Genomic DNA, 144,179 nt, shown 5'->3' with positions numbered 1-144,179 from the left:
GCGAACGAAAAGGACAATTGGGCTGTGGACTTAAATGAAACATTCTTTGTTGAGTTAAAGACTGGGACTAAGAGGAAAAAGAAACATAAGGGTTGAGTTATGATAATACTATGATGTGCAAATTCTGCTAATCTTGTTATATTTATTGACTTTGTTTAAGTACATTTTGTAATTGTACGATAATATGTCTAATTGTGAAATGAGATGGAAAATTTATTTGTATGGTATGTAATAAGCTATTATTAGAGGTTTATGTTGTTAAGTTTGTGTGAGTCAGATGTAAGGCCATTGTAAAGAAACCTTCACTGTTGTGAAGCTTTCTTTCTTTCAAAGAGAAAGTGTTAGGAAATAGATGTAGTTTAAGTAAGTTATATTTGTATTTTGTAGGTGTTAGGACGGAGTTTTAGCTTTAAAATTTAAGTTTGATTTGCACTTCTGTATCTGTGTGTTAAGAACACGTCAAATTGAATCCAGGCAAGTGGACAGTTTTCAAAAGACCATCCAAAACCTGTAAAGGAGTGGAATGATATAGTTCGTGGATTATGCAAAAGACTTGAAGGGTTGGAACAAACTAGGAAACTCCACAGGGAGAATGTAATTGACTTTTTGCAAAAAGAAGTGGAAAAAACCTGTTTGAAATGGGATCTGGAGAAATAACAATATCATAAAAAGTTGAAAGATCAGAAGACATCAAATTGAGTTTTAGTTTCACTTTTAAAAGGTGCTTGCATTTCTAATGAAGCTCTTATAACTGTTGCAACTAAGGTAAATAAACAAGGGTGGAAGAATTGGACTATTGCCTAGCACAGGTCCAGAGAGGCAGCTCCCTCCCACAGACACACACACAGAAAAGCTAGAGACAGCAGTTTGTTTCGGAAGTTTAAATCTGCTTTCTGTAGCTTTTGTCTCTTAAAACCTGAAGCTTGGAGCCTTTCTCTCTGACCCACACTCTTAACTTCACTTAACAGGACCTTTTCCAGGTTCCTGTACTTCCTTTGACTAGGAAGCCTGCTTGGGACTTTCCTCTGTTCCAGTCCCAAAGAACAAAGAACAAAGAAAAGTACAGCACAGGAACAGGCCCTTCGGCCCTCCAAGCCTGCACTGATCCTATTGCCCGTCAACTAAAATATTTTGCACTTCCGGGGTCCATATCCCTCTATTCCCATCCTATTCATGTATTTGTCAAGCTGACTCTTAAACACCGCTATCGTACCTGCTTCCACCACCTCCTCTGGCAGTGAATTCCAGACACTCACTACCCTCTGCGTAAAAAACTTGCCCCGCACATCTCCTCTTTAGTTTTCTCCTCTCACCTTAAATCTATGTCCCCTAGTAATTGACTCTTCCACCCTGGGAAAAAGCTTCTGATTATCTACTCTGTCCATGCTACTCATAATTTTGTAAACTTCTATCAAGTCGCCCCTCAATCTCTGTCGCTCTAGTGAGAACAATCCGAGTTTCTCCAACCTCTCCTCATAGCTAATAACCTCCAGACCAGGCAGCATCCTGGTAAACCTCCTCTACACCCTCTCCAACACCTCCATATCCTTCTGGTAATGTGGCGACCAGAATTGCACGCAATATTCCAAGTGTGGCCTAACCAAGGTTCTATACAGCTGCAGCATGACTTCCCAGCATTTATACTCAATACCCCTGCCAATGAAGGCAAGCATGCCATATGCCTTCCTGACTACCTTATCCACCTGCGTTGCCACTTTCAGTGATCTGTGGACCTGTACACCCAGATCCCTCTGCCCGTCGATGCACTTAAGGGTTCTGCCATTTACTGTATCATTCCTGCCTGTATTAGACCTTCCAAAATGCATTACCTCGCATTTGTCCGGATTAAACTACATCTGCCATTTCTCCGCCCAAGTCTCCAACCGATCTATATCACGTTGTATCCCTTGACAATCCTCTTCACTATCTGCAACTCCTCCAACCTTAGTGTCGTCTGCAAACTTACTAATTAGCCCAGTTACAGTTTCCTCCAAATCATTTATGCATATTACAAACAGCAAAGGTCCCAGCACTGATCCCTGCGGAACTCCACTAGTCACAGCTCTCCATTCAGAAAAGCACCCTTCCACTGCTACCCTCTGTCTTCTATGACCAAGCCAATTCTGTATCCATCTTGCCAACTCACCGCTGATCCCATGCGACTTTACCTTCTGTACCAGTCTGCCATGAGGGACCTTGTCAAAGGCCTTACTGAAATCCATGTATATAACATCCACTGCCCTTCCATCGTTGATCATCTTTGTCACTTCTTTGAAAAACTCGATCAAGTTAGTGGGACATGAGCTCCCCTTCACAAAACCATGCTGCTGGTTTTTCTTTGGCTTGGGACTGGCTTGTTGGAGTTCAGCTGGTTTTGAAGATAGCTGCCAGGGAAGCAACCTTGAAGTGGCAGATAGCCAGATCCAAAGTAGCTGCCAAAGGGAGATTGGAGCAAAGGGGACAAATAGCCAGTCCCAAGCTAAAGAAAAACCAAGGGACTGGAACAGAGGAAAGTTCCAAGCAGACTTCCTAGTCAAAGGAAGGACAGGAACCTAGAAAAGGTCCTGTTAAGTGAAATTAAGAGTGTGGGTCAGAGAGAAAGGCTCCAAGCTTCAGATTTAAAGAGACAAAAGCTACAGAAAGCAGAGTTAAAGCGAGATCAGCTTGCAAGAGGCAAGAAGGTCCAAAGAGCTGGCTGAAGGTCTATAACCCTTTGCTAAAGGCATGTGAAGCAGTGGTGTTCTCTTGAAAACTGAGTCAGTGAGAGAGAGTGCGTGGAAGACAGCTTGAATGCATGTGATGACCCAGGGAAGAGAAACATCAGAAGGAGAGTTCTAAACCTTGGAGGTGAACCCTTGCGTAAGGCATCTGAGAGAAAGTGTCTATTTGGGAGAAGCTTCCAAAGCGAGTTCTTGGAGAGTAGAGATTGGAAGCCCTCATGTGAAAGACAGAGTTCAGTGAGACCAGTTGGCTCACGGTGTGACAAGCTGGGAGGAGTTGAGGTGAGATTCATAGCATCTGGTTGAGGTGGCATCTGTCACTTGCTTTCTGAGTGTGGTGTTTTTGACCACAGGGTGCCTATTGGTACATGGACTGTGTACTTACTGTGGACAATAGAATATAAGATAGCTTTTATAACTTGCGTTATCCTTACAAATCTGTATATATCTGTAAAGGTATAGATGTGGGTAAAGGAGTATTGTAATATAGTTCACTTTTTCTTGTAGGATAAATGTTTTATTATTTTGTTAAAAGTTTATCCTCTGACTCCTGTGACTCTGTTCAGTAGCTTCTCTCCACATATCTAAACAAACAAATAAAAGTTAGGATCTATCAAGCTGGGTTCCGCTCTGGGATCAGGCTTGTCCAGGGATAACCTCGGCTGGGATCATATTACGGGTCACTGAACTCTTCTTGGCTTTCAGGGCCATGTCTTCATTGGAGCAGTCCTGGCTGCAAGCAGTGCGAACTGTGTGCATGGCTACAGTTTAGAAATGGCACCCGGAGTGAGGAATCAGTGACGTAACAGTGTGGTGGGCGATTCAGATCTGGCCTACCAGTGATATGGTGTGCTCCCTGTGCCTGCCCAATTAATGAGGTGGGAAGCAGACACTACGGCGCAAAAATCCACCCTAGTAGCCGGCTGGAAAAACATCTTTTTCTCATGCCTGCCACCGCACTTAGTGCAATTCAGGGAAAATTCTGCCTTATATCTTTATCATCTGTGCCTCAAAATTTAAAAACTTGCTTTCTATCTCCCTTAAATCTTTTTTCTACAATTACAAGTTCAGCTTTGTGAAAATGCTTGTCATCATAATTTAGACCTCTAATCTTAAAATCATTTTGGCTATCTGCACTGGAGTATCTGCAGTGCTTCAATTCCCTTTGGAATGGAAGGTGTAAAAACTATGGGCAATATTTTCCATTCTGGAGACTAAGTGTGGTGAGGGGCGAGAAAGTCGACATGATTCCCACTGGGTGGCGGGGCATGTGAACACACGCGATCTTCTGCTTTTCAACTTATTAATTATGCATGAGTGAGGAGCCAGCCTCTTGCCCTTATAGAGGCCCAGCTGCCACTTGCTGCTCAGGCCCTTGCTCCTCATGGCCCTGTGCAAACCAGCAACAGGCCTTCCATCTCCTCATCTGGATAAGGGCCATTACCAAGGCAGAGTTGACACAGCCTACATCATCAAAGCCTCAGAGATTGTGTAAATGATTTGAAATGATAAATTTAGTGAGCATGTTCTTTACAGGTTTCCCTCCATCTCAAAGCCAACAGGCCCTTCATCAGGCCTCCATCTAGAGATGGTATCCCCACCTCACCCCTCCCAGATAAAGGACATCCTGAAGGACCAGAGATGGATGTTGTCATGACAGCGGACCATAGCCCAAACTACTTACAGATATATTGAACTTTTAAGTAAGATGTGTGTTTTTTTGAAGAAAGGACGTACAAGCAAAAGTTGGCTGAGACTGTAAAGTAACCACTTTGCTGGGAAATTCCTATGTGCGCTACACTTGACCAACTAGTCCAGACAATGGTACGTCGCATCTAAAAAGGTGTCAAGGCCTACTTCAGATGAGATTCTTCAAAAGAAAAGATGCAATGCAAAAACTGAATTGTAATCTCCTGTGGTTGCGGAGATAATGAAGGCTGATTACCATCTAAGCAGAAACCATCTCCTGTCAGTTATATCCCAGGCTGTGGGCATGATATGATTTGAAAATAAAGCAGACCTGGGAGAAAGACATGTTTGTTTTCTCTATTCCAGGAATACACAAGAAAAGGGGTTAAAAAGCCAACTGCAACCCTAGTTCTATGTGCTAGTTTTGGTGTTCCAGGCCTGGTGTGCAAGGGTGTGCTGTGAAGGTCACAGCTGAAGAACATCAACTCGGTAACCCTGCGCTTGCAGGTAAAAAGGCCCTCTCTCTCTGATTGATGGAAGTAAGTCACAAGTCAGCAAAGCCAGTCGAAAAGGAAACAGGACAACTCCTTTCAGCTAACCTGCAGAACCAAGAATCTCTAAACCCGCTGCTCAACTACCAAAATCAGCTCTACCGGAATCATCCAACTTAACGGCCACAATGTTTTGCCATCTACTTCTCACAGACAAGCCAAAGGACTGATTTGTATATATTTTTTTAACATTTATTTCTGGATTCACTTCTCATTTCTAATGTGTGTATGCGTGTTGCGTTTTTATTTTTTTTCTTGCATTTTAGTAACTAATAAACTCACTCTTTCTTTGACACAAGAAAGCCTGGTTAAATTGGCTCCTTCAAAAACATAAATACATTTGGACCAGGAAAAGCTGTCCATGAAGGAAGGGATCCTTTTTAAATTAACCTTGTTGCGACCAGCTGAAGGGGTTTAATAAAGAAGGGGTGCCAGTTCATCTCTCCTCACCTGGGAGCCTAACAATTTGGGGTATTGCTTCTGGGATCATAACAAATTGGGAGAACCTCGTCCAGGGACCGGTCATAACAATGTCCTTCCTGTTCCTATAAGAATGCGTACAGAGGCACTGCTCTTTGACCAGGGTGATTAGAGCCATGTGCAAGAAGCTTCACTCAGCCACTTTTCCACTTGCCTCCACCACCCTCGAGACTTTATAGAGAGACCATTGCCTCAGCAGCATAGAAAGGTTAACTGCATGATCCGTTGTCAGCCATGACCAATCACCTGGGAAGATGGAGATTTGGAGCCGCGAGTTGGATGCCCTTCACCAGCTGTGCCCCTGGAGGCATCCACCTCCCTCCCTCCCTTCATCCCTGCCTCTGTCTGCAACCGATGGCAAATAGCACAGAATGAACAGCAGCTCCACACCTCACTGGGACCTTAATGTTATGAGACCCATGAGTCGAGAACAAACTTGCTGCTGTGTGGGCTTCACCACAGAGAGAAGAACACAACTGAGCATGTTTGACATCCAGTTTCCTCATGATTATTAGGGTGGCCCTTTAGTCAGCCAATTGTACTGTGCTTGAACTCCACCCACCCGCAAGGACACCCCTCCCACTTTAATGTATCGCAGTTTGACCTGAAATGCATTGCATTGTTGTTACTGGGAAAATGATGCTGTTAGTTTTCAAACTCGCTCCACTACTTCTTACCCTCCCCCTGTCGCCCAACAATTTCCACTCATCACCACAGACCCACCCAATATCACCATTCCTCTCCCTTCTGTCACCCTTGAACCTCCTCCCTTTAACCTGGACCCTATAAGCATCCACCTCAACATGCCATTTCTCCCCTCAGAGCTGACACCCTTGACTGTCCCCATGCCCACCCTGACCCTGCCTCCTTCCATTATCCAAACCACCATTGTCCCCGTCTGTGACCCACTCGATGAAACCTTCACCTGCCAGACTCACACCCTAGACCTGTCACCCTACCGCATTCCACTTCCCCCTCTGACTGTGACTGTTCCCTCCTACCACCAGTACCCTGAGTTCCACCCCCAAGGCCCCACCATTGACTCCACCAACCCTGTCTTTAAGGCACTGTCCCCTTCCCCATACACCCCACCCACCTTCCCCATACACCCCATTCACCTCCCCTGTACACCCCACCCACCTTCCCCCATAGGCCTGCCTCGCCTGTCCAGCCTAGGAGCTGCCTGTGATACACACACCCGAATTGTGATCACCTTAAAAATAGGTGAAAGCAGTGTTTATGTACCTTGAAGTCATCAATGAAGTGAAGCTCGCCAGGTGCATGCCAGTAGGGGAACAGGCCATTCTAATTCTAATCCGCTGGCAGGGCACTTAATTTGGAGGGGTGGGGGAGGGGAGCGTAATTCTGGTGGGTGTGACTTTTAATGAGCATTCATGAGATGCACATGAATGCAAATATATTTCCCCACATTTGACCAGCGGGAAACCTGAGCCGCCTTTAACCTGCCATCAAAGTCGGGAGTACAAAAATTCCAAACTGATTTCCTGACAGCGAGAAACTGACTTTTCCCATCACGCCAAATTTTGTGCCCCTACCCGCCATGTTTCCCACCGCTGGCGAGAGTGGAAAATTCCACCCAGTGCTTCCACAGTGACCTATATAGGATTAGAACAGTTTGTTTTGACTTGTGGTTAAATGCCTCTTTTAACATCCGGTATAGGTTTGTGGAATTTTACATTCACTACCAAAACTAAAATAAATTATGAAAATCTCTTTCTATTTCCACCTTTGATGATGGACAACAATAAAATAGTACCTCTTCACTTTGTCCCCATGCATAGTGTTACCTGGTCCAAGATGAATGACATCACACACTTAAGAGACACCAGCGTGCAGAGCTGCTGGAAGAGAGTGAGTCAACATGACCACTAGCAAGTCACCAAAAAGGGAAATAAAAGGAATCTTTGGAAGATGATAAAGAAAGACATGATGGCAATGTCAACCATCAGTAATAGCAATTATGGACTTCATTTAAACTTTAGCAGGATCATTGCCAACATTCACTGCTTTCAGTACCCTTTCTGCATGAAGCAACGACATCACACAGTGGAAGAGAGACTGTACTGCTCATTTTAGCCAGGCTACGCAGAGGTTGAGTTGATTAACTTTGAAGTGTTGCAATCGAGTGCTGAAATTTCTGCCCTGATTGATGTTTAAGATTCAACATGAAATACGGTACAACTTGGTAGTGGAAGAAAACAGCTGCTTCTGTTTAAAACTGTGTGGTTTCTGAAATGGAAACCACATCTTTTCATGAGTAGCCATTTTATCTCCTTGATCTTCAGTGGAGTTTGCAAACTGTGTTGGCTGTACATATTTTCTGACCAGTTATTTTCAGTTTGTAGTATGCTTGTAATGAGAGGCTCCATGGCCTGATTTTTCAAGGCACAACCTGACCCTCTTTTCATTCCTAAATCTGAATGGAATCCTGGACGGGGTTCAGTAAAGCAGTTGTTAAGATGTAGAATCATGTTAAGAGAATAACAGGCCTCAAGCCATGCCAGAATAATTCTTTACAAATAAACAGGCATTCTGTAGCAAGCTCCTTGCTGCATAGAACCTGCAAGGCTTAAGTGCAGTAAAACTGTACAAATGGCTGTCTGCAAAATTCCTTGCGGCCCAGGACAGAATTCAGATGCAGAAAGCAGCAAAGGTGAACTGGTGAAGACAGTGCTTTTTCCTAAAAAGCTAAGAGGGCAAAGAAAAACTTTACAATAAGGCAGATTTAGATATGTTAACTTAGTTAATAGATTGAAGAACAGACAGATTCTTTAAAATAAGGGTTAGAACAAATGATTATAAAAAATACAGGAAATTTCAGATTTTTTTAATAGACTCTTCACATCAATCCTTGTGATCAAGTTTTAGTTCTGATAACTTTGACACTAGAGAATTATAAGTCACGAAGAGCAACAATGAACTAAATGTCTACAACACACTTGGGCCAGATATGATGCGCCAGTAAATTCTAAAGGAAATTAGAGAAGAGATAGACAAAGGCTCTCATTAATAGTTTTTAGGAGTTGCACAAGTATTGGAATTACACCTGTGAACAGGAATATAGAAAATTCATCTTGGTATTCCAAAAGGAGCATTGCATGATTCCATAGGCTACCCTAACTGAAATGGAGTAACTGCTGAGAGAATTATGCACAGTGCTATCAATTCTCATATAAGTACTGGGGCTTTTTTGAGAATGTATCCTATCCAGTAGATTGTATACGCTTTGACTTCCAGAGTAAAATGAATAGGATTCAATCTGGCAGATTTTATTGGGACAAAGTGCCCATTGTTATAGAAGAAATATACTAGAATGGTTCCATGGATGAGGGCTAGGTTACATGAACAGACTGGAGAAGCTGGGTTATTCTTCTTAGAGCAGAGGAGGCTAAGAAGTGGTTTAATAGAATAACTTAAAATCATGAAAGGTTTTGATAAATAAAGGGAAACAATTTCCAATGTGTGAACAACCAGAGGGGCAAGTTTAAGGCCACTGGAAAAGAACCTGAGATAACATGAGGAAAATTATTTTTACACAAGTGGTTAGGATTTAGAATACACTGCCTGGATACAGATTCAATGGTTGCCTTCAAAAAGGAATTGGATCAATAATTTAAGGAGGAAGAATTGCAGGCGTATGGGGAAAGAGCAGGGGAGTAGGATTAATTGGATTGCTCTTTGACAAATCTGACATAAATCTGATGGGCCGAATGATCTTCTTCAGTGCTGTACTATTCCACGATTTTGTAATTCTATGGGCAGAATATTCCCCGCATCAGGGGGGGAGTTCAGGAGTGGGCACTTGCAGGTGCGCCTCCGATCGTAGGCGGGCCAGTTAAAGCCCGCCCAGCGTGACATCCACCAGGAAGCACTATGTGCTCCCTGTGTGGGCGGGGGTGGGATTCCCTGAGCCGAGAGTGCACTCTTTCACGCATGCGCACGAAAGAGCGCACTCATTTCCCTGAGGCTAAGTGCTGCCTCAGGGAGATTGGCGCCAAATTCAAAAATGTTAAAAATAGAAAAATAAAATTTCCCTGACATGTCCCCTCGTGTGACACTGAGTTGGGACATGTCCATCACTTTTAATTAAACTTTTATTAAATTTTTAAAAACCTACATGAAACCTCATCCCGCCCATCGATGAGCTTTCATGCTTTTTCTGAATCTCCTGGCCTGCCCGCCAACCTTAAGGTTGGATGGGCAGGTCCTTTAATGAGTTCAATTACTTTTTAAATGGCCTCAATTGGCCATTGACAGGTCGGCGGGTGCACAGCTGATTCGGCTGCGCCCCCGCCGACCTGAAAATTGAAATGAGGCGGGGTGACGTCGGGAGTTCCGCCCGACATCATCCCGCGTCATTTTACATGTCAGTGAACGGGCCCTGCCCCGGCTCGCTGATCTCAATATCCTGCCCTATGATTAGAAAATGGCAGAGAAGTGAATCGCTTCATCAGGCTTTTTGAAGATCTAGGCATATTATGCAGAATTTTCACTCAGGAGGGTTTTTTTTTATTCTTTCACAGGAAATGGGCTAGGCCAAAATTTGTTTCCAATTTCTAATTGCCCTTGAGAAGATGAGCCGCCGTCTTGAACTGTTGCAGTCCATGTTGTGTAGTTATATCTACAGTGCTGTTAAGGAAGGAGTGCCAGGATTTTGACCCAGCGACTGTGAGGCGACAGTGATATATTCCCAAGTCAGGATGGTGTGCAGCATGGAGGGGAACTTGCAGGTGCTGGTGTTCCCATGTATCTGCTGCCTTTGTCCTTCCAGGTGGTAGAGGTCATGGGTTTGGAAGGAGCTGCCGAAAGAGCCTTGGTGAGTTGCTTCAGTGCATCCCGTAGATGTTTGAGTTAAATATTTGGGATACAATCCATGACAGGACAAGTCATATATGGTCTGAGGAAGCAACAGACTTGATGGATGCAATGGTATTTGGGGTTCCATGCTTGATATTTTCATAGAATTCCACCTTTCTTATGTTATCCTCACCAATTCTGAAGCTTTTTCTGATGCTGTTTCGCCCTTTTAGTCAGAATTTTGCCCTCGGATGGCGGGTGGGCCCCACCGGCTCGGCAGCGGGCGGACAGCTGGCCCCGGCCACCAAAACGGTGCCTGCCGCCATTTTGAGTGGGCAGGCCAATTAAGGCCCACCCAGCGGCCTGCCCGATGAGCGCTTCCTGTGTGGGGGGGAAGGATTCTCCATCTGTGAAAGTGCGCTCTTTCACGCATACGCACGAAAGAGGGAACTGCTCCCTGAGGCAAAGTCCTGCCTCAGGGAGATTCGTGAGAGGTAAGTAAACTCTAAAAATAGAAAAGTATTAAAATTATTAACATGTCCCCCTCATGTGACAATGTCACACGAGATGGGACATGTTAATAATAAACACTTAAAATTTATTACATTTTTAAAAAACAGACATGAAACTTCACATCCTGCCAGTGGATAAAGTTTCATGACTAATCTGGAGCCCGCTGGGGCTCCTGGCCTGCCCGCCAGCCTTAAGCTTGGATGGGCAGGTCTTTAATTATCTTAACTAGCCTGTTAATGGCCTCAATTGACCATTGACAGGTCAGCGGGCAGACAGCTGATTTCATTGTCCGCCCACCTTCCTAAAAATTTAAAGGGACCAGGATGACGTCAGGGATTCCTCCCGATGTCATCCCGCGCGTCATTTTCCCCTCGGCGAGCTGGCCCCGCCCCCAAATCACCGAGGGGAAAATCCTGGCCTTAATGTCTTGTCTAAGTGGCATTTCTTCATACGTCAGCCCAGGCTGTGTATCGTCAGACTAATCCACTATGGAGGGCATTGCATCCTCTTCTCACCCCGCATGCACACAAACACACTTTCTGTGTAGTGATCCAGACCTAACACTCTGGCAGTCTTTATTTTCCTCTCCCCAGCCCAATGAGGCCTACTGCCTATGTTCTCACCGTAGCTCTGTTTGAGATCAGCTAGCTCAGCATAAACACATGGATCAAACCTGGGACTTTGCTCTTCCATGTAGCTCAGTTTTACTTCATCGCTGAGTGGTTGGGAATGACACAGCTTTCATTATATTCTTAACATTTCCAATTGACAGCAGCAGAGTGGCAGAGTGGAATCATGTGAGGCCCATAGCCCAGAGCCCTGTGTTAGCTGTGGCGCAGTTAGTAGCATTCTCGCCACAAGGTTCTGGGTTCAAGTCTTGCTCCAGGACTTGAGTGCAAAGATCAAGGCTACTGCTCCGGTAGTAGTGAGGGGGTGCTGTCTTTCAGATGGGGTGTTAATTCAAGTCCCCAGTTACTCTCTTGGGCCGATGAAAAAGATCCTATGTCACTATTTCAAAGAAAAGCAGAGGAGTTATTACTGGGGAAGAATTTTTTGCTGATCCTGCGTGAAATCGCGCGAGATGACGTCAGGCGAGCATCCCGAAGTCATCCCATGCTCGTGCGATATTTCAGTCAGCAGGAACGCACAAAATTCGGAAGCGTGCCCACCGACAATTAAGAGGCCAATTAAGGTCATTAACGGCACAATTGTCTTTCATTTTACATTGCCCGTCCAACCTTACAGTTGGCAGATGGGCGAATTAGCCAGGCAGCCTTTACATTTTTCATGAAACCTTGTTCAAGGGCCGGATGAGGTTTCTGTGATGAAATGAAATAAAAATAAAAATTGGTGGTCAGCATTTTCATCATGTATATTTTTAGGTGCCTGATTAGGATGCTTGGACAATTTTTTTCTCCTTTGCAAACCTTTATTTTTGATTTTTCAAGTCTTGAAACTTCAGGCTTGCCTACAGGAAGCTTTCTGTCAGCGCTCACCCGCGCCCACATTGACATCAACGCCCGCCCCCACCCCAGCAGCGCTGAGCCTCTCAGTGCATGCTTCATGCTCGCTGGCCGTTAATTGGCCAGTCAGCGTGAAATGTGGTCAGAGGCTGATCATGGTCAGTGGTCCGTTCCCCAGCCAATCCTGGGCCCACCGATCGCACCCGCCTGACGAGCTAAAAATTCTACCACTGGTTTGCTGGCAATATTTAACCATCAATCAACATCACAAAAAATAGATTACTTGCTCATTATCACTATGCTGTTTGTGGGAGCTTGCTGTGTCAAATTGGCTGCTGGGAGGGGTGGGGGGGAGGTGGTGTGCACAGCCATAGCAGATCAGCTCACTGACCACGTTCCACCATCAGGGAACTTTACCGATGGCAGGATTAACTTCAACCAGGCTACCTACCACAAGGAGACGAGTAGCAAATCTGAATATTCAAATAGCTGAATGCTGAAAGCAGATGGCCTCCTAGCAACAGCCCAGAGAGGAAGTATTTCTATTCAAAGAGAAGGCCACAGGCAGGGATGGCAGCCCCCATGGCCCCAGCCTAGCGATTAGCTCAAAGGGGTTTCCCCTTTTTAAGCTTTTTAAGGCTTCTTCGGCCTGCCTGGTGTAGGCTGCAAGACCCCACCTCAGCAGTGGGTACCATCCTGGTCCTACTGCCCTACTAAGCTGCTGACCCTCTGATTGGTCTAGGGGGCAGGGCGGACATCCTGCACAGGGCTCGAACCCCAGTGGCAGCTGCTGCCCATAAAATCAATGGGGAGGTCCTGCCAGCTGATCCTGCCTGTTGCCAACACAAATTTCCAGTCACTATCGTGACTCCAATCTTTTTTGGGAAAATTCTGCCCAACATTACATCATTCCAAAAGAAATATTACTTCATTGGTTGGGCAGCACTTTGTGATGTCTGGAGGTTGTGAAAAGTGCTATACAGGTGCAAGTCTTTTTTCTTTTTACAGTATAGAATCAATTCTATGATTAATAAGTTTATGCATCTTGTACAATTTCAAAACCACAACTTTCCAATGCATACTTTGTTTCTTTTTCTCTCACTCGTAAAACCGGCATTTACTGCCCATCCCCAAATGCCCTTGAGTTGGTAGTGATGAGCCACCTTTTTGAACCGTAGCAGTCCATGTGGTGTCATGACACCACTGTGCTGTCATTAGGAAGTTCCAGGATTTTGATTCAGGAACGATGAAGGAACAATGATATATTTCCAAGTCAGGATAGTGTGTGACTTGGAGGGGAACCTGCACATGGTGGTATTCCATTCTACTAGCCATCCTTGTTCTTCTAGGTGGTAGAGGTCATGGGTTTGGAAAGTGCCGTCAAAGAAACCTTGGCAAGTTGCTGAGGTGCACAATGCCGACATGTTGCGTCAGTAATGGAGGGAGTAAATGTTTAAGGTGGTGGATGAGATGTCCTGGATGTTGTCGAGCTTCTTGAGTGTTGCTGGAGGTGCAGTCTTCCAGGCAAGTGGAGCGTATTCCATCACACTCTTGACATGTGCCTTGTAGATGGTGGAAAATGTTTAGGGAGTCTGGAGGTGAGTTGCTCACCACAGAGTTCCCAGCCTCTGACCTTCTCTTATATTAATGTGCCTGGTCCCATTAGGTTTCAATGGTGACCCTGGGTTGTTGATGGTGGAAAATTCAGTAATGAATTTTAAATTTAATCTTAAGGGACAGTGTTTAGGCTCTTTCGTGTTGGAGATGGTCATTACCTGATACTTGTGTGATGCAAATGTATTTGCACTTCTGAGTCCAAGCCTGAATTTTGTCCAGGTCTTGCTGCATATAGGCACGGACTGCTTCACTGTCTGAGGAATTGCACATGGTACTGAACACCATTCAATCAGCAGTAAACATCCCTACTTCTGACCTTATGATGAAGGGAATTAACAATAATCAAACATCTCAAGATGATTGGGCCTAGGACAGGACTCTGTGGAACTTCTGCAGCAAAGTCCTGGGACTGAGGTGATTGACCTCCAACAACCACAACCATCTTCCTTTGTGCTGGGAATGACTCCAACAAGTGGGAGAATTCCCCCCCGCCCCCGCCCCCCAATTCCCATTGACTTCAATTTTATTAGGTCTGTTTGATACCACCCTCAATCAATGCTGCCTTAATGTTAAGGGTAGTCACTCTCACTGCTTGAGTTCAGCTCTTCTGTCCATGCTTGCTCTAAGTCAGGACTGAGGGCTGGAGCTGAATGGCCCTGATGGAACCCAAACTGAGCAGTTTATTGCTGTGCAAGTGCTGCTTAAAAGCACTGTTGACACCTGCCATTGCTTTGCTGATGATTGTGGGTAGACTGATGAGTGGTAATTAGTTAGATTGGATTTGCCCATCCTTATGTGGACAGGACACAGCTGAGCAATTGTATACTTTGTCAGGTAGATGCTAACGTTGTGGCTGTACTGAAACAGCCTGGCTAAAGGTATGTCTAATTCTGGACGCAAATTTTCAGCACTGCAGCCTGGATATTTTTGGGGACGATAGCCTTTGCTGTTTCCAGTGTGCTCAGTTTCATGCTACCATGTGGAGTGAACCAAACTGGCTAAAGGCTGGCATCCAGGCGAAGTTCTGGGAGACAGTGGCTTAGTGGTAATGTCACTGGACTAGTAATCCAGAGACCCAGACTAATGCTCTGGGGTTGAAATCCCCTCACCGCAGCTGGTGCAATTTATATTTAATTAATATAATCTGGAATTAAAAGCTAGTCTCAGTAATGGTGACTATGAAACCATTGTTGGTTATTGTAAAAACCCATCTGGTTCACTAACGCCCTTTAGGAAATGAAATCTGCTGTCCTTCCCTGGTCTGGCTACATGTGATTCCAGATCCACAGGAATGTGGTTACCTCTTAACTGCCCCCTGAAATAGCAAGCCACACAGTTCAAGGGCAATATTTACTCTTGGTCACTTGGTTAATACAAAGCCAAGCAAACTTTTCCCTCAAGTTGGTTCTCTCACTACCTGACGCAGGCCCAGGCTGATCACTATGTCCTTCAGGACTTGGTCAATAGTCACTCTACCAAGTCACTTTTCATGATGGAGATTCAAGCTCCCCCACCCAGAATACATTCAATGCCCCTCAGTGCTTCTTCCAGGTGACGAGGAAGGCAATGGCAATCACCATGTTTGACCTGTTGCCAACAGTGATCATAGGGTCTGGAGTCAATGCTGAGGGCTTCCAGGGCCACTCCCTCCCGACTGTATACCACTGAGCTGCCGCCACCCCTGGTGGGTCAGTCCTGCTGGTGGAACAGGACTTACCCAAGCATAGTGATGAAGGAGTGTGGGACTTTGGCTGTGGGGTATGATTCAGTGAGTATGAATATGTCAGGCTGTTGCTTAACTAATTTATAGGATAGCTCACTCAATTTTGAAATAAGTCTGCTCATGTGATGTTAATGTGGAGGACTTTGCAGAGTTGCCTGGGCTAGGCAAGCCTTTGTCATGTTCAGTGCCTAGGTTGACGCTGGTGGTCCATCTGGTTTTATTGTTGGCATACATCTTTGTAGGGCTTTGAGTGGCTTGCTAGGGAATTTCAGTGAGGAGTTAAGAGTCAATCACATTGTTTTAGATATGGAGTCACTTGTAGACCAGACTGAGTGATGACAGCAGAATTCCTTTCATAGAGAGCATTAGAGAACCAGATGGGTTTTTACGACAATCTGGTTGTTTCATTGTCACCATTACTGATGTAACTTTTTATTCCAGATTTATTTAATTAATTGAATTTAAATTTGTCAGCGCCACAGTAGGATGTGAACGACAGGTCCCATGTCAAAAATGTGCCACCCTCGGGACTGAGACCTTGTTTCAGATTCTCGACAATAAAATGAGGTATCCTATCCTAGGCCAAATTCAATGAATAAGTGATACATGAAATAAAATATGAAAAAGAATAAATCATTATGTATACATAAAATTCAAAAAAGAATAAATAATGTTTTTTAAAATAAAGGGGTGACTCGGAGGGTGGGAACTAGACCAGCGCACCACTGTAAACAAAGCAGCCAAACCAATAACTAGTCTGGTATGCCACCATGAACCAGCACCTAGCCGAATTTTTAAAAATTCATTCATAGGTTGTGGGTGTCACTGGCTAGGCCAGCATTTATTGTGCATTCCTAATTGCCCTTGAGAAGACGGTGGTGAGCTGCCTTCTTGTACTGCTGCAGTCCATGTGGTGTAGGTACACCCACAGTGCTGTTAGGGAGTTCCAGGATTTTGACTCAGTGACAGTGAAGGAATGGCGATATACTTCTAAGTCAGGATGGTGAGTGGCTTGGAGGGGAATTTCTGGGTGATGGTGTTCCCATGTGCCTGCTGCCCTTGTCCTTCTAGATGGTAATGGTTGTGGGTTTGGAATATGCTGTCTAAGGAGCCTTGGTGAGTTCCTGCAGTGCATCTTGGAGATGGTACACACTGCTGCTACTGTGTGTCAGTGGTGGAAGGAGATGTTTGCAGATAGGATGCCAATCAAGTGGTTTGTAAGCATCCTGGACGGTGTTAAGCTTCTTGAGTGTTGTTGGAGCTGCTGGATTTGTTCCGGTTTTTGGACAATAAGCCGGAATTTTGTTTAACTGAATATCTAAACGGAATATTTTCAAAAAGTCAATTTTTTGGACAATTCCAGTTTCAGACAACCAGATTTTGGATGTCTAATCTGTACTGTTTCTGGATCATTCGTCCAGGACTCTGGATTAGTAGCTTTGTTACATTGCCAAGTGTTAGTGACTGCCAACCTTAGAAATGAGTAAACATCTGCTTTTAGGAGAATGATATAATCCAGTCATTACCGTTAATTTAATATTGGCCAGATGTAGCTAATATTGTTTGGTGTAAGTCTGTTTATAAGCTCTATCTCAGCAAGGTCTCCATGGAACTGAATGACATTTTGTTGAATGTTATTTTATGCAGCACTTTCATTAATATGAACCACAGGTAGAAGCAGCCTACAAACATTTCTCTACTAAAGTAATTTTACAAATATCACAAATATGAAAGATTGTATTCGGTATTTTGCAGGAAAAGCCTTGGAAGGGAAGACATTGCTTTAATTTCAGTTTATTAAAACTCATAAATGTCAATGTTTAACTAGCCTTGCTGCATTCTTAAAAGTTTGTGGTCAAGTATATTCTCAGCATGTGCTAATTTTAAAAGGCACAAAAAAAACTTTTAGAAAAGTAAGGCACTTACAGTAGCAACTGAAATTCTTTCTGTTAAAATGTACCATTTTTCCTAGTCTTTTGATGACAATTACCAATAATTGCACCAACATTAAACAGAAACAGCAGCACAAAAGGAAATCCACTGTCATTTCCTCAGTAAACTTTAGACACTTTCAAAAGTATGAGTTAAATTCAGGAGCTGAGGCATTCTCTTGACAGATAGTCCTTACAACAAGAAAGGTGTGTTCAGTTTAAGCTTTAAAGCAAAATGATGATGCCCTACCTGTGGAGCTAACGTTTTTAAAATATTTTTAGTTGATTAAAGATAGGTTTTGAATGGGATCTAATCTATACTGTACGACACATCTCTACACATATTGAACAAGGAAATTATTTCTGTTTGCTCGATGTTGGGACAGATTATTACTGTCCTGGACTAAGAATTGATTTGGGAACTTTCTAGTCTAAAGTGTTGACACTTTCATGGGTAAATAGAAAGATTTGAAGGCAGAATTAGCCATAGATAAAACCCCAGATAACAAAAGAGCCATTTTATCTTTAATGCACTTATGACCATGGAATCTTGTTTGTAGCATGCACAGGCTTGCTCTTAGTACAACATTTTGACCCTGCAAAAGGACTAGTTAATTCTTTTAGTCAACATGTAATTATAGTACTGTAATTCTATTCATTTTTAAAATTCATTTTTTCACGGAGTGTGGACGTTGCTGGCTCGGCCAGCATTTATTGCCCATCCCTAATTGCCCTTGAGAAGGTGGTGGTGAGCTGCTTTCTTGAACCACTGCAGTCCATGTGGTGTAGGTACACTCACAGTGCTGTTAAGAAGGGAGTTCCAGGATTTTGACCCAGCGATTATAAAGGAACAACGATATAGTTCCAAGTCAGGATGGTGTATGGCTTGGAAGGGAACTTGTAGGTAAAGGCGTTCCCTTGCATGTGCTGCCTTGTCCTTCAAGGTGATAGAGGTTGCGAGTTTGGAAGGTGCTGTCAAAGGAGCATTGGTGAGCTGCTTCAGTACATCTTGTAGATTGTACACACTGCACTGCCACTGTGTGTTGGTGGTGGAGGGAGTGAATGGGGTGCCAATCAAGCAGACTGCTTTTTCCTGGATAGTGTTAAGCATTTTGAGTGTTGTTGGAGCTGCACTCATCCAGGCAAGTGGACAGTATTCCATCACATTCCTGACTTGTGTCTTATAGATTTTGGACAGGCTTTGGGGAGTCAGGAATTGAGTTACTCACCGCGGAATTCCCAGCCTGTGTCCTGCTATTGTAGCCACAGTACTTATATGGCAAGTCCGGTTCAGTTTTTGGCCAATGATAACTATTGATAGTGGGGAATTAATTCCAATAAATGTCATGGGGAGATGGTTAGATTCTCTCTTGTTGGAGATAGTCATTGCCTGGCACTTGTGTGGCACAAATGTTACTTGCCACCTATCCACCCGAGCCTGAATGTTGTCCAGATCTTGCCACATATGGACACTGCTTCAGTATCTGAGGAGTCGCGAATGGTGCTGAACATTTTGCAATCATCAGTGAACATCCCCACTTCTGAGCTTATGATGGAGGGAAAGTCATTGATGAAGCAGCTGAAGATGTTTGCGCCTGGGACACTACCCTGAGGAACTCCTGCAGTGATGTCCCAGAACTGAGATTTTGGGCCTGAGATGATTGACCTTCAACAACTAAAACCATCTTCCTTTGTGCTAGGCATGACTCCAACCAGTGGAGAATTTCCCCCCTGATTCCCATTGACACCAGTTTTGCTGGGGTTCCTTGATGCCACACTTGGTCAAATGCTGTCTTGATACCAAAGGTAGATGACCTTACGTCACGTCTGGACTTCAGCTCTTTTGTCCATGTTTGGACCAAGGCTGTAATGATGTCAGGAGCTAAGTGGCCCTGGGGGAACTTTAACTGAGCACCAGTGAGCAGGTTATTACTGAATAAGTGACACTTGATAAAACTGACGATGACCCCTTTCATCACTTTGCTGATGATCGATGGTGGCCTGATGGAGCAGTACTGTAATTGACTGAGTTGGTTTTGTCCTGCTTTTTATGGACAGGACATATCTGGGCAATTTTGCACATTGTTAGGTAGATGCCAGTGTTGCGGCTGTACTGGAACATCTTGGCTAGGAGCACAGCTAGCTCTGGAGCACAAGTCTTCAGTAATATTGCCAGAATGTTGTCAGGGTCTGTAGCCTTTGCAGTATCACGATAAGAAATATATTGTTGTTACCTTTCTCTTGAATTAGTGAATAAAAGGACTAGACATATTACAGTTTTATATTGCAGCAGTTAATTAATTAGTTTGGAGCTATATATGAGTATATATACTGCCTTACAAATGTATGCATGCATAGCAACTTGTGTTGGTGCTTCTGTATACTGCTTATTGCACGTGTGCGTGGCAACTAGCGCTGGTACTTTCGAAATCCTGCTTTATATATGTTTAAAAAAAACTAATTTTTTGCTGACTGCCTGCTGCTCTAAACATCTCAGTGCAGCTGCATTCGTGGGTTGGTGGGTGGAATCCTGCATACGCCCATTTTCAGTTACTCCAAAAACAGGAAATGCTGGACACACCCAAAATATGAAAGACTACCCTTTATCATTAAAAATGCTAACTGCCTACTGTGTCTTTCTAACACTTTGTTTTAATTTCAGATGTCTAGTATTTGTAGACTTATTTGTTTTTCAGGTACTTGCTGTTTGACCCTTACATGCTGGATAGTCAAAGGCTACCCAACTAGAGGACAATCAATCTGTAGTTTATAGGGACATCTTGACTAAGAAGCAGTACCACAGATGAGGAAGAAGATCTCCAGGTTTCCACATCTAAAGTACTGTGAAAAACTGTGTTTTGTGGAAGCAACCACGTCTGATTGCACCTGTTACATGGGAGAACTGTCAGGCCATATCTTGGACTTCCACAAGAATTCCACCTAAAACACCCTTTTTTAAACCTAGTTACGTCTAGTATACAGCATAGAAACAAGCTATTCAGTTCAACAGCTCTTTGCTGTCATTTATGCTCCACATGAACCTCCTTCCATGCTGCCTGTAATGGTGGTGGAAACGGAGATGTTCGATGATTTCAAAAGGAAATTGGATAGGCGCTCAAGTAAATAAACTTCCAGGGCTATGGGGGATAGGATGGGGAACGGGACTGACTGGATGCACAGAGAGCCAGCATGAACTCGAAAAGTTGAATGGCCTCCTTCTGTGCTGTAAAGACTCTATGACTCTTCATCTAACCTTATCAGCTGTCCTTCTATCTGTTTCGTACTCATGTGCTTACCTAGCTTCCCTCTATATGCAACTGTGCTATACATCTCATGTATTCCTTGTGGTAGTGTGTTTCACTTCTAACCACCCTTTGAGTAAAGAAGTTTCTCCTGAATTGCCTATTGGGTTTATTACTGATCTTATATAAATAACCTCTAGTTTTGGACTAGGCCACAAGTGCAGTGGCCTAGAGCTTCCACCAGTGTGTATTGGTTTTATCAGTGTAATCTGGTTGGAATAGGCCAAATCAACCCAAAAGATTGCAGAATTTTACATGCAAGTGGCACAATGCACAAATCAATGTTTCTGTGATCTTTAATGCTGGTTTGAAAAACATTGCACTGGATGCTGAACCTATCCACAAAACTGGCCACCCACAAATCGAAATAATGAGGATGGAGAGTTTCCGATATTTGTGCCCATTTGAGGAGGTTGTCGAAATTCAGCTGGCTTATTTTTAGGTGCACAGATACAAATAGAAATATTTGGAAAGTTCTTGCACATTAAAAATATTTAATGTACTAAGAAACCAATTAGTTTACCCCCAATTAAAATTAAAAATGGCTCAGTCAATTTTCAGTCATTTTCAGTGATTTAAAATCTGATCACTCAGAGGTAAGTGGTGAACCTACTTTCAGCTATCGAAGTAAAACTGCCCTAGATTACCACGCTTAAATACATCAATAATACTTTTCATGCAGAGAAACATAAATAAACAATTATGCTGCCCATTTGATCTGTTTCATGGAGATTTGTATATTTGTGATTATGCAAACGAGTTTGAGTGGAAACGTGAACAATAACTTCACCAGAAAAATAGCGCAAGTGCCGTTTAGGCTCAAAGCAGAAATTGTATCCTATTTTCTCTCCATTAACCCTATCAAACTCATTGATTTTCTTGAAGACTTCTAGACGTCACCCTGAAGCTTTCTCTTTTGTACAGAAAAGAACCCCGGCGTGTAGTATGTCTCCTCATAAGTATATCCTCTCAATTCCAGTATCATCCTTGGGATTCTTTTATGCACCTTCTCCAGTGTCTCTACATCCTTTTTACAATAAGGCAACCAGAATTATACTAAGTACTCCAAAGAATCTAAAGCTGGGGTTCTCAACAAGTGTTTCTCCACTGAGAGGCCACAGCCCCTCAGGGGTCCATGAGAAGACTTCAGGAGTTCACCAGTTGGTTTGTCCAATCTCAGTTAATACCACTCTTGCCTCTGAGTCACAAGCTTCTTGATTCAAGTCCCATTCCAGGATTTGAGCAAAAAAAATCAAGGCTGATACTTAAGTGCAGTACTGAGGGAGTGCTGCACTGTTGGAGGTGCTGTCTATCAGAGAAATGTTAAACCAAAGCCCCCATTTGCCTGCTTGAATGGATGTAGAAGATCCTGTTGTGCCCTTTGAAGAAGAGAACTCTACCTGGTGTTCTGACCAATATTTATCCCTCAATCAACATCACAAAAAACAGGTTACCTGGCAATTGCCAGAGGGCTGATTAGAGGGCCCACCTCAGTTCTCAGGGACTTTTTCCCAGTTTTATTAAAAAAGGCCCTCACCCCTCAAACACTCTCACTCCCCCATGCACTCCCCATGCCCCTTCCTTGCTCCATGCCAGCTCCATGGCATCCATGCCAGCTCCATGCCTTTCTTTCCCCTTCCATGCCCCCATCATACCTCCAGTCCACCTTCATGCTACCATAGGCATATTCAAGTCCATTCACCCAGTATGAACTTTGCACAGAACCAATGAGGCATATAATAACAATCAATATGTCAATAAAGCAATGAACCTAGGTGGAGAATCAGATGTCTGGCCATCTCCTGATACAGTTTCCATATGACTTCATTATGAATGCTTGACTGAGCTCCACAACTCACAAATGCGTGTTACTGAAAAAAGAGTCAAGCCAAAGCTTTTTGTCTTGCACTCATCAGGATACTTCACAAGAATATCAATGTAAGGGGAAAACAGCAATTTATACTGTATAAGAAGATATATGAGAAGGTATATGCATTTCAGTGCCAGTGTGATGCTAGGTATGTATTTCATACATCCCAAAGACTGGCAAATCCTATCAAACAGCATGTCTCAGTTGCAGTTCACAACAGGCAAGGTACAGACTGTGCCCAACCAGCCCATGCTTACAAAACTCAAAACACAGTGTCCAACATTAGATGTCATTCGTGATTGGACAACATTTGCTTAATAATCCTCGGTGTGATAAAGGTTACTCTGACAACCAATTTAAGATTGTCAGTCGGGCACATAATGTGGTATATTTGCGTCTACTGGAAGCTACACATATTAATATGCTTGGCCCTGTTCTTTGCAGACAGAAAGAACATGTACACACATTGCACCTGTTTCAGCTAAACAAAGTAAGTGACAACCATTAGCTGACTCATTCCCCAGGGTAATGCCTTGACCAGTCAACGTCAAGCTGCCCGGTTTAAGTTTCAAACAATGTGTGGCAGTTAACTGTCAATCACCATCACTGGTGTGTTCTCCATGGCAAAGCCTCTACCAATCAGAGTCCACTTGCCAACCAATCAGCACTCTCTTCTCATACAATATAAGTTGTTGTTTTCTCCTTATATTGGTATTCTTGCAAAGTGTCCTGATGAGCGCAAGATGAAAAGCTTTGACATGTCTCTCTTTTCAGCAATACTCAAGCTCTGTACTACTAAATGTCTACTCACAAATGCATTAATTCAGCAGGGGCCTGTTTGGACGAGTTGAATGGATGTTTACTTTGCTTGTTTTCACACCTTTACGAGGTTATAATAAGTTATTCTTCTTTTGTCAATGTCTGTATGTTTATTTGGACAAGATTAAGAGTTGTGAAGTAGGTAAAGTTTCTATTCCTGATACTATAATTGCCCTCTCTGTTTGACACTCTTATAGGGTTGTAGGAACATTAGTTTTTTACTCAGAACAGATTTCTGAATGGGTGTTTTTTTTCCTCAGATTTTCAACAGTTGCTAATGTTATTATATGGAAATTGCCTCTGTACATAGTGCATAATAGGTGAATGAGCATGGAGGTGGCATCGGGGGATTGAAGCCATGGGGACGGCCTGGTGGGCATGGAAGGGGCTTGGGGGGCATGGGGAAGACCTTTTAAACTTATAAAAGGTTTACAACTTTCAAAAGATTCCCGAATCCAGACTATGGTTCACGACTCCTCTGAGGAGCCATGAGTCACGAGTCATGGAGAAGCTGGCCCAACTCATAAAAATTTTGGGGAGCTATGAGATACCTACCCAGCAATGGAGCCGGCAAGGTTGAGAATGCAGGGTGTAGGCTCACTAACACGTTTATCCTGCATCGGTGAAAATTACTGGTGCTGCAAATGGGGGCAGAGTCCCAGAATGAGTCCCACCACCATTTTGCCTCCAGAGTTTGCTGAACTTTGTGAAAATCTGGGCCTGTGTATCTGCAATCATCTCAGTTTCTTACTGTTGGACAATGTTTACCTGTGGTTAGACAAGGCCCTTTGAGGGCCTACACACAACATTTAGCTTAGCAAGTTTTTTTTTTGATTCAGCCCTATTCACTACCATGTTCGTAAACCACTCACCAGTTTTAACTACTAAATAAATTCGCTGGAGGTATAACTTCTCTTAAAGCCTGAGTTGGGGACGGGAAAATCTGTGAGTTAGTCTGGCATTGTGTGGACTGAGGTAGCACAAAATTTCCTTTCAACACTTTTTTTCCATTCATATAGAACTGTCCTGTTGGAAGTCACATGCACATTTGAAAAGAGAATGTTTTTTCCTGATTAAATTGGTGTTTGAGATGGGAGAGGGCACCATCAATGGAGTGAGTGCATGCACAGTGATCTTAGAGGTGGGAAAACGGGAGCAGAAAGAAAGACACTTGCCCATCTCTGGGCCTGCGGCAAGGCCGTCACCCATGTTGGAGTCTTGCATCGAGATAAGAAAAAACAGGGGCTTTGATCAATTGTAGAATCACCACTGTCGTTCACTGTAGCTCAGATCTAACTCTACATACACTGGGGTTGAACCTAGGCACCTCATTGTTCTGTTCGGTTCGGAACCACAATGGAAGGTACATCTAATAACTGAGCCATTTGTACTCAAAAGGATTTTATAGAAAAAAATTCAGCAGCTTACTAACTCCACTGTTAGCTTCAATGACATACCCATTCACTGCACAGTGTATCTGGAAGTGCTTTAAAAATGTGGTGATGATATGTAAAACACCATTTATCTATAACCGTATTTCTGACATTCTCAAACCATCGTGCTGTACCCACATCATACCGCTTCTTAATCTAACTTGTATTTACTCAGGAGCTAAAAACTATATGATTCCTTAATTCTTTTAATCTTCTCTTCCCTCTACAACTGACAAGCTTATAAAACCCAAGCTTGGCATTACCTATTCATTAGAGACAGAGAGGGGTGCTGTCAATGGGGAGAGTGCATGTGCCACAAGGCCTTCAAGGAGGGGAAAGGGTTGGCGAGGTGGAAAGAAACAGACTTTCCAGTTTATGGGCCTGTGGCATGGCTGTAATAATTGGGATCCAGTGTGACTTTCTCCTTAAGTGTCTTTAGCCTGAGTTAATATAGTAGCTGAAGGCATTACCATGATTTTCCTCATAAGTCAGACTTGGAGCTTAATATGAACAGCCAGTTGATTTTCTAACAGATGAACAGGAAAATCTGAGAACTCATGTATCTTGGGATGTTGCTGGCTGCTGTGATGGCCTTTGACCCAGAAACAGTAACATGACAGTTTTTGACCCGGAAACAATAACAGTAAGTTAAATTTATAATTACTTTAAAATGTTTGGGGAATCTGTAATTGTTTTAAAAAATATTTTAAAAGGAGTTTTAAGATTTTGTATCAATTGTAAAGGGATCAATTGTGATTTTGTTGGATAATGTGAAATACTGGCCCATGTGATCTGATGACCCTTGACTTGCAAGCAAGCAAACAGGAAGGAAGTTAAAATATGGAGGCAGAGTGGTTCAATGTTGCAATAGGATACAGTTATAGGACTCCTGGTGTGTCTAGGAGCGAGTAGAGCTTTCTACACAAAGGTTATTTTTCTGTCTGGCAGTAAGAGAAGCAATGTACATGTGAGGTAAAATGGACTGAATCCTGAAGCGTGAGTGACTAAGACATGCTAAAAAGTTGAGTGTTTGTATCGGAGGTGACCAGATTGTGAACTAAGGTGTTGTTGGCTGGCCAGTTGAAAATAAATTCTGGAAAGTTATGCCATCGGGACTGTCATGACCTGAGTGAGAAAGGGTTAGTAGAATTGCACCTTGTCGGCATTAACCATATCCAGGGACCTTGGATGGAATAAGGCTGCTGGTGAAAGTGACTGGAGTGCCAAATCCATTTAGTGGGAAAAGTGAGAGATCCTATGTGCCAGAGGTCAAGTTGGAAAGCTGTGAGATTGCACATGGTACCATATAATTGTGGGGAATGATGCGAGTGCTTGTAATTTCATGAGGTATATTTTTATTGTATCGACTGTTTAAAGTGGAATTCATCTTTTCAGGTGAAATACCGTTTGTCTGCTAATTCATATTTAATTTACATTGCTTCTGATTCGCATTAAAGTAAAAGTTACAACAAGTATATTTGTGTTTGGTAAATTCTTCAAATTGGAGGTTGATTGGTAAATTTGGTTATTTTGGTTTACAGGTTCCCACAGAAATTGTATCAGCTGCCTTTATCACAAGGATTCATGACGATGAGGTTGTGTGAGTAAAGTGACTAAGTGTCCTGTTTATATTTCCATTTCTCTCATGTGCCATTCGCACCCACCATTACTGGTGTGGTTAATTTGAGTTGCTGGCTTTCGTGGCCGTTTTGGGATGTTGTTGTTGAAATAGGAGGGAATTCCTGTTCCTGCAGTGGAGGATGTGGACCCAGAACTTTAGTCCAGTCCAGACAAGAGTTCACAAAATGAGCCTGCAGTGAGCATTGTGTTTGTTAATCCTAGTTCATTTCATTTCAAGCAATGGTTGATGATGTGGAATGGACCTTAAACAGCAAGAGGCCATAGTGTAAATGTAGAACTTAATAAATTTTTCTTTACCTAAGGTGTAATAGAACCATTTCAGCAGGAGCAAGAAAAATTACAAAGAACTGGAAAAATCATTGATAACACACAATCCACATGAGGTCTGGATAATTGTTTAATGCAACCAACAGCTTCAAAACAACTAAAGCCACAGAGCGATGATACAGAACTTTCTTCATCAATTTCAGCTCTAAGGACTGATGAACATTGAGGAGGAGGAGGTGTGAGTAAAAAACTCAAAGCTGCCATTCACTTTGCAAAATTAAGGAAATATGAAGATAACTGCCTGAACTTTTGATTTTATTTGTACTGGAAGTAGAGATACAGTTCAGCTTCAGTGTGTAATTTGTGGACAAAGTACTGTCCAATGAGTTTTTTCAACCTTCCACATTACAGAGGCATTTAATTATCAAGCATGAAATATATAAGGACTGCAATGTTAAGTTTTTTGAGTGAAAAACAAAAGAACTGGTCAGTACAAAAGCAGTAATGAAGTCCATAACTACTGGTGATTAAAAGCTTTTCATCTCATCCTACATAGTGATGCAAATAATTGCTAAGGCAAAGAAACACATATACAACCACTGAGGAGATAATACCAGGTACCACTGAAATCATTAGGGAAATGTTTTGAGAGCAGAAAGCCAAGAACCCAAGGCCCAGATTTTTGCTCCTGGGTTGGGTGCGCAGAAACGGGAGAATTCCCAGTTCCCTGAATCCAACCTCTAAGAGTGGCTGCCTGAACATCTGATTTTTAGTTCAGAGAGGTGGGCTAGAATAGGAGCTGGGGCGGGTGACCCCGGGAGTAGTGAGGGGTCAGACGCAGGCCTGTCTTAGGTTAGGCACAGGTAAAATGCAGGCCTTCTAAAAAACCCATTTGAGAGGTAGGTCATAGAAACATGGAAAACAGGAGCAGGAGTAGCTCATTTGGCCCTTCGAGCCTGCTCCACCATTCAATATGATCATGGCTGATCCTCTTCTAAATGCCATACTCTCCCTCTTTCCCCATATCCCTTGACACCTTTAGTGTTTAGAAATCTTTCTATTTCCTTCTTAAATATATTCAGTCACTTGGCTTCCATAGCCTTCTGTGGTAGAGAATTCCACAAGTTCACCACCCTCTGAGTGAAGAAGTTTCTCCTTATCTCAGTCCGAATTGGCCTACCCCAAATCCTGAGGCTGTGATCCCTTGTTCTCGACACCCCACAACCAGAGGAAACATAATCCCTGCATCCGGTCTGTCCATCCCTGTCAGAATTTTATACGTTTCAATGAGATCCCCTCTCATTCTTCTAAACTCCATTTAATACAGGCCTAGTCAGCCCAATCTCTCCTCATAAAACAATCCTGCCAACCCAGGTCATCAATTGTGAAGTCCCTGTACCTCGGAGGAGACATCATTGCCTTGTCAGGTGAATGTCAAAGCTGTAAATGTTGTCCGACTATTAACTGACCCTGGAACGGATGGCCTATCATGGGCTTTCCCTATGAGAGAATTGTTATTGTGGCTGCCTATAGTGCACTATGAAAGCATGGAGTGGATTCTCAAGACACAGCCATGGAGATGGAATTGTCCTGCCACCCCTACCTGGTATGGATATTATGTAGTCATGTAGTAAGCTTCCGAGGCGCAGTGAATGAATGATGAACAGTGCCATGTTCATTGTCCCATTCACTTGCCCTCTTGCCACCCATCTATGAGGATGCACCCACACTGTTGACCCTTGACCAGTTTCCTCACATCTGCATACTGTCACAGCATAACTGTGTGACTAAGAGAGAGGAAACCAATAGGGCTGTCAGTGGTCACAGAGCACAGCATACTGCCTTAGAATCACAGCCGCAAAATACATGGCACTAAGCATTTGCGCAGAACCACTTTCTCCACCAAACCTTAACAGTAAACATTGATGATATGGTGAAAATGATTAGTGCATGTAAGCACACACAAGCGAATGAGAGCATCGTAATCTGAATGGGTCGCAACCCTTTTCACCTTACATTTTTATTCATAAACTGTCACACAGAGGAGACGCGGGGGAAGGGCTGGGTCCAACTGCCCCATGCTTTTCTGACCAGGACCTTCACAATTGGTGGAAGGGGTCCTTAAGAGAGCAGTCCTCTACCCTGCTGGCCACTGCAATGCCCCTGCAGCAACCAAGAAGGTCTGGATTCAAACTGCGGGAGTGGTGAGCGCAGCAGAAGACCATCAGCACTCATGAATTCAGTGTTGGGAAAGGTGCAATTACCAGCTGCATTCCGGCAAGGTGAGTAGCTTGGCTCATCCACACACAGCTCATGTATATATATTTTATGTGAATTGCATGGTGCCTCCTCACTTTGTATATCCTGTTCAGAACCTGTAAAGGTATAGTCAGTACCAATTAACCTCGAAGAATGTACCCTAACAGTTTGATTGCACACAGCTCATGTAACTCTTTCGAGTACATTCACAGTTCTTGACTTTTTTGTTTTCCGGGAGTGGGACATGAACCCACAACCTTCTGACTCAAAGGTGAGGGTGCTATGAACTGAGCCACAGCAATGTGATTCACTGATGAGATCATTAATTAATCAGCAGCCTGGATCAGTCCATTGAGTATGAGCGCTGACATCCATAGAATGCATGAGCAGCTGCAAACCCTTAACAGTGCGATTGCATTGTTGGCACAGCAGTTGCTGAACACTAGCAGCCAGCTCCATCAAACCCACCTGAAGGCCAACCTCATCTTCCTCCACGTCCCCAGCCTCTCTGCCAGAGCCTGTATTGCACAGGCACCAGTGACCATGGCTGCCCACGCAGAGGTGCAGAGGCCGCAGTCTGAAGGAGGTCCCCAATGGGTGCCTGCACAATGAGGCAGGCCACCACACTCCTTATTGCCATTTAGACAGAGACGTGAGCAGCCTGTCTCCACCTCCTCAGAGGCAACACGGGGGTGGGGTGCTGGGGCACTGTCCTGTCTACAGAACTAATGGGTTCACGCCAAATCTACAGGGAAATTAATATGATCCCCCACATGCACAAATAGGGCATTAGTTACAGCCTTAATGCAGTGGTGTGCTGCTGACTGGGATATTCCAGACAGGCCTCCTGATGATCCCTGGAAAGATCTTTAAGCATAGAAGTTGAGAACGATGGCTACCTTCACAGCCACTGGCAAGGATTGGTGGTCGATGCATTGTGGCTCGAGTTGCTGCTGGACAATGTGACCATCTCTGTCACCATCTCACAGCTTAACCTCAGTTGCCTTTGGCAGTGGTACTGCATCATATTGAGGTAGGATGTCCTAGGTCTGTACACCCTTCCCACAGGATAGGACCTGGTTTTCCTACCTCTCCTCTTCCTCCTTCCTGGTTGGCAGGCAGCAGCCACTTCCTCCTGACTTTCTTCCCTCCTTTTGGCCTCTGGCTGTTCACAGAGACTAGCTTCTATGGCGTCTATGTGTGAGGGTGTCATGCCCATCTTCTATGTCCCTTTGCACAAAGGGCTATGCACCCTTCTCCAGCACTAAGTTCTTCCTGGTACCAAGAGAGCTACCTCTCCAAAAGGGTCCCTTGGCTGTCCAATGGAATACGCCAAGCTCAGACCTGCTTTTATCAGGTCTACTTTGCACTCTTCAGTTTCACAACCAAAATCTGATTGGAGTGGAGGCAGCTACTGATTTAAATGGCCAGCTGCCTCCACCAAACATGCCTATGTGAAACGTGCCCCGCCCCCATTCCCACCCCGGCGAAAATGGGAACTGCCATATTTAGAGGCAGGACTTATGATTTTTGGGCAGTTCCATTATTTTCGCCATGACAGAGAGCACAATGCCAAGCTCATGTATGCAGAGTTGAGAAGACCATCTTGAGGCAGGATGCTTACCTGTACAGTTCATCTCAGAGAAGAGGTACATACTTTCTCAGCTGTTAAAATAGCTGAACTTGCCAAGGTACTGAAGGATGATGTGGAGCTGGCTAAACTCTTACTGCATAGACATATTCAGTGAAATTAATAAGTTAAATAAACCTGTGCGAGGTGGGAGAACTTTTTTTTTTTGCTCAGCATGAAAGAATTGAGGCATTCAAAGAGAAACTGGAAAGTTCTTGAGTATGGTTGGGGGGCTGTACGTATATCTTTGATTTCTTAAAAAAACTTTGACATAACCAAACCACATATGGTAATGCATTTCTGGTCTGCACAATAAATTTAGTACTTATTTTTCAGAACTCATGGTGGAACAATCTGCTACACACCTGTGGCCTACAAATCCCATTACAGAAATATTGAAGCTAAACTGCAAAGCTATTAAAAGGCTCATTGCCAATTAATCAGATAGCTCCATCAGAGGCCAAGTTCAGTGAAATGCCATTAGAGACATTTTGGTTTGAATTTTTCCATTATTCATTCATGGGATGTGGGCTTCACTGGCTAGGCCAGCATTTATTGCCCATCCCTAATTGCCCTTGTTCAGAGGGCGTTTAAGAATCTGTGGGTCTGGGGTCACATGTAGGCCAGACCGGGTAAGGACGGCAGATTTCCTTCCCTTAAGATGGATTTTTACGACAATGGTTTTGTGGTCATCCTTTGATTCCAGGTTTTTATTGAATTCAAATTCAATGTTTGAAACATAAACAGAAAATGCCGGAAGTACTCAGCATCTGTGGAGAGAGAAACAAATGGCCTGTAACTTCCGGAGTTGAGTTGGATTGAGTCGGATTGCCACTCCACTCTGAGTTTCTTATGTTAAAATGAAACCATTCCTACCTCCCCTGAATGTTCTGATGAATATGGCTCTGCATCTTCTACAGTACTGAATGTTGCTCTAATTTGGTATAACCTGCTTGAGCAGAGCTGGATTTCAGCATTTACATTGATGAAGACAAAGTACTGAGTCAGGATGAACATTGGCCATTGCATGGACATGTGTGGTCAACGATACCTCCACATCTTGATAGAATTGTTGCTGAGCATCAGCTACAAGCTTCACATTCGATAAGTAAAACAACACTAATAATGAAGCAATATGTTTAATTGTGTAACTAATTTCTAGATAGAAAATGTATCTCAGTTGTGTTACCGCAGCTTCTCTGGAATTCAAAAAGCAGCTGGATGATTTCCATGCTGTGGCTAACATCACTACATACAAAGGGTAGGTGGGATATCAGGTGATGGTCACTTCAGTCTCTCCTGAAACTCATTTTCATTGTCTTCAGGGATTGGGTAGGAATTTCTAGATTTTTCTTCCTCCAGAATTAGCAGAGTGTTTTCTTGAAATATGTTTGGGGGACTTATTTTGGTCAAAGTGTTGGAACAAGCTCTAAATGAATGTAGTGCAAATAAGACGCCTCTGTTTGAAATATAAACCAGAAAATGCTGGAAGTACTCAGCAGGTCTGGCAGCATCTGTGGAGAAAGAAACAAATGGCCTGTAACTTCTGGTGGAATGGCAATTGAGTTGGATTGCCACTCCGCTCTGAGTTTCTTATGTTAAAATGAAGCCGTTCCTATCTCACCCGATCTTCCGACTCAGGCCAGGCGAGGTCACTTCAGTGCAACGGGTTCCCGTGAGGCCTACAGTTGAGGGCAGCTCAGTCAAAGGTAAGTAAGCCATGCCCCTTTTTTTACAGCACTAGCTGCCATAAGCCAGGTAAATTTAAAGGTCCAGCCACTTTGACAAGCTAGGCAGAAGGTAAGTGTATAAGGTGAGTGGATAGGATTTTGGGAGGGGGTCGGGTCAAGTCTGCCAGGGGTCTGAATGAGTCAGGGCTGGCGGAGTGGGGTAGGTTTGGGTGGAGGGGGGAGGGTTGTCGGGTGGGGGGTTGCTGGTAGGGTGAGGGTGTGAGGGGAGTGCTGTGGGGTGGGGGGGGGGGGGGGGAGTGGGAGGAGTCCCATAGGGGGTAGGAGATGGTAGTCAGGTGTGGGAGTGTCCCGTGGAGGGTCAGGGGATTGGAGGAGTACTGTGGGGGATGGTCAGAGCATGGTAGTGGATGATGGAGAGTGGGGGGAGTCCCATGAGGTGTCGGAGCCCTGTGGGGGTCAGGAGTTAGCCAGGGTGTTGGGAGGAGACCTGTGGGGGAGCCCTGCGGGGTGTTTGGGGGTAGTCCCCTGGGGGTTTCAGGGGAAATTATGGGGATAGTGGGGGTTGGGAGAGTTCCATGGGGGTGTCAGATGTGGTAGTGGGGGTGGAGGACGGAGTCCCATGGGAGTGGGTTTGGGGTGGGTCAGTACAATAGTTGCCCTGAAACTAAAAGTGGTTTTAATTCTTTTAACTAATCTAATTTTTCTTGGTAACTATTGCTGTAAAACAGTCAGAACCATCCAAAGTTTGCAATTTAAATCGCTTTATCAGCTGGTTTCCAGTGCAGGGCAATTGCCCATGGGAAGTTTGCACTTCCCAGGCAATTGCCATGCAATTCTTACCTGGGAACTTCTGGTGGGTGGCGGGGTGGATTCCCCAGCACACCTTTGGGGTACCTCTCAGATACACTGCCTTGGAGCTTTGAAGTTATGGGCCAAAGCTAACTTTTCAGATCCGTGACCTTTCATCAGAGCTGCAGTTGATGCCTGATTGAATGTCGGGATTTAGCACACAATATTGGTCTTAATTGCTGATTACCACAATTTGAACTTGCCTGGAGATACTAAACCAGAAACCCCCTGATTTAGCAGTTAAGCAGTGATTCAAGCAGTATATGTCGACTCCTTGCAACAAGTTCCACTGAAGATGTGGAGTGCTCTGGCTGGCACACTGCGGAACATTGCAGGATGGTTCAGGGACTGAGAGGGAAGATGCACAGGTTCTCAGATGGAGGGCCTGGTGAAGGCAGAGATGCAGAGGAGAAGGGGGGTGAAAGACGCCACCTCACTCCCTCACCTCCTCAACCTTCTGTTCCTTTCTTCTGCAAAGGTTGGTACTGCTCTTCCTGCTCCTTTTCCTTCTCCCACTCCTCATCTGGACCCGGGGGCCCCAAGCAAGGTGCCCATGACCAAGCACTCCTTTCTCTTGGTGACGTCCTGTATGGTGTCCAATAAGATGATGTAGTGCAGCACTTACTCTTTTCAGGTGAAGTCATGAGAGAAAGTCCCTCAGAAAGTCTCCCAATGTCAGAAGCCCTCTTCCCAGCTCATGCAGCAATGAACATGAAATGGTAAGTTTTTAAAAATTATTTTTTGCGGGATGTGAGTGTCACTGGCAAGGCCAGCATTTGTTGCTCACCCCTAGTTGCCTTTGAGAAGCTGGTGTTTCTTTCAGTAGAGTTTGAAATCAACGTCAATGCACCATGTTTACTCCCAGACAGCTAGCTGTCCTATTAATGAGGTATTATATTAACAGGCATTTTAAGTGGCAATCAACTGTATAACATGCTTCTGGGTGACCATTCCTATTGCTGGCTTCAAATCCTTTAACATGGTGGAGTCTTTGCCGAACACGCACTAAACCAGCATTGCAACATTGTAAGATTGCATCGTGGCCACCTTCATGCCTAATGTATTTGGCAAAAATCATTACCACCCCCCCTGCCCTCTCCACCCATCCTCCCTCCCCGCTCCCACCACCACCTTTCCTGGCAGGTTACATGATTGCTGGTTCTAAAGGAACACCAAACATAGTGGTGTCATGATCATTTGGGACAGGCTCGATGGTCCCCTCGCTAACAGTCAGTTCTGAATAAAAGGTTAATTCATGGAGGTTTTCATAGGTCCAGACAAGATGGGTGGAGGGAACACCCAGCCAATCCCATCCTAAACAGATAGAACATTATGCTAGACTTCATTTTAATGCATTATACTGAAACAGACCTATGGTTCACTATGTGACCCAATCACTTTAGACTAGTTAAAAGATCTACTGGAATATTTTGTTCAGCACCAAAATATTGCAGATCTAAATATTGTGCCACTGGTCTGAGCAGCTCTCAACTATATCAGATTATCTGCAAAACTATTAGGCTAGCAAGTCATCTCCTGTCCTTTTTTTAATATTGCTATAATTTTCTCCCCTTCGGAAGGCACTTGAGCTTGCTGGGACACAGTTCCACAGGCATTGTCACCCTTTGGTACCTTTCACAAATAACCATTTTCACTTCTGTGCCAGCTGGCATAAATCAGCAGATTAACAACCATGGATATCATCCAGCTGTACCCAACCCTTTCCACAGCTGGAGGCCCATAATGATATGTCTGTTCGCCAGGGAATCAGGTACAGATAACTGCACCATGCTGATGCCATCGGTGTCCCTCAGTGTGGCCAAGCATGGCCAAAGACGCCTATAAGCCAGTGTGTCAGTTATGCACCAGATTCATTATAAACCTGGAAATAATATAAATTAAGCACCAGCTGGAGAACAGCTGCATAGCAGCTGTTTGGAAGGGGTGCTCCAGGACAGGCTTCTCACCAGGTTTGAGAAAAGCCTGCCATCTCTGCCCACCCAACAACCCCTGGCACTGGTGCCTCCGAAGAGCTAGTGCCACTACATCTTGGAACTCATCCCTCCCACACTGGGGAAATGCCTGGCGCACTACAAGTGGTCAGGAGCCCTTCATCAACAGCTAGCTTCCAATCATAGGGCCCTGACTCTACTAGTGCATTTTGGGAGGTGTATCCAGTGTACAACAAATTTGATAATATTGGCAAATTCCACCTAAGTGTGCAGAGGTACATGTAGCATCTATGTGGCACCTGGGCTGTATTATAGGCTCCCTGTTTTCTGCACATGTAAGTTTTCTAGCAGTAGTTACTGGAAATTTGTGAGGAGTGTGAATCATGGCTGATTTTTCCTCTTGTCATCCAGGGGGATTTTGAATTCATGTATAGTTTCCTAACTGCTTCCCCATCTGAGATCAACTCACTCACCACAGACAACAACTTGTGTTTTTAGAGCACCTTTAACATAGTGTGATGTCCCAAGTCTTCACAGGAGCATTGTGAAACAAAACTTGACATTGAGTCATGTTGAGGAGATATTAGTCATCTTAGTCAAAGTTTGGTTTCAAGGAGCGACTTAAAGAAGAAGAAAGTGGTAGAGAGACAGAGAGGGGCAGGGAGGGAATTCCAAAGCTTAGGGCATAGCCAGCTGAAGCCATGGCCACCATTGGGTGAGACAACTGAAATGAGGCCAAAATTGGAGGAACATAGATCTCAGAGAAGGAGGTTACAGAGATAAAAAGGCCATGGAGTAACCTGGATGCTAGAATGAGAAATTGAAATTTGATGCATCCAAGAAGTTGAACCTGTTTGTCTGTATGCCTTGCCTTGCTAATACAGATCTGTTCTGCTCAGGGTCAAGCAATGGGAATTATATATTTTACATAAGTGCTAGTAGCATCGAGAAACATCAGCCATTGGAAAATGACAGACTTATCCTTGCATGCAATTTGCTCCATATCCCCTTGTACAGTTTTTGGGAGTGGGTTGGGCAGTGGGAGGTTCTAAAGGTTACCAGCAGAAGCTTAAACCAGTGATGACATCCATTTTGCTGTAAATAAAAATTCTTTGTAAGGTTGTGGTGCAGTGGATTTGTGCTCCAACAGACTGTGCCACAGAGTGACAAGAAAAGGATGTTCCTGGACACAGCTCCCACAGTGAGCCCCTGGTCTTGGAGGGAAGTACTGATGGGGAGGGGGGATGGATAGATAGATAGATGGACAAAAAGAGAGAAACCGTGTTCCATGATGCAGGAAGACATTTAGAAAGCGATGGTGTGAGAAAATACTGTAACAAAGCAAATTCAGATATGTTTAATTTTTAAACAAGTGGAGCTATTTGCAGTTGGATTTTTACTAGTTGGATTGTCAGTTATATCTAAAATATCTCCCTTGCTTTTTTCATATTTTGTTGAGTTCTGGTGAAAGCTCATTGACCTGAAACATGAACCGTTTCTCCGCAGATCCTGCCTGACCTGCTAAGTACTCCCATCATGTTCTGGTTTTCTTTCATATTTGAGTTATTGCTATTTAATGAAAGGGATTGAACATTTTTGTACTTTTAATGAATATCATACAGGCTGGAGTTTCAATCTTTTTAAAATACTCAATCTAACTCAAATACAAGAGCGACCTCGTTTACATTTGTATCAGCGGATAGCTGAATTGTAACAAAAGCAAAAATACCGCGGATGCGGGAAATCTGAAATAAAAACAGAAAATGTTGGAGATACGCCGCAGGCCTGGCAGTTTGGATGGAAGGGCATCGACTTGAAATGTTAACACGTTGATTGTGTTGGATCAATCCTTATATGGGGACAATACTGAAATTCGCTATGGGACGGATCGAAAACACGACTGGCGGTCACGATGTTGAGAGATATGACTTTGAAAATAAAAAAAAAACCAAAAGAAAAATTCTTCGCCGCAGGAAATGAAACAGAACATAAGATTAATACCGAAATAGTGAGTAATTGTGAATTCTGATTTTGCTGGATTAAAACCAGTCATAAGTGGTGTAAGATGTTACAAACTGAAAAAAGGATTTACCACACACCAAGCATTGACGATAAGGTAGTCCCCAGGACAGATTTATCAGAGATTTCTCTGTTTTAAAAATTGAAGGCTAACTTTCTGAGCTCGTTTTATGCCTTCCTAATCTGTGGAAATAGACTATTGGTTACTTTATTTCTAAATCGTTCACAATTTGTGATGCCCCAATTCATAATCACACAAAAGCAGGCATAAACTGGCATAAATCTGGAAATTTCGTCGCAAGCTGTGTGTGTCGAAATTGACTCCATTTCAGTTTATGGCTCGATTGAAATGTGTTTCACAGTGTGGGTGACTTAAATAAGTAATAATTAACGAACACCGTTCTCACCTGAAAGTAGAAGGTGCCAACTTCCTCCTGACATGAAGAGCACCAATCCCCTGTACAATCGCCACTAAAACAATCGCAGAGACATGCCTCAAAGAATCAAACGCGGAAAAGGGAAGTTTCAACCCGAAATGGTGCTGCTTTCGATTTGGTCATTCTTTGAGTCAGTACCCGTAAAATAAAGAAACGTTTGTTCAGCATTAAATAAACATCCTTTTAAAAGCGCGCCAAGGGCAGGTTTGGCCCCTCTTGCAAAACTATTCACTGCATTTATTTTAGACCAGGGGTGCATAAAATTAACAGCAGTTTGCAAATAATATTTATTAAGGGCAATGCATCATTAAGCGCGATTGAAGCAACGTTAGCGACCAGGTCAGTCAGAACTTTATCAAACGTATTAACATCGTCTGCCCTCGTCCCTTGCGAACTCGCTGACTCAATTTCTTCAACGAAGGTGGACATTTTTAAACAAACTATCGCCCCGATTTCCCTTTGCATTTTTATTTTTATGATGTTCAGATCAAACACAACCGTTGCCCCACTCTGGGACACTTCGGTAAGAAGAGATTAAATTTCCATAAATTTGCCATTCGCACTTCTTAACGACGGAGAATTAAATTGCTTTCAGCAAACGAAAATAATCGACTTATTAAAATTGCCCATTTCGTGCTGGCTGCTATCAGTATCTCCTTCACTGAGTCTAAAGAGATTTGGAAATGCGTTTGCATCCTTAATGCCAGTTTACTCTCTACAGTTATTTTTAACCTTGCTGATTCTGTGCTTTTGAAATGCAATTGTCCTTACGTTTTCAGTTTATTTAATTTTTCTATTTTCCATTTACTTTTTGACCCCTAACCAGCACAATTAAAAAAATTATTTCATGGGATGTGGGCCAGGTCAGCATTTGTTGCCCATCCCTAATTGTCCTTGAACTGAGTGGCTTGCTTGGCCATTGCAGAGAGCAGTTAAGAGTCAGCCACATTGCTGTGGGTCTGGAGTCATATGTAGGCCAGACCGGGTAAGGACGGCAGATTTAATTCACTAAAGGACATTAGTGAACCAGATGAGTTTTTACAACAACCAATGTTAAGTTCATGGTCACCATCACTGAGACCAGCTTTATATTTCAGATTTATTAACTGAATTTAAATTCCCACAGATACCCTGGTGGGATTTGAACCCATGTCTCCAGAGCATTCGCTTGCCTCTGGAGCCATTTCACAACCTCGAGTCAAAATGAACAGGCGAGACCTGATCAGGTTAGTTTGAAAGTAGGGTTTCCTCATTCGTTTCTCCATTGTTTCAATTTAGAAATACATGAATTTGTTTACATTCGTCCAAAATATTTAATGAAAATAAACTATTGGTTACTTTATTTCTAAATCTTTCACAATTTGTGATGTCCGAAATCATAATCACACAAGGCAATGAAATTGGCATAAACCTGGAAATTCCGTTACAAACTCTATGCGTCGAAGTTGACTCCATTAATGTTTGAAAATACTATTAAAAAAATACTTTTAGCTGTTCCGGAAATTTCCTAAAAAGTATTGAGATGAATCTGCCATTTGCAATGCTCCGATAAGTTTTCACTTGGCAGCCTATCCCTTTTGACTTGTGTTTTGGGAGCCTTTCCAAAAAAAAACTTAGTGTTTCCTCTAAATTAACGAGTTATTCATTACCGTATCAAAAATCTTTGAGAAGATTCCGAGACGTTGGCCGAGATTATCTGATCACAACACCGATAATAACCCATTCTTTTTAACTGATTATATCAGCGTTACAACTGAAAACCTGGGCTATCGATTGAAAGAACTTCCTCACATCTATGTCAAAGAAAATCACATTTCCCGCCAGATAAATAAAAACGTAGTTTAATCCAAATGCACTATGTTTACATTTGTTTTCCTTTACATTATGTCATAATGTCCATCGTTCCTGTTAGTGAAGAATTCAGGCAATGCATTAAAATTGAAAATATATTAAGCAGATTTAGAGAACCCACATTTACCGTGTTCCTCGTTTAACTCAATTGTAATGCTTCACAGTATTTCAAAGCCAGATACAAATACCCCAAGCAGTTTTCTCTATCGCTTTCTACAAATTCAACCCTGCAGTCTGTCAATTTCATTGGCTATAATTTGTTTTAGAAGACGATATCCATTTTAAGCTGAAAACGTTATAAAGATTCTGTTAGTACCTTCAACAGCGCTTCTGGGACACCATGTTGTACCAATAATGTACCGAGATTAACAATATTTACAATGTAGTCGGGAGACCATTGATGTTTGATAATACATCTGTGAGCGTTTCAGTTAAATAGTACAGGACATGGCAAACTTTCGTGAAAAAAAATAAATGATGAGAAACTTGCATTTTGAAGTGTAGGGTAAAAGGAGGTAATAGAAGGTGCCAAACATGGGGAGGTTTTATCTACAGAAAATTTTCGTTAAAGAAAAGTTTGATTCTGATTGTTATTAAAATAAAGGGACGCTAATTCAAAACAGGTATAACAAGGCAAAACTCATTAGTATAAAGTGTATATAAACTCTTAGTGTAAGCTAAAGTCAGAAGACATAAATAAATGAGAATATGACAGCTTAGTCACTGCCGGATTTACAGAAACCCATTCATAACTCACTCAGAATAGTGAACTTCATTAGTAATTACAGAACCCGCCTTTTCTCTAAATGTCGTAAACTATATTTTCACTTAAATGTACTTCCAGTGCTTTCTGTTTTTATTTCGATTCCAGCATTTGCAGACAGGCACTAAGATATATTAAGGGCGGAAATCGACAGTTTATAAACGATCCATGACAGGATATAAGCAGAATTGGGCACGTGTTTATAAACCAGTGGCATTTACAGAGAAAAGGTATTGCAATTGCAAAGAAATTGCACAAAAATAAATTCATAATAGTCTAAACTATATATTTTTCGTCGAAAATGCATTTCTAAAATGCAGCACCCTAATGCGTACAACAGAATTTTCTTCAAATTTTAGAAAAACAACTGCCACATTGGCAACTCTCTCTATTCTACAGCCGACAGTCATTGAGATTGGGGCTTAGATTTATGTAATTTGCACTTCATGAATCTTATTTAATGTATAGCATGTTACTGTAGGAGAAAGTGGACCCTATTATTTCCTCAGGACATGTGGCCGGATTCAGGCCGATACTCTCTACACGTTAAAAAGCGCTTTCTAAATATTAAAAAAAAAGAACACTGTACACTCCTGGAACTTGAAGCTTAAAAAGCTTCGTTACTCGTTTTCTTAAAGAAATATCAAAATAAATTAAAGTGACGGGCTTCAATGGCAGCTTCCCAGATCAATGATTAAAGCCTTCATGAAACTCATACTCGAGTGACCAAATCAAATGCAAATAATATTTAAATAAATAATATTTTCCTCATTCTGAGAGAATTCGCATTAACTCAGTCCAGAGGGCAACATACGAAACAATGTTAACAGAATCTGTAAAAATATTCACATAATTTCCAGCTAGTCTCTATACAAAATAAATAGAACTGCACATCAGTGCAAAATCAAACGTTATGAAAGGTTCTCCACGTCATAAAGCCAAAGTTTGGTCGTTTTATTGTGTGTCTTTTGCGCATCCAGCATTAGGGGCGACATATGTTCTGTTTCAAGATGAGAAGACGCATTGTAAATGCAATAGCCTGATGTTTGCTAGACGGATATATTTCCACAGTGCGCTGAATATATTTTAAAACAAGCACATGTAAAGTGTCGGAAAGCCGTGTACGGATGGGAATGGTTAGCAAGTGGGTGGAGGCGATCGAGAAACTCACAAATGATAAACCCGCAGTCCGCTGCTTGGCCCACAGTCACATTGACTGATATCCAGTTCTAACAGTTTCTGATGTAAATATACTGAAGTTAAGCCGTATTGCTGGGAGGACATCCGAAGATGGATGATACCGACCGAGCTTGGCCCTCGTGAAACAATAATATTGCGCTCTGTTTTGCTGGGCAGAATGTACATGGTTTATAGAATTTATTTGTCTAAACGCTTCCAATTCCGTTTTCAATTATCTCTAAAGATGCCATTAAGTGTGAAATAAATCAAACAACGATCTGAATTTTGACAGCTGTTTTGAGGGCAACATCAGCAGCGTTTACAGGTTACAGTAAAAAGACTGTACATAGAAATTATAAAAGCCAGTCAAAGTCTTGGGTCCAATCAGCCCTATAGACTAGTTATTGCAGCCATTAAAGACACTGGAAAACCATGTCAACCTAAATTAGGCATAAAAACACGCTTTAAAAGGAAATGGCGAGGTATTAGGAAATGGGATGGCAGAAAGAGAGGTTAGGAAAAGTGCCCGGAGTTTGGTTGAGTAATGTAGGAGATTTATTTTTAGAAATCATAAGCTACAATCATATCTGATACATCTATAAATAACAAGTCGAAAGATGTTACTGTAAATGTTTCATCTGCACCTTTATGTACTAATTCCTAAAACACCTTTGTTGTATTTACAGTATTTTTATTTGGAATCTGTACACTTATAACAATATCAAAAATGTTTTTAAAATGTCCTTGCCATCCAATGTACTTCTGAAAATCAAAACTAAACCTAAGATGGCTTCCCCCCTATAAGAATACAGCCACTCAATCGCCTTGCTTCAGATTACCTAGGTATTTCACCACTTCCCAGTGGTTATTTTGCTTTGCCAGATCGATGGGAAGACGGTTGTTTTTGTCTCGGAGATTGGTGTCAGCCATCCCGAATTCTACCAGGACTTTCAGCGTGTCCAAGAAGCCTTCCCTGGCCACATCGTGAATTAATGCTATTTGCTGATTATCCTGCCGGTTGGGGTCTGCTCCGTTTTCCAGGAGAAGCCGACAAACGTCCGGACAACCCATTTTCATCACCTGCAATGGGAGAGAAAGAGAGAGAGAAAGAAATTTGCCTAAAAAATGGTACTAAATAGTTAAGACCCAGTGTAGAGCAGCAGATGGAGCTGAATTTATCAAATCTAAATTTATATTCGTTTCCTTCCTTTCTATTTAATGTCTGTCCCAGTGTCACTTTTTAACCATTTTAGAATATTTGTCTATTGTATCAAAGGACCAGGTGGATAAATGCAGGCGTGTGTACAAATCCGTCAGCAATTGTATTATTTATTTTCATTTTATTCCCTTTCGTGCTTTAAATTTTCGAATAATTGAATTCTCGGCTCCCCATGTTTGTTATTTCTGTTTCTGGGATTTAGTGTTGTTATAAAATTATTCAATTCTTTAAAAAAAAATTAACGATACATAAAAAAACTGCAACATTCATACCAAAATCTAGCCTCAAACTAACAAATGAGCAGGTAGTGATCAGAGCAACAGCGGAGCACGACAGAGATTAAAACTTTCAATAATTCAGATAATGTCCAATCCCAGTGTAAACGTGTATAAGGCGGTGTCTGGATAGTTATGTAAAATTAAAAGGGAAGTCGCCAACAAAACATAAAGTTTCTTCAAATTAAAAAAAAAAATCAAATCATTCCGGGTAAAGCAGTTCGGAAAACACGCAAACATATTTCAAATATAAATGTTAGAAAATATAATTAGATATTAAATCTGCAAATTCCAAGGAAATACAAATACAACGAAGATATTTCAGACATTGGTATAAAAAATCAAATCAAATATTTACAATGGCATATTTAGACATTAATTTCCAGTTAAGCTGCATACGTAGGAAAATAAAATTAAAATATACAATTATAGCCTACGATTTTTTAAAAAATACAGGAAAATCTTCTACAAAACCCGACCAAACCTCTGTTATTAACCTCTCTTCCTGGCTGCACATCCAATTGTCTAATACCTCGTTATAAAGCTTTTTGGGCTAGTCTTTACTTTTAAGGCGCGTTTTTATGTTGCTTAATTTGTGTTGACATCGTTGTCCAGTTAAATTTTAAAATGTACAACCTCAACGATGAAGTAGTTCAATATCCAGACGCTACCGTTAAAACAATTTATTATGAATTATCCGACATCAGATTAAATCGATACGGACTAATATCCTTGGTCAGGACTGGAAGATTAATTTCTTCTATTTAGTCTGCATCAGGATCGGTAACTTATCTGTGGCCTACCGGGTCTTTCTGGTTTCCTTGTTTTATTTCAGAATGGCAGCATCTACAGTCCTCCTGAGTACATTTTGGATAAATATCCATTTCGTTAGTTTATATGCCGTTGGTGTTAATAAAATAAATACATAATCCATTTAAAACATTCAAACGGATGGACATTTATCGTTTCTTTGTTATGCGGGTATTAAAATGGCGCCAAAATAATATTTCTTTTGTAATAACTATGAATAATTTTCCAATTCGAATTTTCTTTTTTTTACTTTCTATCCCTCGATAAAAGTGTGGGTCTATTTAAAATACTTCCGGGATTTGAAATAGTTCGAAGCCTTAAAATTGGAACACACTGCTGTCGCAAAATTGTATTCCCTTCTCCAGAATAAACCCAAAATTTGAATCAGCAAACGGATTGAACAGGTAATAGAGATTGAGGAAAGTGCTGATGCAAATAACGCTCGTCAGAGAAATATCGGTTGACAATTGCTTAGCCATGCAAAGGTTAATAATCAAGTTGCGTAAATCACATGGACATGTCTTACTATATGAGCGAAACACGATAATAGAACATTAAATAAAAATGTGTACCTGTATAGGAGTCCTGCCAAAACTACTGATACCATTGGGGTCTGCTCCATTATTCAACAATTGTATTACATTTGCAATGTCCCCTTGAGCTGCTGCGTTTGCAAGTCTGTCGTTATTAGCCATGTTTTCTGGTTAATTTGTTTTCCTTCTGTACTGTTTAGAAAATAACAGTAATAATAATGAATTCAAGCTCGCTACTTTTTCAGCCTCCAATCTGTTATCGCACTTAGTGACAGGTCTCTCTGCAGGGAGTATTTAAATAGTTTGAGAAGGTGGAGCGATGTCAGTAAATCATCCTCTGGTCGTTGTTTTTTTGATTAGCTTGGATGAGTTGGCGAATAACTGGTCGTTGGCTCTCTCAGCGCATTGAAGTTACAGGGGGACGTTGGGCAAGGGCTGCTGCCCGACGAGGGGCGCTGCTCCTTGACTGACAAGGCGCTCGCTGCGATATGTTCAGACTTGTCTTTGCGCCTGTGCGTAATGACTGGGGTGAGGCCTGACGTCACAGAGCATAGTGCGCAGGCGCGAGCGAGGGAAGCCCTGAACGGGCAGCAACAACCGTGCGCCTGCGCGGAACGGCAGCCGCGCCTGCGCGCTTCCTCGGACGTGGAGACGGCAACTGTCGAGGATGGTTGGCGGGCTTTGGCTGGGGGGGGGGGGGGGAGGGGGGAGAGCGATGGTGGTGGCTAATGCAGCGCGTGGATGGTCGAGTTCAGCACGCGCAGGGGCTCATTCCTTCTCAGATTTAACGCGATTCACATATAGACTGGCCCTCACTGCTTCCACTCCTAACAGGTTGTCTGTCTGCACGTGAAGCTGCGGAGCGGCAGCCTGGCAGGGAGGGAGGAAGGGCTCGTGCGCGGCTCAGTGGCCCCCGGAGTTGGGGGGAGAGACAGTGGAGATCTGAGTCCCGGGTTCGAGTCCGGATCCTGCCGGGGTAATCCCTGATCCGGTTCTGCGCCCGCTGAAAGGGCATCACTGTCTCAGTTTATCGGAGCTTCCGGCCAGCGCCTTGTGCAGCACGGAGCTGGTGTTTTTTTCTCTCGAAAGAGATGTTTACTGATTTAAATTCATGCATGCCGCTTATTGAACTTGCCTTTTTGAATGCTGTTCATGTGCTGTTGTGTTTATAATTAGAGATAACGGCGAGGTCAGGCTGGGGCTGTCAGTAGCTTTTCTGTCAGTTTGGAATTAGCCCCCATAATCATTCTGGAATAGTGACCGTGCATTTATTTTAAAGTTTAGGATCCATACCTCCTAAAGAAGTACACTGTCATGTAGGTTAGAATTGCTCCGTCTGAACTGCTAACGCTAGCTTCCACTGTCAAGCCACTCTTGCCTCTATAAAGTAACGTTTCCTACAGTTCAGCAGTGACTACCCTTCATTGGCTGTGAAGCGCGTTTAGACGTCTGGAGGTCCCGAAAGGCCCTTAATAAATGCCAGAATCATACTGGGAATTTTTCAGTAATTGGAAAACATAGATCAGAAAGATAATTATAATACGAATAGATTAAATAAAGGTTTAGACCCGCCACACTAAATTCTGCCGCCGTGAAAAACATAAATCTCCACTTAAAGTGCCAAAATGGAAGGGGTCTATCAGTTGGAACACATCCAATAACTAGGAGGACGCAAAGTATTTCGTTTTAATATCAATACTGTGCAGATGTTATAAAGTCTGTATGCATTTATGAATTATAAGTGCCCCTTCGAATATTAGATAATGTAAACACCAGAGTCGTGATGCAATAATTTCAATGCATTAATGAAAACAAATACAGACATGCAATCGCTGCCGATGCAGACTTCGCAGATTTCGACAAAAAATCAATAGCCATTACTGTAAGTTTATTGAGATCGTATATTTATCAGTCTTTGTTGCTCTGTGTTATTTCAGGAAGAACATTAATTATTTTATTTTGTAAAACTCGCGATAATCGACAATCACCACGTGCAGAGTATTTTTTTATAAACACATTAATAGTCTCACTGGTTCATAAGATCCGTGCATTGATAATGAAAGTATCATTCGTATTATTGCTACACAGTAGCAAAATCGCAGTTACCTTTTCAGCTTGGTTCTCACTAGGAATTTGTTCTCCTGGTAAGGTATCCGTCCCACTGACTTGTATGTGTGGCTATTCTGCTGATTTCTTAATTCCGGTTTTCCAAACCCACCCTCTACGGGGTTTTCACTATAATTACTTTACCTGCTGTCCACGCGGCTGGTGTAAACGCCCCTGTATCCCAGCTATAGATTCGCCCCGTTAACCGTACATAAATAAAGGCGTTATTTCCTTTCAAGTATACGATCAGCACCCCCCACCAGTCTACAATCCAAACAGAAGTAAAGTCTCCTACGCCCTCAGAATAATATCAGACTTTCTATTTAATCGATGCTGTTTTATTCAATTATTTTCACCTAATATTGATTACTTAACAAACTTGACCCGAAGATGAAAACTAGATCTGCCTTTTAGCTTTCAAAGAGAACAGATATCGAAAGAGAACAAATATCCAATGTTGTGTGCAATGCTTGACAGCCACTACTAGCTTTGTCTGTTTGGTATTTTACTTGCCACTGCACGATTCCCTTTATACAATGTCTGCATTCTCCCAGCGCCCGAATGGATATTTTTCGTTTCAAAATGGCTCCCTTTTATGACTATATTTTAAGTTGTTTAATAATAAGGATGAGTACCGCTATTGTTTTATCTCAATTCTCATTGTTCCATGTGGTAATTTATTCATTGATAATTGGGCAGTGAAATCTGCTAAGTGAAATTATTTCAAGCTAAAGTTCTTAAGCAGCCATATTTATGGCAAATGTGTAGTCACTACACTTTCCCAAACAAATTAGTTTTTGTATCGCAACTTCCCTCTTTGTGATTACTTTAAGTGCATATATATGTATATTTAATTTACACTGATATGAACAAAGCGGAAACAGTTGTATGAATAAATAATAGCCATTTTTCTCTCAGCATTTGAAGTCTGTGGTCTAAGTTTTATGCTAGCTTTATTTGCCTTTTTGTGTAGTACAGACCCAAAAATCTTGACCAAAAGGCCTTCCTCGATCTCGGGCTTGTGGTAGATATGATTTTATCCTTATGCTTATATTGTTTAAATTACATTAAGATCAACAGAAGGAACTATGTATTTCTCGTCTGAGCAAGCAACCATCCCATTCCTGTAGAAGGGCCGATTAATAATTGCCAGTGGTGGCTACATCACCTCAATTTAAAAGCTAAAGGACAATGCGGACTAGTTATCAGCTATCACAGGCCAACTGCTGTGAAATAATTTGCGTCATCAGGTAGGAAATTATAGTCTTGGGGAAGACATTTTAAAAGTTGTCATTTTAGGAAATTTTAAAAAAAATCAACACTTGCCCAATGTAGTGTAATGTAGTGTAATGATGATCACGTCTCCGGGAAACGCCTTTAAACGTTTTTCTCCATTAAAGGTGTTGTATATGTGCAAGTTGTTATAGACGAGATTAACCACCATGTATGATTTGTATAATAGGATTAAGTAATGAACAGAAGTCATCTGAAAATTAAAAAGCTCTCTTAAATGAGACATTTTGGCACAACAGGAAGCTGTTTGGCCCTGTTGCCATGCACAGGATTTGAATTATTACAAGTATCCGACCTTGCACTTTAAAAAATATAACTAGTATTCAGATTTCCTTTTGTAGTTTGGATGGGTTTGCTTTATAGATTTCTACACCGCCCATTTATGCGGAGCTGGAACGAAACATATTCCTGGGGGGAAATGCAGATACACTTTATGCTTCTGGAATGGCATCATCATGTGACAGTTGAAACGACTTTTAACAACTTACACAATTGTTTGAGCCCCAAGAACATTGGAGGAGAATTAAAATCACATATGTAATATTAACGCTACTGTTATAATACAAATTTGTACAACCAGGCACACATAATTAAGTTCATTGCTTTAAAGTTAAATTCGGGACATATGCGGTGAGATTATGTGACGATGACAAAGTAGTGCCATGTTCCATGCCTGAGTGCAGCAATTCATAATGGAAAGAATGACCATTTAAACAATATGGGCGAACAATTAACGTTTTTATGGTTTATCTTCCACCTCTGACCCCCCGCCCCCCGTCTCCAAACATACGCAAATACACACACTTTTGGGGTTTCAGTATGATTTTTCCCTATCCTTTTTAAAATATTCATTAACTAGTGTGGGGATCTGCCAAAACATTACCCGCTTCTGAGCAGCGTGAAGTCAAAGAACCAAGAATCTTCAGTAGTTAATAATCTGAAGGTTTTGGCTGCTAATATTCCTACCCATTCAATGGTAAAACAATTATGATGGGACGCCTGGTGAGTGTATGTTGAGTACTTACTAATAACTAATTAATTTAGAGCTCATTCAACCCGTAGGCCCCTCCCAATTGGACACGAGTAATACAAACAAATCTAATTTTAAGTCATAAACGTAATATTTTATGGTTTTAAACTTTAATGTGTAATAATGATTGGGAAGCATGTCTGTCCACATAGTGAATAAAATGAATGTCGTCAGTCTGTGGTCGTTTCCCTCTTTGCTTCCTCAGCCTGCGACACCATCCGACTTCTACAACCAACCTACTTTGAGCGTTGTTTGTAGGTGGGCTCTTGCTTGTCTGAGACCTTGCTGTCAGTTTCTTTAACCCATAACTCGCTTAAGTAAAATATATGAACATCTGGGTGCTGCGAGCTGATTTAAGAAATAGTACAAAAGATGAGATTGTTTAAATACTGAAAAGATACATCAATAAACACATGGTGTGTAATAGACTACTGCAAGAGTTAGAAAAATCACACAGTATCGTCAGAAATATAAAATAGACAAAAAAGAAACTCAACAAGGCATGGTTTTAGCACGGAGCTACAATATCTTACATACATCAATTGAAGTCACATTTAAAATGTTTCGCCTTGGTTTCATGGATTTCCCGCCCTTAAGTATATGTTTGGAAAATATAGCGAGCACATTTACATTCCACAGTATTGCATTACGAAGCAGTTAGGTTGAATTCCTATGAGCCTTTGCAGGGTCTCCATCTGATATTTCAAAAACTCTACATACACTGCGCTATTGAATCATATATAACCCTATAAAATAAGGTAGTAAAATGTTGACTGCAAGATTTTATTGGCTAAACTTAACAAAATTGGGAAATTAAAGATTCTTTTGTCGCTATATGTGGGGGCCGTGGGAATCTTTAGTTCGACATTTATTTTAGAACTTGTTTAATACAATTCAGCTGGAAAGAACCAGGGGGAGACGAAGAGGTTTGTTTATTGCAGGAGTTGTTATGGTCTGCTATGTAGTGTCTTAGAAGGGTGGTGGAAGCAGATTCAACAGTAACTGTCAAAAGGAAATTGGAAGAATACTTTTAAAGGAAACATTTGTAGAACTAAAAGCAGGAGGATTGGGATTAATTGTATAGCTCTTTGAAAGATCTAGCGTAGGCATGATAGACCGAATGTGCTGTACGCTTCTGTGGTAAATACCAAAGGGAAAATCATTGCAAATGTATTTACTTTTCACGAAACATATACCCATCATTTTTCTCTTTCGTTCTAATTAGCACTAAAGTGCCTGCCCTATGGGTGTTGTGAAGCACTTTGGTAACGCCCGACGGCAGTTCGTATTTTAGAATTCCATAAATGACTGTTAATGAGTAGTTTGCTTTATTTGCAACCAAACGTGAAACAGGAACAGCCTGTGACACATGATCAGCAGCGTTCAATATGTTAAAACCACAGGTCAATTATGATTCAGCACAGCTTATGTTATCCTCCTGTAAAAACCGTTACGAAAATATAACGTGTATATTGATGAGGATATTATGCAATATCTAAAATTCCTTAAAACTTAATCATCCTCTAAAGACGCTTTGTAAACATTCACCTAGTTATGTAGAGAATACTAAGTGTTATAATATTGTAGTATACTTGTTACAGCTGTTTGCATAGAATGCCTTTAAACCACTGGAAGAAACATCTACTCAGATCTGCCTTTTTTGAATCAATTACGATGGGCATATGTTTAGAGGAAGAAATATTTGCTTTTACATAGTGCTTGGGAAATGACTTTTAGATGAAGCGCAGCATGAGGACTGTTGTTATGTAGACAAACACGTGAACAGATTTGAATACAGGAGGGTCCTATATACAATAAGTTAGATAATGGCCGGATAACGTGTTGATTAAAGTACAAATGTTGGTCAAGAGACAAGGGGAGCTTCTTATTCAGAAGGTGCCATGGGATCTTTTGCATCCACTAAGAAAGCAGACATGACAGGGCTTTAACATCTCACCTGAAAGACAGCATTGCTAACAATACAACACTCTCCCTACACTGCACTGAAATATCAGCCTACATTATGTATTCACATCTGTAGTGGGGTGAGAATGCATAAATCTGACTTAGAGTTAAATTGTCATTTTTGAGTATATGTTTAAAGAAACATACATTTACAGAATTAACATTACAAATCAATGACAGCTTACTTCTGCAATTTCAAATTAATTGTACCCATAGATGAAAATATTGCCCCAAATCTCAACAGACCAAGCTATTAATGCACTTTCAATTTTAGATTGAGTATGGATACTCTCAGGAATTCATACTTTGGTGCCCTGGACCTGAATTTCACCTTTTGGGTCCAAAAAAGCCATTTTGTTTCTTGCACATGTCATCAAGAAAGATGGTGAGCCCTCAGTCAGTAAACCATTGTATGTGGATTCTGATATCTTGCACAGCTCTATATTTGGCTTGGTTGGGAGTACTGGTAACTTAAACATTTGTGTTACTGCTAGAGATGTATGAAAATGATAGCATTGCAGACTGGCATTGATTGACCAGCATTGTCAGCAGATAAGATTATTAGACTTAATGAAGTACAAATCTAGCAACAACAGCATCTTATACTTATATAGCACCTTCAATATAATAAAATGTCCTAAGGCACTTCACTGCAGCATTATAAAACAAAATTTGACACCGAACCACATAAGGAGGCACTAGCCAGTTGACCAAAAGCTTGGTCAAACAGGTGGGTGTTAAGCGGTGTCTTAAGTGAGGAAAGAAAGGTAGTGAGAGCGAGATGGGGATTTTAGGGAGGGAATTCCAGGACTTTGATCCTAGTCAGCAGAAGGTCTGGTCACAAAGGTAGACCAATTAAAATCTGAATGCTCATGAGACCAGAATTAGAAGAGCGGAGTTATCATGGAGGTTATGGGGATGGAGGACATTTCCAGAGATAGGGAGGAATGAGGACATAGAAGGACTTGAAATTATGAAAATTGATAAGTTGCTCCACCAGGGGCCAATATAAGACAGCAAGCAGAGAGGTGATGGGTGAATGAGACTTGTTATGAATGGGGACATAAGCAGCATAATTTTGTATGATCTCAAGTTTATGGAGGGTAGAAAGTGCGAGGCCAGCCAGCTAAAAGAACATTTGAATAGTCAAATTAGAGGCAACAAAGACATGGAGGTAAGCTGAGGCAGGGTTGGAGTCAGACAACATTACAGAGGTGCAAATAGGAGGTCCTAGTGATGGAGCAGAAATGAGATTGGAGTTCATTTCAGGGTCAGATATGACACCAAAGTTATGAGCAATCTTATTCTGCCAGAGGCAGTTGTCAAAGAGATGGATGGAGCCAGTGGTTAGGGAACAGAGCTTGTGGTAAGGACTGAAGACAATGGCTTAAGTCTTCCCAATATTTATTTGGAGGAAATTTCTCTTCATCCAGTACTAGATATCTGACAAGCATTTTCAGAATTCAGGAACAGTGGAGAGAGGGGTGGGGTGGGGGGTGCGGTTCAAGAGAAGTGGAGGGGAAGGACAAATGGAGGTTGTCAGCATACATGTGGAAAATAGGTTGTTCTTTTGGATGAGGTCACCCTGGGGAGGCATCTAGATGAGAAATAGGAGGAGCCAAAGATAGATCCTTGGGGAATACCAGAAGTAATAATGTGGGAGCTGGAAGAGAAGCTGTTGCAGATGATTTCTATAGCTGTATTTAGATGGACAAGAATGGAACCAGATGAGTGCAGTCCCACCAGGCTGGATTACAACCACAGTATACCTACCAATTTGATGGAGAAATACAATTCACAAACAAAACTGGCTGAATAGTAATACTTACCTCTAAAGGAGGAAAATACAGTAATACTTGTACAGGCACAGAATGGCTTTCTCTAATCCATTCAGGCATCCCATTTCTAATTAAACATAATAACCCAAAGACTTAAACAAATTCCATATCTTGTTCATTTTAAGTACTGTGCTAGGAAGCCTGTGTATAAGGCCGTGAGTAAGAGCAATAGACTAACAAAATTAAATTTGATGCAGGAAAAAGATGCGTAAAAAATCTAATCAGTGAAGGTGTCAGTTCTGAGAAATGAACTGTTTTCTAATGAAATCAGCCAATCCAAGGCCATATAAAAGGAGTGGGCAGAAGAAATATTAAGCTTCCTGTGCACTGTTCATTTGCACCAATGAACTATTAGAATCCTTATGTCTGAAATATTTTATATTTAAAAGTAATTTTTCCCATCAAAAGGGTATCATAAACAGTAAGTCATGATACCCTACCATTGATAATGCTCTTTAACTAAAATGGGCTTAACCTCCAGGTTAACTACATTAGAGACCCACATTTTGTGAATCCTGTGAGCTATTGTTGGAATCTATACTTCCACAGCCTACCTTGTAAATAGCAAGGGCTAGTTACCACATCGTCTGTGCATTGTGCATGCTAAAAATAGAGCCATGATCACATGTTTACTTTGGATTTTTTTTAAGCAAAACGTTGTTTTGGAATGCAGTGCGTTAAACCATTTCTGTTTTCATGGTGCCTGCATGTAGGCCACATGCTAGTGTAGTGTTGGGTTACTATATCTTTTTCCTTCATTAGCACATGACCAATCACAAAAATTGCAAACATCCACAATACTTGGTTGTCCCTCCTGAGAAAGTTTTAAACTGGCCTACAACAGTAACCTACATTTTATATCCCACCTTTAACATTGGAAAAAAGAACATCCACAGAGGCACAAGGGAGAAAAAATGAATGCTGAGGTAAAGTAGGAGATATTCAGAGGGGAGACCAGAGGCTTGGTTAAAGAGTTCAGTCTGTAACAATGGCTGGGGAGGGTGATGGAATCAATAGCAAGGCTATAGAGTTTGTGATGATAGCTTCAGTCTTACCAATATTAAGCCGGGGAAAACTGTGGTTCATCAAGGCTGGATATTAGACCAGCAATCTGACAACATAGAGGAAGTGGAAGATTAAGAGGGCTGGTGGTGAGGTAGAATTGAGTTTCAGCAGCATATATATGGATGCTGATCCCCTGTCTGAAGGCCAAGTTGCAAATGGTAATCCCGTAAATGACCAAGTGCAGGAAAACTAGGCAAGATCTGTGGGGGATTCTGGAGGTAACCGGGTAGTGGTCAGAAAGGGAATTATTGCTATAGATACTCTGGCTATAATTGAATAGGCCCTGGTTGAACAAAGGGAGACTAGTCCTGCTGAGTTGGTTAATGGAGAAGAACCATTGGGCTGAGGATGGTTGGTCAACAATGCAGAGATCGAGGAAGATGACAAGGGATAATGCATCAAATTCATGGTCACAGAGGGTTTAATATAAATATTTGAAGTTTGGGCTGTTTCAGTGCTGTGGCAGGATAGAAACCCAATTACGAAGATCCACACAATAAGTTGCAGGAAAGTTGGACAGGGATTTGGAATGCGATACCATATGGAGAGGAAAGGGAGATTGGAGATAGGGCTGTAGTTTACAAGAACAGAAGGATCAAAGATTTTATTTGGGAGGGATCAATGATGGTGGTTTTGAAAGGGAGGGAGCAGTGTTTGAGAAGGAAACATATAAAATGTCAGCTAGCTTTGGAACAAGAAGGGAACTTGGGTGATCAGCATTCAATGTAGTAGAAGGTGGGTCTCATAAGTTGAGTGCAGCGATGACATAAGGGAGCTGAGAGAGAAAATAGAGGAGTATGGGTTCAGAGCTAGGTAAGGGTAGTTTGAAGGTGAGGATTAGCTTGGCGGTCAAGAGGAAGCAGCAGAGGCAGCTGGATCCAACTAAATATAGGCTTTCACCTTGGTGACAAAGATGATAATGAACTTCTTGCACTTGTTAGACGTAAGGGTGGAGCGGACATAGGGAAGATTTTAATGGAGATGGTAGCAGAGAAAAGAAGCTGGGGGTTATATTTGTTTTCTAGAACAATCTGCAGTAGAGGGTAATTATTGCAGAGCAGAGTGAGACCCAACTGCCCTTGATATGTTGGAGCCAATTCTGGTGATAGCTGGCTAAGTTAGCTGTTCATCAGATGCTCAGGCCTGTATTTTTTGGACTTCTTTATTTATTTATGCTTTTGTGGGATGTGGACATTTCTTGCAAGGCCAGCATTTGTTGCCCATCCCTAATTGCCCTTAAACTGAGTCATTTGCCAGGATATTTCAGAGGGCAGTTAAGAGTCAACAGTACTGTGGGTCTGGAGTCACATGTAGGCCAGACCAGATAAAGATAGCAGATTTCCTCCCCTCAAGGACATTACTGAACCAGATGGGTTTTTGCAACAATTGATGATAGTTTCAGGGTCACCATTACTGAGACAGCTTTCAATTTCAGACTTTATTAATTGAATTTAAATTCCACCAGCTGCCATGGTGGGATTTGAACCTATGACCTCAAAGCATTAACCTGGGCCTCTAGATTACTTAAGGGAATGAAGATGACAAATCTGTAGGGGAAACAATTGAGATGGGAGAGAGTAAAGAACAGTAGCAATTCAAAACGTTAATTAGATAGATGGGTACACAGAGGTGGGGACACATTTCAGCAATGCTTTTCTGGGAACCTAAATGTAGTATGAAATTGCTAAAGGCGATTAGTCTATTAGTCTCAATTTTGTTTGAGTGAAGCATTTTTTTATGCTGTGAGTTCTGCCATTTGGAATTTCTTGTCAACATACACAACCCTCTCTTATCCAAACCAATCTGTTTGTAGTGTATGAGGGGTTTTCAGAAGGCAGAGCAAGCAGAGGCAGTGAAAAAGATGGCTTCTATTGTGCTGAGCAGCTGAAGTGTTTCCAATTGTCTGCATGTAAGAACAAATGAATGATTTTACAACCCATTGTTTGCATTGACTTTCCCCAGCTTTTTGTGAAGTAAAGAAAAAATTGTGAATATTAATTATAAAACAACTGTGCATACTTCAGTGCTCAGTCTATCAATAGCCATAATTTCTGGCCATCTCTGCCTCAGGTACAGCCCAGAAATTGCATCAGAGACAGAGACTACACCAAAGTTACAGGTGTGGTTTCACCTTGGTGGAGCATGACCATCTTTGACCACATATGTACAACAATAACAACATTATATTTAACAATAGAACTTCAAAGTAATAAGTCACCCCAAGTGCTTCACAGAAGGAGAAAACAAGCAGAAGTCTGTGAAGAGCTTCAGGGAGTTGATCAAAGGTTCACTCAAACAGATTTTGAGGAGGTTTTTATTGGGGAGAGGCATGTAGAAAGGTGAGAGGAGTTCAGAAAGATTTTGTAGAAGTGAAAAAGGGTAACAATGTGAGAGGTTTAGAAGAGCATTCGATAGTATGAAGCTAAGACAGCTGAAAGTTCTGTGACTGAAGCTGGAGTGAAGACAAGGGGAGGAATTCTATGGAGCCTGCCAGGGTGGGAAATGTGCTGTGCGGGGTGACTTAATTAGGTGGGGTGTGAAATCCTGTATTTCCCGACGGTGGCTTGAGACACAGAGATAAAGTCAGCGGCGTGTGTCAGACTTCACGCCAGCTTGTGGTGGGTTCATATTTGTAATACATTTGCATTCCATGAAACTTTTTAAAATAGTGTCCCACCTTCATGATAAAGTCAACGCCGCACAAGAATCTCATGGCACCCAGTTCACATTTATTTAAAGGCGGCGTGCACCAGTTGGCTTTGTGCAGCCTTGTGTAAAGTCAGTAGTTTTCATACAAATGTACGAAAGAGGAGCAGAAGTTGGCCATTCGGCCCCTCAAGCCTGCTTGACCATTCAATAAGATTATGGCTGATCTGTTTGTGTTTTGAATTCCACATTACCAACTGCCCCTGATAACCTTTAATTTCTTTGCCTAACAAGAATCTATCAGCCTTAAAAATATTCAATGACCCCGCCTCCACTGCCTTCGGAGGCAGAGAGTTCCAAAGTTGCACAACCATCTGAGAGAAAAAGTTGCTCCTTATCTCTGTCCTGAAAGGGCAACCCCTAATTTTAAAACAGTGCCTCCTAGTTCTGGACTCACCCAGAAGAGGAAATATCCTTTCCACATCCTTGTTTAACTCTATGGCATAAGGAAGGGGAGTAGGAGAATGGCAGCTTGCATAGAGACTCGGGACCGGCAAGGGTGAGTCAGTAGTGAGTGGGGTGTGGAGTGGGGTCAGAGGCATGGAGGAGGGGAAGAGGGATCCAAGGGAGGACATAGGGTGTAGTCAGGAGCATGAGGAAGGGCTAGGCATCCTGGGTGTGGTGGGGCATGTGGTGGGGACACTCAGTCAAGGTAAGAAAATGAGGAGCCTAAAAGGCAATCTCAGTGCTGTCCAAACATTTGTCCTTCTCAGGGTGTTGGCTGGAGAGTCCTTACAGGGTTTTGAGTTCACCTACAACATTTCATTCACCCTCATTGAGAGTGATCTCAAACAATGTCCTTTACAATGCATAGAAGGGAAGGCCAGCTGAGCCTGTAAGTTCATCCATGTCCCAGAGTGGCGAGTACAAAACTGGACACTAACATGAACTTTCAATAAAAAGTGAATGCCAAAATGTAACATTGTTTCTTCCACAATAAAGGAAATGTCTCTAACTCCCCTGTAACCATCAATTCATGCCAACCATGAGGCATAGTATGTTTAGCTCTCTGACTAAGCTAGTTTCAACTAATAACTATGATGCACACATGAATAAAATGAAATCAATGTTCTGTGAAATATTTACAAGTGAAATTTAATTTTGAAAAACACCTGCCCCACCTGTGTGCTCCCAACCCTTATGTTAATTGCAATGGAGTCAGGGAGGGAAGTTCTGGCTGTGATGCAGAGCTTCCCTGTTTGACCAGGAGGCTCTTTATAGTCCAGCCATAGCTGCAGCATTGTTAGCTGATGGCAGGTTTCACCACTGAAAAGCATCCCCTGCATCAAAAGCACATGTGTCTTTCATGCACGCTGCCAGAAGTTTAAATTTTAATTGTCATCGCATGAGAAATGGGAAGTGGTGAATGCTGCTCCTGTCAGAAATGGTGTGCTATTGACAAAATTCCACCCAAGGTTACAAAGTAGGCCTGAAATGGAGGGTGCAGAGAGCATGTCTGTGTATGGCTGCAGGAAACTGCAGAGCTAAGGAGCAGGATGCCTATGAATGGACTTGCAGAGGAGGGCACCAATTTTCATTTTGATGCATTGGAGTGTGGCGAACCAATGGCTAGAGGAGGATTGAGTTTAGTGCACAATAGGACTTTTGAATAAGCTGCAGTTCATGCAGGGTGAAACTTGGTAGGATGGTGAAGTAGATTAGCATGAGGGTGGCAAAGGCATGGATAAAAATTTCAGCAGAAATCAGAGCAAGGTGATTATGGAGGCATGCAATGTTGTGGAGATGGATAATAGGTCGTCTTTGTGGTAGCTAGAATATGACTTTTTAAGGACAGCACGATTGGGCATTGTTGAGTTCAACTTGTGTGAGCAGTCAGGGAGAGGAATGGAATCAAATGTTCATTGTGGAGGTTTGATTGGAAGCTGAATGGGGTGGCTATGCGTTAACAACAGTAAATTGGAAAAAATTATGTTCATTAAGATGCCTAATGACATAGTAGTGATCATAGAGTCAAGGGCGGTGGTGGAGATATAGAACTGAGTGTCATGAGCATATGGATGAATGTTCATGCCATGCTTAATGAAATTAAAAACAAGGAACTGTTAGTGTCACCAATGATTCCACAAAACTGATTTTGAAAACTATTATGTTTTAAGTAATTATATTTTAAAATGGAATATTCCACTCAATGGAAAACTACTACCCTGCTGCATACAAAATAAAAGATTGTCAAGTGGCACTATATGGATGAGTAAGAGAAAAATGCCTGAAAAGGAATTTTGGGTCACAAATAAGTGATCATAAAGGGCAGAGAGGAAGCAACTGTAGAAAATGTACTGACTATGTTAGGACAGGTAGTTGTCAAGCTAAGCAATGGTTGTGCCACTCAGGAAATACAATGCAGATGAAGGAGTAGCAGCCCTTGTGATGTGGGTAGGGTGGAAATTAGATTGAAGGAATTACAGCAGGTTGTCCCGGGCCATGAGGAGGTTAATAATGACACATTCAAGCAAAGGGTGAGTAGACATAGGGCCACAGTTGCAGAGGATGGATGGCTGAAGGTTGGGCTTTTTGAGGTGGGAGTTATGATGGCAGTTTTGACTGCTGAAGTGCATAGCCTGAGAATAGGGAGCCATTGATGATTTCAGAAAGTAAGGAGCCAAAAAATGATAGTTTGGTGTGGATTTGGGGTAGGAGGTGAATTTGGGTGGCTGTCAGTAATTTATAAGATAAAGTTGTTAACCATATATTATAAAATATGGGTCAAGTTTCAATGATTTATAGTTGTCATCTGATTGTATTATAGTCCTCAATTTACTTAAATCTATCCGATATTAGAACTACTTGTAATATTTAGAGGATGTTTAAAAATATTTGTAACAAATTTAGTTGACAATGGAAACTTTATTTGATGTTCCCAGTTCCTTAATTAAAGCAATAACTTGTGGCCCTTTCTCATTCCAAATGTTCTTAACACAGAAGTTGGAATGTGTTACAGATACAATATCACATATGCTAGAGTGAATTGCCAAGAAATAACACATGGGCAGTTCAAATGGCTTCAAAACTTCAAAAGAGTACTTGAGTCCTGAGATACGTTGAATCCCTGAAACAGAATTACATAAAAATACAGAACAGAAACAGGCCTTATGGCCCAAACTATCCATGTCAACATTTCTGCTCCACTTGAAACTCCTCTCATCTTCCTCTCCTCTAACAGCATAACCCTCTATTCCCTTCTTCCTCATATGTTTATTTAGCTTCTCCTTAAATGCTATACTATTTGTCTCAACTATTTCCTGTGGTAGTGAATTCAACATTCCCATGAGTCCATGGGCAAAGACGTTTCTTCTGAATTCCCTATTTGATTTCTTGTATTGATGGCCTCTGGTCTTGCTCTTCCCAAGTTCGTATTTTCCAAGTAATATGTGATCTCATCAGTTTTCTTACCAAAATATAAAACCTCGCACTTACCTCGGTTTAAATTGGTTTGCCAATTATATGTCCACTCTGGAAATGTATTAATGTCTTCTGGCACATATATTTGAACCTGTATTATTTTATGTGATATATGAAAGGTAATGTATCTATATTTTCATTCCCTGCAGGTCTAACCGGTTCATAGTGGGTGCAGCATTTTTCTGAGGGGAAGCTTGCAACTGCTGGTGTGCAGTTTGACTCCTTCAAACTCCAGCAGAGAGAGAGAGAGAGAGAGACACGCTTGTTCGTGGCTTCACTAGCTTGCTGTTCCATTCGTTGCAAAAAAGATACAACTCTTTAAAAATGAGCAACATTTCTAGATTTTTATTGCAAGGAAGCTTCCATTTAATATTTACATGATTTCCCATGGAGCTTTTCAATACCATATACAGTGCAAAAGGTGGTATATAGGTTGCTACAGTCTATTTTAACATGTATGGAAATTTCCTAAAGCACCTATGAAAAATCTCATGATAAAATTGTCCACATTAACTTGTAATTTAGACCAGCAATACTATGACGTGTTATTTCCAGAACCGATCTGGAGAAATCAGTTGTTGCTCTCAAGTAGGACTTTTTTTCCCCCCTTAATTAGGGGTTTCTTCAAATTTGAAACCTCGGAATTATTTTGCTGTTTAAACATTTGTTTTGATAAACGGGCATTATGGAAAGTAATATAATTAAGACCCATGCCAGCCTTCAAAGTACAATAATTTTTTCAATGCCAGAAAAAAATGGGTCTTCATCGTCAAATGTATCACTTTTCCAATGCTCTTCCCCCTGCTGAGGTCATTTTCTTGGAGTGGAGGATTTTCCCCATTGAGTACAAAGCTCTCTCCCTCTTCGCCACTCCGACTGTACTTTATCAAATTCCCCGCTCGATTACCTCATTAACCCTGGCCCCCTCCTTGCTCTGCACTACCTACCTCACACCCTAACGTGGATTCTTTACTTCGCATCCTATCCCCTGTTGCCTCCTCTCTTTTCTCCCATCTCCTTTCCCGTACCTTCTCCTGTGCTCTTCCTCTCCCCCCTTCTCCGTGCCTTACTTCTTACCCTGCCTTGATGCAAGTATGCCCCTGCCTAACCCCGGATTACCTGCAGACACGGATTTTGATGCCCCCGGCAGCAGCACAGGAGATTGACTTCTATATAAACTATCTGTGCTGGTTATGCCAAATAACAAACATGTCAACACATAGGTTGATCTTTTGTGGTGTTTCTGTTGGGCCAACGCGCCTCTCTTCCTGCACCCGTTTCTGTGCTCCTTGCTTCTTCTCAAATGTTTTTCTGTCCCTTTGTCTCTGATTGTGTTTCACTCCTCTCTCTCCCTCTATCCATGATTCACACACTACTTTTGACGCTGTTATTGTGTTTGACTCATTTCCTCGTTAATTTGTGTTGTCCTGAAAAAGACTCTCTCAAATTTTATAGACTGATACTGCATTGAGTGAACTGGCTCAGTTGCTATCAAAAAGACCTTACAGAGTCCATTAGATTAGTGGGTGATCTGTCCTGAGCACTTTACAGACGTATGCAGAAATGCCTTGATCATGTGCTACCAGATTTAAATCTATTCTGTAGTTGCCCACATCAGATCAGCCGCTGGAATATAAATGCAGTTTAGATCTCTTCCTCCATCTTTTCTAGGTTATGTATGCCTCCTTCTTGCCCTAACACTCTTTCCTTCGGTCAAGCACTATATTCACATCTTTTATCTTTGGCCAGTTACCAGCTAGACGGTAGTGGCAGATTTATTTGACACTACACGATTGGAATACATCGAAAAAAGTCCCACTCCAGTCTCTGCCAGTTTTCCGACAGATGCATGTTAGGCTTTTGTATAAATTGATAGATTCGCTTTTCTAAAATAGGCTGGGGTTAAATTTTGAATGCAATTATATACTGTAACACAATTTCAAAAATCGTGGATCGGGGTCATTAAAATAACTTTTAATTTGTCGTTTTCAACTGATTTTGTTTGAGTTGATAGATTCCGATTCTGACCTGGGGGGAAAAAGGCTGAATTATCCTAGGTCTTCACAGGTCCTGAAATACATGTATATGGATAAATGACCTGTTTGTCAGGTAGCCATATATCAACGCCTGTGTGAAAATGTCACTAGCACACAGCGCGGGTTGCCCAAGGATAACCTGTTAAACAATACTATTCAAATTGACTTGGATTTCTAAACTGTGGTTGCAATTATGTAAATTTAAAAAAAGCGTAGAGGTGGTATGCTGCTTTATTGTGCTTGATAAAGACCACTGTGGTAATTGAACAACAAGGGACACAGCGGCTATCATGATTTATATTCTTGCCAAAAGCTGCAGGTGCATGGAGCATGTGAGCGCATTGCACAATGCACAGAAGCTGGGCTTTCAGTTTATTCAGTAAACAACCATAATCATATATACATCCTCAACTGGCTAAATCACATTCCCAACTCAGACTGGACTGGAGCTCAATGTCTCGGTGTTCTGCAATTTACTGGCAATATTATCTCCTGAAAAAAAAAATCAGTGATAAAAAATAAAGGGTTTTTTTTAATCAGAAGGTCCTTGTCAGAATAAAATGAATTTTGACTGTTTCTGGTGTGCAAACCTGTAATTCAGCATATTCTGTGATCAGTTAAATTCAGGTTGAAAAGGCCCACATCCTAATGACTGCCAAAGCAAAATACTACCGATGCTGGAAATCTTAATAAAAACAGAATACACTGGAAATACTCGGCAGGTCTGCCAGTATCTGCGGAGAGTGAAACAGAGTGAACGTTTCAGGTCGATGATCTTTCATCAGAGCTCAAGTTCTGATAATGGTCAGACCTTGACAGACCTTGAAATGTTAATTCTGTTTCTTTCTCCACAGATAATGCCAGACCTGCTGAGTTTTTCCAGTAATCTGTTTTTTTTTTAACCGACCTCCATCAATAAATTGCTGCATTTTTTTTCCTGAATCCATACACTTTATAAATAATTATGGGTTGCACTTTAGCTCAACCGAGACTTTTGAGTTGAAAGCAGAATACTGCGGACGCTGGAAATCTGAAATAAAAACAGAAAAGGCTGGAAACATTCAACAGACCATGACAGATTATGATGAAAGGTCACAGATCTGAAACCTTAACTCTGTTTCTCTTTACAGATTTTTGAGTTTTCTTGATATTCCGAAGGAAAACTAACTTTGCTGATACTCTCCAAATTTATCCTGCCTCACTCGGCTCCACTTTTTTGCTCCTGATTTTATCCTGTTTTAATGCGAAAATTGGAAAGCTCCCCAATTCGGGCTTTGGGAGCAGCAATAAAAACCGACTTTAATGATGCCGGTGCACAAATACCTTTCTCTCACATCTAACCCAACAATACAAAAAACAGGTCCCTATGAGCCACATCATTCGCAATAGACGTTCATTTCGAAAGTCTCTGCGGCTGTCCCAGCTAGCAATCGAGTTCAAGTTCAAGTTCAGTGTTTTATTCAGAACAAGCCGAAAAAAATGTCTATTTCTTTCGAGCGGCTGCCTTAACTGCGATTCTAAAAACATTTCACATTCTTTCTTGACTAGTGTTTACCGACTTTTACAAATTAATATATTATGAACCGAAACCACGTTGCTAATATTACAACAGATATGTTTCTTGAGGGGAAAAAAAAACCGATTACATTCACACCCTGAGTTCAGCGTCGCCGCTGTTCTAAAATTCCTGGCTCTCCCGGTTAAGGGGGCAACTTTCTGCTCAGGTCCACTTCACTGCTCCAATCAAACGCGGCCAACAGTCCTTTATTTTGCATTCGTTTCGCATTCAAAGTTGCAACCGACTGTCAGGTAGAAAACTATCTTTCAGAAATCCTCGTCCATTTTTATTATTCGGGGACGGAGTTTTTAAATTAAAAAAAAAATGACTGAGTTGCGCGTTTTATCAGTACAGAAAATCCATACGCTAAAAAAAAATCCCCACATTCTGGCCGCCTAAATAGAGGAACACTTACACCTCAGGCTGAGGCAATGACGGTTTAGTGTCTGCAGGAAATGGAGCCACAGTGAGCAGAGCGGCAAAGGGACGCCTGCGGTATTTTTTTTTACCTGTACCCAGTTCATTGTTGCTGTATGCTTACATTATGTGAATTTGATTCAAAGATGCAAATTGCATTTTATGCAGAGCTATTTTTCTGTTTTAATAATAATTTACCGGAACTTCGTTTCTAATTTAAAAAAAAAAGCAATTTAATTATTTGAAAGTAGGGTGTGAGAAAGTCTGAGTGATGAACCGGATTTTACAGCTGAATTTATTATACCAGCATGTATTTTGACTGTCCGTCTATAGTTTAAGAACTAAAAGGCGAAACCTATTTCTCGTCAATGTAGCTTTAATGACCTGGACAGGAGAGGATCGATAAGTCAATTCAAAGCTGATAAACACATAACATCGGGGTTACCATGCATTCTGTGTATTTTAGATGGATATCGTCAGATCATGTTGAAAGAAAATTATGGAAGATTGAAATATGACCGGATCTTCCTTTTGACCTGACACTTCCTCTTACTCCCACAAGTTCAACAAGATGGAAGACTTAAATCCCGCGTATATTTAGTTGGACTGCTGAAATTCTGACTGGATTCCCTCTGTAAACGCGAGTACAAGCTTGAAGAAAACAAAGCTCCTGACTCTGAGAACCGTGTCAACAATCACCTGTTGGGCAGTCCCGGGATTCAGTCCCGTTTACTAATAGAACGACGCGACAGGACGGTGCCTTCATTTAAAAAAAAAATGCTTACTAACACGATATTTATATATGTATAAAAATACGACGGCGAATAACGAAAGGAAGTGTCCGACGTTAGGGCTATCTTTCAGTTTGAGGCAGGCTCCAGCTGGGCCGCACGCAGCACATTGCGGTCAGTCACAATTTCAATGGCAGTTTCAGAAAGTGTTACTTTCACATCTGTAAAGGTTGCTTCGTCTCTCCCCCATTCCTGGGTAAGTGATTGTGTGAACGTCTCAGTAAGGCACGGCTGTTAAAGACGTGACTCTATGAGTGTTTTCATGATAACATGAGTGGCTCTCCATCTTTTCTGCCTCAAAGACTAAACAGCACATTCTCTTGGTAATAGGAACATCGAAACAGGAACGGGACATTCAGTGAGATCATGGCTGATTTGCAATTTAGCTCCACATACCCGCCTTTTATCCCATTTGCCTTTGATAACATCAGCCGACAAAAAACTATCAATAAACAGATAAAAGCAAAGAACTGCGGATGCTGGAAATCCAAAACAAAAACAAAAACAGAAATACTTGGAAAAACTCAGCAGGTCTGGCAGCATCGGCGGAGAAGAGCACAGTTGACGTTTCGAGTCCTCATGACCCTTCAACAGAACTAAGTAAAAATAGGAAAGGGGTGAAATATAAGCTGGTTTAAGGTGGGGGGGGGGGGCTCTACCCTTTACCCTCTACGTCGCAGAGGCTGAGCGTCAACTCGCAGACACTTCCTCCAACCTTTCCCTGGACCATGACCCCACCACTGAACATCAAGCCATTGTTTCCAGGACAGTCACTGACCTCATCTCCTCTGGAAATCTTCCTCCCACAGCTTCCAACCTGATAGTCGCCCAACCTCGGACGGCCCGCTTCTACCTGCTACCCAAAATCCACAAACAGGACTGTCCCGGCAGACCGATCGTGTCAGCCTGTTCCTGCCCCATGGAACTCATTTCTCGCTATGTTGACTCCCTTCTCTCTCCCCTTGTCCAGTCCCTTCCCACCTACATCCGTGATTCCTCTGACACCTTACGTCACATCAACAATTTCCAGTTCCCTGGCCCCAACCGCTTCCTCTTCACCATGGATGTCCAATCCCTCTACACCTCCATCCCCCACGGGGATGGTCTGGTGGCTCTCCGCTTCTTCCTCGAACAGAGGCCCGAACAATCCCCATCCACCACTGCTCTCCTCCGTCTGGCTGAACTTGTTCTCATACTGAACAATTTCTCCTTTAACTCCTCTCACTTCCTCCAAATAAAAGGTGTGGCTATGGGTACCCGCATGGGCCCCAGCTATGCCTGTCTCTTTATGGGGTATGTGGAACATTCCTTGTTCCAGTCCTACTCCGGCCCCCTCCCACAACTCTTTCTCTGGTACATCGATGATTACTTTGGTGCTGCTTCTTGCTCTCGTCGGGACCTGGAAAAATTTTATTAATTTTGCTTCCAATTTCCACCCCTCCATCATTTTCACATGGTCCATCTCTGACACTTCCCTTCCCTTCCTTGACCTCTCTGTCTCAATTTCTGGTTATAGACTATCCACCAATATCCATTACAAGCCTACCGACTCCCACAGCTACCTCGACTACAGCTCCTCACACCCCGCTTCCTGTAAGGACTCCATCCCATTCTCCCAGTTCCTTCGCCTCCGTTGCATCTGTTTTGATGATGCCACTTTCAAAAACAGTTCCTCTGACATGTCCTCCTTCTTCCTTAACCGAGGTTTTCCACCCACGGTGGCTGACAGGGCCCTCAACCGTGTCTGGCCCATATCCCGCGCATCCGCCCTCACGCCTTCTCCTCCCTCCCAGAAACATGATAGGGTCCCCCCTGTCCTCACTAATCACCCCACCAGCCTCCGCATTCAAAGGATCATCCTCCACCATTTCCGCCAACTCCAGCATGATGCCACCACCAAACATATCTTCCCTTCATCCCCCCCCATGGCAGTCTGTAGGGATCGTTCCCTCCGTGACACCCTGGTCCACTCCTCCATCACCCCCTACTCCTCAACCCCCTCCCACGGCACCCTTCCATGCAACCGCAGAAGTAGCAACACCTGCCCCTTCACTTCCTCTCTCCTCACCGTCCAAGGGCCCAAACACTCCTTTCAAGTGAAGCAGCATTTCACTTGCACTTCCCTCAACTTAGTCTACTGCATTCGTTGCTCCCAATGCGGTTTCCTCTACATTGGAGAGACCAAACGCAGACTGGGTGACCGCTTTGCAGAACACCTTCAGTCTGTCCGCAAGCATTACCCAGACCTCCCTGTCTCTTGCCATTTCAACACTCCACCCTGCTCTCATGCCCACATGTCTGTCCTTGGCTTGCTGCATTGTTCCAGTGAAGCTCAACGCAAACTGGAGGAACAGCACCTCATCTTCTGACTAGGCACTTTACAGCCTTCTGGACTGAATATTGAGTTCAACAATTTTAGATCTTGAACTCCCTCCTCCACCCCCACCCCCTTTCCGTTTCTTTCCCCTCCTTTTTGGTTTTTTCCAATAATTTATATAGATTTTTCTTTTCCCACCTATTTCCATTATTTTAAAATGTATTTCCACCCATTGTTTTATCTCTACCTTTTAACCTTTTTAGTATTCGTTCATCCCACCCCACCCCCACTAGAGCCATCTGTACCTTGTTTGTCCTGCTTTCTACTCTTAATTAGCACATTCCTTTAGATAATATCACCACCTTCAACACCTCTTTGATCCTTTTGTCTGTGACATCTTTTGGTTATCTCCACCTATCACTGGCTTCTCGTCCCAACAACGCCCCCCCCACCACCCTTAAAACAGTTTATAAACCCCTTTCCTATTTTTACTTGGTTCTGTTGAAGGGTCATGAGGACTCGAAACGTCAACTGTGCTCTTCTCTGCCGATGCTGCCAGACCTGCTGAGTTTTTCCAGGTATTTCTTTTTCTGTTTTTGTTTTGAAAAACCTATCAATCTCAGTTTTAAAAACAACAATTGGTCGAGCATCAATTGTCCTTTATGGAAGAGAGTTCCAACCTCCTCCAATCCTTTTCCTGAAGAAGTGTTTCCTCATTTCACCCTTCAAAGGCCTGTCTGGTTCTAATTTTTTGATTTTGCTCACTAATCCGGGACTTTCCAGCTAGCAGAAACAGTTTCTCTCAATCCACCCTTAATATCTTGAAACCTTTTATCCAAATCACCCCTGAACCATCTAAAACTGCAGGGGGCTAAAATCCTAGTTTGCGTAGTCTCTCCTGGTAATTTAACCCTTGCAAACCAAAAAGAATTCTGGCAAATCTACTGTAAAATGCTTCATAATTATAATCTAAATAATCTCTTTCCAACAGGGGTTGAAGCTGTTTCAGGAAATAGACTTTCCGCTTTGTAAAGTATATTGTTGCTATGTAAATTTCTCATTCGAGCGAAATGCACAGCAGAATTTAAACCCTTTTCAAGATGATACATAAAGAATTCCGATGAGCTAATTTCAGTATCAGATCTAATCTATGCAGCCACCTTCTGCGTAATACAATATTAATTATAGTAATCCTCGATAACATAACAAATTACCTATAAAGAGATTGATGTTTTCAAATTCTCTCACAGAAATTGTTATACAGTATATTCCGATTACCTTTTTCGCGGGAACTACATTTAATGACTTAAGTTCACCAACAATGTTGCATTTTACAGGTTTACCGAGATTACCGTATTTTAAGATACATTCTGATCACAGAATTTCACTTGGGACGAAGAAACGTTTTGAATGCCACGATTATGGAGAGGTATAATCTTCTCAATTTAAACTCTTTAGAGGCGACCTAATTTCATTTGTTTTACCCGGCATCTCTCCCCAGCCGCTGGCCTCCAGATAGTGATTCATAACATATAATAATGTAAAATGATTCATAAGGTCGTTTATTTCTCACGATCTTTGAGTAAAGTTGTTTCATTCTTCCTCACACATGGCCTGAATTCATGTTTTGAGCGGGGCAGGTTTAAACATTTTTTGTGAAATTAGCCTTTCAGGCGCACGGCATTCACGTCCTTGTGTTTGAAATAGCGGCAGTGAAGCAGTTAGGTCAATGAGTGCTGGCTGTCGGTGACATCTAGTATCAAAGAGCCGGCAAAGGCCCGATGGGCCGGATGGTCTCTAGTGCTGCATGACCATGACTTTATGTCAGTCAGTTTTTGACTAAAGCTTACAGGTTGACAACGTTGCAGTATCTCAGAGTAATCAAAACTAGCATTTTATTTACGAGCCATTGTTCCCTGTATTATTAATTCACGCCTTGATTGCAGGAGAAAATATTTTATATCTGGATTTCCCTTTATTTGTTTGATGGATTTTTTTTTTCAATCGATTTCAGTCAACAGTATAAGGGAGAGTCAAATAGCCAAGCCTTACAGGTATCACAAACAGACAGAATGGGGCAACTCTTCCGTACTCATTCCAGTTTCTCGTGGAAAAATAGCGAGATTAAAACTCGCTCCGCTCTGGACTTGGCGGCCTCCACCATATCTCTCCCATAAAGCACTTTAAGAGGATTTGGCCTTCTCTAAATCGTCTTGCCATCTTTCGTACTGACCCAACTCTTCTCAGCACTGACTGCAAAGGTCAATCTTGTACATTTGTGAAACTATTTGGAGGCATGAAACAGAATGCTGTAATCTTGATTGTCACCGTTTTGTAAGCCAGTCAAAGGCCTAATGTCTAAGATAAAAACATGTCTAAATGAAATGGTGAATGTCGGCCTCTGGAAAGGTGCTTATATTCACAGCTCCCAGTTCTAGTCTTTTACACCAATTAAAATTAACAGAAAGCATAAACCTCTGTGTATCGCATTCATAGTCTCAGCCATTTGCCGTGCTGCTAGGCTAACCATATTCCCCTGTTCGGAACACGGGGCACCTGGTAAAATTATTCACATTCGACCGAGTTCAACAGCAATCAATCAGGACTTCGCTATACAAATGTTTAAATTAAGATCAAGTGATAGGAGTTGTTTGAAGCTCCTCCCCCACCAACCCCTTTGTTCCTTGATTTTCTACTATTTTTGGGATGCTTTTGTGTCTTCTACTGTGTGGACAGATACAAAATACTTGTTCAAAGTCTCTGCTATTTCCTTGTTTCCCATTATTAATTCCAAGTCTCTTCCCCTAAGGGAACAAAATTTAATTTAGCTACTCTCCCCCTTCTTTTTCATATATTTGTAATAGCTTTTACTGTCTGTTTTTATATTTCTTGCTAGTTTACACTCATATTCTAATTTTCCCTCTTTTTTTAAGTCATCCTTTGCTGGTTTCTAAAATGTTCCTAATATTCTAGCCCACTACTAACCTCCATAGCATTGTAACACCTTTTCTTTCAATTTGATTTCATCCTTAACTTGCCACTGATGGTGCATCATTTTTGTAGAGTCTTCGTGTTGGAATAATATTGCAAAATTACACAACCCCCTTGCTTACCCTCAGGTTTGTTTCTGGAACTAAAGCAATTTGGTGACATCAGGTGTTACAAAATGCAATAGACATCAGGAAGCAGAAAATATGGGACAATTTGCTACTTTTTAAGAAAAAAAGAGGGCACCTTTGATAGGGCTGAAATACGGGATCGTTCCTTTAAAAATGGGATATCTGGTCACTCTATGCACTGCTCCTATTGTGTCCTTGTATAGCCAACTCATCACAAATCTGACGATCCCTCCAAATACTGTTGGAATAACAATATGGGACCACCAAAAGTAGAGGATACTGCAGATTTTGGAGTCTTATCAGGAAAATGAACAAGACTGTTGAAAGAAAAGTCGCTGACTTACAACTCATGAGTTACAGTTTAGTTATAGGGGTGTACTGGTCCATTGGGATGCTCAGTAGAATCCTGGTCGATTTGCCAAACAAGAGAGGTTTTATTTATGCTCAAGGTTAAAGAGCCTCCTGTTGGATGATGTCCTTGGTTACTGGTGAAAACCCAATACGCAGCTAACCTTTCACAGACATGAAACAATCCCATTAATACACCAATAATATTATTAATATACTTACTAACATCTAGATCTGACTGGTGGGAAAATCTTATGACATTGCCCAACACATTACCTTTATTTTGGTAAAAACAGAACACAAAGGGAAAAGGAATATATTAACACTGTGGTTACATGACCACAAGAAATAACTACTTTAGAATAAGCACTGAGCACAAAATTGGAGTGTGATTACTATGAACTTTTATTAATCCTTAGAGACCTTTGCAGCATTCAAAAATGTACCTTGTTTCTCCCATGGCAGCTGCAAAATCCATCTATGTCCCCACTCCATCCAAACTCAGCAGCCTCCTTCAGTCTCACATTTGTCCCACCCTCGTTGGTCTTTCAGTGCAGTTTTTTTATACACTCCCCTCCTTTTGTCCAGCCCTTGGTGACAGAGCCTTCAGCTGCCTCAAAACTACTTGCCTAAAACCCCCTGTTTCTTCAAAAATCTTTTTGGCAGACCTTTTGGCCACCAGCCCTAGATTTTGTATCACAGCTCAGCAAATATCCCTTTATTTCTTTAACTTTTTTTTTTCTTCCCACCCATCCCTATGCCAAGTATGCTGGCATATTTCCACTTTGAAGCCATTATATAAATGTGGTTTCTTGCTGAAGCAAAATTACAAGCAGCAGTTTACAAGAGTGAATGTTTAAAGACAAACTGGAGGAAGATGCAGGAGTGAAGAGCACTGATTAATGTGATGCTCATGAATTAAATTAAAATTCTAACCTTATTCCAATTTTTAGTTTTGGTTCAGAAATGCTACAACATTCAAGCTTTAAAGATTACTGTCAAATAATATAATATTTCAACATTAGGTACATTATAGTGAAAACAAAAGGGAACATCGTTCCAAAGAGAATGAGAGAACTATATCCACAGCCATTAACTGGAACAGCCTGCCATCTGGTTCACCCTACAGTCATCTAACCCTTCACATCAAACACATTTACTGTAAATAACAGTCATTTACAATACTGGAATCAGTTGAGATGACTCCTTATGCTTTTTCTCTTTCTCTAACCTAACCATAGTGAATAAGTGAATTGAATTGTTGTGAGTAAATAACACATTTGAAATACTATAAAATCTTGAATATAAGATGTACCTTCATGCAAATTGTATGTCCTCCAAGTATAGGGAACTGACTTATACTTCAAGAGGCATGGTTCAAAGGTCAGGCTGTTCGCCGTGGTGTAAGAGAAAAAATAACTCTTGGCCATCTCTTTGGGGCTGGTTATAGGGCAACATCAGCAAAGCACTGGAAGATGTAGAAATAATATTCCTATTTAAGCTAGGACTTGTAACTCTGAGCAACTTAAACATTATTTTTATTCACTATAACTTACATAATGGATCAGTAACATGGACCAGTTGGTGTCGGCCATTGTGCCTAGAATGGTAAGTGCCACTGAAGAAACATAGCTACTATGGTTTACATGACCTACATTCATCCTGGACTGCTTTATTCCAGTGCTCCAATTGGAATGTAGGTTATATTTTTGTTATTGAAGTTAAGTTGCAAAACACTTCAGTTATAGGAAGTGAGAAAGGGTTCATTCACTACACTGAGGAACTATACAGGGAAGAGTAGTCCAATCTCCCAGCATCACCTAATTCATGCAGAGGAAGCAGTCAAAAACAACTTGTTCTAATAGGCTTCAGATAAGATTGAGTCACGTCACTTGAAAAAATACTGTAGCCATAATCTAATAAGAACACTTAATTTCTTCCTATATCAGCATTTACATATTCTTTTAAATTCCTCCTTGATATGATGAATTACAGAACTAAACTTAATAAGATCACCACTACTTTTATTTTAAAGGAATGCTGTGTGCCAGTCAGTCTCTTAAATAGCCTTAACACTTTAGAGGTTTAGTTCTTAGTATGGCACTAGGTTTCATCAGTACTTTTGTTTACTACAAACATTTGTTTGCAATACTAAAGCCCATTGCAAATATCCTCACACTACTTATCATTTTTTATATATTTTGGGGAAATATTGGACAATGAAAGACTTATGAATGCTGCATGAGCATTGCAACCTTGTTGGGTTAACACTTAATTTGAAATAAACTGCAATTCTAGTGCACTGATAGCAGTCTCTTTTTCCAGTCCTGTAATGGCTTTCCAACACTGCGAACACTATTGTATATTTGAGATGTATAGGAGCGTGACTTCCTTCATAAACTATTCGATTAAGTTAATTTTTTCACCAAGCATTTAGAAAATAAAATGCAGAAACACCACTTGAATTAACTTGAAAATATTAGGAAATATACATATAGATCTAAATTTCAGTTTCTAGTGTCAGCTATTGAAATCCATAGCCATTTCAACAAATTTAACTAAAGCTAAGGGAGTAAAATGAACAGCGGCATTTACAGTGAGTTCAATCTTATTCTGCTGTTACAATGTACACTGTACTCTTGTCATGATAACCCGTTGTACTGAGCCCTTTAGCAGGATTATTACCGGACAGTTCTACTAATATTGTTTTGCTTTGAGAGCTTATAAGCATGTGATCTGTACTGTCAAAAATTGAAGGAATTACAGGACTTTCAATGTATGTTTGAAATATATTGATATGCATTGATGATAAATTGTACTTTATATGGCCCAGTGATGTTACCTGACATGCTACACCATAAAAATATTTTTTTAAAACAGTCCCACAAAATCTACATTGAACTGGTTAAGTTGTGAATGATAAATAGGTCATGGTTTTAGGTTTCTCTTCAAATTCTTTATCAATAGTCTAATCATTAGAAAGGGAAGTAGACACTACCAAAATAGGCCCTATTCTTTCACTAGGAAATGGAAAAAAACTTACTTTGCAATTTGCAAATCTGTCTTTGTCAATTGTCTTTTTAAAATTTTTATTATTTAAGTACAGCTATTGGGCATAAGTGTTATTCAAGTATTAATGAATTATGATTAACCAACATCTTGGTCGCCTTTCAGGTCACAATTATCACCTAATATATTTTTCCCCTCAACAGAAAGGAGATAATGCAATGTCGATGTTCGAAATGATCTCATTCGAGGCATAGTTAAAAGTAGTGAATGGGGTTTAGGGTCGGACTATTAAATGGGGGATGTGGGTAAAGGAAGTCAGTTTCTGAGGAGATTAGCTAGATGGGCTCATTGACAATTCTGCAAAATCATCTGCATTTTGTTACATGTATGGGCAGGTGTAGGCCTGCTGAATTTTATGCAAAGTATGTTGGTATGCCAAGGATAAACACTCTGAAAGGAGAAAAAAATGACTAGATGAATTATCTTTGTGTTCCTGGGAAAATTGGATAATTGACAAAATTACTTGGGTCTGACATCTGTTGCATCCATCTGTATTCCTCTGATATGACTTATCATATGCTGATGAACGGGTGCAATTTTAAATCAAAATTTAAAATGTTATGTATGTGCTTGCTCATCTTTCTATTTTGCCATTTTTCTTTTTTCATTACTTCAACTCTAATATCATTTTTTCTTTGTATGTAACCTGATCTACTGTAAACTTTTTTAACTTAAAATTTATAATCGTAACCAATCATCTGGAGACATGAATTCAAATCCAATCATGGTAGCTGAGGGAATTTAAATTCAATTAGGTTAATAAATTTGGAATTAAAAAATGAGTATGTCTAACTGTGACTGTGTAGCGACCGGACTGTAGTGAGAAATCAACTCGTTCACTCATGCCCCTCAGGGAAGGAAATCTGCCGTTCTTACCCAGTGTGGACTAAATGTGACTCCAGACCCACAGCAATGTGGATGACTCTTAACTGCTCTTTGAAATGGCCCAGCAAGCCACTGAGTTGTATCAGTCAAATAAGAATAAAACAGGACAGACCGCCTGGCATCGACCTAGGTATCAGATAAGATATAAATACACCCTGCCCAGTTGACCCTGAGAAGTCCTCCTCAGTAACATCTGGGGACTTATGCCAAAATTGGGAGAGCTGCCCCAGCAGACTGTAGTCATACTCACAGATTTGCGCCTTACAGCCTATGCCCCAGACTCCTCTAACAGCATCCCTCGGTGTGTCCTGTCCCGCCAGCAGGACTGACCCACCGGAGGTAGTGATGCAGTGGTATACAGTTGGGAGGCAGTGGCCCTGGGAGTCCTTAACATTAACTCAGGGTCTCATGAAGTGTCATGGCCTCAGGTCATACATGGGCATGGAAATCTCCTGCTGATTACCACCTACCACCTTCCCTGATGAATCAGTGCTCCTGTACGTTGAACAGCACTTGAAAAAAGCACTGAGGGTAGCAAAGACATAAAATATGCTTTGGGTGGGGTACTTCAATGTCCACCAAGAGTGGCTCGGTCGCAGCACTACTGACTGAGCTGGCTGAGTCCTCAAGGACATATCTGCCAGCCTGGGCTTATAGGAGGCAGTAGGAGAACCAACACATGACAAAAACCTACTTGACCTTGTCTTCACCAATCTAACTGTCACAGATGCATCTGTCTACGACAGTAACGGTAGGAGTGATCACTGCACAGTCCTCATGATGATGATGTCCCATCTTCACACATGAGATATCCTCCATCTTGCTGTGTGGCACTGCCATTATGCTAAATGGGATATAGGATAGATTCAGAAAAGATCAAGCAGCTTAAAATTGGGCATCCATTAGGTGCTGTGGACTATGGCAGCAGGGGAATTGTATTCCACTGTAATCTGTAACCTCATGGCCTGGCATATCCCTCATTCTACCATTAACATCAAGCAAGGAAACCAACCCTGGTTCAATGAAAGTGTAGGAGACCATGGGCAAAATTTTCCCTCCGTCGGGGGAGGAAAGTGCGGGAGTGGGCATGGGCAGGCGCCCCTCTGATTGGCGCCCCCAATTGGGGGCGTGGCACCATTTTCCATGGGTGGACCAATTAAGGTCCATATGGAATTACTGTGTGCTCCCTGTGTTGGGCGGGGGGGATGGCAAATGCGGAAGTGAGCTCCGATCTCTCTGAGACTAAGTGCTGCCTCAGGAAGATCGGTTCCCAAAGGGAAAAAGTTTTTATTTCAAAAATTTCATTTACCATCCATGTCCTCTCATGTGACAATGTCACATGAGTTGGGACAAGGACATAACTTTAAGTAAAAGTGAATGTTAATTTTTAAATTCAGTCATGAAACCTCATCCTGCCCATGGATGAAGTTTCATGCTTTTTCAGGTGGCCGCCAGCGCTCCCAACCTGCCCGCCAACCTTAAGGTTGGACGGGCAGGTCCACTAATTGCTTTAATTGTTTTTTGAATGGCCTCAATAGGCCATTGACAGGTCGGCGGGCGCACAGCTGACTTGGCTCTGCCCCTGCCGACCTGAAAATGCAAATGACGCGGGGTCACGTCGGGAGTGCCACCCGATGTCATTGTGTCGTCGAGCGGGCCCCGCCCCCTCTCACCGACAGGAAAATTCTTGCCCATGACAAGAGCAGCATATGTAAAAATGAAGTGCCAACCTGGTGAAGCTATAACACAGGACAAGATGCATGCTAAACAGTAGAAGCAACATGCAATAGGCAGAGCTAAGCAATCGCACAAACAATGAGTCCAAGCAAAGCTCTGCAGCCCTGCCACATACAGTTGCAAATGGTAGAGGACAATTAAACAACTAATGGGAGGAGGAGGCTCCATGAATATCCCCACTTTGAATGATAGAGGAGGCCAGCATGGTAGTGAAAAAAACAAGGCTGAAGCATTCGCAACCATCTTCAGCCAGAGGTGCCATGTGGATGAACCATCTCAGCCTCTTCTGCAGGACCCCAGCATGAGAGATGCCAGTTTCAGCCAATTCAATTCACTCCACATGATATCAAGAAACAGCTGAAGGTACTGGATGTTGCAAAGGCCCTGGCAACACCCCAGCTGTAATACTGTGCTCCAGAACTAGCGGCACACCTAGCCAAGCTGTTCCAGTACAGCTACAACACTGGCATCTATCTGACAATGTAGAAAACTGCCCAGATATGTCCTGACCACAAAAAGCAGGATCAATCCAATTTAGCTAATTACAACCCATAAGTCTACCCTCAATTGTCGGCAAAATGATGGAAAGTGTCATTGACAGCGTTATGAAGTGGCACTTACAAAAATCTGCTCACTGACAGTCAGTTTAGTTCTTCCAGGACCACTCAGCTCCTGACCTCATTACAGCCTTGGTCCAAATATGGAAAAAAGAGTGGAAATCCAGAGGTGAGGTGGGAGTGACTGCCCTTGACAACAAGGCAGCATTTGATTGAGTGTGGCATCAAGGTACCTTAGCAAAACCGGAGTCAAAGGGAATCGGGGAAAACTCTCCACTGGCTGGAGTCATACCTAGCAGATGGTTGTGGTTGTTGGAGGTCAATCATTTCAGTCCTAGGACATCATTGCAGGAGTTCCTCAAGCTGATGTCCTAGGCTCAACCATCTTCAGCTGCTTCATCAATGACCTTCCCTCCACCATTAGGTCAAAAGTGGGGATGTTCGCTGATGATTGCACAATGTTCAGCACCATTCACGACTCCTCAGCTACCAAAGTAGTCTGCATCCATATGCAGCAAGACCTGGACAATATTCAGGCTCAGTCTGATAAGTGACAAGCGACATTCATCCTACACAAGTACCAGGCAATGACCATCTCCAACAAGAGAGAATCCAACCATCTCCCTTGACATTCAATGGCGTTACCATCGCTGAATCCCCCACTATCAACATTCTGGCAGTTACCATTGACCAGAAACTGAACTGGACCAGCCTCATACATATTGTGGCCACAAGAACAGGTCAGTGGCTGGGAATTTTGCAGTGAGCAACTCATCTCTTGACTCTCCAAAGCCTGTTCAAAATCTACAAGAGATAAATCAGGATGGTGACGAAATGCTCTCCAATTTCCCCTCGAAGTCACATACCATCCTGACTTGGAAATATATCATCAGCCTTGCTGAGGCAAAATTCTGAAACTCCCTCTCTAACAGAACTGTGGGTGTACCTACATCACAAGTACTGTATGGGTTCAAGGCAGCAGCTCACCACTGCTTTCTCAAGAGCAATTTGGGATGGACAATAAATGCTGGTCTTAGCAGCGATGCCCATATCCCATGAACAGATAAGACAATTTTTAAAAAATCTCCTACTTAACAGCTTTCATATCCCTTCATATCAGCTACTTGGAAACAGGAGCGACTGAAATATAAGATTTAAGTCTTATGACTGATCTGGTCACACTATAACTGTGACTAGATCAATATGTGACATGGAAAAGTGCATCAAGACAAAGATGTACTCATCAGCAGCCAGCACAGTCTGACAGTCCATGAACAAGTGAACATGTTTGCATTGCTGATAATGGAAAGAGTAAAAATGGAACTTGTTTGCAATGTTTCAATTTATTAAGAGTAACTATCAATAAAAACATATCTCACGTCTTTTCCATTTTTGTTTACAATATTTAGTTTTCCAAATTTAGACTACTTGTTTTGTAATTATTATACATATGCAGGATTTGAAAGTTGTCACTATAATCTCCAAATTATGCTTATAATTTTGAATCAGTTTTACTGAGAATTTATAGAAAACTGGAAACCAGGAACTGGTGTTTGTCAGATTGATTGTGCATTGTACAGGACCCATGTAGGATGACATTTAGAGTTTGGAGATGATTTAAAAATGTTACATTTAAGGAGTTACCTGGAGATGATTTAAAAATGTTACATTAGTGAACTTCCTGTGGTGTTGCTTTCAGTTAGTCAGACAGAATAACAAATGGGTACAGAGCAAGGCGGATAACAACAATAGGATGGACGAGAGATTCTGAAGTGATTGAGGATTGAGACAGGAGACAGCAGAAAAAGCTGACAAAACAAATGAAAAGGTTTGCAGCGCCACCTCTGGAGCAGTAGGAATAGGCGATTTGATAACAGCATCACCCATTCATTTCAATAGCAAGGCAAGAATTTTTATTTCTACATCACTTATCAGGACATCACAAAGTGCTTTACAGTTAATGAAGTAATTTTTGAAATGTAGTCAACCTGTGTACGCAAGGTCCCTCAAATAGCAATGAGATACTGACCCGATAACCTGCATTAGTAATTTTGTAGAGGGATAACAGTTTAACCATATAGCAGGAGAACTCATCTTTCAATTTTGCCATGAGATCTTTCACATCCATCACAGAGGGAAGGCCAGGCCTCAGTTAACATGTTATCCAAGAGATGGCACCTCTGACAGTGCACTACTCCCGCAATGATGCACAAGTCTCTGAAGGAGTACTTAAATATAAAATTTCCTTATGCACTGCCACTGATTAAAGTTGAACTTTGGATTCATTTTAAATTTGTTTCCGGATTTTCATGGAACTACAAGTGATCAAACCCAACCATACAAACCCATACATGCAAAGCACCTGCTCCACTACTGGGCTACATCCAATGCAACAGAAGTCTGGTAATGTCACTAGCCAAAGGGTTTAATATTGATGTTGAACTTCCTAGTGATCTACTGCAAATTATTTTCTAATAGGTTTGCAATGATTATATCATAACTGTTTATCCATTACCCATGAAATCACCCCACATCAATTACATGCTGACCTTGACAAAGGTATTAAAATAAAAAGGATCATATTAAAAAACACTCATTTTACTGTACAGATTATTATGTTAAAAAAAATCCCTCACATAGCTCAACTGTTGAATGGACTGCACAGTGTACAACTGAGTCAAAGATCTCAAGCGATTCCATGGTACGTGTGAGGTTAGTTGGTCTCTATCAGGCCAGCAGTAATGATGGTGCTATTTGCCTCAGCATCCTGGGTTAGAGAAAAAAAAATCAGGGTTTCCACTTCTGATTGCTGTTCAATTAGTTCTGCTGGAAAGTGTGACAAAGTGGGCATTGGACGGGAGCAGGATCAGGTTTGGCTGTGATGCCACTGTGGTGGAATAGTCTAACTGGGCATAGCCATTAAGAAAGGCCATGTGAATGAAGTACTGAAGAGCATCTTCTGCCTGCGGAATCACCGTCTAATATTAACCAATGGCAATGGCAGAAGAGAGGAAACATATGTATAAACAAACAGCTGCATTGGAGCGATTCCAAGACCATAATCATACAGGCTTTAGAGGTCAGATGGGGGTTACAAACTTGGTCAATATTCACAATTTAGAGTATCATCTGAGTTCTTCAATGATCTTTCTGTCTTGTAATATTGCTGAACACATTTCTATATGTAATATAAACTCAATACTGGTACCTTGCTGGTGAAAATTAAAACAATCTCATTTCACTGCAGTGCCTATCATGTGATGCTGTGTTTCTTCTGGTTATATATCACAGTGAACCTTAACACTTTTCACCTAAGCTATGCAATTGCAGTTGCATTCAATGTGCCCATCACTTGACATGTAGAAAAGTAGATTATTTTTATACCAGGTATTCCCTGGATAGTAGACACAATAACAAAGTTTAAAACAGTAATTCAATGTCAGGGTTCTGCAAATATTCATAAATCATTTCAGCTTTTTGTTTTTTTACAATTTATGATATCATCAGTCCTATGCTTGATTTGTAGCCTTGCAGCTAATTTGTTGCCCCTTGTGCCAGTGAAAGCATCAAGTCCTACAATAATCCACATATGAATGGTGTTTCTTTTAGATGGATGAAATAATCCCTGGTACAAACTGGTTAGTCTGTTCCTTGTTGATCATAGAATATTAATCATATCACTCTGTTCAATTTTTCTAAGTAAACAATTAAACGTCCCTGGAGGGCTTCCTGAACATAAATGCTTACTATAAAGGGTGAGAAAATTCTGAGACTAATTCTTCATGTGACACTCACATGTTTGTGCATGTGTTTGAACAGTAGATTATTTGTCTGGACTGTATAAAGCATCATGAAATCTTCATAAGCGAGTAAAACAGCAAAATTGCTGGAAATCTTACATTTACATTCACTGTGATAAAGTGTATCCCTCAAATCTGCAGTACAGACCTGGTACTTCAATCCTAGAACTTTGAATCAAAATTACAGTTCAACAGCATTGAATGTGTTTTACATGAAAGATCGATATTTATTTTCAAGACAATCACTTTGTCTCTTCATATCTCAGTTTAGGGCTGCATTAACATTTGGTGTGGAAGATTGCTCCTGAGCAAGGTAAGCATGGTAAGGTACTGCACTAGTAACTGATAGGTCGTGAATTCACATCTAACCGGGGCAACTTTTAAAATTAAGTTCAATGAATCTGTTAACCTGCAACAGAAAATAAGATGCACGAAACTTGCTACATTATTGTAAAATCTGGTTCACTAATGGGGTCTGTTTATCCCTTCTTGGGTTTGTCTGCTAATATCCTCTGAATTGACCTAGCAAGGCACTCAGTCTTAACCAATCTTTGAGAAGGAGAAGAACAAGATGGACCTAGTGATAATGAGCCATTACCTTTCACTAAGATAAGAGCAAAATACTGCGGATGCTGGAAATCTGAAACAAAAACAAAAATTGCTGGAAAAACTCAGCAGGTCTATGCAGGGAAAGAAGAGTTAATATTTCGAGTCTGTATGACTGAAGAAGAAGTCATACGGACTCGAAATGTTAACTCTGTTCTCCTCTCCACAGATGCTGTCAGACCTGCTGAGTTTTTCCAGCAATTTTTGTTTTTGTTTCACTTTACCTTACACCATTGTCAAAAGGCCATCATTACAAAAATTACAGTGGCTCAAGAAGAAAGCCCAGTACCACATTTTCAGGGCAACAAGGTGTGGGCTTTAAGAGCTAACTTGCTAGTGTCACCCACTTCTTATGAACAAATAAAAATCAATTTCGTTAACATTTTTTTTGAGAGAGGGTTTAACATATGGCAGCTGAGCACAGAGGGTAGCACTGCTCAAATGATTCAGAAGTCCACAGCACAGGAGACTGCCATTTTGAGGGAAAAGGTCAAAAATCTTTTAACCAAAATAATAGATAATATTTTAAAAAATTAAATCATTTACCACTAATTATTTGCACTTCTAATGCAAATAGCAAAGCTAATAATTTGTCAATGTTTTTGATGGGATTTGTTTGTAGAGTTGAGTTACTTAATGCCCCTTTTCACCAACATTACTAATGACGTATTTAAAAATTTGGAAATACAATTGATCTCTTATTCAAAATAAATGTTCAGTTGCTAAAATGTTTTAAAAAATGTATTTTAATGTATTTGCTGAAATTACTTTGCTCCCCCTGCTGAGAATGGAGTGTTCCACAGATGATGATGCAAGTTGCTTCCTGGATGACTAGTTCAATCCACTTAAATCCAGTGAAGTAGCTCAACAGAAATGTTGGAAAAAATCCCGAGTTGTCAGGATTTAAACAATGCACTGTTAGGCCAGGGCTTTACATGAACAGTAAGTTTGCATTTAATGATCTATGTTAACCATAAAAGTAAGACTTTAATGTCAGAATAGACATTAAACTCAATATAGTACCAGGTAAATTATTTTCTTTGACGCCAATCATTTTCTAAATAATGTAATTTATGGGGCATCTCTGGGCTCCAGCTTTGGAATATCTTTTATCCCATCTGGTAACTTGTGAAATGGATGATCTAGGCAGATGAAAGCTAAGAGAATTCTCCTAGAGTTCTTTAAAATTTGTTTTCGAGATTTATTTTCTCTAATTTCACACTGCTTCTCTGCCCTTTGCTTTCCCTTGACCTTGTAGCATTTGTGGTCAAAAAGTTAGGCAGGAAGCCAGCTCTTAGGCCTTCAATTCAGTTCAGTCACTGAAAGGAGGGGAAAAGAGGCTCGGGTGAACTTCTGCAGCTTACATGATCAACTCAGTAGAACTAATGGCTTCCTTCTATTATTTCTATGACTCTCTCACTCTTACTTCCTTTTTCCACTTAGTTGCCCCTATCTTAACCCACACCAAGTTCTGTTCACCCATCATCCTGGTCTCAGCTGGTCTGGCAATGCCCAATTTTAAAAATTCTCATCCTTGTTTTCAAATACTATTGTGGCTTTGCCCCACCTTATTTCTGTGACCTCCTACAATCCTTAGACCTCTCTGCGCTTCTCTATTTCTGATTGCTTTGAGCATTGCTGATTTTAATTGCTGCACATTCGTCATTCCTTCAGCTGCCTAGGCCTTAAGCTCTGGAATTCCCTCCTTAAACCTTTCCACCTGTCTCTCCTCTTTCAAGATGCTGCTTAAAACCTGCTTCCTTCCTGTTCTAATATTCCTTTAAATGGCTCAGTGTCAAATTTTATTTGATAATGTCACTGTGAAGTGCCTTGGGACATTATACTACATTAAGGTGCTATATAAATGCAAGTTGTTATGGGGAAATGCTTCAGCAACTCTGCACAGCAATGTAGCTGAAATAATGAACTCAGGAAAGTGCTGAAGCCTATGGCATTAGGCACTGGCTCATCAACAGCATTAAAGATCTTTTCTTTCTTTTTTGCCCTAACTTTTTCACATGCTGGAATACAAGTTTATCTACACCTATTTTCTAAGTGGCCATTTTTCCCAATGTGGACCTTGGTGGTGAATGTAGGCAATCTATTCAATCCTGGACACAATTCTGGCTGAGCTCAATTCAGCTCTCATCTGCAAAATTCACATGAGCACCTTTTAACTTGAATACTGATCAGGCACAGTAATCTTGAATGATTTCTACCTTCCTCTAGACTTGGAATATTGAGGCCAGTTACAATGTCTTAGGACCTTTGTTGCTTAAGTACTTATGATATTGTATACCTATGCACAAAACAAAATGGTCCATCTTTTAATAACGGTGCCCATTTGATCAGCCTGTTTATGGACTTTTGTGAAGTATTTTCTAAATGTGACAGATATCAGCGAGATACGCAAAGGAGACAAACCATATCATGGGAATATTAAGAACAGCAGGGAGACATATTTCCAATGGACCCTCTGGGTTTCATCACTCCTTGCTTAGCAAGTGAAACAAAGGAATAGAAAACTCCTTGAATTCATCCTGTAGATGAAAATATTTAAAACAATTGGTCCAACCATTCTCTGTCAGCTTCTCTGAAAAATACAAATTACCTGGAAACATTCAAGCACCAGTACAAGGGCAGAGGATGGGATAAAGCTGATTCCATGGAATCAAAATGAGGAGGCGATAGGAAAACCTGAACTCTTCATCCTCGGAATGAGGTGAAGAAAAAGTGGGAGGGGGTGGAGGGTGGGAGCTTATAGTAGTCCATAGGATAGATACTAAGTAGAATAGAAAAGATTAATCATAAACACTATTTCAAGTTAAATCATAACTGCAGGGCAAGAGGATATAGGTACAAACGGACAGAAGGTAAGTTCAGGACTGCTTGCATGAAGAAATGCTTCCTGACAACTTAATGTTTGGAACGACCTTACTGATAGGGTCAACAGAGCCAGTTGGACGCTATGATGGGCAGGCCGGCAGGCTGTGGAAGATGTCTGTGTAAGGACGGATTAGATGTGAGCACATCTTTGAGCTATTTGTGCCATCTGTGGAGTTGTTTACTATTCCTTGTATTCTAACGTGAATGTTCACTTTTAGCTCTTCTTTAATTGCAGCACGGAAATCAAAATTACATTCTGTTTTGATATTTATTCCAAGATCGAGATTACTTCAGTTGTTTATGGTTGTAGAATGTTACAAATTTGGCCTGTCATAGATGTGTTTTCCGGTTCAGTGACATTAGGTGACTCACACTACCCAATACCCATTTACACGGTTGCATAACCCATAGAATGGAACAATGCATCGCCCTTCACAAACAGGATATCTGAGCCAATTTTGAAACCTCATCTGACAGAAATGGAGTGAGAGCCTCAAAAATGGTAGGCCATGACATGATTTTTAAAAAATTTTCATTCACGGGATGTGAGCTTCGCTGGCTGGGCCAGCATTTATTGCCCATCCCTAGTTGCCCTTGAGAAGGTGGCGGTGAGGTGCCTTCTTGAACCACTGCAGTCCATATGGTGTAGCTACACCTACAGTGCTGTTAGGAAGGGAGTTCCAGGATTTTGACCCAGCAACAGTGAAGGAACAGTGATATATTTCCAAGTCAGGATGGTGAATGACTTGGAGGGGAACTTCCAGATGGTGGTGTTCCCATCTATCTGCTGCCCTTGTTCTTCTATATGGTAGTGGTTGTGGGTTTGGAAGGTGCTGTGGAAGGAGCCTTGGTGAATTCTTGCAGTGCATCTTGTAGATGGTACACACTGCTGCATCGGCGTTGGAGGGAGTGAATGTTTGTGGATGTGGTGCCAATCAAGCGGGCTGCTTTGTCCTGGACAGTGTCAAGCTTCATGAGTGTTATGGGAGCTGTACTCATCCAGGCAAGTGGGGAGTATTCCGTCACACTCCTGACTTGTGCCTTGTGGATGATGGACAGGCTTTGTGGAGTCAGGAGGTGAGTTACTCACCGCAAGATTCCTAGCCTCTGACCTGCTCTTGTAGCCACAGTATTTATTTGGCCAGTCCAGTTCAGTTTCTGGTCAATGGTAACCCCCAGGATGTTGATAGTGAGGGATTCAGTGATGGTAATGCCATTGAACATCAACGGGCGATGGTTGGATTCTCTCTTGTTGGAGATGGTCATTGCCTGGCACTTGTGTGACACGAATGTTACTTGCCAATGGTCAGTCCAAGCTTGGATATTGTCCAGGTCTTGCTGCATTTGGACATGGACTGTTTCAGTATCTGAAGAGTTGTGAATGGTGCTGAACATTGTGCAATCATCAGCGAACATCCTCACTTCTGGCCTTATGATGGAAGGAAGGTCATTGATGAAGCAGCTGAAGATGGTTGGGCCAAGGACACTACCCTGAGGAACTCCTGCAGCGATGTCCTGGAGCTGAGATGACCGACCTCCAACAGCCACAACCATCTTCCTTTGTGCTAGGTATGGCTCCAACCAGTGGAGAGTTTTCCCCCTGATTCCCATTGGCTACAGTTCTGGTAGTGCTCCTGAATGCCACACTTGGTCAAATGTGGCCTCGATGTCAAGGGCAGTCACTCTCACCTCACCTTTGTCCTTTTGATGACATCATTGTGGTCAGGGTGATGTTTTCCTGGGACTACCACTGGGCAGTCAGAGTCCAACAGCTGAGTTAGACAGTGGGTCCATTTAAAATGCTAAGCAGAGTCCGATAATGTACACAGAACGTCTACTGCCATTTTTGGACTGAACTAGGTGAAGCGAGAGCTGTGCACCATGAGATGCTCACAGCTGACAGTCCCTTCATTTTAGCGGGCCGAACGGAGCAGGAGTGTCTTTGTGTCTTTTGCACATGTCCCTTAATCATTCAGTAGGCAAATTGTCTGCACTTTAGTGAGTCAAAGCCAGAACAAAATACTCAAGGGAGCAGGTGAACAGAAGAACAGCACCTATGACGAGCCTCAGTTAATTCAATCAGTAATAACACGACTTCATGAACATTACTATTCTCCAAATCAGCGGACCGCCTTGTCTAGCTTGACAAAGCTTCTATCTACCCTTCAGCATATTTGAATCTCAGGGAAGGCCTGCAGTTAGCATCATTTTGTTTGAAAACCTGATCGGAGAAACTCATTGGCATAATGCGGCTTCCAATGCCGCGATGCAGGCTATGTGGATTCCCCGGGGGCAGACAGAGTCGCTGGCCGGATGGGGCGCTTCTTGATGCCGCTTGAACAGGCACCAGAGGAACACATTTTTCCCCCTTCTGTAGCGGTTGAATATCCCCGTGTTCACAACCAGAGGGAAAGGGCTTTGTCAGGCAGCCTCTGCCAAGTCAATGGGATCGGGGACTTTCCAACACAATGAATGCGAGTTATTTATCAATTATTGACACAGGTTAACAAATTGAGAAGCATTTTCAATTTCTGAGGCAACAACTTCAATGTCTAGTTTATTAATATTTTAACCATCGTTCAGTTACGCTTTTAATACTTGTTTTAAAACCCAGCATTTCATTATAAACGCGTTTGCAAAATACTTCGCATGAAATTAAAAATCCAGAAATATGACGCGCCTACTTCCACATCAACTGTGCGATGCAGAAATATTGTACATTTGCAGAAAGTCTTTTACACAGGCACTGTATAAGTGAAAAAGCTTTGTGCATTTTCAAAGGCGAAAATTGGTTCATGGAAAATATATTCTTGGTGCATTGAATGTTGCTACTTTCCATTCCTGTGGCGGCTTCATCAACTGGTGCAACAAAACAAAATTGCAAAGCTTTTGCCCAAAATAATCTACAGGCAGCAATCTCAATGTTTTTGTCAGCATGATACCCTGAGGTACCCCACAGCATTAGCTCTGCCAGAGTTTCTGGGATTTTACACTGGACATATGGCACAGGCCATTTAAGAGACTATCTAATTTACAGAGAGCCACTCAAGTTATGACAAACTCCTCTCCAGTACCTTACCTGCTCCCTGAAGATGGAAAAGCTGGTGCCTGCCTATCTTCTCAGGTGGAGGGGGTGGGGTTGTGGAGAGGGAACCAACCAGACCATTCCCCTCTGACCGTAGTTTCCTATATATGTTCTTTTGTAAAACAAATATGCAAATATAAACTAATTAACTAATTAGAAGCCCCTTAAAGGGGCGCTGTAATAAAGAACAAAACTTTCAAAGGAAACTTAACAAATTAATTCAAACGTTTTTTCCACAGGTGATGATGGGCTCCAGCCCCTGCAGTGCCCACTGGTCAGGGAAGGCCTCTAGTGTACAGGTGAACACTGCGTGCTCCCTCTTCAGGGACACCTGACTGCAAACGTAGCTGTGGAAGAGGGGCAGACAGTCGGGTCGAACAACCCCCTCGACCGCCCGCTGCCTGGTCCAGTTAATGGGCACCTTGGCCAGGCCCAGGAGCAGGCCAACAAGGAGGTCTTTCCCTTGCCCACCCCATTCCGCACCAACGATCAGGAGCGTGAGGCTGAAGTGCAACCAAAGCCTGAGGAGCAGCCCCCTTCAAATAATCAAAAAGGGACTGCAGCCTCGCACAACCTATGTAGGCGTGGAACACGGACTCATCAAGGCTGCAGAAAAGACAAGTGGCTAGGGAGTCTGGGAACCACCTTAGTCGGTTGGTGCACAGGACTGCTGTGCGCAACACCTGGTTCCCTGTATATGGTGGTTGGGGGATGGGGGGCGGTGGGTGTGGCGGCAATCCAATTTAAAAGCCTATAATTTATTTAACCATCCAGTGCACTTCCCAGGTCTGGGCTCCACATTGCTTTGTGTGGCCTGGTTACCCCCATCTGGAGACCAGTTCACCTCACCACTGACTTGCAGAAATAGTGTTGTGCTGGGTAAGTGGGAACTTCCAACATAGCCAATATAGAAAGTCCCCAGTCCTGGCTCTTCCTCTTTGATGTCATAGAGCTTGTAAGGGGTAGACAGAGATTCCACTTTACAAGGTCAACTGGAAAATTCTGGAATCAAGGGATCTACTGTAAACTGGTCTTCACCTTTTATTTGTATTACCACCCGAGTTAATACAGGAGCCTGGTGGACCTCCTGAGGAAATCTGGAGCCATGGTTCTCATGTATATTATAGGGCAATGCTGAGAAAGATTTACAGTTGCAGCAGTTGGGGATTTTATACAAGAAGTAGGGCTTGCTCTCCAGAGCACTATCCCAAAAAGGGGAACAGCTTAGGGTGTCAGGTGCACAGATCCATGTCCAACATCATTATCACCACTTAGGAACATAGGAACATGAGTAAGCCATTCAGCCCATCGAGCATGCTCCACCATTCAGTATTATCATGGCTGATCATCCACTTCAATGTTTTTTTCCCACACTATCCCCATATCCCTTTATCTCATTGGTATTTAGAAATCTGTCAATATCTACCTTAAACATACTCAATGGCTGAGCTTCCACTGCCCTCTGGGGTAGAGAATTCCAAAGATTCACAACCCTCTTTGTAGAACTGTTTCTCCTCATCTCGGTCCTAAGTGGCTTCCCCCTTATTTTGAAATTGTGTCCCCTGGTTCTAGACTTCTCAAAAAGGGGAAACATCTTACCTGAATCTACCCTGTCTATCCCTTTAAGTATTTTGTAGGTTTCAATGAGATCACCTCTCATTCTTTGAAACTCCAGAGAATACAGGCCCAGTTTCCCCAATCTCTCTTCATAGAACAATCCCGCCATCCCAGGAACAAGTCTGGTGAACCTTTGTTGCACTCCCTCTATGGCAATAATATCTTTCCTAAGGTAAGGGGACCAAAAATACATACAGTTATCCAGGTGCCATCTAACCAAGGTTCTGTACAATTGAAGCAAGACTTCACTACTCCTGTACTCAAATCCTCTTGTGATAAAGGCTAACATTCCATTAGCCTTCCTAAATGCTTGCTGCTTCTGCATGTTAGCCTTCAGTGATTCATTGATGAGGACACCTAGGTCCCTTTGTACATCTACACTTCCTAATCTCTTACCATTTAAGAAATGCTCTGCACATCTGTGCCCCCTACCAAATTGGATAACCTCACATTTTTCCACATTACATTCCATCTGCCTTGTTCTTGTCCACTCACTAAGTCTGCCCAAATCCTCTTGAAGCCGCTTTGCATCTTCCTCGTAGCACACATTACTGCCTAGCTTTGTGTCATCCGCGAACTTGGAAAAATTACATCTGGTCCCACATCCAAATCATTGATATATATTGTGAACATCTGGGGCCCAAGTATTGATCCTTGCGGTACCCCACTAGTCACAGCCTACCAACACGAGTATGACCTGTTTATTCCTGCTCTCTGTTTTCTGCTTGTTAGCCAATCCTTAATCCATGCCAGTATATTACCTCCTATCACATGTGCTTTAATTTTGCTGACCAACCTCCCTTGGGGCCTTTATCAAAAGCCTTCTGAAAATCCAAGTAGCGACTCCCCTTTATCAATTCTGTTAGTAATGCCCTCAAAAAAACTCCAACAGGCTTGTTGAACATGATTTCCCATTCATAAATCCATGTTGACTATGCCCAATCAGATCATTATTATTCAAATGTCCATTTATCACATCCTCTATAATAGATTCTAACATTTTCCCTACTACGGATGTAAGGCTAACAGATCTGTAGTTCCCTGTTTTCTCTCTCCTCCCTTTTTAAATAGGAGGGTGACATTTGCTACCTTCCATTCTGCAGGAACCATTCCAGAATCTATAGAATTTTGGAAGATGATCACCAATGCATCCACTATCTCTTTCAACACTCTAGGAAGTAGAATATCAGGTACTGGGGACTCATCAACCGTCAGTCCTGTTAATTTCTTCAATACAAGCTTCTTACTAATCCTAATTTCCTTTAATTCCTCATTCTCCTTAGTCCCTTGGATCTCCAATTCTGGGAGATTTCTTGATCTTCCTCAGTGAATACAGACCAAAAGTAATAATTTAGTTTCTCTGCCATTTCTTAATTCCCCATTATAAATTCTCCTGACTCTGCGTGTAATGGCCCCATATTTGTCTTAGCTATGTCCTTTTTACATACCTGTAGAAGCTTTTACAGTCTGTTTTGATGCTTTTTGCTGGTTTAAATTCATATTCTATTCTCCCTTTCTTTATCAGTTTCTTGGTCCCCTCTTTGCTGTATTCTAAAAACCTCTCAGTTGTCAGGTTTACTACTATTTCAGGCAGCTTCATAGGCCATTTCTTTTAATCTTGTACAACCCTTAACTTCCTTTGTTAGCCATGGTTGACTGACTATACTTTTTCGGTCTTTATGCCTTGAAGGAATGTATAATTGCTGTAAGCTATGTAATAATTCTTTAAAGACTATCCATTGCCTATGTACCATCATACCTTTGAATGTATTTTCCCAATCCACCCAGCCAATTTGCTCCTCATACCTTCATAATTTCTTTTGTTCAAATTTAACACCCTGGCTTCAGACTGAATTACCTCACTTTCAAACATAATGTAAAATTATATCGTATTAAGGTCACTCATCCCCAAAGGTTCTTTTACAGCAAGATGATTAATTACCCTTTCTCATTACATAATACTAGATCTAAAATAGCCTGTTCTCTAGTCAGTTCTTTAACATACTGCTCTAGAAAACCATCCCTAACACTCTCCAGAAACCTCGTCCTCCACAGTATTAGTGCTCATTAGGTTTACCCAGCCTTTCCACAGATTGAAATCACCCATGATTACTATATTAGCCATGCTACATGCTTCTCTAATTTCCCGATTAATGTCATGCCCCACACTACCACTACTGTTTGCTGGCCCCTTGCTCTTTCTTAGCTTCAACCAAACTGATTCCACTGAGATCCTCCCTTACTAATGTACTGATCCCATCCCTTATTATCAGCACACCACCTCCTTTTCCTTTTTGCCTGTCCTTCCTAAATGTCAAATATCCTTGAATATTCAGTTTCCAGTCTTGGTCGCCCTGCAGCCATGTTTTTGTACCACTTCAATCTCTGAAACTCCAGCCATTTGTTTCCTGTCACTTTCTGTCAGTTATGCGGAGTCTGCTGGATAAATGTATTTTGCCTTCCAATGGTAATTTCCATTTAAATGGATGCTGCAATTCTTTATATAGCTACAGCAACAGAGGAAATCTGACCTACAATCATGAAAACTTCCAATGAATTACTGAATGCAGTCTGCTAGGCAATGCCTTGACGTGTACTGTATCCCAGTGGGTATGGACATTGTGGAATTTCTACTCTATAATGTGTCACAACTCCAATTTGTGACATGAACTTTGAAACCTATAAACGAAGTTTTAAATTCACGATTACTCAGTGCTCAGAAATTGCTGAGCCTGCATTGACAATTGTAATTGAAGGGAGTCCTCTGTGTGAGAGACACTAAGCAAATATTCACTGATCAACAGAGAGAAAAAAAAAGTTGGTATTTTATTTGAACATCTTTTAGAGTTGTTTTATGTTGGTGCATAATAATTTAGTTGCAAATTGGGTTGCCAAGGTGAAGCACAGGACATCTTTGGAATGGCGCATTAGGCCATTGCATTGTGCACGTGTAGACAAGGTTTATCAGTGAACTGAGTGACTCAAGCAGTTAATTAAATGTTTTTTCTATCATAGCTCAGTTTTCTATTCTCACTGGTTGCAAGTTCTATCTATGTTGGCATCCTCTGAATTATTGTTAATGTTATCCTGTGGGGTTGGCTACAGAGGGGGGCTCCTCCTCTACCCTCAATCATGGTTAGGCTTCTTTAGATAAAAGACAATGGAGCATACAGCCAGCAACATAAACTCGGTGACTCTGGCATAGCTGTACTTCAAGAGACGATCTAATCTGTTCAGGTATTTGAAGTTTTGTTTCAGTAAATAATAGTTTGTTCTATCATTCGCCGGTACATCCATCAGCTTTGTTGTATCTGGATTCCGTTTCTGATCATGCGAAGGAAAGGTGTCATTAGTCAGAGCTGCAGGGTGTCTCTCATGTGAGGTTCAGAACCAGCGCTCACCCCAGAGTGGCTCAGTTGGATTTCAGTATGGCATTGGAGGTCAATATGCCCAGAAAGATGAGGGACACTTGTTTTCTGATGGGTAAAAATGGGTAAGTGGATGCCATTGGGGGGGTGGGGGTGGGGGTGGGGAGAACTGTCCAGGCCAGGATATCAGTCTGGACCTCAAAAGACTGGAGATTTGGTCCTTAGACGGGAACCATGGAGGCATTGAATAGGCTCTGGGCAACCTCATCTCCCAAAGTTGGGCAGCCGCCAGACTTTCTCGCTAAAAAGGATAGATGGGCACTGGAGTTGCGCCTGTGGTGGATCATTTTAATGACAAAAGAATCTCAAAGTTAATCTCAATCTGCGCCACACCCCCCTGCTGCCCCCCGCTCACCCACTGACACCGACCCTCCCCTGCCTTCTGGTTTTAACAGAGTCAGAAAAAGGGGCAGACAGCCAATCTACTCCCAGGAGCTACCATTTAAATATTATAATGAGGCTGCATGCCTCATATTTAACCCGTTTTCCATATTAAATCCTGACCAGCCAGATTTGACAGACCTTGGACAACCCAGCAGGTAAAGGGAGGTGAATACTGATTTGTGGTAAAAGCAAATGCCTTTACAGCATGAATGCTTTCTCCCAACCCACCAAACTTACCTTCTTCCCTGTCCCCTCTCACCATCTGAAGATCACCGATATTGGACTATCTCCTCGTACCCCCTGGGCTTGGGGATAAAATCTTCTCTTTCTCCAGGATTGTGGATCCGATTCCCCAGGATCTGACCACTCCCACCCACCTCCTTACTATCACTACCCCGACAACAGGTTCCCTACCTGCTTCTGGGGCTGTGGTCCCCTCCAGAGTGTTCCCTACCCGACAGGCAGCCAAGCCAATCAGGCAGCCAAGCAGGAAACCTGTGAGAGACAAAAGGTGTATGCTTCGGAAAGAAAACCTGACATGCTCGAAGAAAATACCTCTCCCCTGCTCATGGATCCTACCCCAATAATTATTAGAGCCACAGTGTCACGGACATTTGATGGCAACCTGCACATTAGTTTTTTGCAAACCAGCGCAAACTATTCTGGACAAGTTAAGGCACTTTGTCAGTTATCAGCAACCATTATTTCAGCTAAGGCTTCAACAAATCTCTGTACAAATGCTAGTATATCCAGATGAGTGGGAAATAACTTACTGCTGATACTCAATGTACGAAATAAAGACCAAAATGTCAATGCTCATTTCAGGCAGAATTATTCTGTGAACCACATTTGGAAATATCAGGGCTCATTTTCTAAAATGCCAACAATACCACCAGTATTTGAAGGACTGTCATGTTCATGGACAGTCAGACCAAGCAAAGTAAATGAGGCTGCTAAATTTAGTTGAACCTTTCAGAACTGTTGAAATCTAAAGATGTGAAAACGATGGCCAAAAACAGATTTCAGTGCCCAAAGATCAAAAAGGCACACTGAAGCAGCTGCCATATGAGAAAAGTCTAACTTAGCTGGTGGGCCAGATCATCAAGACCTTGAAAATTATTTTAAAGGCAAATATCTATCTCAGAGTCCCAGTTACATGATAAAATAAGTTACATTTGCTCCTTCCATATAATTTTAAAGTACATGATATCAATTTTGGCAGTTGAAAAATATTTAACTGTGCGAATTGCTTTGAGTAGTTTTGATTTGTTAATTACTATGGAATGCAAATATTATTATAGCACAGTAAATTAGCCAAAGAAAAAAGTGCGTAAATGCAGGTTAGCTGTTTAAAAGTAAGTATTTAAAAATGTACATACCAAAACTCCTTTGTACAAGATATCTATAGTTACATTTCACTTGTGTACCTAGAACTTTTCCAAAATTGTATCTGAATTCGTCTGTCTCCAATTCTAGTGCACGTATGCTCATTAGTAATAATTGCACCTAATTTTTGTTCTTAAAATTAATCGTTATCTTTTGGTTCCACTCCAAAAAATGAAGAAACCAGATGATTTTAGACAAAGCAGTGGAAAATCCTCAGCTTGTAGCCTTATCCATGCAAATAGGGGAGGAAGCCCACAGTCTGCATGATACAGCAGTCTTGCTGGATTCATCAGAGGATCTGCCTCCAGGTACCTGAAGCTTTTGGTGAATTCGGGACTGACAGCTGAGAAACATTTTGGTCATAAGAGGTAGGTGACAACCTTTGGGACTCCTCTTCCTTCCAATATTGCACAGAATCACATGAGTCTACAGCACAGAAACAGGATATTTGGTCCACCAGGTCTATGCCAGCATTTATTCGCCACATGAGCTTTCTCCCACCCCTCTTCATCTAATTCTGTCAAAATATTCTTCCATCCCAGTACCTTGCATAGGAATCTATGTACCAGCAGATGTAGCCATGAATAGAAGCTATGTGTGGGCAATATATAAGAAATTCCAGAAGCACATGAAGTCAGGTTAGGGGAATGAAAAGGAGCAGGAACAGGAGCAAGAGCTGGGGCAGGTTGCTTGCATTACATCATGCAATTGGACTAGACGTTGTTAGCTGGGCAGATGGGCTATCCACTTAATCTGCACAAGATACTGATGCCAAGTCACCAACCCTACTTCATGCTGCTTTAGGATGTAGCTATTCAGAGCTCTTTACAGGCATCTGAATGCCTTTCCAGGGGAATATGCGGCAGCATCATTTCTCCTGTGGTTACCCCAACCTGTGGAATGCCATTCGATGAATGGATCCTTAATAAAGTTCAGTAGTCAGTTTTTTTTTTTAACATCTAAAATAAAAAGAGAAACCATACTTTAGTTTTTTATTGTCTTTTTTGCGTTCTATGGTTTTGACTTTTATTGTTTTGTTTAGTTTTGCACAGAAATACAGGGGTTAGTTTTAACTTTGGGCTGTGGTGTGAAAGGGATTACAATGATTGGGCTGCCCATTCCACAACACACAAGCTGTTCCTTTTCAATAAAGTTAATGAGGAGGAAGACCATCTAGTTATATAACAGGCAATGCCAATCAATATTACCCTTTTCAAACGTTACTCAAAGTTAAATTTATTCTCAAAGTATAAGTAGCCACTGACTGAGAGACCTTTGCTTATTTTTGCACATGTATACTCAGTCACTTATTTTGCACATATATACTCAGTCACACAAAATACATTAGATTGCACTGGAGATAACCACAGTTAACTATTTATTACTTTTGTACCCAATAAGATTGTATTTACCTGCACCATTTTTCTAGTTGTGGACATAAACTGGACCAATTTTTCTTTGCTTTCAGTACCTTCTTTACTTCCTCTTAGCCTACCTTCCAAACCAAGTTTTCATGCAAGTTGGAATCTGCTTCAGCATAGTGGCTCTGGATGGAGGTCTGACTGTTTTTCGAATATTCAGTCTCATTTGTACATCTATCTGCTGTGGCCTGGACAACACTGCAGGATTGATGGGTCAATTGCTTTGTGAGGTGTGTCCTGCCTAGTGGCGATTCAAGGAGCATAACTACACCTTTCACTGAGAGTGCATTCAAAATAATGCATTATTGTAATGTGAGTAAAGTGGATGCACAGCATATATAGCAGTGTTCAACAATTATCTGTGCTGACCCATATGCATCAATATAGCGTGGTCCCTCTTTCTCACTGCAATATTTTGAATGGCAATAAAAATCCCCCTTCTTTACACTGACTTTCCGCCCACAGGATTAAATGAAGGCCCGGCCCAAGTGTAACTTAGAATTCTGGTTACAATCTCTCTAGTTGGAAGCGATGCTCCGCATAGTGGATGGGAATTTCCAGTTCCACCAGTGGCAGGCATCATGGTGGGCGGGACTGGAAAATGCAGACTGTGGCCAAAAGTCAGCTTCTTGCTGGTGTAAAAACAGATTGCAATTTTCCGCTCCCTATTTTCATGGCGGGTTGGGTTGCTCGCTGTGCCATGCCGGGAACTGTATTTGCATGCCTTTGCATCTCATGAATGCTCGTTAAAAATTCAGCTCACTGGAAACATGCTCCCACTCCAAATCAAATGGCCATGCCGGTGGCTAATTAGACTGGTGTGAATCACGACCAGATATAACTGACATGCACCTGGCGAACTGCATTTCACTCACGACTTTGAGGTTTGTCCGCACAGTGGCCGCCCACCTTTCACTGTGCTACACTCGTGGCTGCTCCAGCTCCATGCCAAGGCTGCTCAGGCAAGACCAGTGGGAAGGCAAGGGAAGGGGCTGGAAGGTACATGCTTGACTGGGGGTGGGGATGGTGGTGTGGAGGGCGAGAGGTGGGTTGCTTGGAGCCCGGGAGGAAAGGGGCAAACAGAGACACATGACTGTGGGGTGTGACTGGAGCAGAGGAGGGAAGGGGTTGGACAGAGACACATGACTAGGGGGAGGTCAAAGAGTAAGTAAGTCTAAGGTTGTCATGGGACATTGCGCACCACGTAGTCAGGGCCAGAAAGCAAAGGCTGTCCTGGGGCAGTGCGCACCATACTACAATGCTGTGCCTGGTACGTATGTCCTGGTCCCAGTCCAAGGAGGGGGAGGGCCTGCCAGCCCTATGTCAGTCGTGCAGGGAATAGTCAGTCCCTCACATATTTGGATCCAGGGGATTGGTGTACTGTGCCTCAGATGGCACAGTCACAGTCAGGGGAGGCATCTGCAGCCTGTAAGTGGGGAACTAGTAACTAAGTGGGGAGTGGCACTCAATGGTCTCATAGTGGGGGGGTCTCAGTCGGTCATTGTACATAAGGCCTCAATATGGGGAGGGGTGAGGGCGACAAGGGGCATTGGGACATCAACAGAAAATGGTTCAGCGGAAGGACAAGGATATCTGCAAGAATTACAATGGACTCCGGGGTTAAAGTGGAGGCAGGAGAGTGATGGGAGGGAGGGAAACTTGCACAAGATGCTCTTTCAGGATGTTAGGAGGGACTTGGATGGTCACGGGGGGTGGTGAAGCTGCTCTCATAGCAGAAGCGGAGCAGCACCATTTCAGCTGCCGATGGAGTGACTCAGTTGAAAAATTACCTTGGAAAATAATCGCCGGGGAGGGGGCTGCGGGCTTGTGGGAGGAGTCGATTACTGCACTTTTGGGCCAATTAAAAGGGCACCTGAATAACTTCCACTTCAGCACATGGAGAGCAAGGCCCTGCTGAGACATGTTAGGAAAAGTCAAATGCCAATTTAACTCATGGTGCGCATTCTTGCGAGAATCCATTAGGGCTGAGGCCAAATGTAGATTGGGTATGACTGACCATTTGTCCCTCTCAGGGGAATGCACAAAGGTCAGAAGGATCCAGCTGTAAAGGAGCAACGGCTAAAGTACATATGCAAAATGCTCCAAAGACCTCAACACATTGCAACCGAGAGGCTCAGGCTTTACACGCCTCAATAAATAGTCATTACCTTAGCGCAAGGCTGGGCTCTAGTCTACTCCAGAGGAGGCAGCCTGGCAGTACCCTGAATAACTGAGGCTGATTGCGCCTGGCTGTAATCACCCAGATCTAACCCCCTTTGTGAAAGCACTATCATGCCTGGGGCATAGGGAGAAGGCTGGGAGGTGGGGGGGCGGGGGGGTTGCATGGGGAGCGGTGGGTCAGCTTCTGAGATCTTTAAGTTGCAAGGGAGGACCTGGAGATGGAATGCCTGGAATGAGGGCAGCCCGAGAGCTTCACAATGACTCCCTAGCCTGGCGATGGAGGGTGATCATTGCAGGGTAAGGTGCAATCATGTCTCTGTTCAATGTTCCCACAGAGACGAAGAGGAGCGCACAATAGAGGCACTAGGCAATGCTGCCTTCTTCAAGGCTCTCTTGTAACTGAGGAGGAGAAGAAGGGCCTGTTGCCATCAGGCAGGTTGAAGGGAAGACCCTCACCCTGAGGAACATGAGCCAGTGGGGCCCCCATGAGGACCCAGAAGCTGAGAAGGGGAGACCAATTCCATGGAGGCATTTGGCGTGACCCAGGGCGTACCGAAGGTGCCTCTCATACTTGCAGATGAGTAAGAAACAGTGCCTTGGATGTCTTCACGTCGTGGTAGCTCGGATCTGCCTCATTCTTCGGGAGAATCTGACTCCGCACAGGATGGGAGGCCATCCATTGCCAGTGGCTCTAAAGTTGACTTCTGCACTAAGCATTTTTGCGAGTGGCTCATCAGGACTCCACTGGGAACCTCTACGAAATATCACAATCCTCTGCTCGTAAATGCATCCAAGTGGTCACCGATGCCCTAATTGTTAAGGCAGACAATTACTTTCAGTTCTCGCTGGATGAAGCCAGCCGGGCTGCCAGGAGTGGGATTTGCAGTGATCTCTGGCTTCCCCCAGGTGCAGAGTGCCATCAGCTGCAAACATGTGGCATTAAGAGCTCCCTGGCAGCAGCAACAATGGCTCATCAACAGAAAAGGCTTCCACTCTCTCAATATGCAGCTGATCTGTAACCGCCAGAAGCAGATTATGCAGGTCTGTGTGAGCTACCCTGGGAGCTTGCATGACTCTTACATCTTGAGTCGCTCGCAGGTGCCACAGATCTTCACGGGCCCTCAGCACATTCAGGGTTGGCTCATCAGTGACAAAGGTTACCTGCAAAAGATGTGGCTGATGATGCCCATTCGGTGGCCACAAAGTGCTTCAAAGGAGAGGTATAATGTGGCTCATTCCCTGACATACTCCTTGATTGAGCAGACCATTGGCATTCTGAAGATGCGTTTCCAATGTCTGGGCTGATCAGGTGGCACTCTCCAGTACTCTCCACAGAGGGTGTCCTGTGTCATCGTGGTTTGTTGTGCCCTACACAACCTGGTACTCCAAAGGGGGGACGAGTTGCCAGATGGAGAGATCAAGGAGCTGCAAAATCTCCTCCAATGAAGAGGATGTCAAGAGGGAAGGAGTTCAATGTGGGTGATGATGTTGAGGCCCCAGAGGAAGAGGCCATAGCACAGGTCAGAAGAGGCAGATGTGCCTGTAAGATTCTTATAGCCACAAGGTTCCAGGACGGTGAAGACGCCTATCTCATATGAGACTCTTTCACCTGTGCAGGCTCGATATGAACACCTTCTTTGTTATCCTCAGCATCTCAATGAAGGATATCAGTCTCAGAATGAGACGTCACAATCTTGCGTGATGATGACCTCATCCTTGGAAGGCTAGGCAGCCTCTGGAGCAAGTGGCCATTCTGAAATGGGATAAGAACTCCACCCGCACGCATTGTGAAGAAAATATACATAGTGCAGTCTTTTCAAGCATCTCACCAATATTTGACTGCCTATGGCCTTCAAGAAGCAGGAGCAATCACTGCAAACACCAGTGCACTCAGGCAGTATGCCTGGAGCACTGCAAAGCGCCTCAAGGAGGACAATCGTCAATCTCTTGTTCCTGCACAAATGTCTAAGGACTGATCGGAATCTGGACTGAGGCATCTCTCTACAGGCAATCGATCAAGCAAGAATAATGTTCTGGCCTCATCCTCATACTGAGTCCTCAGCATGAGATCGTTCTTTCGGATGCAGTGATCTGTTACTCTCAAATATGGATGCAAGCCTGCGAGTTGGGTCACCTCGCACAGAGAGAGCTTCAATAGGACCACCAACTGATCAGTGACCAGCACTCCTGACCCAGCCTTCATCTGGAGCTTCCCAAGTTCATGTCCAGCATTGCCTTGGCATCTGAGTGTGAGGTGGCCCAGTCAATGTCGACACTGCATTTAGGCATTACTCAGTAACTTTGTTTATAATAAAGAGCACACATCAGATGTACTGGAGCTTTGCTCTGATACCATTTGAGGCCTCCACATTTTCATTCCAGCAGTTTCAGATATACAGGAGGAAAATTGGAACATTGATGGCTCTCTCGCGATCAGATAACCATCTTAATTGCTGATTGGAGAGCTAGTTCAGGGATTATGTCAAACCACGCTAGCCAGAGCTTCAGCTCCAAAACAGCATCTTCCCATTTAATAGTCTGGCATCAGGAGCCTAGACTCACAGCTCTAATCTCGCATAGTCATGGCTGTCTAACAAACATTTCAGGAGTCATCGAGTCCTAGCTAGGTTCATTGCTTTGCATCATGCAGGTGGAGAGTGGGAATTACTATAGGGGTGATGTGCAGCTGTACACGGAATCATGACATTACGCTACGGGCTGCCATGAGCGGCTAAGGTCCCCGACTATTGTTTGAAATGTAACCAACACCCAAGCCTGATAGACATTACATGGAGGCCATTGAAAGATGCACTGAGTTAGATTGACTCCAATGTGGGTCACCATTAAGACCTATAACATCCACATAGACCAGACTTCAGTGCAGCAGCATCAGGAGAATAAACCAAACTTCAAAATCTATACTCATGAGGTCACATGATATGATCCTCTGACACATGTCTAAGATATGCATTGCCCAACCACAATGTTGATAGAGCAACAGGCTTTGCTCATGTCACTGCTGTGGACAGAAAGATGACTCACTGTATTGAGGTTGTGCACATGATGGGAGATAAGTGAGGGGGGGGGCCATCTCTTACACTTGGATGACCTCGGACCATTGCATCAGATAGAAGAGCCATTCACTAGATGAGACTTTCAGAAAAGCAAAATATATTTACAGATGTGCAAAGTATTTACAGTGAGTGAACACCCATGCCACCATTATGCACTCATTATTTCTTACTTTTTCTTACCCTGCCACTATGTTCACATGCATCCCTGACATCTGCAGCAGAGGTGGAGGCAGCCTGCTGACTGCTACACCCTGTTGTCTGTAATGATCTTGGCGTGCATTCTCTGGAGTACCTCGGCATGCTTCGGGTCTCCTGCTGTGGGGCAGGTGCACACTCCTTGGCCTGAGCTGGAGTTGTTGGGGTCACTGGGGTCACAGGCAGTGGGGATTTTGAGCGGCTGGACAGCCCAGGAGAGTACTGCGTGGATTGTCCCGAGGTGTCCAACTGACACTCCTCTTACCTGTGGGTGCCCAAGGGCCTCTCCTTAAGTCCTTGAGGACAAGGGATTCCTGGAGGGAGATCGAGGTGCCCCATCCCCCTCTTTTGCATAGCCACTGATGGATCCCGTTCATGGCTAGAGCGATGGTGTGCAAGTCCAAGTGCATATCCAGCACAAACTGCTGGACCAAGGTCTCCATGGCAGTTGCCACCCTTCCAATGGTGACCTCAATGCGCTCGCATGTCGGTACCACTACATCAGACAGAACATGGGCAGGCTCCTCCATCCTCCATTCTAATCTGCTGATGGCCTCTGACAGCCCTGCCTGCTGTACCCCTGCCTGTCTTTGGAGCTCCAACATCTTTCTGAGGGCTGATTCCAGAGCTTCGTCATCAGACTTGGATTCAGCAGGAGCCTGGCCTCCAGCGGTCCTCCGACTGTCAATGACCTTGGCTGTCACTGCCTCCACCTGCTGTGGTCCAGAATCTGTGCTGACCAGGTGGTGACCCCGAACCTGCTCTAACGAGGTGTGTGTCTCTGCGCTGGTGGAGAGTGCAGGTGAATGCTATGACGGCTCTACATTTAGTGATCCTCAGGATCCTCCACAGAGGTGGTCTGGGGGCAGAAGCTGATTGGCTGGCAGGCGGTGTGCCTCCTCCTTTTCTTGCAGGTGGCTGGAATAGAGAGAAGAGATAATTAGTGATTGGTTGGATGGTCATCTACATTAAAGAGCACTCACAGTTTCAGCAGGTGGACGAAGGCAAGTGAATGGGGCCTCACTGGCTTGTTTGGGAATGCCAATCTCGCCTTCGGCACAGGAATGGCCCCTGTCCTCACTGGCCAGCTCTGCCGCCTGCCCCTCCAAGGGGGTGAGCAGCCTGAGCACCGGCATCCCACCTCATGTCTGGGATCTCTCCCTGTTGTTGTGGGTAATCTTGTCCTACATAAAGACAGATGGACAGATTGTGAGCAGGATGAATGCCAGAGCAGATGATAAGCATGCCTCCCTGCTGTGTGTGCTGAGTGGCCTATGTAAGGGCTGAAGACACACTTTTGCAGGATGTCACAAGAGGTGAAGATGTAAAAGTGTGTGGGAGAGAAACAGTGATGATGTCCCTTGTGCCGATGGTGTGTGAGATCCCTTTGGACTATAACCCTGCAAATGCCTGGTGACTTAATGAGCGTGTGAGTTGAGAATGAGGAAAAGGTTGACTTACCCTGGCGGAGCTGATGATATCATTCATCCTTTTTCGGCACTGGATAGTGGTCTCTTCTGAGGACTGCAGGCGCTGACTGCCCTCGCGACCTCTTCCCAAGCCTTGGTGGTGCGGTTGGTGGACCTCTGGCTCTCGTCATGGTGGTAAAGGATCAACCATGCCTGGTTGAGTGTTGCCAGTCCCTTATCACTGAACTTGGGTGCACATAGTTTGTCTCCTCTGGGGGCCATTCTGGTGTTTGCCACGACATGTCCTGGGCTGCAGAGAGTGAATGTATATGCAGGTGCCATTTAAATATGGTGCTCTGCATCTGAGAGAATTGATAACCTCTCCTTAAAGACCTCCAACTTGAATGAAGGGCCTGCAATAGGCCGATTTGTATAGGCAACAGGATTAAAATCAGGTTCAATTTGGTACCCCGTGTGAGCTAGAATGACCGCAGGTGTACCATATTGGACTTTTCTGTGTTTGTTTTGCTGCTTAATAATGGGCAGTGCATCTCGCCAGTAAGGTTGACTATAGCTAGCATAATAGCCAAGTCAAATTGCATTGTCACTTCACTTTCTAGAATAGGCAACTAGATAATGATCAGGAATAAAATCCATGGCCGGGAGCGGAAAATCCTGGTCCATAGCTGAGCTTCCCCTCTCAAGCCCAGGGACACTGAGGCATCCCTACTAGTGCCTGAGAATTCAGTACAGGATCTTGCAGGTCTGCAGCGTTCAGTTTTATACCAGGCAGCTTACTGATCAATGAAGTTACTGGGTAACCCCAAAAAGTGATGTATTAATTGATCAGTATGTAACTTTCACTTCTCATTTTATTCCATAAACTATGAAGTAGTGCTGCAAACATCAGACATTATTCACAAGAAGAGAAAGAAAGGTCAACAGATATATAAAGTGCTTTACGTGCATTGAATTATTTTGAAATGCAGTGAACTATCATCCTGTAGGTAAGCACGACACTGGGTGGGCGTTAAAAGTACTGCCAGTTATTCCGCACTCTGCTGTAATTTTAATCCAGCAACCACTGTTATTGGCATGAAGCACAGCTGGGAACAGGGAACCTACACCTACCACTGTGCATGGGGCTGGCTATGTCAGCTCTGCTTTGGAACACAAATCTTTGGCATTCTTTTTTCTGCAGCAGACTCAGTGCCATTTTTTTTGGTGAATCATGCCACCAGTCCTGCCATCCAGATTTCTGTACTAAAATATATGACTGGATCCCTACCCTCAGTTTTAACTGGAGTAACAGCAACGCTACCAAAGCTATACAGTTTTCAGTGTGAGCAGTATATCAAATATTTTCTGAATTCAGTGCATATATGCAGGTGAGTTGAGCATAGATTTTTGTGTTGCCCGCACCCTGATGCTGGACAGGAGCACTGGGATCTCCTGTCCAAAGACCCTGGTGTAGGCGTCCCACCTGTTAGGGTATAATACCTGCAGGAAGACAGGAAATATAATGTTGGCCATCCAAGATTGGAGCAAAATCTCCACTGGTAGCAAGAAAATCCCAATTACATCCAAATATTCTGCACTGGACTAAAAATAAAAATAGCCACTTACCTTTCCTTTCTTTTTCTTGTCCCTGGTCCTCTTGGTAATGGTCCAGGTGCAGGATAGAGTACTGTGGCTTGTTGGATGTCTCAGCACTTCCGTGTCTTTAAGAAAAATGAGACGAGTCCAGGAATGCTCCTGCCGAATATTATTCATCTGGTATTGTTGGGCCTATGTCTTCTCCAGGCGTAGGGTCAGCTCCAATAAGCCCCGCCTCCATCCCCACACGCACACACACACACAAAAAGCCTTACAAAATCCCAGAACAATGTAAAAGGGGGAGACACCAAATAAAATGAAGCTCTGCCCCTTTTTCCTGGTCTTTGCACCTAGGAAAATGGGCGTTCCAAAGGGTAAAGTGTCAGAAAAATCTGACTACACGTGAGCACCAGCTTTATAAGACTTGTCATTAAACACTGATTTGAACATATTTACTGTCTGGGGAGAAAGTATTTCAGTATGACTGCAGAATATTGAATGCAACACCTGTAGGTAACCAAGAAAACTGGCATCCTATGGTAATCAAATATAGGTTTCTTCCACAGCAAGAGAAAGTTGATGAAGATCTATTGGGCTAAACTAGCTGTCTTCTTTGTGAAATATTGTCATGACAGCCACCACAAAGAACAGTACTACAACGAGGCCAGTGCCAAAATGCATTAAATTATATTACAAAGTCTTAAACAACAATTTTGCTGTTGTGTTTACTTAGAGAGTGTATTAGACCTACTTCGTTGTCAAAGTGCCTAGGATGACCAGAATGACTGCATGGCTTGCCAACTAGACAATTAAAAAGCAAAAAAAAAAATGGATGCAGGAAATCTGAAATAAAAACAGAAAATGCAGCTCAGGCAGCACCTGGGCAGAGAATCTCAGGTACTCTGTTTTTCTCTCTCCACAGATGCTGCCTGAGCTGCTGAGTATTCCTAGCATTTTCTGTTTTTATTTCAGATTTCCAGCATTCACGGTTTTTTGCTTTCGGACAATTGCCTGCTGGCAATCCCGCAGCATGGCCACAAGCTCTGACAGAGCTTGATCTACGCATTGTACTTTCCTGCAAATTCAATGCCAATACTTCTCTTCACACAGGTACTGCATGGGCCAACATCCTCTTTAATGTTGTTATTCATGATGGTCAAAGCTCCTGACAGATGCCAAAAGAGAGATGCCAAAACATCCTGCGAGATGTTTGCTGATTGGTTGTTTTTTTAATGCAACTGTCCGTAGCAACTGGAAGCTGTTTGAATAGTTATCTTGTACTGGCTGTTGCTAATTTTTTTTACTGTTATTAGACCTGTGGATGACTATGGTAGCCAAAGCAAATAAATGCTTCCAGATAAATTATCTTTCTCATCACTTTTTCCCTTTTGATCTTTAAGGATCTCCCACCAACACAGAACCACTGGACCTTTTCAGTATGAAGCCCACCTGGCAGCCATCTTTAATACCTCTCATCAATAACCATTTGAATTAAAATCAACTGGATGTAACTAAGATGCCTGCACTGCTTATTGTTCCTCGAGGTTGTTTGTAGCTGACATTCACAGCTCTTTAACCCAGTTGCAGCTTATTTGGATAATGTGGTCGCATATACTTAATGCAAGGATGCTTCAGGGATATTTTGGCTAGAAACCACATCGTCCTCTCTCAGAAACGTATTGAGAAAAACAAATCCTCATTTCATTACAAAAATTTGCCAGCACCATACATGATTAGACAGCACAAAATTCAGATGCTAGAAAAGGAAGCAGTTTGCCACTTTCAATATGACTTAAACTGAAATAAATGATCACAGTCATAACAGAAGAAATACTATTCAGCTGTGTACAAACATTGAAAAGATCACATTTCAAATAATATCTCTACCTTTGCATCTTGGTCATAAAACCTGAGCTTCCCTTCAAGAGAATTTTCGAAAAAAAAAAATGTTCAGTGACGGGAGGAGAGAGCTTGCACTGGGCACCAGTCAGCAGCAGTGAATCAGCAGCAGCAGCACAACCAGTGAAATGACAGTTGGAACCATGTGATCAGTTCAAATTGAAAGGAAACAAGCGTTTTTGCTGATTAATCCATTATCGCTTGCCAAGTTCAAGCAAGATGCAAACCAGTTCACATAAATATAAACCACAATTTAAAAATGACAGCAACGTTCCACAAACTGAAAACAAAATTACACGTTACCTGAACAGAATTCAAAAGCAATTGACTGGGATGCAGGGAAATACTGGACTGGATTAGAACACATTCTGTACTAAATAGTGTTCCTTTCCTTTCATCATTAATTACTTACATTAAAAAAAAACAATTCAGGGAGGAATATTTGCATGTGTGTGTGTGCGAGTATCTATTTACATGTGTTTGTGTGTGTGAGCCTGCACTGTGTTTGTGTGGGAGGTGGGTGACCTTTGTTTTCTCTCTCCATCTCCTCCTGGATTCAGAATCCAATATTAGCACACGTTGCACACAATTTTGAAACAACATATATGTGTTCAATGAACTGGGTGGCTTGGTGTGGGTCTGCATTCACACCATGGTACACAAAAAAGCCAACAAGAGGGCGGTAATGTAAGTTTGGTCTGCCAAACAGCCTGAGTCAAAGGCAGGTGATGTGGAACATGAAGCCAAAAATTTGTAATTCTGCACAGGTCACCAGATTCTTCTGATCAAACGTTCCCATTTTTCAAGCTCTGGGTATTTCAAGTTTATCGTTGAAAGTCATTCTTCCTTAGCCTTTTGGGATTATTGATGGCATATTTGCAACACAAAATAAAACAGTGACACATTTACAACATTTCACTTTATTCACAGAAATAAAGACTTGGGATGGAGTTTTTGCTTTGGGTGTAATCGGGAAATTGTGATCACAATGCAGTTAAAACTGTGCTGGTTAGGTTACAGCTCAAGTTTCCACTCAAATTAATTTGCATGATCACAAACATAAAATTTTCCACGAACCAGTGCAATCGGGCAGCGCAAAATAACATAATTATTTCTTTTTTTTCCACTGAAAAATAGTCTTTGATGTATTTAAGAATGGTTATGTGGTGCATTTTTATTAATGCAGCTGAAATTGGATTTATCATTAAAAAAGGTTGCCCAACCCCAACCTGTAGGTAACCTGATTTAAAATGTTGAAAATGACTCAAAAAAACTACACTCAACCATTTAATAGTTTCATTGGTGTGCGCTGGTCAGTTTCTCAATAAATTACATATTTTTAGAAGTAAAAACTTTAAGAAGTGCTTACCAATGCCCTCATGCCTAAGAAAATGAGTGCAATTTGTCGAGACTTCTTTTATGTGTTGAGTCTATGAGTTCACTAGTCGAGTAAACTCCAATTGCACGCCTTTACATACACTTGTTAGTTGATGCTCGCTATCAATAACGGAGAGAGACCGACATAAGAACAAATTGTGATTGTTTATCGCCACAGAAGGCAGAGCACAATCCTTGTGTGCTCCCACAACCACCTCCAGCTCTAGACTTACAGCTAACCAGTAGCCCGCGCTGTATATTGCTTGGTCAGTACTGTCACATGGTTAGTTCACTTGCATTCTCTTAAAGGTACATGGTAATCCACTTTACCACATCCCTCCCCTTTACTTAAAAAATACAGTTGACAAACTTAATAACGTGAACTATTTACAGTAATAATTATTTACAAATCAAGTCTCTCAGGAGACTTTCTCAAACGTGTTGAGTGTCACAGTTCAAAAAACCTCGGCTGGTTTTTCCAAGACCTCCTTTTCAGGGGACAGCTATCCACTGGGTTCCTCAGTGGATGATTTCACCATCTCCTGGGTGTGGTCACATTCACTCTTGTTGCCCCTCCCCTTCAAGTTGAAACAGATAAAGAGCAACAAGCACAAAGCAACACAGAGAGAAAAAAAATTGTTTTTCTTTTCAAGGATTATCAATAATTCCTTTTTTACTTCCTGAGTGTCCTTTTCTTGGTAGCACTGATCTGTATCTCGGCCTTCTCTTTAATTTCACTATTGGCTGGACTAGACTCAGGTGTGAGCTGAACGTGAGTGAGCTCAATAGTTGGGTTTTCCGACAGCTCTTCTGAGAACTCAGGGCCTTCTAGTTTTAAAACTTCACGGCTTTTACACAGCTGCTGCTTCAGCTCTTTCAACTGTTTCCTATTCTCATTCATAGTTTCCTGGAGAATCTCATATCATTGCCCCTTGTCAGCTAATTCATTCCTTAACACGGCCAGAGACAGGTTTAACTCTTCCTTTTCTTCTTCATATCTTTTCAGTGGCACAAATTGGGAGCTGATTGAATTTTGTAGCACATGAAAGTCCTTTAATGGGTTTTCCTTTTCTTTTCGAAAGATGCTGACTTCAGCTTGAAATCTGTCCCAGTGTAACACTTCTACAGGCTTCTCCCATTGGGTCTTCATGCACTCATTTTTTTCTGCAGTTATGCTTCTGTTTTCCATTTGGAAACTTAGTGGGCCCACAAGGTTTATCTATCCCAGCCAATTCCTTATGAGGACACTTGGTCCCCTGCCTGATGTTAGAAATAGGGGTAATTTTGCAGACTGTTCCTCACGCTGCACCTTGACTTGACATATCCCTTTCGATTTTATTTCTTCACCCATGTATGTTTTCAGTTTAGTTTCCAAAACTTCCAGTCTTAAAGGATGGGTTCCTTTGTTTGAGTATTTGAATGTATGTTCTCCAATGATGGACATTGACGCTCCAGTATCAACTTCCCTCTTAACGGGTTGTCCATTGACTATAATGACTTCTTGGATTGGCTCGGTTCTTTCAGATTACATAATGAATGGATGTCTGATTCTATTTCTATTTCTTCCTTATGTGACCATAGCATTGGCAGAAAAAGCATTCAACTTGTTTGAATTGTTGATCGCCCACTGATGCATTTCTCTCATTCATTTTGTGTGTTTTCACTGTAGTATTGCTGTTTTTTATTAATTTGTACATAGGGGCTGTTTCCCGCCATTCTGTGAGGCCTGATTTTTTCGCGTCTTTGGTTGTCGGTCTGTCCCACCCTACCAGATGGACGGCGCCATTTTGTGTATCTCTTATAGCTTCTGAACTTCTAACAGCGCTCTCCATGGCTGTGGCTAATTCTAATGCCTCACTGAAGCCTAGATTAGCTTCGGCTAGCAAACGCCTTTGAATAGTATCATCTCCAATCCCGCATATCAGTCTCTCAACATATCACTAATGGACATTCTGAATTTGCAATGTTCAGTTAATGTTTTTAAAATGGTAATATAGCCAGCTATTGTGTCCCCTGGAAGCCTGTTCCTTGAATTGAACTTGAAGCGCTGAATAGTAACTGAGGGCTTTGGTCTCAGGTGGTTTTGTACAATTTTTATTAACTCGTCAAAAGTCTTCGAGTTGGGGGTGGTAGGTAATATGAAGCTGCAGATCAGCCCGTTCATTTTGCTCCCGCATGTGGACAAAAGAATCTTCTTTTCCTCCCTCGTGATGTTGTTAACGGTAAAAAAAGAATGCAAGGCACTTGACGTATTGATACCAGTCATCTGAAATGAGGTCAAACTGATCGACATGCCCGAACTGCAGCATCGTGAATGACTGCAAGGGGATGGCTTCCCAGTTAATGACGAATTCAGGTGTTTTGCTTACAGTGGCTCTCCTGTCTGCCGTCGACTGATTCATGTTTTGCCTTCTGCAGTATTGCCCTCTCTTTGGGTCTCTTATAATTTTTTGTCCATAGCCATTTTTCTCGCATAAACCTCTTTAAATGTATTGCGGCTTTAAGCACAGTCACCGTTTTTTTTCAACTTCGTCTCTGCAGTTGTCAGCTTTGCTGTGCTGGGTTTCACGCGCTTTTCAGGTTTTGGTGGGATCGCCATGATCGCGATTCAGCAGGGTGTTTTTCTTTTCTCTTTTTTTAAAATTTAAAACTACGGAGGCACCTCTTCCTGCTTTGATCGCCGTCTCTTTTACACCTTAAGTACAGATTCTCTTTCTAAGGTTTTGCTCATCCATCTTGTGTATTCTCACTCAGGGTGCTATTTTTTTCCACATCATCAGTTTTATGTGTTGAGTCTATGAGTTGACTAATCGAGTAAACTCCAATTGCACGCCTTCATATACACTTGTTAGTTGACGCTGGCTATCAATAACGGAGAGAGACCGACATAAGAACAAACTGTGATTGTTAATTGCAACAGCAGCACTAAATTCCTTGCGTGCTCCCACAACCACCTCCAGCTCTAGGCTTACAGTTAACCAGTAGCCTGTGCTGTGCATTGATTGGTCAGTACTGTCACATGGTTAGTTCACTTGCATTCTCTTAAAGGTACATGGTACTCCATTTTACCACAACTTCCTAAAATGGCAGAGTCTCGCACTTTCAACATAGGGAAGTCTTATGAGTAGAACCTGAGTCTGGGCAAATTGAATCTTGGGCCAGTGTGGAAAATTGCTGAAAACAGAAATGTAAATAGTTTTGCGGATAATTCACTCACATTTAAAATGCCTAGATCTTTTGCACAGGTTCGATCAATTTTGCTCCAACTGTTCATTCAGAATTCATTTGAGCTAATTGGCACTAAACTGTCCAGTGCATTTGTGGAGGAGCAAGGATGGTTAGCATGTGAAATAAAAAATTTATACCGCTAGAGAACGGGCAGTTGTTTAGGGGTGCAGGTAAGGCACGGCATAAAGAGAACTTTACTATGCATTTAACTGTGCAACACATGATCTATCAGGGCTTCCATTAACAGCCAAACAAAAGTGCACTGCAGTTTGGAAGCACTCATCTCCGCATTGAAAGCAACAATTCTTGGATCCCTGTTTCCCACTGGATGTGTGTGCCTAATGCTGCACAATGCCAGGAAGAATGAATAAGATGTCCTCAATGCAGAGGTTAAAATCTCCAGACTTTAAGTTTTGCTGTTTTCGTGCAGTCATGATAAATACATGTATTCATGGTAAATTTCTGTCTGCACTATTTTAATATAATCATTAAAATTCTTTTGAATGATTCAGATTAAAATAGTATAGACAGGACTATAAAGGAAACAAGATAACCAATGTACTAAAAATAGTGCACAAAGGAAATTAAGGTCTCATGTGCCTTTGTAAAATTAAATAAGGTAAATCAGGAACACACAAACTGATTTATACAAATTTCTGAAACAAATGTATATTGAATCTGCAAATAGAAAATCCATTGAGCTAGCGAATTTGGACTTGAATTCATTTAATGTTGCAGTTCCTGAATTTGGCAATACAAATACTTAGAAATGTCTTTCTTTTAAAGCCTTCTGTTCTGTATTTTCAGAGCTGCTCTATGATGTCAGTTCCAGATTAGCCCCGCCTACTGCTACTGCTACTCCTATTGGCCTGCTGTTTCAGCCAATGATAATTCAGTACTGGAAAAGGTCACTTTTGCCCAGGGTATCCAGGCAGCAGCAGTTGTAGTGGTTTGAAAACAATACAGCTACATTTGAGGAGAGCATGAAGAATCATGAAAAACATTTCAGTGATGCTTCAGAGGAATGAGTATACAAGAGGGTAAAACTTAACATTATCTTCCCACCTAAAATGTTTCATATCTTGGGGGTAACTTTGACCTTGGGGGGTCGGTCGGCTGGGGTGGTCTCGATGTCTCCTTGCAGGAGCTGCCTGTCTTTTACCAGGAACTGATCAGGGTCTGGAACAAGGTTGCAATGGGAGCGAGGCCATGTTCTTTGGGAACTGGGCTGACTGATCCTTTGTCCTTTTCACCGTCAGGGCTGACGGCCTGAAGGTGCTGGAGATATGGTTCGGAGGGACCAGGGCGTCCGTTAGAAACTGGAAGGAGTGAGTGGCTATGGTGGAAAGAAAACTGGGCATGTGGGAGAGACGCTCCCTCTCCATTGCGGGTAAGAATCTGGTCATCAGGTGTGAGGCACTCTTGGTGTTGCTGTACGTGGCGCAGATCTGGCCCATTCCACACTCCTGCGCGATGGCGATCACCCGAGCCATCTTTCGCTTTATCTGGAGGTCGAAAATGGATCGTGTTCGCAGGGATGCGATATACAAGCCTCTAGATAAGGAGGGAGAAAACGTGCCCAACATCGCCCTCCAATCCTGATGGCCACCTTTGTGTGCAGCTGCATCAAGCTGTGCGTAGACCCTCGGTACGCAAACACCAAGTGTCACTATGTGCTGAGGTTCTACCTGTTCCCAGTGTTGCGAAGGATGGGTCTGGCCACACTGCCGCAGAACGCTCCAAGTAGTTGGACCGTGCCGTACCACCTGTCCCTTGTGGAAAAATTTATGCAGAGAAATACCTTTGACCACAAGTCCATCAGGCAGTGTTCGGCATGTAACATCTCAGAGGCCCTGTGGGAAAAGGAGATGGTGGATCCTGTCGGATGGTTCCCCGAGCAGACTGTCAAAGTCATTTGGCAGAATGCCTCATTGCCAGGACTTTCCAACAAGCATCAAGATGTAGCTTGGCTGGTGGTGAGAAAGGCCCTCCCCGTCAGATCCTTCTAAGCCAGGAGTCTCATCGCCTCTGCACGTTGCCCTCGAGGTGGCTGCGGTGGGGACGAGACCGTTGTTCACCTCCTTGTGGATTGTGCCTTTGCAAAGAAGGTCTGGAGAGAGATGCAATGGTTTCTGTCTCCCTTCAGCTGTTTTGTTTCTGGAGGTGTAGGTAACCCATGTGCCCCTTTAAAAATGTCAACATTCAACCTTGACAATCTGTTAGCAAGCTTCTAAAACGCTTTAATTGGCCTCAATATGGAAAAGAGCAGGATTTCTGTCTTGTCACTCCTGGCCCTAGTGAACATTGCCAGTGCCAGGAACAACACCTGTACAGACACACGGAAGTATTTTTGGAGGCCCTGTCTCCATTTCTGCCTTTGGGTGACCCAGAAAATTCAGCCCAAGGAGTCTGCCTTCCTATTTAAAGAGCCAGATATATTGGCATTCACTGTCTACACTGTTACGGGCCAAGGCCTACACAGGTTCATTTGATTGCTGCAATTGATGTTCCATGGAATTGGCTATCTATCCATGGAAAAAGACATCAACCCACTCATCCTTCAGCTGGACTCCTCAATTTCCCTGCAGTCATAGGCAGTGTTTGCAGAAAGCCTGGGCCTGTCAGTATGTCGCAGATTTTCTGTTGCCCCTCAGTGATTATCCTTTTCATTGATGGCCCCTGCAGTACAGCATCTGTGTTCAGCTGAGTAAAGCTTGAAGAGGGCTGTGCCCACTGACACAGACACTCGCACCAGTTCCTGTCACCATTGTCTGCTCTTGCTCACTTGTGAACTCTGAGTCACCAGCTGAAATCCTAAAAGTGTGAGCATTTGAGTTGATACATGGAAAGCATGAATCTTGTGGCAGTGAGCACACACAGCGAATCATCTCTTCTGAGGATTCATTGTCCAGCAGGTCCACTGACTGCTGTTGTATGTGTGAAAGCTCTGTTGGAGAGGAAAGATATGTATCTGTACTGGAGAGTTGTAACTTCCATTATTGCAACTTAGTATTATGAAGATGATCATATTTCACTCACTGCTGAAATCACATTACTGAGAGTTGTATGATATGTTGGTCGTAGCTACAAGGTGCCCATGTCCAGTGTTCAGGGATGCTAAAACACTGAGCTCTAGCATTTCCTCCACTACAGTGTGATCGGAGAAATCTGTGGAGGACCACCTCTGGTGCTCTCCCTTCTGCTTTGTGCTCTTTTCCTGCAATGAGGGAAACAACAGTCTCATGAATATCTGTAATAGGTTCATTCAGTGGATGCAATGAATTTGGTGAGGGTGACTATCAGGGAGAGGCATCAATTTGCATAAGGATGAGGGTGACAGTGGTGGACAGAGGAATGTGAGGAAGCACATAAACAGAGAAGGCTGGGTGCGCTTGCAAGGTAAATCTGTGTGAGGAGAGTTGGGATGTAGTAGACTTGACAAAGTGGAGTGAGGGGGTGGGATTGGGATGATGCAGACAGCAGAATGTGGGTGAACATGCAACTGTGCTCACCATTCTGGAACTGGTTAGTCAATTAAAGTGCTCCCTGTGCAGAAGTGTGGCACAATGTTCCTGTTGCTGACTGCCTCAGCTACCACCAGCCACATCCTCTTTGTTGCAACAGGTTTCTTCTTTCTGTATCTCTCTCCGACTCCTCACTAATCCCAGCAGTGAATTAATGGTTGCACCTTGATATAAACTGCGAACATCCTGAGTCGATTAAAGCACCCGTCCCCCACTTTGCTACAATTTTTAATGCCTCCAAATTCCATCCTTGGATTGGCCCTTTAAATATTCTAGATGAGATTGTGTGACATGGGTCCACCCTACGTCCACACCGGCACAATATTTTAATGAGGTGGCTCCTCAAACTAATCCGCTGAAGGTTCTCCTGGGGTTTCCCACCTGACATTGCACCTTCCTCCCACTCCGAGCGTGCCTTGCAGTTATCTTTTTGTCTCTTAACACATCCTGCTTGACCAGCTGAGCATTTCCAGCAGCTTCTCTTTTTATTTCAGATTTTCAACATCTTGGGTATTTTGCTTTAATTTTATCTAAGGTTTGTTCTGTACTTTGTGTACATCAAGCATGATAGATAGGGAGAAACTTACAGGTGTGTAAAACTGGTTATGCAGGGGAATCAAGACTAAGTGGGGAACGGGGGAGTGGGAGTAAAGAGGATCACAGAATCACAGTGCCGAAGAGGCCCTTCAGCCCACCGAGTCTGCACCGACACATGAGAAACACGTCGAGCTGCATCTCCATCTGCCAGCTCAGAGCTGCCCTTGTATGATAGGGTTGCAGGAGAAACCCATGCATTAATTCATATCACTAATCACCAGATCTAGGTTACATATAGTATTGGTCATGTTTTTCTAGGGGTACACTGTCTTGCAAGAAAGATTAGGTTTTCAAATGCAGTCGACATGGCAAATATATTATTATTTAATCTCACAATGACTCTAAACTAAAATAAATATACAAGCCCCTTCCTTCACATATTGTTACAGTTTGCAATGGAGCAGATTAACCTCTGCCTCTTTGTAAATATGGCAGAGTCAGGCTGTCTCCAGAAAAGCTCAGGCTTTATCTGGCTGTTCTAGATTGATCTCCCCCATTAGCTTCTAATACCATATTTGCTTGAATTTTTTTCAAATTCATAACATTATGGCTAACCACTGATTGAGTTTCCATTTCATTTGTAAATATTACAACTGAGAAAGGCTATAAAGAATCTCATTCATTTTCAAAGAAACATTCATCAGTGTTGTGTATGGTTTACTCAGAGTACTCATTATTTTCTCTGCTGTGACACTGTTTCAATCAGGTCCAACAACAATCAAAATATCTAACAAATTTAAATTATAATAAATCTAATTTACTTCCTACAGAAACAAATATTAAAGCAAGCTAGTGAACAAAAGTAGATAAAGTATAAGATTTAGGGACTCTCCAAAATTGCAATGCTTTTCATAAGAACACATGGGGTGCATTTAAAGCTCGGTGTAGCTGTTTGCATTTTCATTAACTACTGAGAAAGTTAACTTTTAACATCTAGTAATGTTGAATGCTGATCATGCCTTGTTATAGTTGCTTTAAAAAATAATCTTTCCTGCCTGTCCTATCTCTGGTAATACATGTGTATCGAACATTGCTGCTTTAACCTAAATAGCTTGAGTGTCTTTAAAATATGTTATTGAGAGATTCTGAAGTTATCGTCCAGATTTACTAACCTAAAGAAATTTCTCTGCAGCTCCCGCTTAATCATAGAGTCATAATGGCATAGAAGGAGGCCAATATGTCCATTGAGTCCATGCTGGCTCTCTGTAGAGCAATTCAGTCAGTCCCATTCCCCTGCTCTATCCCTTTAACCCTGCCAGTTTATATCCCTCGAGTGCCCATCCAATTTCCTTTTTGAAATCATTGATTGTCTCCAATTCCACAATTTTGGACAGCAAATTCCAGGACATTACTACTTGCTGTATAATAAAATTCTTCCTCACATTCCCCCCTGCATCTCATGTCCAAAACTTTAAATCTGTGTCCCCTGGTCCTTGTACTATCAGCTAATGGGAACATTTTCTTTGTCTACTTTTACTAAACCTGTTATAATCTTGTACACCTCTGTCAGATTGGGGGGAGATGGTGGTGTAGTGGTAATGTCACTAGACCTAATAATGCAGAGGCTTAGGCTAATGGTCTGGGTTCATGGGTTCAAATAGCAGCTGGTGGGATTTAAATTCAGTTAATAAATCTAGAATATAAATTAAACTTAACAACTATCATTGACTGTTTGCCCACCTGATTCATTAATGCCCCCTTTAGGGGAAGGAAATTTGCTATCCTTACCTGGTCTGGCCTACATGTGACTCCAGACCCACAGCAATGTGGCTGGCTCTTAACTTCCCTCTGAAATAGCCTAGAAAGCCAGTTTGGGGGGAATTAGGAACAGGCAACAAATGCTGGCCCACATCTCATGGAAGAATTTTTAAAAATCCCCTCAAACTCAAGGAGAACAATCCCAGTTTCTCCAACCTAATCTTGTACCTAAAATTCATCATCCCTGTAACCATTCTGGTAAATCTCCTCTGCACCCTCTTGAGAACCTAGTTAGGTGCTAAAAGGCTGCCTAATCCTCCAATATGCTGGGCAGGAAGCATATGTTCAGTGTGGGCTGGAATGAGCCAACTGCCATATCATTATAGCCAAAGGAAATTGTTGTCCAGGATCCTGCAGACCTAAAACAGGTATTGCCGTAAAGCAGCTGATGTTGGTTAAATTCAGGAAAACCAGATCTACAGGTACAGTTAAAGGTAAATGTTTAAAATATACTGACCTGAATGTGGCGCTGGGAGAAGCAGGAGTGCCCCCGACCCCATATTCAAACTATATGGGCCATTGCTGTCCACAGGTTCTTCCTTCTTCTTACTCATTGTGATCTTAATTCCAATCTGACCACCTCCCTTGATCCCTGCCACCACCACCCCTTCTATCTGGCCTCTGCCCTTCTTAATCTCCCAATGCCAGCTTCAGCCAGTTACCAACACACCCCTAGCCACTGTTGCCCTCCTGACTAGGTTTCCTGCCCTTCCTTTAGAAATTAACCCACGAGCCACCGCTGGCATATTATTGCCTAATTCCTCTTTGCTGGTGCACAACCTCAGCACACCCAAGGCACAATATCAGGTGCACATGGGGCCTCTCCATTAAGATGCAGAGATTGATCCCTGTGACCCTAGGCCACTATTTATAAGTTTTGAATCTTCTGTTTTCATCCAGATGTGCAGAATTCAATCGTTTCTGTTGGTTGTCTTGATTCTCCCTGATGTGTCCAATACATTGACCAGCCAGGCTGTGCTGTTCCTCTCGTGACCAGTAGGTGTCAACAATGGCTACAGACAAACCCTGATCACATAGAGGCCCATCTTGTCACAACTCACACGCTTGATTTTACAAACGCTCTGGGTTTCCTTGTTGCTGCATAGCCATAAAGTAGTTTAATTTGTAGCAGATAAGGGGTGCCAATTTGGTTAACATAAACCAGTGCTACAGAGGCTTTGTGCTGCTCTTCATGTGTGGGCCGCATCCGGCTACTTTCTGCATGCGTGTGGATTTCTTTGAGGATACTTAGTTGGGCCAAATGGCCTGCTTCTGTGCCATATATCTTTTGTAATAATGATGCTGCAGGTTCATCCCCTGCAAGCGCTGGAAAACTTCTACCCTGATGTCGATGCCTGGATTGTGAATTTGTTAACAATTTTGTTGTTCACTCCAGAAAAAAAAACAAGCATGAAGCTGCAATATGGGCTCTGTACTAACATTATTTAAGTTCTTTTGAGCTTTTCTGACCTTAAATTGCCTGGAAGTACAATGGAATGTTTTTGTTTCTTGTGATGAGCCCCAGGGTCTGTTGAAATTTGTTGTCACATACTTAAAGGGTAGCCAGTGGAGTAGGTGACCTGTGCACACAAAGGCTGTAACAGATTTGGGGGCAGCAGTGGCAGTGCCTCTGGGTCTGTAACACAATGGTAATGTGGATCAGACACTGCAGAGGACAAGCTCTTTAGGATCCCCTTTGCGAAGTTGGAACTGGATTCCCCCGTGTTCCTTAACTGCTGCAGGATGTTAACTGGAAGAGCTGCCAATGCACCCAGCATCTTGGTGTGCAGACTTATTTAGCGCTGTCCTGTATGTTGCCCATACCGTAGTCCTCTGCAGCAGTGCTCATCTCTCACCTCGCCCTCCAGTGAGGTGTCACACAAGCTTTCCTTTCATCCAGTGAGAGAGTTGGTGTTGTGGTGGGTAGGTGATATCACGTGAAGATGCATTCACTGAACTCGATCACCAGTTGTGAGGCCTTTACCCTTGTGCCACTGCTGCCAGGTCCCAGGGTCCAGACTCCAGGCACGGGAGATTTGGCGGCCCAGCCAAATGTCCATTGACTTTTGGCGGACTGGACGATCCTCGTAGTGGACGGTCTCAGAAAATCCCGCCCTAGGAGTTGACCTCCCTGGCTCCTGCTCTAATTCCCTTCTGAGGCTGGCTGTTCAGGGGGCCATGACACCTCTCCCCATGAACACCTGCACCATTACGGCCTCTGGCACCGCATTCATCACCCTAGAGCCCTCTGACTGCCTGTGTTCACTTTGCAATAATTTGCATTGCAGCAATATTTTTGTGCACTTCCCCTTTAAGAGGTATAGCCTGCTTTTAAGAGAGTAAAAAAGACAGAGGACACTTAAGGCAGCATACAGAGCAAAGGGGCAGCACTAAAGTTGATTAATGCCATTATCAGTCGAATGTGGCAGGTTGATGAAAATTTAGCCCTGCCCACCTTGGCTTCAACAGGCAGGGGCAGGTTGTGAATCACGACCCTCTCCCACTCTCAAAAATTAGAATTGGAAGGCAAAACTACCATAATCCATTGCAATGTTCCATTATACTGAAGATAAATTCCGTTACAGCTGTTGTTTAAGACTTGTTATGGTTTAAAATTTTAAATGTTAGCAATCTTTACTTGATTAAATGTGGCGGAGTTTGTGATTGGGTCATCGTAGACCTGCCCCAACTTTACAAGTTTGGCAGGGGACCATATTGGAAGACTGAAATTGGTTCTTGTTGGACCTGTTTTACAGGCATGAAAGAGACACAGAAAAGACCAATTTCAGGACACAACACGTAGAATTTTACAGTCCCGTCGTGGTAGGGTGGGGCTGGAAAATGAGGCGAGCCGTTCGAAAGTTCATTGGCTTCAGCAGGGCCGGAAAACCCTGTTGGCAGGAGGGGCCGTAAAATTCCGCCCAGTGTCTTGCACCCCAAGGACACCTGAAAAAGTCTATCTTGAAACCCTGGAATATGCTACTGAAGCGCCTAATGCCTGTTTATGGCCCCTTATAAAAGGAGTTGGGCTGTCCTGTGTGGAGCAGGCCTACGGATTTTCAGCTTTCGGATGTCGTCTAGCTAGCAGCCGCCACTGTAAGGGTGAGTAAAACATAAAAAAGTAGAAGCTAGGAGGAGCAAGACCAGCTGCCCTTATCAGGCTGAATCTTCAGTAACCCTTATAAATCAGGTGCCTATGATCTACATAGGAGCCCAATGCAATTTAGAGGGCCCATACTGAGCAGAGTGCATGCCTTGGGAGCTCCACTCAGTAAAACCTAGTGGTTAAGAGAAATAGGACCAAAAAAGGTAAGTCTAAGGCTATTTTTGTGAGGCGAGGAGGAGCAGGGATGTTCTCCAGGCTCCACAGGAATAACAGGGGTGCTACCACCCCAAGCTGGCCGCTTCTGCGATCAGCTCTTCCCCCGAATCTATCTTTGATACCGGATCCCAGTGGATCAGGCTTTCTGTCTCATATTAAAGAACACAGCGATGAAATAACAGTCAGCACTGTGAACACATTAGATGCATAAAATTGCATATTTCACACAAATTCTTTTTTTAGTGGTCTTATGCTGCATCATCAACAATTTCTGAGGCAGGAAGGTGGTTGAGAGACATGTTCCTAGGCCTCTGTCAATGGTACGTTCAAGATGTTATTTGAAGGTATGTGATAAGGAGCTAACAAAGCTGATTCAACTCATGTGACCCTATGGAAACATGTCCATTTGTTGCTTGCCTGTCAACATGGCTGAGATGGGGAACTCACGACAAATCCAATCTTGAATGTAAACTGTTGCACGAATGACCTGTGGTCCCAAACAGTGGTGTAACAAAGTCACACCCAACTTCATTACAATGTTTTGGGGGGAATTTACCTCCTGCTTTTTAAAATTTAAATTGTTCGTAAATTATAATTTATTTACTTAATTTCTTTGTAAATTATAATAATACGTCCTACTGTAAATTAAACTCAACCAATCTGCTAGCTGCTGAATCTTTAAAGGTAAATAATGATAAATGGGTTCCTGTAAATAGCGCTGTAAGTAAATTCTCCAGTAGAAGGACTTGTATCGCAATTATCAGCCTCCAAGCGTGGGGAAAAGAAGCAAAACCTCATAAATTGAAGTGTTCTATGCCAATGAATATAAGATACAGCAAAGGTTTTAACTCGATCTGTATTCATAGCCAAATAAGTTTTGTGAAATTCTGCACTAGTTCATGTAAATATACTACCCCTTTCTTGAGGGTAAATTAGATGCATACTCTGTATTGTTTCACTGTATTGAGTGAATGCCTGTACATAATTATATACAGCACATAGGAAAGCCCCTACATTGTGCTAAGCTGTACTTTGGTTGTTATCAGTTTCAGTGAGGGAGAATGCTTAAAGTGCAGCATTTCTATCCAAGTGTAATGCGAATTCTATCTGTTCTGGGCATGACAGAGGAGATCATGATGTAATTTATAAATGACTGGAGCTCTCTGAGGAACATAATGCATGGAGTCGGTTTAAGGATTAATTCAGATTGTGTTTTAATCTGTTCTGCTTCAAGAACACTTGGGACACGTCTGCAGTTGAGTTTGAAAATATAGGCATACATGCTATTGAAAACCATGTATTGTACTGACAAGAGCGATAAAGGGCGGAATCATCCGGTCCCATTGGCAGCGGGCATCATGGCGGGCATGAGCGGACAATATGGCTAGAAGGCCAAAAATCGGTTTCACACTGTCGTGAAACCAGTTTGCGATCATCCACTTCACCCATCAATGGCAGGCCACGTTCCCCACCGCTACATGTCAGGAACCTAATTTCAATACTTTAGCATCTCATTATAAGCCCTGCTCACTGGAATCATCCCCCCAACGTCAAATTTACTGCCCACATCGGCGTGACTTCAAAACGGTGTGCCTCACGGCTGCCTTTAAAAATGTGCGACAGGCAACCGAACTTCAAGGAGAACTCAGAGGTTAGTGAAAACAACTTTGCGCAGTGCTCATGAGCACCACCTGTACGACATCAAGGAAGAGGTGAAGCACATTCGTGGTGGGAACAGACAAGTTGCTTTTTCCCAACTGGCTGTCAGTGAGGTGCCAGGGCAAGGGCTCCAATGCGGGTCAGGCAGGGGGTAGGGGTAGGGGTGGGGTTGAAGGCAGCACAGACTGAAGAAAGAACACATGCCGGAATGGTGGGGGGCGGAGGAGGGGGCGTTGAGGGAAGTGGCCACGCACTTGGACAAGCTTGTCAGAAGTGAACATTCTTCCATAGCTTGGACCGTTCAGCAGCAGCTCCATTGCTATGTTTGGAGTCGGGCCTCTGAAGCTTTCCTGCCCACTCAAGCAATGCGAAAGCATGAATGTGCCACCAAATGCTCCGGAGCTTTTCACCCCTTGGCCGCAGACTGCAAATTAATGTGCATTTTAGGGGGCAGCAGAACAATTGGCCGACTGGGAAAGTTGTAGAATCCCCTTGTGAAAGGTGGCCATGGTGCAGCCACTGGAGGTGCTCAGAGACCCTTCCAGTATCTTTATTAAGGTTAGGACCAGTATCCATCATGGTTGAAGCTAACAATGCAGCCTTGCAGGGTTAGGAGAATACCTGTGCCTGAGCTGAAAGCACAGCATGCAGTCCAGTGGCTGAAGCTGCCGCCAATCGGTCAGGTGGAGTGGGGCGGAGGTGGGTGGAGTTTTGTACAGCAATGAAGTGCACTACACACTGGCCATCCAAGCGGTGGCCAGCACTCTCCGGCAAGCGTGGAGGGGCCTTCAGACTTAACCAAGAGAGGTTCTTAGTACACATATGCTAATCCACGCGTCTCTCTCTTTGATCCCGCAGGAGGAGAAAATCAGGATCATGGAGCCTGGTGATTTAGCGGTATGCCTCATGGTGTACAGGTGGCAGAGAAGAAGACGAAGAGAGCAGCGAAGGTGCCTGGCTCGGTAAAGGGAGGAACACCTCCCTCAAGGCGAAGGGGCGGCAGGGCCTGCTGCACACGCAGCTGAAGATCCACAGAGAGCCACCGCTCGTAGGTGCTTCACTAGATCCAGGGCCTATAGACGGTGCTTGTCATTTTTGCAGATGATTGAGAACCAGTGTTGCTGAAGACTGCATGTCTAGGGAACTGCTCAGTCACATCTGCCACCTTCCGCAGGATTTGGTGCCATGGGGACATGGAGGGCATCCACTGCCAGTGGGCGTGAAAGTGACCATCGCGCTCAATTTTTACGCCAGTGGATCCATCCAGGGTTCCACAGGTGGCCTGTGCGGGATCTCGCAAGCCTCCACACACAAGTGTACCCAGGAAGTCGCGGATGCCATCTTCACAAAGGCACAGAACCTTGTGCATTTCACCAGGGATCAGGCAAGCCAGGAAGCAAGGGCCCTGGGATTTGCACAGATCTCAGGTTTCCCACAGATGCAGGGTGCCATCAACTGCACTCACGTGGTGCTTAGATCTCCATGGCAACAAACAGTCAATTACACGAATTGCAAGGGCTTTGACGCACTGAATGTTCAGCTGATGTGTGAGCACCACAAATGCACCCTACAGATCTGCCAGTGTTGATTTCGGTGCATTAGCATGCCGGTGCTATCACCTCGAACTGAAGGCGGATGGATTCCTCCATCATTCCTTGCAATCTGAGGAGTTCACCAGACATTCCTTCCTGATGTTACCGTGAATACCTTTGCAGCTCCACCAACTCAGTGACGACCGAGTCCAGAGGCTCATTATCTGACTCGGACTTAGCAGAATCCTTGCCTCCAGCATTCCTCCGAGTTCCGGCGGCCAAAGATGTTCCTGCCTCCACCTGCTGTAGAACAGACTGTGTGGTGCGTATACCAGATTGTGATCCCGAGGCTTCTGTACATCTAGGTCCCACTGAGGTGTGTCGTTGCGCTGGTGGAGGGTGTGGGTGAGCACCATGACGGGACTTCAATGGTGCTGCCCTCAGGGTCCTCATCCGAGGTGCTCTCGGCGCTGGGGTTGGGGGTCAAGGTTGCCTGAGGGCAATGTGGCAGATATGCCTAGGAGAGAAAGTGGAGATTATTAGTGCTTGGCAGTTGAGTTACACACAGAACAGTGGACTCAAAGTAGCGTTGAAAGAGGGATCATGTAGTGCAGGATCCTCACGTGAATGTTCACCGCTGATCTCACTGTCGCCACAGGAATGGTCGACGTCCTCTCCGATGTGCGACTCCTGAACAGGGTGAGCACTCCACCCTGGGTCAGGGACCTCTCCCGGTGATTGTGCGTGACCTTGTCCTGCATAAAGACAGGTGGAGGGAGTGTGGGCAAGACGCCTGCCAGGCCAAATGAGAAGGATGCCAGGCGTGCGTGTGCTGAGTGGAGCCATGGATGGGATGAGGAGGCTATCCTCATGGGATGAAGGTGTGTGAGAGAGAGTGATTGGTGATGTCCCTTAAGCTGGCAGTGAGTGAGATGCCAGTGAATGTGTGATGAGCTTATGAGTGGTTGAGTTGAGAGTGATGAGATGGTTGACTTACCCTGGTGCCCAGCTGAGATCAATTATTCTTTTTCTACACTGGATGGCTGACCTCTTGTGTGCAGCATTGGCACTGACTAACTCTGGCACCGTCTCCCATGCCGGAGTGGTGAGCCTGATGGGCCTCCTGTGGCCAGAGCGGGATAGAGGACTTCGCAGCGGGCCTCCATGGCACCCAAAAGGCGACCTAGGGATGTGTCACTGAATCAGGGGGCTACACTCTTATTGGCTTTCAGGTCCATGTCTTCACTGGAGAGTCCTGGGCTGCAAGCATTGAGAAGTGTGCGTGCGGCTGCATTTTAAAGATGGCACTGCAGGGAGGAAGCAGTGAGGTAATGTCGTGGTGGACCAATCGGAGGCCGGCCACCAGCGATCCGGTGTGTTTCCCATGACTGCATAATTTATGATGTGGGAAGGGCGAAAACCCACCATTACAGTGCGAAAATCCACTATTGTGGTCGGCGGGTAAAACGTCTTTTCTCATGTCCACTACCGCACTTAGTGCAATTCTCGGACGATTCCGCCCGTTTTTTTTTCCAAAATGGATTTTTTGATAAGAGAAGCATAGATGCATTTAGTACAACCTGACAAAACCCTTTGTTACCAGTGCTGACCAGTAGGAAACTATTTGAAACTTTTGCGTTGAAAATTTCTTTTTGATAGGAAATTTACTTTTACTGAGCTTTTCATCGTTGCTGATGGTGCACGCTATTCTTTTATAATGCAAATTAGGTTAATTTTTGGTTTTTAGATCTTTGTGATTGGGATTGTGAAATGGAACCCATTTCCCTGTTCTCCTCCTCATCGATTTTCTCGGCGTCCTCTTCTGCTGAAGATGTTGAATTCTTGAGGGCATATGATCCCCTAGGTGCCCGGCAACCTCCAGTTCCTCACCAAGTGACTATTGTTCATCTACCACTCAGGTAGGAATACAAGTTTCTCACATTGCTTGCCTAGGGGATGTACTACCCGACCTGGCTGCATTACCCTTTGTGGAGTTGCACAACAGAGTATCTCTGAAAGTAGTCACTTCAGAGATATAAAGTACTCACCCCAATTGTAATAATATTGGTCGTAAAGTGATTAATTTAAAGTTCAGGCAATATTTTTACATTCTGTTGAAGAGACTACATATCACCACAAAGGAATAATGTCCAATCCTGATAATGCCCAGCAGATTTCACACCCAGCAACCAACTAACACCTGGCTTATGGGACATGAGGTATAATCTCCTAATATACTGGATCCCTGTTATAATGCAGTCCTTGGGGACCTCGAGATTGCACTATCATAGCTATTGCTTTTGCAATGCTCAGGCTTGATCCTGCCAATGCCGGAGTCAATATTGCATTCATATTCCTACAGTTTCCAGCCCCCGTGTTCCAAAATAGATGAATAAAGCAAGTGCTGTGTAAAATCAACAAAGCCATTAAATGGCTGCCATTAGTTATTTTCTTTTTTAAAGTGGGTAGCTGTGCTCATCGTGGTGGGAGGCTTGTGGCTGCATTTGCAGTCTGAAAGTTTTGGAGCCCAAGATGGATGCCTTTTATGCTAAGTTCCACACACTAACGGACCATGTTATATTGGGGTCCCTGTGTAGTATGCTTGCACTTAGGTTGGAATGATCAGTTCTAGGAGGGAAGAACTTGCATCCAAGTTTGTTTTAAGGGAAAATGATATAATTTTAGCTAAAATAATGCTAGGCTGTCCATGTTGCTTAAGTGATGCATAATAGGAGTTATTGGTCATAGAAACGGTAGCAGTAACAGCATTACTGTGCATAATTTAAATCAGGATATGGAGGTAGATGTCTTTGGATAAAAAACTATGGGCCTGTTTCTAATTCAGCATCTCCATTTTAAATTAGCCATTTTCTTTTCTCTTTCTGTGTTTCTTCACAGCCAGTGAAGGCAGCTTCAGTTCAACTGCACATGATAGATATTGATTGCATTGCACCAGGGCAAATGTCATTATGATTTGAGATAGAGGCAAAGCTGCAATGAAAAGCGGTCCTGGCTGTAGTCCCTTTAACTTTTTAAAGGGCCAATGAATTTCACTTTGTAGTTCAAGCAGTAGTGTTCCTACTTTTATATGGTAGGGTATGGAATTGAGTTTCATGACAGAACTTGAACACATAATTGAGACTGACACTCAAATATAATTGGAGTATTGCCAAAGTGTTAGAAGTGCTCCTTTCAAAATGGTAGTAGAATATTTTTCCACCTGTAAAATAGGTGCAAAGCATATCACATTAGCATTGGGATGGTCTGCACTCAATCTATGTAGGAGTTGGTACCTCTTTAATGTTGACCAGCATTATCTTATACTGTTAGTTATTTAATTGTTGAATCCCACAGTCGATTTGGGAAGACTGAAGCTATTGTCTTTGATTCCTGGCACAAACTGTGTTTCCTAGCTACCAACTCCATCTCTCTCCCTGGTCACTTTTCTGAGGCTGAACCGGACTATTCACAATGTTGGCATTCTATTTGACCCTGAAGTGAGCTTCCAACATCATATATGTTCCCTCACCAAGACTGTTTATTCCCACCTGCGTAACATCTGTGTTTTTCCACTTCTGGCCTCCTGAACTTCCCCAGTTTTCATCACTTCTCCTTTGGTATAGCTATGCCTTCAGATACAGGCCCTACCTTCTGGAATTCCCTCCCTTAACCTCACCAACTCTTCCTCTCCTTTAAAGCCATCCTCAAAACCTACCTCTTCTACTAAGCTATTTATCATTGGCCATATCTCTTTTGTGGCCTAGTGTCCAATTGTATTTGATAATTGCTCTAAAGGTGCTATGCATATAAATTCAAGTTGTTGTCAAGTCTAATCCTATCCTTATCTGAGATCCGAACACGTGCTCAGGCACTGAAGCCAGTTGTGTTAGGACTATACTATGCATTAAGTAATAGCTTATCAAATCCTCAGGATATCACAAAGTGCTTCATAACCAATAGACTACTTGTGAAGTGTAGTCCTTCTTCTAGAGACAAATGCGGCAGCCAATTTTCAACAGCAAATTCCCACAAACAACAACTGATCAATGGCCAGTTCACTTGTTCTTGGTGGCTTTGAATGAAGGATGAATCTTAGGTAGGATGCAAGAAAAATTCCCTGTCCTTTAAGTAGTGCAATGGAAAGTTTTACATCCGCCTGAGTCAGCTGTTTTAAAATCTTATCTGAAAGACAGTAGGGGTGATTTTGAACTGCTGACTGCCTTTATTAGAATTCTATGAGGAGGTAACAAGCAGGATAGATAAAGGGGATCCGGTAGATGTAATATATTTGGATTTCCAAAAGACATTTGGTAAGGTACCGCACATAAGGCTACTTAATAAGAGCCCCTGGTGTTGGGGGTGGTATATTAGCATGGATAGAGGATTGGCTAACTAATAGAAGACAGAGAGTTGGGATAAGGGGGGCATTTTCGGGATGGCAGCCTGTAACTAGTGGAGTGCCACAGGGGTCAGTGCTGGGGCCTCAATTATTTACAATATATATTATTGACTTAGATGAGGGAAGTGAATGTACTATGGCCACATTTGCGAATGACACAAAATAGGTGGGAAGGCAAGTGGTGAGGATGACACAAAGAGTCTACAGAGGGATATAGACAGGTTAAGTGAGTGGGCAAAAACTTGGCAGATGGGATATAATGTGGGAAAATGTGAGGTTATGCACTTTGGCAGGAAGAAAAGAGGAGCTGAATATTATTTAAATGGAGAAAGACTGAGGAGGCTGCAGCACAGAGGGATTTGGGAGTCCTTGTGTATGAATCCCAAAAAGCTAACTTACAAGTTCAACAGATAATAGAGAAGGCAAATGGAATGTTGGCCTTTATTTCAAAGGGAATGGAGTATAAAAATAGGGAAGTCTTGCTAAAACTATACAAGGCACTAATTAGACCACACCTAGAATACTTTGAACAATTTTGGTCCCCATATCTAAGGAAAGGTATACTGGCATTGAAGGCAGTCCAGAGAAGGTTCACTAGGTTGATCCCGGGTATGGAAGGATTTTCTTATGAGGAGAGGTTGAGTAGGTTGGGCCTGTACTCATTGGAGTTTAGAAGAATGAGAGGCGACCTTATTGAAACATATAAGATTCTTAGAGGGCTTGACAGGGTAGATACTGAGAGGTTGTTTCCCTTTGTGGGAGAGTGTAGGACCAGAGGGCATAATCTCAGAGTAAGGGGGCATCCATTTAAAACAGATGAGGAAGAATTTCTTCTCCCAGAGGGTAGTCAATCTGTGGAATTCTTTACCGCAGAGGGCTGTAGAGGCTGGGTCGTTATGTATACTCAAGGCTGAGATAGACGGATTTTTAATCAGTAAGGGAATCAAGGATTATGGGTAAAAGGCAAGAAAGTGGAGTTGAGGATTATCAGATCAGCCATGATCTCATTGAATGGCAGAGCAGACTCGATGGGCCGAACAGCCTACTTCTGCTCCTACGTCTTATGGTCTTATGGTTTCTTGCTTGGAAAACAGGCGGCCAACATTTTGGAATGGGCTGGTGATAAAGGGCATCTCTGCTGCCCTATGGATACCCAAGGACCACCTGATACAACTTTCAGATAGGCCTGTAAGTGGGTGAGTAGCATATCAGACTGTTTTGGTTAGGAGGCTATTTGCATTTGCAAATTAGGACTCAGATTGTAGGAAACTGAGTGCCATTTTCAGGTACAAATAGCATGTTATGTGTCTGCTTCACCATTTTTAACTAGGCAACCACTGGTAGCCACTTCAAAAAGCCTGGAAATTGGGGGAAATCTTTGAGCTCCTCCGGACCATGCCAAGATACTCTGGGCCCCGATGCTCCCTGCTCCTCCCCTTCTGATATCAGCTCTCCCTCCCTGACCTGTCTTCCTGGCCGACTTAGCATAGGAACCGGCCAATATCCTGCCTCTGACATGGGGTGAGCTGCAGGACAGTGCCTGTTTGGCGCCTGCAGCTCTCTAGCTATATTAGGATGTAGTCCAAACCAAAAATGGTTCAGGCCTCCTGCTGCCAGCTTTGAGTGGCCATTGTAGCTACTCTGATGACTCTGTGTTCATTTTGAAAATTCTCCTGACCATTCCCTATAAATTCCTCTCCAATCACACACCATTCTGACTCGGTCATATATTGCCATTCCTTTATTGTCACTGGGTGAGAGCCCTGTAATTTTGTACGTGGTACCATTGCGGGAGCTACATTTGAAAGACAACCCTGCTGGCATCTTCTTAGCATCGCTAGGGTTGTGCGATAATGTGGCTTTGGCGCCAGTACCCACATCTCAAGAACAAATAGGAAAACCAAAAGGTGCCACAGCTGAGCTGTGTCTTATCCTCATCTGCTATCCAGACCATAAATGCTGAGTTTCAGCTGAGGTTCTGGTTAGTGAACAGAGCCCTGGCCATATATCTCCTTCTGAACTCGGGCATTCTGCGATGAACTGCAGAACTTCTACTGCCAACCAGACTGAGATCAGTTAACTCAGGACTTGGCATTTTGTTGCCTTCTGTAAATCAGCTGCTCACTGCCTCCGTTAGCTGAGCTATCAGAGGGAACAGGGTGGCCTTTAACATAGCTCCCATAGTAAGGGGTCACTGCCCATATGGTGCATCTAATCTGTTTGTTCCTCAGTTGTGTGCTCATTTGGTTATTCTTGTACCAGATCTTTTGAAATGCCAATGAAAGATCTAAAAACAAATGCTTGATTGAGCAGTTAATGATCCGGTGTAACCCTTCAATAAAAATTTCATTGAGAATGACTTTATTATTGTTTTTTCTGGATTTCAATGCAGATTCGAGTCTGACAACATAAACATTTGTAGGGTGTGTAAGAGCACATTGGGAAGCAGACTCATTCCTTCATTAAAAATGATTACAGAATATGCTGCATCTACAGAAGGTGGATATCGCAGCTAATCAGCTGCTCCAAAACCTGTTCTGCAACCTTTCATATTGTGGGATGCAAAAACAAGCTTGTAATGAATGAAAAGAAACTATCATTCGCTTGGTTGGACTGAAATGTCTCTCTGTACAGAACCCATCAATGAGACTTAACCAGGCCATTAGAAATCGGAGCAAAATTAGGCTGCTCGGCCCATTGAGCCTGCTCCTCCATTCGATAAGACCATGGCTGATCTGATTGTGGCCTTAGCTCCACTTTTCTACCTGTCCCCCGTAATCCTCGACTCCCTTGTCGATCAAAAACCTGTCTAACTCAGCCTTGATTATATTCAGTGTCCCAGCCTCCACTGCTCTATGGAAGAAATTTCCAAAGACCATAGAAAATAGAAGCAGGAGTAGATCATTCAGCCCTTCGAGCTGGCTCCACCATTCAATATGATCATGGCTGATCCTCTACCTCAATGCCATACTCCCGCTCTCTCCCCATACCCCTTGACACCTTTAGAGTCTAGAAATCTATCTATTTCCTTCTTAAATATATTCAGTGACTAGGCCTCCACAGCCTTCTGTGGTAGAGGATTCCACAGAATACCACCCTCTGAGTGACGAAGTTTCTCCTCATCTCAGTCCAATTGTAATCCTTGTTCTAGACTCCCCAGCTGGAGGAAACATCACCCCTGCATCCAGTCTGTCCAGTCCTGTCAGAATTTTATATGTTTCGATGTGACCCCCTCCATTCTTCTAAACTGCAGTGAATACAGGCCTAGTTGACCCAATCTCTCCTCATACGACAATCCTATCATCCCAGGAATCAGTCTGGTGAACCTTCACTGCACTTCATCTTTGGCAAGTATATCCTTTCCTAGGTAAGGAGACCAAAACTGCACACAATACTCCAGGTGTGGTCTCACCAAGGCCCTGTACAGCTGCAGTAAGACATCCTTGTTCCTGTACTCAAGTCCTCTCACAATGAAGGCCAACATACCATTTGCCTTCTTAACTGCTTGCTGCACCTGCATGCTTGCTTTCAGTGATTGATGTGCAAGGACACCCAGGTCCCTTTGTACATCAACATTTCCCAATCTATCACCATTTAAATAATACTGTGTCATTCTGTTTTTCCTACCAAAAGTGTATAACTTCACACTTATCCACATTATACTGCATCTGCCATGTATTTGCCCACTCACTCAACTTGTCTAAGTCGCCTTGAAGCCTCTTAACATCCTCCTCACCGCTCACATTCCCGCCTAGTTTTGTGCTGTCAGCAAATTTGGAAATATTACATTTAGTTACCTCACCCAAATCATTGATACATATTGTGAATAGCTGGGACTTAAGCACTGATCCCTGCGGTACCCCACTAGTCACCGCCTGCCCTGCAGCCATGTCTCTTCAATCATATCGTAGCCGTTTACATCTATTTGTGCTGTTAATTCGTTTACCATATTGCAATTGCTCCGTGCATTCAGAGACAGTACCGTTGGTCTTGTCTTTTTAATAATTTTTACACTTTTGTTTGTCTTATGGCCCTATTTACTGTTAGCCCTTATTTCCTTTGCCTTCCACTTTTGCTTTCTACTTTTCTGTCTTTCATTCCTATCTTTGTTTCCCTCTCTTGTCTCCCCTGGCTCAGGTTCCCAACCCTGCCACTCTAGTTTAGACCCTCCCCTAGTACTAGCGAATACCCCTGCGAGGATGCAACCTGTCCAGCTTGTACAGGTCCCACCTCCCCAGAATAGATCCCAGTGCCTCAGGAATCTAAATCCCACGCCCCCCCCCACCCCTGCACCATCTCTGCAGCCATGCATTCATCTGTTCTATTCTCCTTATCCTGATCTCGCTAGCATGTGGCACTGGGAGTAATTGTGAGATTACTCCCTTTGAGGTCCTGCTTTTTAATTTATTTCCTAGCTCCCTTATATTCTGCTTTCAGGATCTCATCCCTCTTTTTACCTATGTCATTGGTACCAATATGGACCATGACCTCTGGCTGTTCACCCTCCCCCTTCAGAATGTCCTGCAGCCGCTTACTGACATCCTTGACCCTGGCACCAGGGAGGCAACATACCATCCTGGTGTCACATCTGCAGCTGCAGAAATGTCTATCTGTTGCCTTTACAATAGAATCCCCTATCACTATTGCTCTCTCACTCTGTTTTCTCCCCCATCCCCCGTGCAGCTGAGCCACTCGTGGTGCCATGGATTTGGCTCTTGCTGCATTCCTCTGAGAAACCATCCCCCCCAGCAGTATCCAAAATGGAAAATCTGTTAGAGAGGGAGATGGACCTAGGGGACTCCTGCACTACCTGTACAGTGCTTTTACTCTGTCTGGTGGACAGCCATTCCCTCCCTGCCTGTGCACTCTTTACCTGCGGTGTGACCACCTCACTGTACATTCTAGCCACGGAGATCTCATCCTTATGGATGCACCACAGTGACTCCAGCTGCAGCTCCAGCACATGGATTTCGAGTAGCTGCAGCTGGAGACACTTCCTGCACATGTGGTCATCCTGGACACTGGAAGTGCCCCTGACTTCCCACATTGCACAGGTGGAGCATTCCACTTGGCTGAGCTGCCCTGCCATGACTTACCCTTAAATTACTCCCTTTACTCTTATTTCCTCTAGTTTGGAGAATATTAAGAACAGAAGATATGCTCACCAGGTCCCATTTACTAATCCTGCCACTCTTCTTACTGAGTAAAGGTTGAAAATGTAAGGATCCCTCCTTCGCTTTTCACCGAGCTCCCTCTCACACCAGACCCCAACTTAAGCACTCTAATGCAGCCCAAAGCATCACTCCAGTGCAGACAAGGCCCCACTGCAGATAGCCTGCTTTTATGCTCTCTAAATCTAGCTTCTGAAAACCTATTTAAGCCAGTTATCTAATTAACTAGCTGCAGCTGCAAGCAGAGCCTGTAAAACCCCTGTTTTAGAGCTTGGCTAAAACTCACCTTCTCCCAGCCCAAAGAGCAACTTTTAGCTAGTTGCTAAATCAAGAAAGATTAGACTTTAGATAGAAAATAACCCTTAAATTAACCCTTAAAACTCCCTCTCTTACCAAACTCCAACTTAAGCACTCTAATGCAACCCAAAGCAGCACTCCAATCCCCTTTATCCACCTTACTCATTACATCCTCAAAGAACTCTAATAAATTTGTCGAACATGATTTCCCTTTCACAAAACCTTGTTGACTCTTCCTGATTGTATTACAATTTTCTAAATGTCCTCCTAATATCTCCTTAATAATGGACTCTAGCATTTTCCCATTGACAGATGTTAGACTAACTGGCCTATTATTTTCTGTTTTCTGTTTTCCCTCCTTTTTTGAATAGTGGTGTTACATTTGCAGTTTTCCAATTCACTGGGATCCTCCCAGAATTTAGGGAACTTTAGAAAATTACAACCAATGCATCTATTATCTTCGCAGCCAGTTCCTTGAAGACCCTAGGATGCAGGCCATCAAGTCCAGGGGCCTTGTCAGCCTTTAGTCCCATTAGTTTTCCTGGTATTTTTTCTCTAGTGATCGTGATTCTTTTAAGCTCCTCCCTCCCTTTTGCCTCTTGATTTTCTAATATTCTTGGGATGCTGTCCGTGCCTTCTACTGTGAAGACAGCTACAAAATATTTGTTCAAAGTCTCTGGCATTTCCTCATTTCCCATTATTAATACCCCAATCTCACCCTCTTAGGAACCAATACTTAGGTTAGCAACTCCCTTTTTACATACTTGTAGAAGCGTCAGCAGCAATTGTGTAATACTGATCAAGTAAACACAGAGCTGAAGGAGAAAAAGAATAGATGCTCCAAATGAGTGGTGAACCCTGTGAGAATGGATGTTCCTTTTTAATATCTTGGGGAATATCGCATTATTCTGTAACGAAGGCTGGGTGTCCGTGTGTGTGATTTAATTAAGCTGGATAGTTTGATAGGAGTCAGGTTGTCTGCGGGTTTGGAACATGAAAAATGATAGCGGTGTTAAATTTGAGGCACAAGTAAATAGGTTAGATCTAATATTTGCATTTTTAGATAAGTTGAGAGTTTGTTTGAATATCAAAGGGGAGTCAGAGGTACCAATGAAAAGGTTTGCATCTCGCAGGAGTTCCTAGGTAAACAAGTAGTGGGGATATGATATTTTATTGATCCAAAAGCAAAGACAAGATGGAAACATGAAAGAACTTATATTTGGAAGAGCTTGAGTTTCAAAGAGATTTGAGAACAATGGGATGAAGATAAAAGGGAAAAAATGGTATTTTAGAGTTACTGTGGATAGCTGTTGAAGTAGAGATGGTTGTATAGCTATTGAGCTAGAGATGGCTAGAGATAGCTGGAGCTGTTTGAGCTGTTGAGATAGCTGGAACGTTGGGCTGGGAGAGAATGCAGTTTGAATCACCTACCCAGTCAAGCCAGGGAAGTCTTGGGCTGCAGTAAGCACTTTTATTTTGAAGTGGATTTTATCGCAGAGTGGAAGAAGGTAAAGGTCATGTGGCACACCTTTATTGAAGCTTCAGTAGTTTGCCTTGTGTAATATTACTGGATTTCATATTTAAATATTTATAAGGGAGTGTTACCTGGAAGGTGTTTATTTGTGGGTTTGACCAAGTAGAGAGTTTTTGGGGAATGTTTTGTAAGACTAACCTTAATTGTGTAACTGTAATCCTGTGTGCTTAATTTTTAAAAAATTTTTGTTAATGAAATTTTTACTTTTAATTTTTAAAAATCCTACAAGTGTTACTGGACCTCTTACTGCTGAGATCAGTACGTCATCTTCTTGGTTTCAAAATACAAAAAAAAGTTGTGGTCCGTAAGCCAAGTTTCCCTCTGGGATTTGGTTTGCATAGCAATTAACACCGGCTGTGCACATAACAAACCATAGGTCTTTCTCCCCTCTCCCCATGAAATTGAATGGATTTCCTCTTCTCAGGACACTTTAAATTAAAGAGAAGAGTCAGCTACCCTTTTTTTGATCGATTAATGATTTGTTGCTTGCTTATTATATGAGGAGATGGGGCAGCTTCCCAGTTTTTTAAAGTATGTCTGTTGTAATGTTATACCAGTATTAAAGAAGGGGGATGGAATATGTCCAGGGAATTACAGATCAGTCAGTGTAATTTTGTTGGTAGAAAAGTGAATCTCTGCTAAATGAGAAATAGAAGAACACCGAAAAGCCAAGAATATAATAAGGATTAGTCTGCATGGATTTTAAAAGGGCAAAGCTTGCTTGGCCAACTTCATTGAATTCTTTGACGAGGTAACAGAGAGAGTAGGCAAGGGCAATGCAGTGGATGTAATATATCTAGATTCCCAGATGGGTTTTCAATAAGGAATCACATAATAGATTAATAAATAATTTCAGAGCATGTGGAGTCAGGGGACAAATAGCAGAATAGATAGTTAGCTGACTGCAAGAAAGAAAGAGAAGATTAAGGGTAAAAGGTGGCAGAAGGTTGGAAGCCAAGCCCAACAACAATCAGTGCTGGAACCACCATTCACAATAATATTAATGATTTAGACTTTAGAATCAAAAACACCATTTTCTAAATTTGAGGATGACACCAAATCAAATGGTTATCAAGATTGAGAAGTGCTGCAACCAGTTACGAAAAACTTGTAGAATAAGCATATAATTATCAAATTAATTTCAAAACGGGTAATTGAGAGTTATTGCATTTTGGTAAGAAAAATAATGATGCCACATATTCCTTGGAAAGTAAGAATCTAAATGGAGTAAAGGTGCAAAGAGATTTGGGAATACAAATACACAAATCATTAATAGTTGCATTGCAAGTTAATCCCCCACTATCAACATTCTGGGGTTACTGTTGACCAGAAACTGAACTGGACTAGCCATATAAATACTGTGGCTAGAAGAGCAGGTCAGAGGTTAGGAATCCTGCGGTGAGTAACTCACCTCCTGACTCCCCAAGGCCTGTCCACTATCTACAAGGCACAGATCAGGAGCGTGATGGAATATTCTCCACTTGCCTGGATGAGTGTCGATCCAACAATATTCAAGAAGTTTGACACTATCCAGGACAAAGCAGCCCACTTGATTGGCACCCCATCCACAGACATTCACTCCTTCCACCACTGACGAACAGTGGCAGCAGTGTGCATCATCCACTGCAGGAACTCACCAATGCTCTTTAGACACCTTGCACCTTGCAATCCCATGACTTAGACCATCTAGAAGGACAAGGGTAGCAGATGCAAGGGAACATCACCGCCTGGAAGTTCCCCTCTAAGCCATTCACTATCCTGACTTGGAAATGTATCACCGTTCCTTCACTGCCTCTGGGTCAAAATCTGGAGCTCTCTCCCTAACAGCACTGTGGGTGTACCTACACTAAATGGACTGCAGCAGATCAAGAAGGCAGCTCACCACCATCTGCTCAAGGGCAATTAGAGATGGGCAATAATTGCTGGCCTAGACCATAAGACATAGGAGCAGAAATTAGGCCGTTCGGCCCATCGAGTCTGCTCCACCATTCAATCATGGCTGATAAGTTTTCCAACCCCATTCTCCCGCCTTCTCCCCGTAACCTTTGATCCCCTTACCAATCATGAACCTATCTATCTCGGTCTTAAATAAACTCAATGACCTGGCCTCCACAGCCTTCTGTGGCAATGAATTCCATAGATTCACCACTCTTTGGCTAAAGAAGTTTCTCCTCATCTCTGTTCTAAAAGGTCTTCCCTTTACTCTGAGGCTGTGCCCTCGGGTCCTAGTCTCTCCTACTAATGGAAACATCTTCTCCACGTCCACTCTATCCAGGCCTTTCAGTATTCTGTAAGTTTCAATCAGATCCCCCCTCATGCTTCTAAACTCCATCGAGTATAGACCCAGAGTCCTCAAACATTCCTCATATGTTAAGCCTTTCATTCCTGGGATCGTTCTCGGGAACCTCCTCTGGACCCTCTCCAGGGCCAGCACATCCTTCCTGAGATATGGGGCCCAAAATTGCTCACAATATTCTAAATGTGGTCTGACCAAAGCCTTATAAAGCCTCAGCAGCACATCCCTGCTTTTATATTCTAGTCCTCTCGAAATAAATGCCAACATTGCATTTGCCTTCCTAACTACCGACTCAACCTGCAAGTTAACCTTAAGAGAATCCTGGACTAGGATTCTATGAAGGTTAACCTGCAAGTTAACCTTAAGAGAATCCTGGATTAGGTCTCCCAAGTCCCTTTGCACTCCAGATTTCTGAATTCTCTCCCCATTTAGAAAATAGTCTATGCCTCTATTCTTCCTACCAAAGTGCATGACCTCACACTTCCCCACATTATATTCCATCTGCCACTTCTTTGCCCATTCTCCTAACCTGTCCAAATCCTTCTGCAGCCTCCCCGCCTCCTCAATACTACCTGTCCCTCCACCTATCTTTGTATCATCTGCAAACTTAGCCAGGATGCCCTCAGTTCCTTCATCTAGATCATTAATGTATAAAGTGAAAAGTTGTGGTCCCAACACTGACCCCTGCGGAACTCCACTAGTCACCGGCCACCATCCTGAGAAGGGCCCCCTTATCCCCACTCTCTGCCTCCTGCCAGACAGCCAATCTTCTATCCATGCTAGTACCTTGCCTCTAACACCATGGGCTCTTATCATATTGAGCAGCCTCCTGTGCGACACCTTGTCAAAGGCCTTCTGGAAGTCCAAGTAGATAACGTCCATTGGCTCTCCTTTGTCTGACCTACTCGTTACCTCCTCAAAGAATTCTAACAGATTTGTCAGGCATGACCTCCCCTTAATGAAACCATGCTGACTTTGCCCTATTTTATCATGCACTTCCAAGTTTTCTGAAATCTCATCCTTAATAATGGACTCTAAAATCTTACCAACGACTGAGGTCAGGCTAATCGGCCTGTAATTTCCTGTCTTTTGCCTCACTCCCTTCTTAAACAGGGGGGTTACATTAGCGATTTTCCAGTCCTCTAGGACCCTCCCTGACTCCAGTGATTCCTGAAAGATCACCACTAACGCCTCCACTATCTTTTCAGCTATCTCCTCAGAACTCTGGGGTGTAATCCATCTGGCCCAGGTGATTTATCCACCTTCAGACCTTTCAGTTTTCCTAGCGCCTTCTCCTTGGTAATGGCCACCATACTCACCTCTGCCCCCCGACTCTCTTGAACTTTGGGGATGTTACTCATGTCTTCCACCGTGAAGACTGACGCAAAGTACCTATTCAGTTCCTCCGCCATTTCTTTGTTCCCCACTACTACTTCTCCAGCGTCATTTTCCAGTGGCCCAGTGTCCACTTTTGCCTCTCTCTTACCCTTTATATATCTAAAAAAAACTCTTGCAATCTTCTTTTATATTACTGGCTTGTTTACCCTCATATTTAATCTTCTCCCTCCTTATTTCTTTTTTAGTTGTCCTCTGTTGCTCTTTGTAGGCTTCCCCAATCCCCTGGTTTCCCACTGCTCTTCACCACATTGTATGCTTTCTCTTTAGCTTTTATGCTGTCCCTGACTTCCCTTGTCAGCCATGGTTGCCTCGTCCTCCCTTCCTTGAATGCTCACTTCCTTGAATGAATAAAAAAAAGGCCATTAAAAAAAGGCAAGCTGAATAAGAGAGTTTGTTTTGAGAGGAACAGAATTGACAAGTAGAGAAATTATGCTAAACTTGTATCAAACCTTGTATAGATCAAATCTGGAGTATAGGTTGTCATATTATAAAAACAATATAGGGGCACTAAGAGGGTGCAAAATATATTTATTTTATATATATATATAATATATATTATTATATATAACATAATATATTATATTAATATAATATATTATTATATAATATTATAATATTATATTATAATATATTAAGAGATACACTTGTGGGGAAGACCAGAAGTAAAGCCCATCAGTATGAGAAAATAACCATAAAATCAAACAAGGAATCCAGAAGAAACTTCTTTAGCAATTAAGAGAGTGGTAAGAATGTGGAATGTGCTCCTGTAGGGAGTAGTTAATGGGAATAGTTTAGATGCATTTAAGGGGAAGCTAGGTGAGTAAATGAGGGAAGAGGGAATGGAAGGTTATGCTGATAGAGTTGAGATTAGGAAGGATGGGAGGAGGCTCAGGTGGAGCATAAACGCTTGCATGGATTGGTTGGACTGAATGATCGGATATTGTGCTTTATATTCAATGTAAACTATATAATATAATAATAATATAATATTATATTATAATATATTAAGAGATACACTTGTGGGGAAGACCAGAAGTAAAGCCCATCAGTATGAGAAAATAACCATAAAATCAAACAAGGAATCCAGAAGAAACTTCTTTAGCAATTAAGAGAGTGATAAGAATGTGGAATGTGCTCCTGTAGGGAGTAGTTAATGGGAATAGTTTAGATGCATTTAAGGGGAAGCTAGGTGAGTAAATGAGGGAAGAGGGAATGGAAGGTTATGCTGATAGAGTTGAGATTAGGAAGGATGGGAGGAGGCTCAGGTGGAGCATAAATGCTTGCATGGATTGGTTGGACTGAATGATCGGATATTGTGCTTTATATTCGATGTAATTTTATGTGTCCTTGCAATGGGGTGGCACCACAGCATCATAGAAATGTTGGTACAGAAATAAGTTATTATGCTGATTATGACTAAGTGTGAGGTTTCTCACCATGGTGACCTAGCCACTGCACTGCTGTTTCCCTGTGACCTTTAGTCGTTTTTTCTTGAACTATTATCTAAAGCTTCTTAAATGTTTGTTAACTGTTTTATTTATTTCACTTTGATACCTCAGTCATGATCCCTGCAGAACTAGTAAACCCAGTAATAATTTTTATTGAAGTAAATAACTTAACTTTCCTTTGTGTCTTTGCAAACCCCAGAGATTCTTGGAGAACAGAAACTCATTGGTTCAATTCTATTAATTTTCTTCTGTCAACTGCTGTGTCATGCATTATCATTCATATGCAACTGCTTGTTTTTCCTGGTGTGTTTTGCAAAATTTAAAAAATAAAACTTTGAAAAATATTCAAAGTGCAGCTGCGGTGACTCATGAATTTTCAGTTCGTCTCAGTCTCTTTCTTATGGGAAGTTTGAACCTGGTGCGGTATGGGCTGTGCTCACATCCTATTGTGGGTAAGGTAGTGTTATGATTGGTTGAGGAGGAATGAGCTGGCTCCCCTTTTTATTCAACCCGCTTGGTTTGTCGCAACAAAGATTTGTTTAAAATTCTTTCCTCATGGATAATTTTACCCAATCCAAAGGTGTTTTTTTTTATTAAGGAGCCAATTCAACCAGGCTTTCTTGAGTCAAAGAAAGACTAAGTTCATTAGTTACTAAAAATCCCAAGGAAAAATAATAAAAGACGCGACACATACACAGATCAGAAATATGAAAGTTGAGAGTCCAAGTAAAAGTTAAAAGGAATATATGAATCAGCCCTCGGCTTGCCTGTGAGCTGTAGATAGTGGTATGTTCTGGCTGTTAGGTGATTTCGGTAGAATTCTGGAGCTGACTTTGACAGTTTCGCAGCCTGTTGGAGACACTTGTTGGCTTGATTCAGTTTTGCACTCTGCTGAAGAAGACATCCTATTACACCACTTGTTTCCAGCGAGAGACAGAGAGAGAGATCCTGCCTGCCTCTGCGGGGGTGACTTAAACTGGTGTTTCTTCTTGCTTCTGCCACTGCTGGTCTTTAGCCAGTTTTAACTAATTTTCTCCATGTATTCCTGGGAGTGGGAAATAGTTAGATCTTGCATCCATAGTCTGTTTTGCTTTTATCTCAGAGCTTTTTTAATGCATTCTAAGATATAAATCAACAGGAGATGGGTTTTGGTTGCCTGATGAGATGTGGGAAACAGTCCATTGTCTCCATAAACACAGGAGATTAAAGTCCAGCCTTTTGCATCTTCCGTACTTTTCTTTCAAGTGTCTCTGATTGAAGTGGGACTTGACACCCTGTTCAGGTGTGAAATTCCATGTTCTCAGGACATCTGTCAGGATAATCCACATCTGAATTTTCCAGAAAGTGGCCACTTTACAGTATCAGACATCAGTGTCTTTTCCTATATTTAAAAAAAAACCCAGGTCTTCCCTACAAAGTTCAATATGCCCATAGGTAGCTGGTGAAGTTGTAGTGACAGGTACCATATTGGTTACGTTGCTGGACAGGTAACCCAGAGGCTTAGTCGAATGATCTGGAAACGCAAGTTCAAATCCCACCATGGAGGCTGGGGAATTTATACTCAGACAATTAAATAGATCTGGAATAAAAAGCTAGTGTCAGTAAAGGTGACCATGAAATTACTGGATTGTTGTAAAAGCCCATGGACCACCTGGCATTGACTTAGGTACCAGACATGACAAAGGCACAGCCTGCGAAATTCTCCTCACTAACATCTGGGGACTTGTGCCAAAATTGGGAGAGCTGCCTTGCAGACAAGGCAGGTAACAGCTTAATATAGTCACATTCACACCTTACAGCCAACATCCCAAACAACTCCATTATCATCCTTGGTTATGTCCTGTTCTAGCAGCCAGAAATGCTGAATGGATGATCCATCTCGGCCTCCTCCTGAGCTCCCCATTATTACAGATGACAGTCTTCGGCCAAATCAATTCACTCCATGATACCAAGAAATGGTTGAACGCACTGGTTACAGGAAAGGCTATGGACCCCACCAATATCATGGCTGTAATGCTGAAGATGTGTGTTTCTGAACATGGCTCTAGCCAAGCTGTTTCAATACAGCTACAAGACAACAAAGTGCAAAATTACCCACCTACGTCCAGCTCACAGAAACAAGACAAATCCAATGAGGCCAACTATTCAACTGCCCCCCGCTGCACACCCCCTCCACCCCTGTGGAACACCACTCCCCTCATTAGTCAACTCAATGCTCAGTGAGGTGATGGAAGATGTTTTGGACAGTGCTATAAGCAACGCTTACTCACCATTAACCTGCTCACCAATGCTCTGTTCAGGTTATGTCAGGACAACTTGACTCCATACATTATTACAGCCTTGGCCCAAAGAGCTGAATTTAAGAGGTGCGGTGAGAGTGACCACCTTTGATGTAAAGGTAGCATTTGACTAGAAGTGGCATCACGGAACCCAAGTAAAATTGAAGTCAATGAGGGGAATTGGGAAAAACTTTCCATTTAGTGAAGTCATACCTAGCACAAAGGAAAGATGGTTGTAATTGTTGGAGGCCAATCATCTCAACACAACTAGGCACAACTATCTTCAGCTTGTTCATCAATGACCTTTCCTCCATTATAAACTCTGAAATGGGATGTTCGGTGGTAATTACACAAAGTTCAGTTCCATTTATAACTCCTTAGAAAATGAAGCGAGCTGTACCTGCATATAGGAAAACCTGGACAACATTCAAGGTGGCGAAAGCGGCAAAAATCATTTGCACCACACAAGTGCCAGGCAATGAGCATCTCCAACAAGACAGTCTAATCAATCCTACTTGACATTCAACAGCATTAACATCGCTGAATACCCCACTGTTAATGTCCTTGGGCTCACCATTAACAAGAAATCTAACATAAAAAGTGTGGCTGCAAGAGAAGATCAGAGGCTAGGTATTCTACCACGAGTAAGTCACCTCCTGACTTCCCAAAACCTCTCCACCGTCTACAAGGCACAAGTTAGGAGTGTGATGGAATACTCCACACTTGCCTGGATGAGTGCAACTCCAACAAAACTCAAGAAGCCCAACACTATTCTGAACAAAACTTGACTGGCATCCTAACCAGCATCTTAAATATTCAATCCCTCCATCATTGGTGCACCATGACTGCAATGTGTGTACCATATACAAGGTGCACCGCAGAAACTCATGAAGGCTATTTCTACAGCACCTTACAAACCTGTGACCTCTATCACTTAAAAGGACAAGGGCAGGAGCTGCATGGGAACATCACCACCTGCTAATTCCCCAGCATGTCATACAACCTTGGAAATATATCAATTCATTGTTGCTAGGGCAAAATCCTGGAACTTCCTCCTTAACAACTCTGTGGGAGTATCTTCATCACACAGACTACAGCAGTTGAAGAACATAATGTAACAACAAGACTTTGCCAGTGATGCCCCCTTCTCATGAACAATGAAAAACTTGTTGGCTCCCTAATCTTTTATCCTCTTTATGCTCTGATTATTTAAAGCCTTTATTCAATGACTGAATTTATTTCTTGTTATTGGTCCATTAACTCCAATAAAATGGAAATCAGACAGGTTCTATAATAGGCTGGTGATCTTATTCTATTTATAAATTTGTACAACATTAAAGCAAATCCAACCCAATTTCAAGAATAGTGACAATCTAAAATTGATCATAAAATCAAAGATCGGCATGTTTTACTGTTATGGACACATAACTTGTTATTATTGTTATTTTTACAATAATACATGGTAACATTTAAGAAGCACAGTAAATCATACAGTTTAAGTTGGATAAAGTGTTCTGTAGAAGGTAACAGCGCCCAGACCATCAGTCACATTTTAAATTTCTTCCAAATCTGTGCCCAGCTTTTCTCAGACATCTATGTTTGAATCCCTCCAATCTGGTTCCACCCCTACCACAGTACAGAAATGATCCTTATCAAAGTCACAAATTATATCCTATGTAACTGTGACCAAAGCAAACTGCCCCTCTTCATCCTTCTCAACCTGTCTACAGCCTTTGACATGGTTGACTGCACCATTCTCCTCCAATGCTTCCTCAGTTGGCTAGCTGGTTGAGACAGCATTCGCCTGATTCCATTCTTATTTAATCAGTCACCGCCAGAGAGTCACCTGCAATTGCCATTGTTACCTCTGTAGTTTCCCAAGGCCTTATCCAGGACCCTCCCCCCTTTCTCATCAACATGCTGCTCTGTGGAAAGATCATTTCAAACCAAAACATCAGGATCCAAACGTACGACACCCAGTTCTACCTCACCACCATCTCCCTGAACCTCTCTGCTGTCTCTAGTTTGTCACACTGCTTGTCCGACATGCAGACCTGGATGAACAGGAGTTTCTTCCACCTAAATATTCAGAAGACTGAAGCCATTCTCTCTCGTCAGACCCCACCATAAACTCCACTTCCTAGCCATTGATTCCATCCCAGTCCCTGACAAGTGTCTGAACCTGAACCAGAAAGTTTGCAACTTTAGTGACATATTTGACACCATGCTGAGCTTCTGACCATGTATCCACTCCATTTTTAAGTCAGCCTACTTACACCTCCCAAAATTGTCCATCTCCAGACTTGCCTCAACTTATCTGCAGCTGAAATCTTTACCCAAGCCTTTGTTATCCTCTAGACCCAACTATTCCAACACTCTCCTAGTTAGCCTTCCTCCTTGCCTCCTCCATTAATTTTAACTCATGAAAACTCTGGGACCTGTATTCTAACTCACAAGTCTAGTTCACCTATTACCCCTGTGCATGCTGATCTACTTTGGCTCCTGGTTAAGTATAAACTCGATTTTAAGACTTTCCTCCCTGTTTTCAATCCCACCATGGCCTTGCCTCTCCCTATCCCTGTAACTTCCTCCAGCCCCAATCCTCGGAATTCTCTGCACTCTTTCACTTAATTCTGGCCTCTTACACATTCCTAACTTGAATTGCTGCACTGTTGACAGTCATGCCTTTAAGTGCCTAACCCCGAGCTCTGTAATTCACTTCCTAAACTTCTGTTTCTCTACCTTCACATCCTCCTTTAGATGTTGCTTAAAACCTACCTCTTTGATCAAACTTTTGTCCTCTCCTAATATCTTCTTATCTGGCTCAGTGAC

The 144,179-nt window shown here is 42.7% G+C and overlaps 1 protein-coding gene across 2 annotated transcripts; it reads right to left on the bottom strand.

Annotated features, from left to right (window-relative positions):
* Positions 1 to 41,745: 41,745 nt before the first annotated feature.
* Positions 41,746 to 105,647, bottom strand: cdkn2a/b (cyclin-dependent kinase inhibitor 2A/B (p15, inhibits CDK4)). Of its 2 annotated transcripts, XM_078569439.1 has the most exons (4): positions 105,517 to 105,647; positions 71,629 to 71,781; positions 44,344 to 44,496; positions 41,746 to 42,547 (listed from the first exon to the last, which is right to left on the bottom strand). In XM_078569439.1, the coding sequence occupies exons 3-4, from the start codon at positions 44,464 to 44,466 to the stop codon at positions 42,284 to 42,286; spliced, it is 387 nt and encodes a 128-aa protein (XP_078425565.1). In that variant the 5' UTR covers positions 44,467 to 44,496; positions 71,629 to 71,781; positions 105,517 to 105,647; the 3' UTR covers positions 41,746 to 42,283. The 2 variants fall into 2 exon arrangements, with proteins under 2 accessions (XP_078425565.1, XP_078425573.1); XM_078569447.1 differs by lacking the exon at positions 71,629 to 71,781 and having other exon boundaries at positions 105,517 to 105,614.
* Positions 105,648 to 144,179: the final 38,532 nt, after the last annotated feature.

This window comes from Cetorhinus maximus, chromosome 2 (assembly GCF_964194155.1).
Source record: "Cetorhinus maximus chromosome 2, sCetMax3.hap1.1, whole genome shotgun sequence".
Taxonomy (NCBI): domain Eukaryota; kingdom Metazoa; phylum Chordata; class Chondrichthyes; order Lamniformes; family Cetorhinidae; genus Cetorhinus; species Cetorhinus maximus.
The sequence above is the reverse complement of the archived record's forward strand: the minus strand, read 5'-3'. Positions and strand labels throughout refer to the sequence as shown.

Bases quoted from the DNA above. Each gene is read 5' to 3' on its own strand.
- cdkn2a/b (XM_078569439.1), bottom strand. From the start codon at position 44,466: ATGGCTAATAACGACAGACTTGCAAACGCAGCAGCTCAAGGGGACATT. The intron at 42,548-44,343 runs GTACACATTTTT...CTCCCATTGCAG, and splicing joins TTGGCAGGACTCCTATACAG to GTGATGAAAATGGGTTGTCC.